Below are 117,947 nucleotides of genomic sequence, written 5' to 3' on the forward strand. Positions count from 1 at the left end.
CTCCCACTAAGACTTCTTTCTGGCAGCGGATAATAAGAAATCTGGGCCCATATTCCTCAAGCATGTTAGGGTAGGTGTGTGGCACCCTGCCTATACTGATCTTTCTCAAATATGGCCCTTCTTGCCTAGATAAGAGAGAAGAAACGGCAGTTCGTGTATAATTTTCTCTCATTTGAAGGTAAACAAACAGAGAGCATGCTGACACTCCATGCTATTAAACTGCACCCATGCTAGCATGAAGTTGATTAAGGTAATGCATCAGTCTTGCTGATAACAACAGCCTCGTATAGTTCTATTCTAACTGGCTTTGCTGACTGAGCAAAGGCACACATGGGTAATGATGTCATATGTTTACCCCATTTAATGGCAGTTGATCCTAGTTGGTTTGGTGACCAGTTGCTGTGGTAAGAAGCTGTGTTTTTTCTGTATCATATTTTTATTTCTTCTTTTCCACAGGTGACAAGGGATTATGGTAGCCTAGTGGTTAGAGCTTTGGGCTATCAATTGAACATTTGTGGGTTTGAATCCTAACTCTACAATGCAGCCACTGTTGGGCCCTTGAGCAAGGCTCTAACACTCTAAGCTCCAGGGGCGCCACACTACTGCCGATGCTGTGCTCTGACCCCAGCTTCCAAACAAGCTGGGATAAGCAGTAAAATAATTTTATTGCACTATACATGTGTGTATGTATATATGACAAATAAATGCATTCGATTCTATTGATACACTACCTTACATTTTCAGGTAGGCAGTTGTAGCCTAGTGGTTAAGGTACTGAACTAGTAATCAGAAAGTCGCTGGTTCAAGCCCCACCACTGCCAGGTTGCTGCTGTTGGGCCCTTAACTTATGAGTGAGAGCTTAAGTTTTTACACACATTCCCATTTATCAAGACAGCACTGCTGCTATTGATTGCCCCAGTAATCCTTTAAATTTCAGAGACTTGTACGTACAATAATTCCTCTCATAAATGCTTATTAACAAATATAGCATTGGGTTTGGAAAAATGCTGGGCTTGGAAAAATTCTGACTTGGTATGGTTGGGTTCCTTGATGGTATACAGGTAGAACATTTTCAAAAAATCGGGTACAGTCAGGTTGTCCTGCTTCTACTGAAGTATCCACTGAAAATCACAGCTGTTTAAATAAATAGATTAGTTAGGACTGTTTTTTATTCATTAATTCATGCATTGTCCTGGTCTGGGTTGCGGTGGGTGCAATTCACTGGGCAAAAGGTAGGAAACACCTTGGACAGGTCGCCAGTCCATCACGGTGCAAACACACTCACACACACACACTCATACTTAAGGCAATTTTGTATTTCCAATTAATCTGACTGCATGTCTTTGGACTGTGGAGGAAATCAGAGCACCCGGAAGAAACCCACATGGATATGGAGAGAACATGCAAACTCCACAAAGAAAGGACCCAGACTGCTCCACCAGGGAATCAAACTTATTGACCCAGGTGACAGTGCCACCCACCGTGCCACCGTGTCACTTCTGACACCGTGGTCTTCTGTACAGTACAATTGTTTCACACACCCACCAATACATTATTTCCTCTCGTAAATGCTTATTAACAGATACAGTATGGCCTTGGTTTTGAAAAACTGCTGGGCTTGGAAAAATTCTGACCATGTACGGTTGGGTTTCTTGGTGGTATACTGGGAGAACTTTTTCAAAGATTCTGGTACAGATCAGGTTGTCCGACTTCTACTGAAGTATCTACTGAAAATCATTTTTCACATGCGACATGATGTAAACACACAAAACAGCTGCTTAAATAAATAGCTTAGGACTGTTTTATACAAGCTCGTGTTAGATTGATCACTTTCACCTGGAAACTAATAAAATAAATGATAGTGCTCTTGTATGGTGATAAAGTAGTGTATGTCAGGGGACAGTTACATTTTATAGACCCAGGACAAAATAAAGATGATTACGACGGTGTTTTTTAAAATTTAATAATTTGGTCATTGTTGCGATGGATGCAATTTACTGGGCGAAAGGTAGGAAACACCTTGGACAGGTCGCCAGTCCATCACGGTGCAAACACACTCACACACACACTCATACTTAAGGCAATTTTGTATTTCCAATTAATCTGACTGCATGTCTTTGGACTGTGGGAGGAAACCAAAGCACCCGGAGGAAACCCACATGGACATGGGGAGAACATGCAAACTCCACACAGAAAAGACCCAGACTGCTCCACCAGGGAATCAAACCAATGGACCAGGTAACAGTGCTACCAGCCGAGCCACGTGTCACCTTGTTTTTGTATTATTTTTAGTTAATATTTATATGGTCTTCTGTACAGTTGTTTCACAGACTAACCAATTGTTTGTTATCTTGGGACCTGAAGTTGCACCTAACAACATTCCTGACTCATTAGCCTCAAATCTATGAAGCATTTTCTGGAGGCAGTCAAACTAGTACTAGTAGATTTATATGGGCAGGGAATTTAGCAGCAATGGTCAGTCATAGTTAGTTATAAGGATGGAGACCATGCTACATATCTAAAAAAAAAATTAATACTTAATACTAGGGGTGTAACGATGCATCGCGATGCAAAAATGTAGCGATGTGCATCGTGGACATCTGGCGATTGTATAATTGCACGCAGGGCTGGACTGGGAACAAAATTCAGCCCTGGACTTTTTTCTTGACCAGCCCACTACAAGCACATTGCGCCACACATATCACCCCCTAATCAAATGTTAGATGATTGATATTAATAGTTTTCATCTATCTTACCACTAAAGTTAATAACTCACTATATTAAAAATTAAAATAATAAAAAAATAACTACAAACAAATATATATATTTCCAACACTTTCTTTTGGGATTAATAGTTCTATCCATCTATCACACACATAAAATTTACAATTTCTTAAATGGTTCTATTGGATTTCCCCATCCTGTCTCATTAAACCGCAAGAAATAAAATTAAACCTTTCTTTCATTAAACCTTTAACACTGGTAAATATGCTTTTTTTTACACTTTTATTTACACGTGATTCACGTTTGTTCCAAATTAGTGCATTGCTCCGATGAGCAAAGAAATAAATACTTTATATGTTGACAAGGGAAATTAACCATGTGAGCTATGCACATAATCACTCAAAAAAATGTCCTGAACAGCTGCATTTTCCTTTCTGTATTATAGAGGACAAGATAGTGTTTACTTTTTCTGAGGAGCAGAGACTAATGGTACCATCTCAAATTATATCCACCGCCCTATGTAGTGCACTATGTTGGACATGATATCATAGAACTTTCACAAGAATCGTCCTTAAAACGGCTGGTTTAAAGCCCCTGATATCCAACAGTAGCTTAGATAACTACTTATTAATCATTCAGCGACTGTTAAAAGAAATGTTTTGTACTGTTAGGAAGTACCCTAAGTAGGGCATAGGCGACATTTGAGATGGGCCCACAGTCTCTTCTTAAACGGCTTTACTAACGAAGCAGAGGCTCTGAACACTAACTTTTCCTTTTCTGCTCTTTGGCTATGCTGTAGTTCCTCACTGCCAAACAGGTTGTCCAGTTTCCTGCACTTTTCTGCATCTGCTTGCAGCTTTTTCTGTTTTTTAATCACGGGATTTTTCTGCACCTCCTTTACGCTTTTTCGACCCTTTCTCCATCTCGCACTCATTCATAGTTTTTGTACCGGTGCTTGTGATTGCGGTTTATCCTGGGGGAGGGACATTTCTGTGATTGGCCAATGGACATGCAGTGAGGATACTGTGGTGGGCTAATGCACACTTCAGGATTATTATTCAGGAATATTAAAACAGAATTTATTTTTCACTCCCTCTCAGCGGCCCACATACAGAGCGGCCCACCGGGAAAACTCCCGACCCTCCCGATGGCCAGTCCATCCCTGATTGCACGTGCATTCTGTAATTTATTAGTGATGGATCGGTCGCGAACAAAATTCGGCTCTAAGAGTCGGCTCTTTAAAGTGAACGGGAGCCGACTCGTGTTTTTTTCCGGGTTTTTTTCTGTTAAAGCCGCACGTGATTGGTCAGAATGCGTTTTTGTACACTGAGCAGGAGGGGCGGGGTTACAGACACACACACACACACACACACACGGACAGCGTGCACACGAACAGGAGGGAGAGAGAGAACTTTTTACAGAGTGCTTTACGTAGCCAGACATTACACGCTGAAAAGGTGAGGAAAATGAGTGACAGGAAACAGTAAAGTTCAGACCCACTTAGCTGATGGGAGACCAAGTGTTCAGTCTACCCACATCTTATACATGTCACTGTGTATTGTAGCAACATCTGTCCCCTCAGAGAGAATCTTTTCTAAAAACAGAGCAGGGCAGATCATAACAGAAAGGAGAAACAGGATCAACCCCTCAGAGATGAGCTCCTTGGTTTTTCTGAATGCCAATCTTCACTAAATACTTACAAATACTATCACCTGGATGCTGCTTTTTCTTTTGCACATTTTCATTTATATTTTGTTGAGTGATGCTTTGTTGATGTTGTGTTGTTCCACTGTAGATGCAAATTCACAAATAATATACACAATCAGACCTTTTTGTCTAATTGAGATGGGTCTTTATTGTGGCACTCTGTTCCACGTTGAGTATATAAATAAAGCCATTTAAATAATAAACATGTAATAAAATGTTTTTACATTAGTAATTTATTTTACATGTAATTTGTTAATAAATTAGTTTAAGCAACAAAAAAAATGTTTAAAGACTCAGCTCAGCTCAATGAGCTTGTTTGATTACTTTGATTTTCACAATTTAAGATGGCGATAAGTAACTTAAATTTGGTAAACCTGTTAGTAGGTTACAGTAAAGTACTCTGTTCTTGGTAATTACCTTTAAATTGCAGGGGACTGAAGTTTTTTTGCTTAAAAATGTACAAGAAAATGTGCACTGTTTACACTTCAGAAAAAATCGTGAAAAAATCGAATCGTGAACTCAGCATCGTGAATCGAATCGAATCGTGAGCAGAGTGTATCGTTACACCCCTAGTTAATACAAATTAATTTATTCATTCATTAACTGTTTTACCATTACTTTATTCTATTCAGGGATGTGGTGGGTACAATTCCCTGGACGAAAGGTAGGACACAGCCCAGACAGGTCACCAGCCCATCACAGGACAAACACATACACATTTACACCTAGGGCGATTTTACTAACTTCAGTTAACCTAGCTTACATGTCTTTGAACTGTGGGAGGAAACTGAAGCACCGGGACACAGGGAGAACATGCAAACTCCACACAGAAAGGACCTGGACCACTTCACCTTAGACCTTCTTGCTGTGAGGCAACAGTGTTACCCACCGAGGCACTGTGCTGCTCTGTTTATACAAATTGCTGGGGGTATGTTTTTGGAGATATGGTGGATAAAGAGGTATAAAGTAAAACAACAAAAAATTACCCAAGTGTATGGAATTATTAGAACTTAAATGTAGTTGCCAGGACAGACAATAGCCTCAGTGCTTGTTTTCCTTTATTCCTAAGGGGTTTGGTACAGTCAAGTCAAGCCAGACTCATAGCTTTAGAAGCACAGGTACAAATCTGGCATAGTATAGTGCATTCAGATGCTGGTCTGCTTTATTTTTATAAGCTTGCATGAGTGTTTTATATCTGATATGTGTCTTAAATCTCTCTTCTTAAGTGCAGTCCAATGTTTTTGTAGCAGTGGTGCAGTTCTGCTGTCATCTTGCATAAAAGCAATAAAGCGAGTGATTAACAACACGCAGCCTGCAGTGATTTTTTTTTTTTTTGTAAAGCTCCTTCTGTTCCTCATAGCAAGGGCAAGATTTAAGCCTACACCATCAAAAACAACTTGTTATTTCTAACCCTTATCTGCCGGTAACAACAAAATCAAAGACAAACTTGTGCCCAGGAAAGAGATGACTATAGATAAATGCAGCAGAATTCTCCGAGGCACCAGTGTTGAATAGGTTCTCAATTGCTTGGAGTGTAAGACATAAATTGGGAGATAATCGAAGATATAGTGGAGGGCCTTTAATCTGCAGCGTTGTGTTCTGAAATTCCCCAGTGTCACCTAAATTCAGTTTGTGATATTCCTGCAGCCTGGTAAGAAATAGATTGACTCTACACAGCAAAACAAAAAGCACTGCAGCTGGAGTGAGGAAAAAATAAATACTTATTACTTGCCACAAAATGCTTGTATAAAACTAAACATGATTTTTCTCAAGGACTTTCTAAAACTATTGCTGTTTGTGTTTATGACTAGTGTTTGGAAGGTGGATTGAATTTAACAAGTAAATTACCTATTGTTCAAAATCTCTGTGTGCATGAATAAAATGTGTTTGATTTAAAAAAGGATCTCTTTTGTCATGCCACTTGCCGTTATAGAAAGCCATGGTTCCCCCTGCTTACATCATCAGCCGTGGGACCGTGGTATCCCACAATGCAGTGTGCCCATGGCCGAAACATTAATAAAATGGGTTAAAATGGGTTTTGTGGTTGGAATAGTGTGAGGAGCATTTGTGTAAGTAGTTGTTAAGTGTTTTTGTTAAGTGTGTTGCATTTACTGACTTGTTCGTTGTGTTCACTTGTTCAGGTTGCCACTGTTGGGCCCTTGAGCAAGGCTCTTAACCCTCAATTGCTTAGACAGTATACTGTTACAGTACTGTACGTCACTTTGAATAAAAGCTAAATGCTGATAATGTAAATGTTCGACCCCGTCTGTCAGTCCCGTATTACACATCCTGGAACAGAAAGGGGCCTTTCCCAAAATGTTGCTACATTGCATTGGAACAGCATAAAAACAGAAAATCTTTATTCTTTCATCAGATATGTTAATTTAGCGCCTTGTTAAAACAGTGATTCAATAAATATGACTAATAGTTTTATTTTAATCCTTTTATATCTAACTAGATGAAAACTGGTGAAACATGATGGTACATGATGAAATATGACTGAAATCTGAACATGATTTTATATCTTCATAAATAAAAAATATCAGCACCCTGGTGAGCACAAAGAGACAGAAAAAAACATTGGTCTAAATTTAGACGTCCCATTAATGTCTGCTAAGAGAAAGCTTCTAATATCTATTTGAGGCTGAATGAGATAGCTGTGTCTGTATATAGGACATTAAAGTTTGTCAAAAAACAGACCTCCTTTTATTAAAAATGGCACAGCTGTTACCCAGCTCCAGCCACCCAGGTTCAATCCTAGCTTTATGTTTCCTTCACAGACTCCTAGTTTCTCTCTCGAATTTGCAAAAACATACCATAAGGTGAACTGGATCATTTAAATTGCCCAAACGTGTGAGTGAGTGATGTGCTGTGAGGAATTCACGCCATGTTTAGTTTTAGTGCCTTGTGGAATGAAGGTGGACCATGTTTGATGTAAATCAGGCCAATTTATTTCAGGCCATGCTGACATCAATGGTCAGCGCTCACTGAAACAATCAGTAAACATATCAGTTCTGTGTGCCAGCAGGTTATTAAGTCCCAGTTTCCCAAAACTGTAGTCCTTATCATCACCTACATTTACTACATCCTATCTTTCCCTGCTAGAGGAACATAAAAAGACCTTCTGTGTTAAATAACTAATGTCCTTGTTCAGTTACAGCTCCTAAGGATGTATTTTTTATTACACTCTTTCACAACAGTCTGGAGCAGTTTTAGATCATCTCTCCCTAAAGTTGACTTTTATTTCATTGCAGAGCAGACAGTTTGAACCCAAGATCATTTCATGGTTTATCTGCTTAACTTCCTTTCATTTGTTAATATATCTCCATTTCTGCATTTCAGGCCTGCAACACATTCCAAAAAAGTTGGGACGGGGCAATTACATTTACATTTTTACATTTATGGGCTAGTAATGAGGCTAGTAATGAGGTGAATAATTATGTGATTCCAAACAAGTGATGTCAACAGGTAATTGTAATTGTGATTTGGAACAGAAGTATTCACTAACAGCTATGTCTTAAAGGTGCAAAGATCGGGAGAGGATCTCCAGTTTGTCAACAAAGTGTGAGAAAATATTAAAATATTTCAAAACAATGCTCATCAATTAAATATTGGAAGGGATTTGCACATTTGTCCTTATACAGTGCATAATATTATTAAATGATTCAAGGTATCTGGAGGAATTTCACTGAATAAAGGGCAAGAGAGCAGTTCTAAGATGAATGACCGAACCTATCATGAAGAACTGCCATTTACCAGTAGCTGATATAGCCACATGGGTAAGGGATTACTTTAGCAAACCACTAAAAACCTTACTGTGCAAAAAATATGAGTGTAAAACATGTCCAGAAGTGGCGCCAAGTTCTCTGGGACTGGGGGCATCTGGGATGGACCATGACACAGTGGAAACGTGTATTGTGGTCAGATGAATCAGTAATCCAGATTTCTTTTGGAAGAAATAGACATTGTGTACTCCGGACCAAATAAGAAAAGGACCATTCAGACTGTTATCAGCCAAAAGTCAGGGTCTTCAACATTAGTACTTTAATATTAGTATGATATTATAAATCTGCATATTCTTTACATGCTTTTAAAAAAGTGGGAGAACCAAATTGACACAAATTTCTCCACCGCTCTTTAATGAACAGAATGCATAGCTATGACTAAACAACAGATTAGGTAGATGTGTTTTGAGTAAGCCACTGGAATTAACAACCCATCTTCCAATGAGGTCTTGTTCTGGTGAATAACAAGCCAAACACAGCCTTGCCAGAATGGAATGAACACTTTAAGTAGGTGTAATGGGGCTTGAAGAGCAAGACGAGGTCCACACACCTGCAGGAATGAAAATAGAACCCAAGATGCAAATGTTTGAGCCAATGTAGAACAATACTGTTGCTTAAAAGCCACTAACAAAGAGGGGACTGTTTCAAATAAAAAAGCTGGCCAAATTAATAGAAACAAAGCAACAAATAAAAGACCCAAAAACATTCCGAACAGTGAACAGTGTAGACGTCAGAACTGGATGTCACAATATGTGACTGGTCTGCAGAAAGAGAGAAGATTTGTTTCTCAAAGCAGATGGAATATAATCTCATCCACTCAATGTTTACAAATCACTTTATGTCATAGATTTAGTCTTAATATTTCACAAAGCATGTCTTTACTTTTTTTTCCTGGTCAGGGTTGTGGTGGGTGCAATTTACTGGGTGAAAGGCAGGAAACACCCTGAACAGGTCACTACTCCATCACAGGGCAAACACACACACAGTCACAGCTAGAGCAATTTTGTACAGTGGGGCCAAAAAGTATTTAGTCAGCCACTGATTGTGCAGGTTCTCCTACTTAGAAAGATGAGAGAGGTCTGTAATTTTCATCATAGGTACACTTCAACTATGAGAGACAAAATGAGAAAAAAAAAATCACATTGTAGGATTTTTTAAGAATTTTTTTGTAAATTATGGTGGAAAATAAGTATTTGGTCAATAACAAAAGTTCAACTCAATACTTTGTAACATAACCTTTGTTGGCAATGACTGAGGTCAAACGTTTCCTGTAAGTCTTCACCAGGTTTGCACACACTGTAGCTGGTATTTTGGCCCATTCCTCCATGCAGATCTCCTCTAGAGCAGTGATGTTTTGGGGCTGTCGCTGGGCAACACGGACTCCACAAATTTTCTATGGGGTTGAGGTCTGGAGACTTGCTAGGCCACTCCAGGACCTTGAAATGCTTTTTACGGAGCCACTCCTTCGTTGCACGAGCGGTGTGTTTGGGATCATTGTCATGCTGGAAGACCCAGCCACGTTCCATCTTCAATGCTCTCACTGATGGAAGGAGGTTTTGGCTTAAAATCTCACGATACATGGCCCCGTTCATTCTTCCCTTAACACGGATCAGTTGTCCTGTCCCCTTTGCAGAAAAACAGCCCCAAAGCATGATGTTTCCACCCCCATGCTTCACAGTAGGTATGGTGTTCTTGGGTTTTTCTTCTTCCTCCAAACACGACAAGTTGAGTTTTTACCAAAAAGTTCCATTTTGGTTTCATCTGACCACATGATATTCTCCCAATCCTCTTCTGGATCATCCATAAGCTCTCTGGCAAACTTCAGACGGGCCTGGACATGTACTGGCTTAAGCAGGGGGACACGCCTGGCACTGCAGGATTTGAGTCCCTCTCGGCGTAGTGTGTTACTGATGGTAGCCTTTGTTACTTTGGTCCCAGCTCTCAGCAGGTCATTCATCAGGTCCCTCCGTGTAGTTCTGGGATTTTTGCTCACCGTTCTCATGATCATTTTGACCCCACGGGATGAGATCTTGACCCCAAGGGAGATCATCAATGGTCTTGTATGTCTTCCATTTTCTTACAATTGCTCCCACAGTTGATTTATTCACACCAACCTGCTTGCCTATTGTAGATTCACTCTTCCCAGCCTGGTGCAGGTCTACAATTTTCTTCCTGGTGTCCTTCGACAGCTCTTTGGTCTTGGCCATGGTTGAGTTTGGAGTCTGACTGTTTGAGGCTGTGGACAGGTGTCTTTTATACAGATAACGAGGTCAAACAGGTGCCATTAATACAGGTAACGAGTGGAGGACAGAAGAGCTTCTTAAAGAAGAAGTTACAGGTCTGTGAGAGCCAGAAATCTTGCTTGTTTGTTATTGACCAAATACTTATTTTCCACCATAATTTACGAATAAATTCTTTAAAAATCCTACAATGTGATTTCCTGGATTTTTTTTTCTCATTTTATGTCTCATAGTTGAAGTGTACCTATGATGAAAATTACAGACCTCTCTCATCTTTCCAAGTAGGAGAACCTGCACAATCAATGGCTGACTAAATACTTTTTGACCCCACTGTATCTCCAATTTACCTGACTGCATGTCTTTGGACTGTGGGAGGAAACCCGAGTGCCCGGAGGAAAACCATGTGGACACTGGGAGAACATGCAGACTCCACACAGAAAGGACCCAACTCGCACCACCTGGGAAACACATGGGAGATTACTAAATATTAAAATGACATACTGATAGTAATAGATCTAATAGTACTACTAATAACAACAATAGTTCTTTATTAGCACTAAACATATAATTCGGGTCACAGTAGCCCTGGGTTCGGCACAACCCATAAACACTGGGAATTATTTCCTCTGATCACTTTGTATTGAGGTCTCCACAGTGGATTTGGTCCACATAGCAATGTTGGCACAATTTTTACACCGGATGCTCTTCCTGACACAAACCATCTATTTTTATCCAGGCCTGGGACAGGCACTGAGAGCGCACTAGGCTTTGTAGTTTGGGCTCAGTGGTTAAGGTACTGGATTAGTAAACAGAAGGTTGCCGGTTCAAGCCCCGCCACCACCAAGTTGCCACTGTTGGGTCCCTGAGCAAGGCCCTTAACCCTCAATTGCTCATCGTGTTCAGCTCATTGTGTAAGTCGCTTTGGATAAAAGCGTCTGCTAAATGCTGAAAATGTAAATGTAAATGTATGAAAATGAAAACTGCCGGCACGGTGGCTCAGTAGGTAGCACTGTCGCCTCACAGCAAGAAGGTCCTGGGTTTGATCCCCAGGTGGAGCAGTCCGGGTCCTTTCTGTGTGGAGTTTGCATGCTCTCCCCGTCGGCGTGGGTTTCCTACGGGAGCTCCAGTCTCCTCCCACAGTCCAAAGACATGCAAGTGAGGTGAATTGGAGATACATAATTGTCCAAGACTGGACCGTTTCTGTCATGAATGTAAACAAAGTGTGTAAAACATGACGTTAAAATCCTAATAAATAAATAAAATGATAACTAAGTGTAACGCGTTCACGTGAACACCAGGTGGAGGTTTGTGCTGTTCGGAATCTGTAGATGTAACCAGAGGAGGAAGAGTTTGGTGTTCCGGTGTAGAGTGTGTGTCGTGTCTTATACTTTTCTATACAACATGTCTCTCGAAATAGAATCAGCAGAGTAAGTAAATTATTGTGCACTTTTAACAGATATACTGTATTATGTTATCTGCTCTATTTGAAGCTGCAGTCGCAGAGGTTAAACACCTATTTAGAGCGACCAGGCATGGCTGTGTACAGTTAGCATGCCATCGTTAGCATTAGCATAGCTAGTGAATTTTGTGTTTTTATGCAGATTTACACCCTGTATGAGAGTTCCGCCACACAGTTTGACGCTTTTATATTCAGTCATTATATTCAGACTTGCATATATTTGAAAATTATTTGTTGCTGTGCAGAATAATATATTTTATCGCTTGTGCTGGTCACCAGGCTAATAGTTAGCACTAGCTTTAGCCGTTAGCTGTAGCATCAATGATTGCTACCCTGCTGCTGTTTTAACTGCTTTATTATGTATGTATTTAGAATACACCACCAGATAAGCGCAGATTTTAACTTTAGTGGTACAAAACAAAAAAGCATAACATACAGGGGTAATTATTCATAGTATCGAACCCCCATAATAATATTTCATGATGATGGGTCATTGTATGGAATACAGAAGCTGTACGGACTACAGTAACAACACGATAGTCGATGTGTATAAACGTTATGTATAAAATATTCTATAATATTTAAAATGTAAGTCTTATTGTATAGTAAACATTTGAATATTCATCATTTTATAATACCAAAGGCTCTACATTCCTATTTTTTTGTGTATTAAAACAACACATAGTTTGACTAAAAAGGTTATGAAACTTTTCAAAAGATTTTCTAAGCACTTCATGCCTTTAAAATATTATGCATTGAATAAATGTAATATTGATTGATTGACATGACACAGAGCTTTTGGGAAATGCAGGACACCCATGACCCTAGAGCATGCCACTGTCAATTTTTAATGACCGTATCAATAATACAACAGTATTATAATACAATATGTATTACAATAATATGACGGTGAATCGTATAAATAGTTGCCACACAAGTTCTTGTTCATTATAGCCATAATACTATCTAAATATCCATCTAAATGTCTAAATTATGTAAACAAATACAGCTTTACTTGTGCATATTCATCATAGCCATTGGTCTGCATCATTTCTGAACGGTCACATAATCAGACTCAGACTCAGCTTTATTGTCATTCAACCACGTACATGATAGAACGAAATACAGTTTCCCAGGTGTGTGACATGAATAAAATAAAATAGAATAAAATATAGAATAATATAGAATAAACTAAGATAAGTAATAAACTGAGAAACTAAAAAAAGAGTACAAGTACAAAGTTTACAAGTATTGCATAATCACAGTGTTTTCACTGTTAAGTTTGTATAGTTTGATCTACCAAGGTGTGGTGGTTTCCTATATTCACATGCATTACCATTTATTGTTAAGGCCATTGATAATGTTGCGGTTATGGTACTGCACTAGTAATTTAGTAAAAGTCACTGATTGTAGCCCCACCACCACCAGGTTGCCAATGTTTTGCCCCTGAGCAAGGCCCTTAATCCTCAGTTGCTTGCATTGTATTCAGTCACAATAGTAAGTTGCTTTGGCTAAAAATGACTGCTAAATGCCATGAATGTGTACTGTTTGAGATGTTTAATGTTTGAATACTTCATTAAAAGTCACTATGCAGTATTTCATTTTAATGTATTCTCATGATCTCTTTAATTTGTGCAGACTGAAAATGTAATGAATAAGGACAGTAGATACCACACCACCATCACAGATTGACCTAAAAAACTAAATATGTTTCCTAACATATAATTTTATGTTACACTTTTATAATTTTTCTATTATATCACATATTACATATATATGTATTACCTACCGGCATTGTACTGTAATACTTACAGTATTACTAATTAATATTTCTTATGCACACTAAGCCTTACTTAATTAATAATTTTTAACTGAGTCTTTTACTTACCTTTTTTTCTTTTCTGATGTACCTTGAGCTGTTGTAATACTTGACTTTCCCTTTGGGATTAATAAAGTTCTATCTATCTAACCTGGCTTCTGATTTTTTCATTTTCAGCGTGATTCGTCTGATCATGCAGTATTTGAAGGAAAATAACTTGCATCGCACCCTGGCCACACTGCAGGAGGAGACCACTGTGTCCCTCAACACAGTAGACAGTATCGAAAGTTTCGTGGCAGATATAAACAGTGGCCACTGGGACACTGTCCTGCAGGCTATCCAGTCCCTCAAACTCCCAGACAAGACGCTGATCGATCTTTATGAGCAGGTGAGTGTTTCTCACTGTGGTACTGTTTTTTTTTTTTTTTTTTGCAGCTTGTCTTGCTGGCTAGTTTACTAAAAAGAGTTGTTTTGTAGGTTGTGCTGGAGCTGATCGAGCTGAGAGAGCTGGGTGCTGCCAGGTCATTACTGAGACAAACTGACCCAATGATCATGCTGAAGCAGACTCAGCCTGAGCGCTACATTCACCTGGAGAACCTGCTGGCTCGCTCTTACTTTGACCCTAGAGAGGTGTGTTTTGGGGAAAAAGAAATCATATGTTTTACCTTATGCAAATAATAACAATCACCCTTTTGATTGTCTAGAATATTACACTCATGTACATGTTTATCTTTTGTCTGTGTATCTGTAGGCGTACCCTGATGGCAGCAGTAAGGAAAAAAGGCGTGCAGCCATTGCTCAGGCTCTTGCAGGAGAGGTCAGCGTGGTGCCACCATCTCGTCTTATGGCCCTGCTTGGACAGGTAAGAAGAAATTTATGGAATCTGTCAAAATTATTGTGTTGCTGACTTTGATTATGAAAACACATACTACATTTATATTGTAGAAGTGATAGTTCTCTGGTTTTGCCCCCCACTCCCTTTACCATATTGATTAAAAACAAGTAGTCAGTTGGATTTTCAGCTCAAAGAGTTGGGGCAGTTTATGTGCATTCACAAGAGAGCTGCCGCTGCTTCTGCTTCTTTCAGCTGCTCTTGTTTGTTGTTGCCACAGCGGATCATTCATCTCTATCATGTCCCGTCCTAAACATTCCACTTTCATCCATCACCACATCCATAGACCTCTTTGGTCTTCCTCTCTTGAATATATGTGTGTGTTTGTGTTTGTGTGTGTGTGTGTGTGTGTGTGTGTGTTGGCATTTCGTCAGTGGCTAGCTTTTCTAATTTTAAAAGATATTGTTTTAATCAGTGTATCTCAGTAGGAATAAATATAGTGCATGTATTAAGTACAGTGTGTACTTTTGAGAGCAGCCATAAATTGTTGTAAGTAATTAATTTTCCTTATGATTACATAAAAGCTGAACATGAAACTTATGTTAGGAAAAGATGCATAATTGTTTTTAGTCTTTAGGGCCCACTTGTATGCATTTAAAGAAGGATAGAATATGAGCAGGCCTGCAACGAATATTTAATTCCATTTGACTACTCTTGTTAGGGGTCACCACAGCAGATGATTCTTCTGCGTATTTGATTTGGTACAGTTTTTTTATGCCAAATGCCCTTTCTGATGCAACCCTCTTATTACTCCGGGCTTGCGATTGGCACTGAGAGTGCACTGAGTCCAGCCATGTGCCTTCTGTATTTGAAGAAACTGGAACCTCCAGAGCTCAGGCATTGCTGTTACCAGCAGTGTGGCTCTTACCGTTACATCACTCAAGAAAGAAAGTGGACAATACTGTACAGTACATATTAACACTGCCATTATATTAATTTGGGATAGGATATTTTGATTACAGTCCAGACCAGTGCATTAATTAAATTAGATGGTTAATTTAGGGACTTCACACTATGAATAGTTATTTTGTATTTGTGTTCCTTTGTATTATGTCCTGACCAACTGGACTGTTTGTATTCATAAATTTGTTAAAGCAGATCTTAAATAACATGCCTTGTCTGTTGTCCAGTCTCTGAAGTGGCAGCAGCATCAGGGTCTCTTACCTCCTGGAATGACCATTGACTTGTTCAGAGGCAAAGCTGCAGTGAAAGACGTAGAAGAAGAGCGCTTCCCTACACAGCTGTGCAGACACATCAAGGTACTGTTTAAATCTAAAATGCTAAGGTGACTTTATCAGTATGTGATTGGATGATTTCATTATATAACTGTGTACCTGTCCTTATGTATAGTTCGGTCAGAAGTCCCATGTGGAGTGCTCTCGCTTCTCTCCTGATGGTCAGTACCTGGTTACAGGCTCTGTTGATGGTTTCATCGAGGTCTGGAACTTTACCACAGGCAAAATCAGAAAGGTGAACACTGACTTTGAGCTCACACACCAAATATTTTACCTTGGTTTTTCAGACATGATCTTCTTGATATTTGTTTGCATTTATTAACTGTCTGACGTCTCCACTGTGCAGGATCTTAAATACCAGGCGCAGGACAACTTCATGATGATGGATGATGCAGTTCTGTGCATGTGTTTCAGCAGAGACACAGAGATGCTGGCAACAGGAGCTCAGGATGGCAAAATTAAGGTCTGTGAAAGTCACTTATAGTAACTCTGCACATGGTGAATCCAAAAGTCATTACATTAGCTGAGCATATATGTGTTTGTACTGCTCGTATGTGTGCAGGTGTGGAAGATCCAAAGCGGACAATGTTTGCGGCGGTTTGAACGTGCTCACAGTAAAGGTGTCACATGTTTGAGCTTCTGTAAGGACAGCAGTCAGCTTCTTTCAGCTTCCTTTGACCAAACCATCAGGTGAGACACTGACTTCCATTCCAGAGTTAAAATGCTAACCTTGAGTTATATTTTGGTATTCATATCATGAATAATCAAAATTATTATTTTGTGGATTGTGTATTTAAAAGTCATAGGTTTAGCCAGCAGTACTGCAAGATTGTATATTATAACTAATGATTTAGTCATCTGATTGTATGCTTTATATAACATGTGCTTATGTCACATACAGTGGATTCAGAAGGTGTTTAGACTTTATTTAGGTTTTGCACACTTTGTGTTGTGGATTTGACTTAAAATGAATATAATTTTAAATGGGCAGTTGTAGCCTAGTGGTTAAGGTACTGGAGTAGAAATCAGAAGGTTGCTGGTTCCAGTCGGTCACTGCCAGGTTGTCACTGTTGGGCCCTTGAGCAAGGCCTTTAAACCTCAATTGCTTAGACAATATACTGTCACAGTACTGTAAGTCATTTTGGATAAAAGTGTCTGCTAAATGCTAAGAATGTTAATGTAAACCTTGTTTATGCTTAACACCACAAGTTTTTTAATTAAGTAAAATAAAAAATGTTAATCTTTAATTCACAAATAAAATCAGACCCTTTGCAGTGGCACTCCAACTTGTGGTCAGGGGCCTCATGTTTGCTGTTACTATCTTTGAGCCGTGTCTAGAACTTAAACCTAACTAGAATGGGTAAAAAACACATGCACACATGAAACTGATGTTAATTCTCATGAACCTTTCTTTGAACTTTTTTAGTTAAATAAACCTTTACTTTTTACTTACACAAATGCATTTGGTTAATACAAACAAATTTAGAATCTGCTACATGTGTCTGCAACACATTAAGAAAATTAGGACAGAGGCATGTTTACCACTGTATTAGATTACCTTCCCTGTTAATGACACTTTTTGAATATTTGGGAACTGAGGGTTGTAAATTTTGCAAGTGCAAATTTTGCAAAAACATGTTCTTCATTATGAGATCAAGTGTAGATTCATGCGTTAAAATGGCAAATATATCCAATTTAAAATCAAATCCACAACACAAAATGTAAAAGTCATTACGTCTGAATACTTTTTACTGTATGAGTCAGGCAGATAAAAAAATCGTTATTGTGGATGTTTTGTGCATTTCAGAGTTCATGGGCTGAAGTCAGGTAAGTGTCTGAAGGAGTTTAGAGGCCATTCCTCATTTGTCAATGAAGCCACATTCACTCCTGATGGACACTACGTCATAAGTGCCTCCTCTGATGGAACAGTAAAGGTATTCATACACTCACTCTCCCTAAATGTTAAACAGAGTGCTATACAGACTGATCAGTTTTATATTGTATTCATAGTATTATATGTTTTCAATTACTAAATAGCAAACTCAGGGTAGGTCACCTTCAGTCACTGTACCACTGCTAGCAAATCTAATATTTTACATTATTTGCATTTCTTCAGATCTGGAATGTAAAGACCACAGAGTGTTCCCAAACTTTTAAATCTCTTGGTACCTCAGCCGGCACAGACATCACAGTAAACAACGTGATCCTGCTTCCTAAGAATCCAGAGCATTTTGTGGTGTGCAACCGCTCCAACACTGTGGTCATCATGAACATGCAGGGCCAGGTAAGAGTTCTTTCTAGTCAAATATCAAAAGACAGATTACTCATAGGTTTCTAAAACTTTTATCACTAGCATTTGTAATAGAATTGCAATGATCATGAATTTGCCATTTTGTAAAACTGATTTTGAGTAGGCATTTCAAACACTTATTTTATTACATACATTACAGCCTGTACTGCTTATTTTCATTTCACAAAGCTTGAAACAGCTCCAAACCGCTGTTATGGGATGGGATTAAGTAGTAAGAGAGACTGAGGGAGAGCTTATAGTCTGGGTTTAGCGCCATCTGATTTTCACCTTTTTGGCATGCTCAAAGAAGCTTTAAGGGGAAGAAGATTTTCATCTGATGATAATGATGTGAAAGCAGTGGTGCATCAGTGGCTACACGCTCAACCAAAAAATTTTTTTTGCTGATGGCATTAAAAAGTTAGTACAATGCTGAAAAAAAATGAATCAGAAGGTGACCGTAGAAAAGTGATGTCATTTGTTTTTGAAATAAGTGCATCACCCCATTGCTGCCATATTTAGGGGTCGCCATAGCTGATCTGGTCTGCATGCACTTCTTTACACAACCCTTCTATCTTTATCTGGGTTTGGGACTGGCACTAGGAGCGCACTGACAAGTGTACCTCCCAAAGGTTAGACTGTTCTCTATAACTTCCCACAAGGCTTTAATTAAGTTTAAATCTGGTGATTGTGCACTGTCAGGGCCATAGTAGCTCAGTGGTAAAGGTACTGGACCAGCAGTCAGAAGGTTGCTGGTTCAAGCCCCACCACTGCCAAGTTACCACTGTTGGGTTCTGAGTGAGGCCCTTAAACCTCAATTGCTCAAATTGTGTTCTGTACACAATTGTGTACAACTTTAAGTGGTTTTGGGTGAGTTCAAAATGTTCATTCGACACAATTTGCCTGTGTAGACCAAATACATAGCAAGTGAGCAGATTAGCCTATGTGTACAGAAGCAACATGGTGTCTGGAAATGCTTTAGAAGTGCATATTATTGCCCCAAATATTTGACTGTCCCCCAGTTACCTTGTAATTAGTTATTATTTGTGTCACTGAATTAAATCATTTAACAGTCAAAGCATGTCAGGGGTAAGTAATCAGTCTTAATATCTGATGCAGCTGAAATATTGTCTTACCCAAAAAATTGATTGACCACACCCAAACCGGGTTTAAAAGCATAAGGTTTTAAAACAAAAAAAGTCTATCTAGTGTCAGGCCTTTACTCTTGAAGGTTTGGTGGAAGTAAAGCAGAATTTTGGTTTCATATTGGCTGAGCCTTGTAATTAAATTAATTTCTGTATATGCACGTTCATTTCTTCACAGCTACATTTATTTGCTGAGTGATTTTTTGTCTCCTTGAAATGTCATATTGCAGATCGTGAGAAGCTTCAGCTCTGGTAAGAGAGAGGGGGGAGACTTTGTGTGCTGTACGATCTCTCCCAGAGGAGAGTGGATCTACTGTGTGGGAGAGGACTTTGTGCTTTACTGCTTCAGCACAGTCACTGGCAAACTGGAGAGAACTCTGACTGTAAGTCTTTCCATTCATTCCTCATACTATGTTCTTAAAGAAAAATTCAAGAAATGCTTTGTAATTACATTTTGTTTCATTAATAAATGCTGCGTGAGGGCAGAATTCATCTTGCTGTTGACTACACAAACATGAGCAATGGCTACGTCATACTCCCTGCATTTGTGTGAAGTGGTGTTTAAATCCTTCAAAATTACCATGATAAGACACCGAGGTGGCGCAGTGGGATATTTCGCTAGCACACCTGCGCCGAGATTTTGAACACCTCGGTTCTAAATCTCGGCTCTGCCACCGGTCAGCTAGGCACCATTTAGCGGGCACGATTGTCTGTGCCTGCAAGCAGACAATAAATGGCTATTGTGTCTGCTGGCTGGGATGAATGGACTATGTGGGTGGGGTCTTCAAACGCTGTGTAAGGGCCCTGGTTAGCAGATAGAGGCGCCTGTGCAGAATGCATGGGTGAAAAAAGGGGTCCGCTAGGACTGCGCACGGGTCGGAGGAGGCGTGAGCAGCAACATACCCTTACCCTCGAATGCAATCAAGGATCCACAGCAGCAGAAGACAGATTGACTATGCTAAATCGGGAGAAAAAGGGAGTAAATGCATAAATAAATAGAAAAAAAAAGAAGCCATGTTTATAATAATGAGATCATAGTAAAATGAGACAAGGATAGACAGTAAACAAACTAAATAAGTGTTAATAGACCCATTAAATGTTGTTTATAAATATGGCAGTTTTACATATTCAAATAGCTTTTTATTTTTTCCACATTTATTCTAATACTTTCTGGATTTTCTATATTACAGCATAGTAAATAGTTTTAAAAGTAAAAATGTTATAAACACATTTGTGACGGTGAAATACATATTTTTCAATGTACGTCCATGCCAAATATGTACATATGTAAAAGATGCTATGTCCCAAACCTCTTAATTCCCATGCATAAGTTCACTTAAATACTAATGACACTATTGTGGTGGTGCTTATTAAACATTCGGGACACGACTCGGCTCTGTTCTTGTCAGTTTTGCTCTTTTGATGCTGCTCTGCCCCCTGCTGGCTATCTATTCGTATCTTTTAGTCGCCGCTGCTTATTTCAAAGACGCATGCGCAAATATTCGTCTGGTCTCACAGCAGGCACAAGGTATGAGCAAGAACGGATTAAGGATAGTCTGGGCCCCTGGGCAAAGAGTTGGCTAGGGCCCCCAAAAGCATGGCTAGGGTCCAAAAGCATGGCTAGGGCCCCCAAGAGGCCCTGGGGTCAAAGTCCCTAATAGTCAGAGGATCCTTAAAACTTTGACCCCAGAGGCCCTGGGGTCAAAGTCCCTAATAGTCAGACCTCCTTAAAATGAGGTCAGGGGGCCCCCCGGGGCCCCCTGACCTCAAGGGCCCCTGGGCGCTGGCCCCACTGGCCCGGTCAGTAATCCAGCCATGGGTATGAGATTTGTTTTATGACCTAGTTTCTGTGTTCTGTACCAGGTCCATGAGAAGGATGTGATTGGAATTGCTCATCACCCTCATCAAAACATGATTGCAACATACAGTGAAGACGGCCTGCTTAAGCTCTGGAAGCCTTAAAGCCTCAGACCTGACCAGCAATTTTCAAGGCATGGATTGAGTGGATTTTTTTGTACATATTTTTTTTATTATTATACTTCAATATGAATAGTATGTTTCATTTTTTGTCTGGTTTGAGAATGAGAAGCAGTCTAAGGTTTCAGTCTTTGTCATTGTGTAATAGCTGATAATTGTTCCAATGCATTTAGCATTTTACATTAAAAATATGTTCACCTTTACAATTAAACTGTTTGAACATGATGTGTTTGTGTCAGAGTTGTGGGTCTTGCTGGTCTCAGGTGTCCTTTACCTCATTTTTGATAGTCTGGTTATATATGCAAAACACAAGAAGTTTTTTTGAAATACAGTGAAATAAATAGCGTTATTCATAGGGTACACACTGCAGTCTGCACTGCAGCATTAAGTATCTGTACAGGATGTTAAAGTGCAGAGGAGCTAAACACAATGAATAAAATAGTAAGTCTAATGGTAGTTCTCTTAATGGTAGTTCTAAAACTTATTAAGAGAATGATTGCTGGCCTCGGGAGACTATACTAATTCTAAAGTTCTATACTAATTTAACAGGGTTTTTTCCACATCTTATTTTTAAATGTTCCATGCAAATCCAATTCCAAAGTTGGGACAGTCATTTATTTGAAAATACAACCATTTCTAATTTATAATACAACTTTTACAGGTACAGTGCCTTGCAAAAGTATTCACCCCCTTGGCTTTTTACCTCTTTTGTTAAATTACAGCCTGTAATTTAAATGTTTTTTTAATCTGAATTTTATGTAATAGATCTGCACAAAGTAATTTAAGTTGGTGAGGTGAAATGAGGAAAAAAAAAAAATATATATATATATATATAAAATAAAATAATAAACACCCCCTTTGCTATGAAGCCCCTAAAAAGTTCTGGTGCAACCAATTACCTTCAGAAGTCACATAATTAGTGAAATAAAGTTAACCTGTGTGCAATCTAAGTGTCACATGATCTGTCAGTATATATACACCTTTTCTGAAAGGCCCCAGAGGCTGCAATACCACTAAGCAAGAGGCACCACTAACCAAACAAAACCATGAAGACCAAGGAGCTCTCCAAACAAGTCAGGGATAAAGTTGTTGAGAAGTACAAGTCAGGATTGGGTTATAGAAATATTTCCAAATCTTTGATGATCCCCCGAAGCACAATCAAATCCATCATCATCAAATAAAAATAACATGGTACCACAACAAATCTGCCAAGAGGGGGCCGTCCACCACAACTCACAGACCGGGCAAGGAGGGCAATAATCAGAGAGGCAGCACAGAGACCACAGGTAACCCTGAAGGAGCTGCAGAGTTCCACAGCAGAGACTGGAGTATCTGTCCATAGGACCACATTAAGCCTTACACTCCACAGAGCTGGGCTTTATAGAAGGGTGGCCAGAAAAAAGCCATTACTTAAAGATAAAAATAGGAAAGAACGTTTTGAGTTTGCCAAAAAGCATGTGAAAGACTCCCCAAATGTATGGAGAAAGGTGCTCTGGTCAGATGAGACTAAAATTGAACTTTTTGGCCACCAAGAATAATGCTATGTCTGGCGCAAACCCAACACATCTTATCACCCCAAGAACACCATTCCCACAATGAAACATGGAGGTGGCAGCATCATGCTGTGGGGATGTTTCTCAGCAGCAGGGACTGGGAAACTTGTCAGAATCGAGGGAAAGATGGATGGTGCTAAATACAGGGATATTCTTGAGCAAAACCTGTTTCAGTCTGCCAGTGATTTGAGACTGGGATGGAGGTTTACCTTTCAGCAGGACAATGACCCTAAGCATACTGCAAAAGCAACACTCGAGTGGTTTGAGAATCCAATTGAGAATCTGTGGTCAGACTTGAAGATTGCTGTTCACCAGTGGAAACCATCCAGCTTGAAAGAGCTGGAGCAGTTTTGCCTTGAGGAACGGGCAAAAATCCCAGTGGCTAGATGTGGCTAACTCGTACAGACTTATCCAAAGCGACTGGCAGCTATAATTCCTGCAAAAGGTGGCTCTACAAAGTACTGACATTAGGGGGGTGAAAAAAAATTCACAGTTTCAAAGTTGTAGGCCTGTTCTGTAAATAAAATGCCCAGGGGGGTGAGAATACTTTTGCAAGGCTCTGTATATAATTAAAACAGCACAAAGAAAAAAAATTTCACATTATTTTATGCTGAGGGCAGGGCAGTTGTAGCTTAGTGGTTTAGGTATTGGACTAGTAATTTAGAAGGTTGCCAGTTTAAATCCCACCACTGCCAGGTTGCCACTGTTGGGCCCTTGAGCAAAACCTTTAACCCTCAATTGCTTGGACAATATACTGTCACAGTAGTGTAAGTCGCTTTCGATTAAAGTGTCTGCTAAATGCCAAAAATGTAAATGATTCATAATGTAATGTCTGCATCAAATGAAAAAAAAAGGTTGGGACAGGGGCTGTGGTGACAAATTTACCTTTCACATTGTTTTTGAAAACAGCAGACATTGTAATCTTTGGGCCAAAGTGCAGAGGACAATTCCCAGCCTCTGTCTTGGTATGAGGGTGTGTATGTGCCAATGAAGTTTGAACATCTGAGAGGGCACTATTTATGTTGATGGGGACATACATTATGGAGCAGCATATGGTTCCATCTAGATTACATCTTTTTCCCAGGGATGGTCCTACTTATTTCAGCAAGAATGCCATGCAACATTCCGCTCACTGAGTGCAGGTTCAAGACTGGATTGCCTGCAGTCCAGATCTGACAATAAAAGTGTGTGCTACAAAAAAAAAAGGCAGTTTTGATTGTTATATATTGCATTATTTAATGGCACACTGTAAAATCCATGGTTTAGGAACAGTCAACTACTGGAGTATTGAGAGTTTCCATTTGACAGACTGGCGAAGCTTGGGTGGTGTGAGGCTCTCTGCATCTGAGAAAAAAAGGAGAGCTTTTTATTAATGCACTACTCAGATAACTGACTGTTTCAGTGATGCTGCAGCAGGTTTACTTACCTTGTTGAGGTATGGTAGCTGCTCTGGGTTGCTGAAAAGAAGCCATGATGCTGTTGGCTGTTGAGTTTGGGCCAGTAATCTAAAAAAATAAACATCAGAAAAATTTAAATTCTAATCAGCTGAAATAATCAACACAATGCAATACCAAAACCATTGAAAACAACTAACCTCTTTATATGTATAAGACATTAAGTCGATCGGTATTAGTGCTTTCATGCAAGCTAATAAACGTTACATTTTTGTTTTTTAATTGGATCGCTAGTATTGGGTAAATCAGCATCAAAATCTCAATTTACCTGAAAGAACTTGGAAACCCCTACCAGCATGTTATCCTATAATATTTAAGACACCAGCACACTCTTAAAAGATGAACCTTAAGTCTACGATGCTTAATTTAAAGTCTACAAGGCACAGGAAGGTAAGTCACTGACCATAAAACTACAGTTGACAATCAAATAACTGTAATTAAACTATAAACAGAATATGCTATGTTTGGCTAACCCAGATCTTCCTCCTCTCTACTCCAAAGTAGTTCATAACCAATTGCGTTCTAATGATGGAAGCAATACAAACGTTTTTATATTCATAACCTGTGTAAGTCTGTGTAAACGTATTTTTAGGGAATGGAAGAAATCTGGAGCTGTGCTACTTACAGTCCTTTGTTACTCATTAAATGTTATACTTTTTTTACATTAGTAAATTAAAATCATTTTTGGGTGCTCGAACGGCACAGTGATAAATATCTCTAGCCCACTATTGCTGGGATCTAGATTTCAAATTCCCAGCAGTGCTATTAAACAGGACAAGTGGCCCCTTGATGGGTTGGTGCACCGTCTGTGATTTGCGGCCAGTGATTCTGGAGCAAACAGACCCTCAACAACCATGACCAGGATTGGGCATTAGATAAGTGAAAAAAAGTCAGCCACCAGTAGCCTTAGCTGCCCTGAAGGGGCAATGCTTTATGCTGATACAGAACATCTAACAGATTATAGCATTAAAACAGACAGAAGTTAACTACAGTGTTACCCACAGTTGAGGGTAAGGTATCTCTAAACAGGACTCGCCTGAAATTCCCACCCACCTCTAAAGTGACTGGTTAGTAAAAATGTGTGAATTGGTGTGGGTATGAGTCCGGTGGAGACAGACACCACAATATAAATTGTATATTAAATTAGTAGCTAGGGCTCAGTGGGTAGCACTGTCGCCCCACAGCAAGGTGGTCCTGGGTTTGATTCCCAGGTGAAGTGGATCGGATCCTTTCTGTATAGAGTTTGCATGTTCTTCCTGCGTCTGTGTGGGTTTTCTCCGGGTGCTTCGGTTTCCTCCCACAGTCAGGTAATAATTTGCCGTGTGTGTGTGTTTGCCCTGTGATGGACAGGCAACCTGTCCAGGGTAGTTTCTGAATTTTGCACAGAGAATTGTACCTGCCACTACCATGAATCAAATGAATGAATGAATTAGTAGCTAGTAGTGTAACTAGATTAGAGTACCAGTAAGTATAGCAGTATGCAATTTGGGACAGAGCCTTTGGTTCCGGAAGAGAGTATGAAAGACTGTGTACAGTAATGAAGCTCAATATTTTCTTATATTCTCAATAATGACTTATAATTGCTTTGACATTTGTTCTATAATTTAATTGCCTTTATGCACAGAGGCTGTATTGAATCAAACCGTTTTCCACTCTATCACTACTGCATAATTTAACAGATGGCAAAAATTCTTCCACTCCCAATAATAAAATGTGTGTATTTCTCCTACTGGTGTGTTGCTTTGCTGAAGTCCTTCCTGCCAGATTTCTGGAATGCTCGTCTTGATGAGTGCGAGTAGCTCACTGTAGTCAGACTGCAGGCTTCTGGCTGGCTTATCAAACTGAAACAGCACCAGAGCTTTCAGCAGACTGTGCATCTCCTCTGTGAAGATGAAAAAAAAGTACAGATCTTCGTCTGGTATTTTACAACAAGCAATTACAGTGATACAGTAAGAGAATCAGTATTTAGCTTCTTTTGTCTGTGTTATTTGATATAGTGCATATATCCACCTGATATGTAATTGCTATTATGTGTATATTTTAACATATTTACACACAATTTAACAAATGAGTGATCTTACCCATCATTTGGTCAGCGACTTGGATGATCTGAATGAGGGCATGAAGCAGGGCAATATCCTCAAAGGGACTTCCCTCTTTTAAACTGTGCTTCTTTCCCTCTGCCTTCCTACGGTTCTTAGATGATCTCCTGAACAGAAAAAAACATCAGACAGTTTTAGACTCTTAACACTGGATTCTTTATTAAAGATAGTGGATACGGTTTAAGGTGAAGTTTCATGAAAACCTTGGCAAAATGTTGCATGTTGTTTAGATGTTATGTGGATTCCTGATGGTTACCAATAGCACAACTGCTTTGTTTAGAATTAGATCAGAATCAGCTTTAGAATCAGAATCAGATCAGAATCAGCTTTAGAATCAGAATCAGATCAGAAACAGTTTTAGAATCAGATTAGAATCAGCTTTAGAATCAGAAACAGCTTTAGAATCAGAATCAGATCAGAAAGAGCTTTAAAATCAGATCAGAATCAGCTTTAGAATCAGAATCAGCTTTAGAATCAGAATCAGATTAGAATCAGCTTTAAAATAAGAATCCAATCAGAATCAGCTTTAGAATCAGATTAGAATCAGACCAGAATCAGTTTTAGAATAAGAATTAGATCAGATTCAGCTTTAGAATCAGAATCAGATCAGAATCAGCTTTAGAATCTGAATCAGCTTTGGAATCAAAATCAGATCAGAAACAACTTTAGAATCAGATCAGAATCAGCTTTAGAATCAGAATCAGCTTTAGAAAAATAATTAGATCAGAATTAGCTTTAGAATAAGAATTAGATCAGAATTAGCTTTAGAATCAGATCAGAATCAGCTTTAGAATCAGAATCAGCTTTAGAATCAGAATCAGTTTTAGAATAAGACTTAGATCAGAATCTGCTTTAGAATCAGAATCAGCTTTAGAATCAGAATCAGATCAGAAACAACTTTAGAATCAGAATCAGCTTTAGAATCAGATCAGAATCAGCTTTATTCGCCAGGTATGTTTGCACACACAACAAATTAGGTTTTTGGCTGTTGGTAGCTCTTTACAATACACAGACAATTTAAAGACAAACCAACATACAATGTACAGATTATTTACCACTGTTCCAAGTTTTCTCCATTTGTGGACAATGGCTCTCACTGTGGTTCACTTGTGTCTCAGCTTTAGCAATGGCTTTATAATCCTCTCCAGGTAGATTTCCACGACTTGGTTTGGCATTTCTTTAAAATGTGGCATCATGTGCTGCTTTTTAAGATCTTCTAGTCTGCTTTACATTACCAGACAGGTCCTATTTAAGTGATATTTAGATTCAGCAGGTCTTTCAGTAATCCTGCCTGTGTGTGGCTAGTAAAATTGAACCCAACTGTCAACTGAATGTAATTTATTTAGTTAACTTTAGTAGTAAAGAGGGGCAATTACATTTTCATTTTTAGGTCTAAGTAGGGCTGAAAAGTACTTTCCTTTAATAAATGAATTATGAATGTTTTAGGAAGTTCTACAATCTGAAACTTAATAAATGTAACACATATGCAAAAGTAGTAAGAATTGTAAAGGGCAAATACTTTTTCACAGCACTGTAGTTAATAAAAGTACATCTGCAGTACTGGTACTCACGATGAGATGCGAGAGTTGCTTTGCGAGTACTTTGATCCGATACGGCTTCCAGTCATCACGCTGCTAGCCTCTGAGAAGAGCTCAGCGTCTGCGCAGTCAGGACCATCCTCATCTGAACATATGAACAGCGCAGCAAGCAGCGTCACAGGAAAGAAAGACAAAACAATGTAAATCCAAGCCGTTTTTGTTACTGTAAACATTACTAAAACTATTTTAATGCAATTTAATTAAAATAAAATACCAAAATGACTTAAATGATTTACCAATGAGCTCTAGCCTGGCCTTCTCCTTCAACTCTCGCACAACAGCCAGGCGGTTCTTGTGACGTGTAAACAGTACTTTCTGAGATTCGACAAAGGCCGCCTGAGTACTGTGAGCTAAACAGAACCAGCAACAAAGTCAAAGTGAGAAAAAAATGCAAAAGAAGCAGATTATTACAGAGTTTAAGTACAAAGATCTACTTATAATACCTTCAAGAAGAGCAGGCTTCAAATTGGTTTCAATAATATCCTGCCTGTTATAAAGGTAGATCTGTAATACAAAAGTAAGTCATAGACCATTAATACTAGATTGAAAGCCATATATCTCCATAGACCATTAATACTATATTGAAAGCTATATATATATATATATATATATATATATATACTGTATATACTGTATATATATATATATATATATATATATATATACGCATTCGCTGTGGCATCGTTTCCACAAGCTTCTGCAATGTCACAACATTTATTTCTGTCCAGAGTTGCATTAATTTTTCCTCAAGATCTTGTATTGATGATGGGAGATTTTGACCAGTGCGCAAAGTCTTCTTTAGAATCCCAAAGATTCTCAATTACCCCTTTTCCACCAACGTGGCACGGAGCCCGTTCCGGTTCCCGAACTTGACTTTGAACCGGTTCCGCGTGTTTCCACCGGAAAAAAGAGGTTCCAGACAGTGAACTAGCGGGCCAATCTGGCACCACAGAATACTTGGTTTTTCAGCCCGAACCGCGACGTCCATCGGTGGGCGTGTCATGTTGTGCAGCACAACGACAGCAACAATGGCGTCAGCTGGGGTCTCGTATGGAGCTTAATGCTGCATTTTTATCTTTTAAAGTTCACCTGATTACATTTTGAGCCAGTTTGCCGCTGATATTTTCAAAGCGCCTTTAAAAAGATGAACTGTGTGATGTGACGTGGTAAAAGTGACCCGGACAGAACGGAAAATGCTTAACGTGAAAAATAAAGCGTGAAGCTTTTTCAACTCCCCGAGCTGCATAACCACCACACATGTAAATCCAGCTAAACACAGATACATGTGGTATTTTAGAGTAGATTTGATGGTTATTTCACACAGATGGATGTTCGTGTTGTGGAACTTTAGTGATCTTTCACCGCTCAAGCTGAGCGCTGAGCAAATCGGCTATTTGTGCCAAGGGTCGCGGTGAAAGCGAAGCACAAAACGCTTCTCACGTTAATGAACTAAAGAAAACAACAACTGAGACAAACACGTCACGTCTTCTTATCACCGATTGTTAGATCGATGCTTTTTACATAAAAACAAACATCTGTAACAGCAGCACAAATACTCGCACATATTCTACACGCTCCGCCATGATATTACTACTCTTAACTTTCGTTAAGTAACGCCCACTGTTGATGACGCTGCTTGGTTTTCAAAAACTGGTAAAAACACAGGTTGGTTCTCTACAGAACACCAAGGTTCAGAGAAACCTGAACAGAACCGGTTCAAGAACCATGTTTTTTTTGGTGGAAAAGGGGTAAATGGGGTTCAGGTCTGGACTCTGTGGTGGCCAATCCATGTGTGAAAATGATGTCTCATGCTCCCTGAACCACTCTTTCACAATTTGAGCCCGATGAATCCTGGCATTGTCATCTTGGAATATGCCCGTGACATCAGGGAAGAAAAAATCCATTGATGGAATAACCTGGTAGTTCAGTATATTCAGGTAGTCAGCTGACCTCATTCTTTGGGCACATAACGTTGCTGAACCTAGACCTGACCAACTGCAGCAACCCCAGATCATAGCACTGCCCCCACAGGCTTGTACGGTAGGCACGAGGCATGATGGGTGCATCACTTCAGTCGCCTCTCTTCTTACCCTGATGTGCCCATCATTCTGGAACAGGGTACATCTGGACTCATCAGACCACATGACATTCTTCCATTGAGTCCAATCTTTATGCTCCCTAGCAAATTGAAGCCGTTTTTGCCGGTTAGCCTCACTGACAAGTGGTTTTCTTAAGGTTACACAGCTGTTTAGTCCCAATCCCTTGAGTTCCCTTCGCATTGTGCGTGTGGAAATGCTCTAACTTTCACTATTAAACATATCCCTGAGTTCTACTGTAGTTCTTCTACCATTTGATTTCACCAAACGTTTAAGTGATCGCTGATCACGATTATTCAAGATTTTTTTCCGACCACATTCCTTCCTCAAAGATGATGTTTCCCCACTGTCCTTCCACTTTTTAATAATGCGTTGGATAGTTCTTAACCCGATTTTAGTAGTTTCAGCTTCTCCTTAGATGTTTTCTCTGCTTAATGCATGCCAATAATTTGACCCTTCTGAAACAGATTAACATCTTTTCCACGACCACAGGATGTGTCTTTCAACATGGTTGTTTAACAAATGAGAAGCTACTTACTGCATCAGTTAGGGTTAAATAACTTGTTGCCAGCTGAAACAATCACCCATGCAGTAATTATCCAATGGGAGGCTCTTACCTATTTGCTTAGTTAAATCCAGGTGGTGACCTTTTTTTTTGGCCAGGCAGTGTATATCCATAGACCATTAATACTATCTTGAAAGCCATATATAGCCATAGACCAGTAATACTATCATAAAAAAACATATATAGCCATAGACCATTAATACTATATTGGAAGACACACTAGTGGCCAAAAGCTTATTGACTAATTACTGAATTCAGGTGTTTTGGTCACACCCATTGCTAACAGGTGAATAAACCAATCATATGCTTAAAACTTCATGGCAGTGGTTTAAAGAAGGTCTTTTCTTGTTCTATCTTGGATTTTTATAGACATGGTTTGGTGTTTAATAGTTTAGGCAGTTTTCATTCAACATAATCTGATCTCATATTGGGCACAAATGACCACAGACACTTTAAATGTGGTAAAAAGCCTTCACAGAGAAATGGCACAAGAAAGAAAGAGGGAAGGGGCGGTGAACACTATATTAAATGTTTGAGATTTGGAATTGAATGTCCAACAAGCTCATGATCAGGTGTCCACATACTTTTAGCAAAACAGTGCACATTCATCAGCAAGTTGTGAGATAATTAAATAAATGAGGTAAATGTAAAGGCAGAAGACAAAGTTTAACTCACTAGTCTGAGGGCTTCCTCCCATGCAGCCCCCTGTATGAGAGCTGAGATCGCCTCCTCACTGTCCTAAAACACAGCAGCATTTCTCTCTTAATAATAATGTTATTATTATTATTATTATTATCTTTTTTTATACATCACCTTTCATACAACAGTAGCTCAAAGTGCTTAACCGGACAGAAAATGGCTTAACAACAAGTCAAATAAAAGACTAAAAGTGTGGTGCCTTGAGATGGACTGGCAACCAGGTCTGTCAACTGACTGGCAACTGTCCAGGGTGTGACACTGATACTGTCAATCACGTTATCTTTGAATTGTAGAAAGCCAGTGCAGAATGAATTTAAAAGACACCCCTCCAGTACCTTAGCATACTGCTCCAACAGCACAGCAGCATCTGTATGTCTTCTCATCTCCAGCAGCTTTTCTGTAACAGCAAATGTACTTTATTAACTCACACAGATCAAGAAGTAAGTACAAGTGTGCAGTGATTGTAGGGATTTAAGAACAAAAGATGATGTGATGCAACTAAGTAAATGTCAGTAAATGCCTACTAGAAGAGCTGGCTTTAATTGATGACAGGTACCGACTACTGTAACATATGTTTGAATGTGATTGGTTCAATTTGAACACAGCCACACCCACAATTATAAGAGGGTGTGCAGCATGGGTAATAAAGGTTTTTGAATACTTTTGTTAAACAGTTAAGAGTGACAAACATGCAATAATGGAGGTCAAAAATAAATTTGTGAAGATAAAAACTGTACCTCCTAGTTCTCTGGCAATCTGTGCCAGCTGTGTGGGTGGCACAGGGATGTGTGTTGCCACGGCAAGGGCATGTCTCCAGCTTGTACAGCTGATAAAGGCCTGCAAAGCCCGAGTCAGCTCTCCACATCGCCACAGTATGAGCCCTGCCTGCTCGGCCTGCTGCTCCTCTATCAGGTGTTCAGCATAGGCCACGCTTAGTGTCTGAGAGGATCACACAGAGGTCAAGGGTTAAAGAAACATCTCATCACTCTCCAGACAACACAAAATTAAATCAGTGAAATTACCCTGCATTCACTCTGACTAATCATTACAGGCCACACTTGCAGCATACTTTAATACACTATATGGGCAAAAGTATTGGGACACCCCTCTATACATAAATATATATATATTAGGGCTGTCGAAGTTAACGCGATAATAACGCATTAACGCAATCTCAATTTAACGCGATTAAAAAAAATAGTGCCATTAACGCAAGTTCGATTTGACCCTGCGAGTCATCCGTAGTTCATGTTGAGCAGACCTGGGCATTGTACGGCCCGCGGGCCACATCCGGCTTCGCGAGACATCCCCAACCGGCCCGCATGAGATTCGTGGCAATTAAAAATTTGATGTGAATAAATGTACATCACACATGCAATATAACAGGACTGTTTTGACGGGAGCGCTGTGTCTTTAAATATCCGCAAGTTTGGATTGACGTGTGTGCGAGTGTATCGGGCTTCACTGTAATGCGAACAGAACTAAGTGTGAATGACGGTCGAGTTTTTAACAAGACGTGAACTTCTGAAGTATTTATTTACTGAAGTCAGGTGTAATGCTGTTTAACGATCACACTTTAGGCTCTAAATCGCTGTTATGGTACTAAACAGAGAAATACAAGAACATGAACGATGCAGAGCGTCACACCTGAAGCTTCACTAACTAAACTGCAAAAGCAACACGGACTTTTTATAAAGTTTAACACATCCAGAACTGAAGCAGTCAGGACCAGCTCTGTGATTTTAATAAGAAAATCCAACAGTAACAAAGGACTGAAAAACAAATGAGGTAATTAGACTCAAAACAAAATAGTGTAAAGTTTAAAAACCTGCACATTTTGTTCACATTTGTTTTTGTTTTTTTGCATTTGTTTGTTTAAATAGTAAAATAATGTTGATGTTTTTACTCTGCCTACTTCTAATTTTCTGATTGTAACATCTAAACATTAACAGCTTATTAGAACTGTACAATTTACTGCTTTTCATAAAGAGTGGGCAGTTGTAGCCTAGTGATTAAGGTACTGGACTAGTAATTAGAAGGTCGCTGGTTCAAGCCCCGCCTAGTATGTGAGTGAATAAAACTCCCTTACAGTTTTCTCTTGTCCCAGCAGTTTTTAACATAAGTACATTTAGCATAAAATGTGTTCACCATGTTTTCTTCTTTAAAAAAAAAATGCGATTAATCGCGATTAACTATAGGAAATTCTGAGATTAATCGCGATTAAAAATTTTAATCGTTTGACAGCCCTAATATATATATATCTATATATATATATATACAGGGGTTGGACAATGAAACTGAAACACCTGGTTTTAGACCACAATAATTTATTAGTATGGTGTAGGGCCTCCTTTTGCGGCCAATACAGCGTCAATTCGTCTTGGAAATGACATATACAAGTCCTGCACAGTGGTCAGAGGGATTTTAAGCCATTCTTCTTGCAGGATAGTGGCCAGGTCACTACGTGATGCTGGTGGAGGAAAACGTTTCCTGACTCGCTTCTCCAAAACACCCCAAAGTGGCTCAATAATATTTAGATCTGGTGACTGTGCAGGCCATGGGAGATGTTCAACTTCACTTTCATGTTCATCAAACCAATCTTTCACCAGTCTTGCTGTGTGTATTGGTGCATTGTCATCCTGATACACGGCACCGCCTTCAGGATACAATGTTTGAACCATTGGATGCACATGGTCCTCCAGAATGCCATGGCAGCCCAAACCATCACTGATCCACCCCCATGCTTCACTCCACACCGTAACTCTCCCGGATGTGGGGAAAACAGTAAAGGTGGACTCATCAGAGAACAATACATGTTTCACATTGTCCACAGCCCAAGATTTGCGCTCCTTGCACCATTGAAACCGACGTTTGGCATTGGCACGAGTGACCAAAGGTTTGGCTATAGCAGCCCGGCCGTGTATATTGACCCTGTGGAGCTCCCGACGGACAGTTCTGGTGGAAACAGGAGAGTTGAGGTGCACATTTAATTCTGCCGTGATTTGGGCAGCCGTGGTTTTATGTTTTTTGGATACAATCCGGGTTAGCACCCGAACATCCCTTTCAGACAGCTTCCTCTTGCGTCCACAGTTAATCCTGTTGGATGTGGTTTGTCCTTCTTGGTGGTATGCTGACATTACCCTGGATACCGTGGCTCTTGATACATCACAAAGACTTGCTGTCTTGGTCACAGATGCGCCAGCAAGACGTGCACCAACAATTTGTCCTCTTTTGAACTCTGGTATGTCACCCATAATGTTGTGTGCATTGCAATATTTTGAGCAAAACTGTGCTCTTACCCTGCTAATTGAACCTTCACACTCTGCTCTTACTGGTGCAATGTGCAATTAATGAAGATTGGCCACCAGACTGGTCCAATTTAGCCATGAAACCTCCCACACTAAAATGACAGGTGTTTCAGTTTCATTGTCCAACCCCTGTATATATATATATATATATATATATATATATACAGTGTATCACAAAAGTGAGTACACCCCTCACATTTCTGCAAATATTTCATTATATCTTTTCATGGGACAACACTATAGACATGAAACTTGGATATAACTTAGAGTAGTCAGTGTACAGCTTGTATAGCAGTGTAGATTTACTGTCTTCTGAAAATAACTCAACACACAGCCATTAATGTCTAAATAGCTGGCAACATAAGTGAGTACACCCCACAGTGAACATGTCCAAATTGTGCCCAAATGTGTCGTTGTCCCTCCCTGGTGTCATGTGTCAAGGTCCCAGGTGTAAATGGGGAGCAGGGCTGTTAAATTTGGTGTTTTGGGTACAATTCTCTCATACTGGCCACTGGATATTCAACATGGCACCTCATGGCAAAGAACTCTCTGAGGATGTGAGAAATGGAATTGTTGCTCTCCACAAAGATGGCCTGGGCTATAAGAAGATTGCTAACACCCTGAAACTGAGCTACAGCATGGTGGCCAAGGTCATACAGCGGTTTTCCAGGACAGGTTCCACTCGGAACAGGCTTCGCCAGAGTCGACCAAAGAAGTTGAGTCCACGTGTTCGGCGTCATATCCAGAGGTTGGCTTTAAAAAATAGACACATGAGTGCTGCAAGCATTGCTGCAGAGGTTGAAGACGTGGGAGGTCAGCCTGTCAGTGCTCAGACCATACGCCGCACACTGCATCAACTCGGTCTGCATGGTCGTCATCCCAGAAGGAAGCTGACGCACAAGAAAGCCAGCAAACAGTTTACTGAAGACAAGCAGTCCAAGAACATGGATTACTGGAATGCCCTGTGGTCTGACGAGACCAAGATAAACTTGTTTGGCTCAGATGGTGTCCAGCATGTGTGGCGGCGCCCTGGTGAGAAGTACCAAGACAACTGTATCTTGCCTACAGTCAAGCATGGTGGTGGTAGCATCATGGTCTTGGGCTGCATGAGTGTTGCTGGCACTGGGGAGCTGCAGTTCATTGAGGGAAACATGAATTCCAACATGTACTGTGACATTCTGAAACAGAGCATGATCCCCTCCCTTCAAAAACTGGGCCTCATGGCAGTTTTCCAACAGGATAACGACCCCAAACACAACCTCCAAGATGACAACTGCCTTGCTGAGGAAGCTGAAGGTAAAGATGATGGACTAAACCCAATTGAGCACCTGTGGCGCATCCTCAAGTGGAAGGTGGAGGAGTTCAAGGTGTCTAAAATCCACCAGCTCCGTGATGTCATCATGGAGGAGTGGAAGAGGATTCCAGTAGCAACCTGTGCAGCTCTGGTGAATTCCATGCCCAGGAGGGTTAAGGCAGTGCTGGATAATAATGGTGGTCACACAAAATATTGACACTTTGGGCACAATTTGGACATGTTCACTGTGGGGTGTACTCACTTATGTTGCCAGCTATTTAGACATTAATGGCTGTGTGTTGAGTTATTTTCAGAAGACAGTAAATCTACACTGCTATACAAGCTGTACACTGACTACTCTAAGTTATATCCAAGTTTCATGTCTATAGTGTTGTCCCATGAAAAGATATAATAAAATATTTGCAGAAATGTGAGGGGTGTACTCACTTTTGTGATACACTGTATATATATATATATATATTTACTCACACACACACACACACACACACAGACACATATGGGGCAATTTTGTATCTTTAATTAACCTGACTGCATGAAGTCCCAGAGCACCCAGAAGAACATAGAATATAGATATACTTTATTTAGATATACTTTAAATCCAGGCTTAGCTATATATACTTTATTTAAATCCAGGCTTATAGCTAAGCCTGGATTTGAACCGCCAATCTTTCAGTTCATAGCTCTACCCACTAGGCTACCACTGTCCCAGTAGTAGAAAGCCATGCAGACTCGGGGAGAACATTCAAACTCCACACAGAAAGGACCTAGATCACCTCACCTGCTGAGAAGCAACAGTGCCCTATATATAATCATGTTTTGTATTTTTAATATATGTATTTTTCTGGTGGTGCTTCGGTGAATTCAGCAGTGTTTTTTTGTGGTGGTCTCCGCCTTGCACCACCCACAATCTGGTTCATCTTACTCCTCCTCCAAAACGGCCACTTATTATCACTTGCCAGTGTCGAGTTTCTAAACAGAACTGTATCAAGTATGCAGAGTCTGAGCAGGTAGAAACTCTGTATCACCTTCCCTCCCTTCAACATGACCACTGGGATTCTGCTAAGATGCTCTGCTTTCCTCCCACAGTCCAAAGATGTCTAAGTGAGGTGAATTAGAGATACAAAATTTGCCATGATGGTGTTTGCCATTAAAATAGAACTTGATCTGATGTATCATGTGTAACCTGTAACTACCTGTCTTGTCATTAATGTAACCACAGTGTAAAACATTATGTTAAAATCTAAATAAATAAATAAGTAAATGAATATGCTTCATGTTTAAATGAACCTTGTACTGCTGGCTATCCACAGGATAGAGCTGCAGAACTTCAGTGTACAGCTTTTGATCTTTCACCAGATTTAATAACTCAGTGAAGTGTTCCTCTCCTAGCAAAGAGAATAAACAAGAGGGTAAAACACTTGTATTCTTGTTTTTTGTTAGCATAAAGTGGGATTGCAGAAGCACGTACCACACTTGCTGAGATGTAGCAGCGCTTTCTTGTATCTCTTCAAGTGCTTGTCGATTGTGTAGCGCTGGTAATTTGGCTCCAGGGTTTTTAGCATGTTCAGGAAGGAGAGGTACTCCTTAGGGTCCTGCACCAGAGAGCAGTAATGTGAGAAAATGAGAAATCTTGATAAAGTGTACAAATCAAGTACGACAGTGCACAAATACAAGAACAAACTCCTACAAACCTTTTGTGACTTTTCTGCTACCATGAGAACCAGGTCAAAATCGTAGGTGCCCAGTGAGTGTTCGTACAGCTCGTTTACATTTACCAGGAACAAAAGATACTTCAGAGCCTCCTCTGCGCTCACAGCATTCTCCACACTCGGTGGGTTCACTAAAGACAGATCATATGAGGTTTATTTACATCCACTTACAGACTGTATGTCATCAGAATATAAAAACATAATTCATACTGATTATTGATATTAACAGATTTCTACATAAATAAAACTGAATAATAGTTTTACTTAAATACAGCTTTTCTTAAATTATTAAGAATGTAACTCTTGAGATCTCAAAGTTCTATTTTACTGAAAGAATTTAAATGTACAAACTTAATTCCAAAACATTAGAACATGGTGTAGCAGTGTAGCAGTCCCAACGGCACTGGTGAATAATTTATTATTTATTTATTTGGATTTTCATGTCATGTTTACACACTTTGGTTACATTAATGACAAAACAGGTAGTTACTCATTACACAAGATTCATCAGTTCAAGTTTTTTACATCAAACACAGTCATGGACAATTTTGTATCTCCAATTTACCTCACTTGCACGTCTTTGGTCTGTGGGAGGAAACCGGAGCTCCCAGAGGAAACCCACGCAAACACAGGAGGAACATGCAAACTCCACACAGAAAGGACCCAGACCGCTCCATCTGGGAATTAAACCCAGGACCTTCTTGCTGTGAGGCGACAGTGCTACCCATCAAGCCACCGTGCCACCCCATTGGAAACTAATAATATGTGAAGGCATAATCAATGCTGAGCGGTATGTATGCATTTTGGAGCAATATATGCTGCCATCTAGACCATGTCTTTTTTCGAATACGTCCCTGCTTGTTTTAGCAAGACACCACCAAGCCACATGTGCATTACAACTGTGTGGTTTCATGGTACATGTGTGCAGATGATAGATTGGCCTGCCTGCAGTCTAGACCTGTTTCCCATCTAAAATGTTGGCTTATTTTAAAGCACAAGAGACACCTTGAGCAGACTGATTTAACAGACTGTTGAGCAGCTGAAGTGTTATATCAAGCAGAAATGGGGAATAATTGCACCTTCATAGCTACAACAACTGGTCTCCCCATTCCCAACTAATTACAGAACGGTTTTATACATCACTCAAACAAACAAAAATTATTAGACATTTTACAATATGGAAACAAAATCCGAGAGAACTGGTGTGCACAATATTTGGGTACATACTGTAAGAGCATATGCTTGATTTTTTTGAGTATTTTGATTTTATAGTTTATAGGGTTTTGAGTACAGTATGAAGGCTGCCATGCATCATCTAATTTAAAAATTATCGTCAAATCACTGATTGCATTAATACTGTATCTAGTACTTCTAATACTAATCCTAATACAAGATATAATCTATTACGGTGTAAATGCAGGGTAATACTTCTTATGCATCAGAGATACTCCTCAGTATAATTCTTACCACGTAATTCATGAACCTTCTGTAAAGCAGTCTCCAGCTCTGGTGTCGTCTTCCTCACATGTGATGTTAAAATGCACAAGCAATATCTGTGTAAACAGATAAAGACAACATACAAATAATACTTACATTTATGCCAGTGAGCTAAATTTAGAAAACTTGCCTTACTTTAAACTTAAACAATCTGTTTTAAAGGTGCTCTGTTTTGAAAGACTGTTGTCTTTTGTAATAATTTAAATCAATTTTGACATTGACATTGCACTTTAATTCTGGTGCTGTGGTGGTAAGGTGGAAAATCACGCTACACTATCTCATAATGGCATAATGGCTTAGCCAAACAGCCTAGCCATTGGGAGATGCACTTGTCAGTGTGCTCTCAGTACCAGTCTCAAACCTGGATGAAAAAAATAAGAAGGGTTGTATCAGCATAAAAACTGTGCTGGTTAAAAACAGGTATGCGGACCAGAATGATCCGTAGTAGTGACCCCTAAATACAGAAGAAGCCGAACGAAAAATAATTGTATGCACGTTCAGCATATTATTGGTTTAATCCACTTTCATCTGCTAATTCAGTATAGATTCAGATTGTAAACTAAGGTTTTTAAATTTGAAGACATACAACATACTTTTGTGGATCAAGAGTCTCCATAGCTGAGCGCAGAGCATCGCAGACAGTGTCCACTTTCAACTTCCCCTGTCCTGCTGCTCCTGTTCCTGAAGCCGACTGGCATGCAGCATTCGCTGGACATGGGTACATTGTCTTGGTTGTGTCCTCCTCCCTAGGGGATAAATCTCATCATGATCAGATGTATTTGTCAAAGCAGTATTTAAAAGAGGAACTTACTTGAGCTCTGTGAAAAAAAGGTTAATGTAGTTGATTGAGTTCATCTGTTTCAGAAAGACTTCAGTATTCTCCAGGAAGACCTGAATAGATCAAGAAGTATATAGTTACCTCACTATGTATGATGGCAAGGATAGAAAGAGGAATAATATGATATAATATGATTACGAGGTTACTGACCTTGGGATTGTGGTCATAGATGAGGTTGAGGTTGATCCGCAGCTTCCTCATGCACTCAAAAGCATCTCTGAATTTTAGCCTACAACAGCAAGAAATATTGACCCAATAGACTGACCCCCATTTTTGACAAATTGGTCAGAAATTCCATTTCCAAATGTGGTAATGCTAACATTGTTCCATCCCCCTAGTCTATTGTGGTATGGTGTGTCTAATAAAGTGGCTGGTAATCGTATACTTGGTGTTTTTGGTTGTAAAGACAAATGTGTACATTTATTTTGTAACCTAACAATCTGCTTGTGACAATGTAGACATCTAATGACAAGACTGTTAAACTGTCTGGTCTTTTCATTTCACAAAATGTAAACACATACTCATCAAGCCACTTCCTAACTTGCGCCAACACGAGAGCTCGATGATGGATGGTTTCAAGGTTACCACGAGGCATCTGGAAAAAAATGCATAGCAACAGTAAATAAAAGCTTCACACAGATATACTGTAGTATAAATAAAGATTTTTTTAATAAATAATAATTAATAATTAATCAGACAAAGAATTCCTCTTAATAAATGACAAATATAAACAATAAAATTTTTGTTCTAGGAAAAATAGTATAGAAATATTTTACCTTATATAATAAACCAATAATTGGCATATAAGTCCATTAAGTACACATTAAACCCATGTCTTCTTTCCTTTTGGATTTTATTTCCTTTTTCATTTCATCGTCTTACATTTACATTTTCAGCATTTAGCAGACGCTTTTATCCAAAGCGACTTACAGTACTCTGACTGAATATTGTCTAAGTCCAACAGTGGCAACCTGGCAGTGATATGGCTTGAACCAGCGACCTTTTTTTTTTTTTTAGTACTGGTCCGGTACCTTATCCACTAGGATATAACTGCCCTTAATGTGTTGCTGGAGGATGAGTCTGGTATCCTGTGGCACTAGTCTACGTTGTCTGATATACTTACTTTCTTCTCTGCACTCTGGCGACCTCTGTCAGTTGCAAGACACAGGCTCAGCTCCTCTGCACTGAATCTTAACAATTGTCAACGGTGGATTTATAGTAACGTTCTTTGATTACTAGAACATTAACTAGGACACATGTCTGGGAATACAGCCACTTAAGATTCTAGCTTGAGATCTCGGTGGCGGTGTGCTAGGGCATTAGACCGCTGTAGCACTTGAGCGCCACCTACTGTTTTTTAATATGCGTCCTGAAAGGCAAACTAGCTTGGTTCGTGGAATTTATATTTGCTTGTTTTAACGGACCAGTAATGTTAATGGAACCAGGCTACATTACTGCCACATCTACATCAGGTTACATCAGCCATAGAACCTTTTTACCCAAAGCAGTCATTTTATAAATATTTTTATTGGTCCTATATGCTTTTATAGTAAACAAATAACCACTAGGTAAAGATCATTAGTTATGGATTGAAAGATGGCCGGCACAGTTTGCATCATGTCTTTCAACTGTATGAGTTCTGCCTTAATAAATAAATGAGCAAGGATGGTATGGTCTGGTTGCGTGCTAACCTGTAGCATAAGTCTGGTGTCCTGAGGCACCACAGTAACAATGCGAGAGCCTCTCTCCACTCTACGTGTACTTTCATCATTCTGAACTGCTTCTGAACTCAGAGCCACCTGCACATCTGCAAACACACCAAACCAACAACATGCATTCACCAACAACACAATATATTTACAGTTTGTATTTGACTTATCTGACAGCTATAAGCATTAATTACTGGTTAGAAATATGAATACTGTAGTCCCTAATTCATTAATTCACCCATTTGTTTTCCCCTTACGGGGATAAAAAGACACACAACACACTGTCAGTCCATCATAGGACTGTTTACACATTCACTTACTCAATTAAATCTAGGAGCATTGAGAGCAGCCAATTCACCATCTACATGAAGGTGTTACTAGATTGGGATTAAACCCAGGTCCCCATGTTGTGCTGCCCTGTAGTTCCAGCAGAAAACTAAACAAAAATTGAACACTAGACGTGTCTCTGTATGTAATCTGACTTCACTCTTGTCACTCACCTTTGACAGACATGCTGGTCAGAAGGAGGCAGCGACACATGTGAGAATGTGTGGTGAGAAGGAGAAACTCATCATACACAACAAAGGAGGAAATATTAGATGCTACCTGTAAAAAAGGAGGGAGAAAACAGGACTAATGAAAAAGAGCATGACTTTTTTTATGTAAAATGTAAATGTTTTATAATACTGAGGCAAAAAAATCAGATATTTCACCAAGTCATTTTCAGGAAAACCCTGTGAGAAACGTGAGCTCACTGTCATGCCTTCTTAATCACAGCTAATCCAGTTTTACTTTTTTTCAAATAGAAAGCAGTAGTGTTAAAAGACTACAAGCCAATGCTACAAGCCATTTCCCCAGCCAAAACTTTACTGCCCTAAGGTCCAACATTATTTTATTTAATGTATTTCTAACATTAACAACCTGCAATGAGGCATTAAGCTTTTAATATATTAAAAAAACTATCCTGTGCTTCACCTGGTTGTTTCAATTTTGTTTAGTTGGATCTGCTACACTGGTCTTATTCCATCTTGGAAAAAAAGTCTAGTGGTTTTCGCTTATCATGTACCTCAATTAACACCTAATTACTGATTCATTACTGATTCATTATTGATTCATGCCACACCCTTTCAGTTAAAGGAAAACAAAACTGTAGGAAATATATGTCCACTTAGCCAGCTTTTGTTGGGGATAAAAAAGCAGAGGAACGTCTAGGAAATGTCATCAGTTATACACTACAGCTCCTGTAACTTTCAGTGTTTTTTGTTGACCATTTATTTTTTGAGTGAGCTTGCACATAGATAGCAGATAATATGGATCTGTGGTTGACTCTCTGTGCAAGATAGGGATCTCCATCTCGTGCAAGTAAAAAAGAAGTGGTCTGCTACTGCACATGTGTTGAAGGGGGGGTGTGATAGTCATAGCCCTCCTCAGTCAGGAGTGGAGGTTAGCAGTAGTATAGAGGAAGCAAAATGTAATCGGGTAATTTGATACAACTAGACTGGGAAGAAAATTGGAGAAAATGCATAAATAATATTTAAATATAACTACATCTCTGAGCCATAGCTAAGCTAGAATGTTGAACAACTAATAACCCAAGCACCGTGGTATATAAAATATATTAATATAATGTAACTAAATGAATTTTTTGAAGCCTCAGCATTTGCTCTAACCAGCTGTGACTAATGTAGAGGAACTCTATGGGCCATAGTTTCTGAAGGGCAGATTTTAACCTATATCATACATACCTCAGAGTTACCGATGTAAAGGTGGGATCTTTCTGTAAGACCAATCACATGCTCCTAATGAAAGACAAAACACCTGAATAAAACACGCCTACACAAACATACTAGTGAGAAAAGTATATTGTGTAAAGTATGTTGGTACCTGTCCACTGACAGTACATAACGCAGTGTGCACACAGGGCCGGGGGAAGCTAACACTGCACCCCAGAGAGTCCTTCCAGTCTGTTACTGTTACCTCTGTAGAGTCTAAATAAAAAAAATAAAAAAAGATATTTTGTCCTCTATTTTTGGTATACCCTATTTTTCCATATTTACATAATACCAAATCACACAAAATCATGAATAAGAAGGATCATAACACACGTATAATCTCATGTATATAAGTTAATCTATAAGCTGGTGAAAAATTTGATCTTTCCATTGGTTATTAAATCGGTTATCATAAGCTAGTAAAGAAATCAGATTTTGTATTCTGTGACCTAACATTTTAATGTTTTAATGTTAAAGTTTACATTTAATGTAAATGTATGATTTGGGCCAAATTTGCAGCAGGCGGGGATACTACACAAACAATAACTGGCTCGTCCGTTGGATGCCAAAATGGATTTCTCATAACTGATGCAGATATGACATCTGCTGGCTGGTTGCACAGAGACAGAGGATAAAGGAGATCAGAGCATGACTCTCCATACATGAGACCGAGCCCATTATAACCCCAACTCATGTAGGTGAAAAGAAGCATTCGGCTACTGCACATGTAAGAGGCGGCGTGTGTTATTCACTGCTCTCCTCAATTAGAAGTGGAGGTTAAAAGCAGTAGAAAGAAAGCAAAATGCAATAGGGTCATTGGATACGACTAGACTGGGAAAAAATTCAAACAAAAGAGGCAAATTTGGAAGCATTCATTCAAGCATTTTTTCCTCCACAATCAAGTCAAATGAAGCTAAACTGGGCAAAACAGCAGCAGTAAAAAATACATCACTTTCTGTTTAAACACAAAGCAAGTACAGAAATAGAACTAAAGGTTTCTGCTGGTGTGCATCTGCACTGGAAACACTTACCCCATTGCACTCTCCTGATCTGACCATCCTCCAGCTGCAAAGCCAATGAATCGCTTTTCGGACTGTGACACATACTTATCACATGACCTTCCACTTTGATTTCTGACCTGAAGCATACACAAAACAAAATGACAAGGACGAAACCAGAAAGCGCATACAAGTTCATTTAATTATTGTTTTTCTCCACGAAAAACCATTTTCATCTAAAGAGAAGACCTTTTGAAAAACCCTGTTCTATAATATTAAAATCATATGGACCACAAAACAAGCATGAACAATGAAAATGCATGTCTTGAAAGTAAGCTATGCCATAAACCCTGGTTCACAACTCTTGGGTTGGTCATGAGCCAAAAAAAATGGGTAGCAAAAAAATATATACTAATATAAACAAACTCATTTTAACAGGCAGATTAACTTTGACACGACCGCCCCCTTGTGAAGACTTTATGCTACATCGTGTAAACCACAGTGGGACTAGATTGCCACAATTTTTATTAATTAAGTATATTTCGTTTTGTGTTCTGTTTTGATGCATTGTTTGTGTTGCCTGATTCATGGTAGAATTCATGAACACAATGTGGGTTGCTTCAAAAAAAGTTTGAAAAAACCTGCCATAAATAGTACCTGATCTTTAGTCCGTTTCCCTGGTCCTCTATAGTTTCCGGAGCAAGTATAAGTATTCGTGACCAGGCTGGGTTTTTATCACATGCCACAGCTGCAAAAATATCCTCCCTCAGCCAAAGCAACAAGCGCAGCGACAGCACCCCCTCCTGGGCCACTGCAACACTGCATACAAATCAATGTTAAACACTTGGTGTAGCTTAATAATAATATACACTCATATAAATGTGTCAGGGCTTTAATCTTACCTGTAGGTCTTTTGTATCACCAGTGGTTTAGAGATGACTCTAAAGCCAGACGCATCCTTCATAAGCTCACTCTCATCTTTGGCTGAGTCAAAGGTGCACAAAGGTTTATTAAGAGCTATTCAGATTTTTGCAAAAACAGCAAAACTGAACTATACAACCACAATAACATCATTTTACACAGAAAAAAGAGACGCCTGATGTTTTATGTTTTCTGACTGCCGTACCTTGACCAAAAATATGAAGATACCCATCTGCTGTTAATGCAGCAAGCTCATTGGTTCTCTGAAGATGTGAGTGAAAAGTTACAAGGTTGATGGGAGCAGAAAGGCGTAGCTCATAGGAACACATAGGTGGAGGAACCACACACTGCCGAAATGTTGTCACTAAAATCTTATCTGTAAAACAAGAAGGACATGTTGGAAGAAGGATCAGACTTAATTTGTTATCTGTCTGTATGTCTATCTGTCAGTCTATATAAATTAGCAAACACACACAGTGTATGTACTGTATATGTGTAGTATTCTGACCTTCACTGTTTTGCACCATTGTGTTGTGGATCAGATTTTGAATGGATACCCACCAATTTACACATAATCACCCATAAAGAAGTGAAAGCATGCTTTTACAGTTTTTAAAAAAATATATATATATTATTTACACAAAGTTCAGACCCTTTATTCAATAATTTCCCAAAGCTTCTTTAACACAAAACAAGCTGCAATTCTTAGATGTGTCTCTACAAGCTTTGCACAAAAAAAAAAGGTGGGGCTTGAACAGTCAGTTTTCTGATTTCTAATCTAGTACCTAAAACTACCACATCTTACGAGGCCTTAGATCACCATGTGCATTTACAAGCATCGGCTAGAATAGTGGGAGGCACATTTTAACACACATTTTGTCATTTTATCGTGGGCAACACCACCAAGCTGCCACTGTTGGGCTCTTCAACAAGACACCCAACACCTTAGTTGCTTGGGATGTATCCTGCATCAACTGTGATTCACTTTAGATAAATCTGTCTGTCAAATGCCTAAATATAGTACAAGAAAATAAGGACATGATGATCTGGTGTCTACATACTTTTGACCATAAAGTATCTGAGGATTCTGATAAACAATCAAATTTGTTAATTAAGAAACCTCTAAAAAATGTTTGCATGTTCTTGTGTACGCTAGCCTACCACTGCTGAGAACCGGGTCTGACTCTCAGCTGTGCTATCGGTCCACCGGTCATCTATTCAGACGTGCTTGGCTTTGTCTACAAGGACAACAGAAGCCCTGAAATCTGCCGTGACCCTGACCAGAATAAAGGTAAATAACATAAAAGGGAACAAGCTTGTTCTCACCTCCATCAATCACTGCCACATTGGCGTTATCATTCAAATCATGTCCAAGACTGCGATCTGTACACCAGCCCCAGTCGTATGTGTAGCTGGTCCAAGCTCGAGTTAGCAAGTAAAGGCGTAGAGGCTTCTCGGGGTCCCAGCAGATACAGACTGGAGCTTTCAGTGGGTCACTTGCAAAATGCAGACTCTGTTTCAGGTACCAGTGGTAATTTCCTACTGTCCACAGCTGAACTAAAATAGACAGAGTTGGTTATTGATTAATTAAAGCTATGAAAGGTGAAGAGATTAGAAAGATTCAAGCTGATCATTTGGGCATGAAAAGGTATTATTTTCATCATACTGTAAGTGTTGGGGTTGCCATGTTCTCCTTGTTTCAGGTCTTCAAGCCAAACAGCCAGCACTGTGGAGTCACTGTTCCAAAGCAACTCCTTCACCTAAAACACAATATACAAACACAATAGTACTAAATGTACCTAGTATGTGGAACAAAAACTTATAGACATCTGACCATAAACTTGTTGAAAAAGTATGTGGACATCTGACCATGAACTTGTTGAAAAAGTATGTGGACATCTGACCATGAACTTGTTGAAAAAGTATATGGACATCTGACCATGAACTTGTTGAAAAAGTATGTGGACATCTGACCATGAACTTGTTGAAAAAGTATGTGGACATCTGACCATGAACTTGTTAAAAAAGTATGTGGACATCTGACCATGAACTTGTTAAAAAAGTATGTGGACATCTGACCATGAACTTGTTAAAAAAGTATGTGGACATCTGACCATGAACTTGTTGAAAAAGTATGTGGACATCTGACCATGAACTTGTTAAAAAAGTATGTGGACATCTGACCATAAACTTGTTAAAAAAGTATGTGGACATCTGACCATGAACTTGTTAAAAAAGTATGTGGACATCTGACCATGAACTTGTTAAAAAAGTATGTGGACATCTGACCATGAACTTGTTGAAAAAGTATGTGGACATCTGACCATGAACTTGTTAAAAAAGTATGTGGACATCTGACCATAAACTTGTTAAAAAAGTATGTGGACATCTGACCATAAACTTGTTAAAAAAGTATGTGGACATCTGACCATGAACTTGTTGAAAAAGTATGTGGACATCTGACCATGAACTTGTTAAAAAAGTATGTGGACATCTGACCATGAACTTGTTGAAAACGTATGTGGACATCTGACCATGAACTTGTTGAAAACGTATGTTGACATCTGACCATGAACTTGTTGAAAAAGTATGTGGACATCTGACCATGAACTTGTTAAAAAAGTATGTGGACATCTGACCATGAACTTGTTGAAAAAGTATGTGGACATCTGACCATGAACTTGTTAAAAAAGTATGTGGACATCTGACCATAAACTTGTTAAAAAAGTATGTGGACATCTGACCATAAACTTGTTAAAAAAGTATGTGGACATCTGACCATGAACTTGTTGAAAAAGTATGTGGACATCTGACCATGAACTTGTTAAAAAAGTATGTGGACATCTGACCATGAACTTGTTAAAAAAGTATGTGGACATCTGACCATGAACTTGTTAAAAAAGTATGTGGACATCTGACCATGAACTTGTTAAAAAAGTATGTGGACATCTGACCATGAACTTGTTGAAAAAGTATGTGGACATCTGACCATGAACTTGTTAAAAAAGTATGTGGACATCTGACCATAAACTTGTTAAAAAAGTATGTGGACATCTGACCATAAACTTGTTAAAAAAGTATGTGGACATCTGACCATGAACTTGTTGAAAAAGTATGTGGACATCTGACCATGAACTTGTTAAAAAAGTATGTGGACATCTGACCATGAACTTGTTAAAAAAGTATGTGGACATCTGACCATGAACTTGTTAAAAAAGTATGTGGACATCTGACCATGAACTTGTTGAAAAAGTATGTGGACATCTGACCATGAACTTGTTAAAAAAGTATGTGGACATCTGACCATGAACTTGTTAAAAAAGTATGTGGACATCTGACCATAAACTTGTTGAAAAAGTATGTGGACATCTGACCATGAACTTGTTGAAAAAGTATGTGGACATCTGACCATGAACTTGTTAAAAAAGTATGTGGACATCTGACCATGAACTTGTTAAAAAAGTATGTGGACATCTGACCATGAACTTGTTAAAAAAGTATGTGGACATCTGACCATGAACTTGTTAAAAAAGTATGTGGACATCTGACCATGAACTTGTTAAAAAAGTATGTGGACATCTGACCATGAACTTGTTGAAAAAGTATGTGGACATCTGACCATGAACTTGTTAAAAAAGTATGTGGACATCTGACCATAAACTTGTTGAAAAAGTATGTGGACATCTGACCATGAACTTGTTAAAAAAGTATGTGGACATCTGACCATGAACTTGTTGAAAAAGTATGTGGACATCTGACCATGAACTTGTTAAAAAAGTATGTGGACATCTGACCATGAACTTGTTGAAAACGTATGTGGACATCTGACCATGAACTTGTTGAAAAAGTATGTGGACATCTGACCATGAACTTGTTGAAAAAGTATGTGAACATCTGACCATGAACTTGTTGAAAAAGTATGTGGACATCTGACCATGAACTTGTTGAAAAAGTATGTGGACATCTGACCATGAACTTGTTGAAAAAGTATGTGGACATCTGACCATGAACTTGTTGAAAAAGTATATGGACATCTGACCATGAACTTGTTGAAAACGTATGTGGACATCTGACCATGAACTTGTTAAAAAAGTATGTGGACATCTGACCATGAACTTGTTGAAAAAGTATGTGGACATCTGACCATGCCTGCAAGACATTCCAAAAAAGTTGGAACGGGGCAATGTAAGTGGGAGGTATGTGGAATTATTTGAAACTACACACATAAAAAGGTAAATAGGTAAATCTTATCCCATATCATTGCTGCAGTCTCTGGTCTTTCTCATAATGATTAATCAGAATGCAAATTATGCCTCATATTAATACCCCACTCATATCGGAAATCATTGTTCCTCATTGTTCAGGTGTCAACAATTGTGCTATACAAATTTGACTTGACTTGAAATGTGACTTGGACATTGCTGACAAGCACAGGTAAGATGTCTTAAACCTAAATACTAATTGTTATTTGACAAAAACAGTAGTGTGCTAATTTGACATTCTGCTTAGTATTGAAATGTTTTAACTGTCAGCATTAGATTTTGTTTTCACAAACCTTTTTACACATGTGTATTGTATTTGAAGATCACATCTGGCTTTGTAAGACTATCTGTGGCTTACCTTAACTTGATCTTTAGAGAAGGGCAAAGTAAAATCTCCATGCAGCAGACCGTTCTTTTCCATGAAAACAACACTGTGCTTGTTAGGGTGTCGCTGAGTCGAGGCTATCAAGCTACCTGAAGGTCTGAAGCACACAAGCATTTTAAGCTTTTACTAACCCTGTACTGCCAGAATCACATTTAACTCCTGAATCACTTACTTCCAGCTCAGAGCCTGTTCAAGACCATTGATCACTTCACTGGTAGCCTGCAGGACACATTCCCTGTTCCACACTCTGACTTTCCGAGCACCTGAAATTGCACAATAAAAAAAAGCTGTTTACCTGACCATTTTTCTTAAAAGCTAAAATTTTAAGAGTATACGACACCTGCCTGTCTGAGGGCAGATCGCACTGACAGCAAAGAGCTGCCCATCGCCCCTCCACGTGATTCTTGGACTGCGATCGTCCCATGATACAGCTGGCTGCACCTCCTTAATATACAAAGCAGAAACATCAGAATAAAATACATGACACAAACATGCATTTGTAATATATAATAAATTACAAAAGATGGACCACTATGTTTGTGTAATACAAACATTTGTAAAGGTGAAAATTTTTTAAATTTTCAAATGAAGCCTTTTGTTACTGATACATTCAGCCATGATTCAAGATTTCTTTATTGTTATTTAACTATATGTTTGTTTGTTTGTTTATTAAAATTTTAACGTCATGTTTTACACTTTTGGTTACATTCATGACAGGAACGGTAGTTACTCATTACACAAGGTTCATCAGTTCACAAGGTTATATCGAACACACTTGGACAATTTAGTATCTCCAAGTCACCTCACTTGTATGTCTTTGGACTGTGGGAGGAAACCGGAGCACCCGGATGAAACCCATGCAGACGGGGAGAACATGCAAATTCCACACAGAAAGGACCTGGACCACCCCATCTGTGATCGAACCAAGGACCTTCTAGCTGTGAGGTGACAGTGCTACCCACTTAGCCACTGTGTCGCCCTTTTCAACTATACACACATAAAAAAAGTACACTGAAGAACGAAATTACATTGCGTTTGGTTTACCAGTATAAAACACAGGAGCAAAAAAGAAAGACAAATAACTAAATAATAAAATAAGAATTTTAATAATAAAATATAGAGTGAAATAGTAGAAAAAAATCTAAAAACCTAAAACTCTTAAATATTGCACACAGTTTTTAACTGTATATGATTCAAGTTATTTTGGATATTGTGTATGGATTTAAATTGGACTATAAAGAATTGTAGGTATTTCAGATATTGCACATGATCCTCTATACTTAAGAGTCTAATGGCAGTTGGGTAGAAGCTCTTAAATAGCCTGATTAGGGCACCAATTCATCACAGGGATTGAACCATCCCACCTATCTCAGACATAGCAGACCACGATTGTGTAACCACCTGTCAGGTCAATAGCACCATTATTCAAACCCAGGTCTCAGTGGTGTTGGGCTATGCCCTGCTTGGTACAATACATAATTGATCATTTTGTTTGCCTTTTTTTCTTATATAAACATACGTACATTTCCTTCTACATAAGATTTTATGCCATTTAAAGCCATCAAATCAAATTATTAGAGAAATAATCATGTGTTCACAAACAAGAAAAGTTCAAAATGAATCTCCTGGTAATGAATTTGTCTAATAGCGCTTAGGAAATGACTCTCTCTATAAGCAGTATGAACAAAGACTTACAGCAGCTTTCCTCTGAGCAGCTTTCTTTCCTTCTGAGCCATGAAACTGTGTCTCCTTCTTTCCCCATCCTACAGTAATGAATTTACCTGATACACAAGCACAGACAAATTTATTAATAGACAGACTGACCACAACATCTTTTAACACTAAAAAACATTAATGAGCTCTCAGATCTCTGCAGATGGAATAGGTTTGTGTGCAGCTCACCTTCTCCAAACTCATCCTGGTGAATGGCCACCTCAGTTACTGGCTCAAAGTCTTTAGTCATCATGATGATTGTCTCCTGACCTAAATGGCATAAATAACAAATAGCAAATAAAAGTGTAAACTATAAACATAATTCACATTTCGCTAGCCAGAATTTTAAAAAATTTGCATTTTAAACCATGTATAAGGACAAAATGCAAAGAAAAGCTGATCAGTTATGTCAATGTTCCTGTATTAAGCAGGCCAAAGACATTTCATTTGTAACCATGCACCACCACTAAGACCTGGGTTTAAATAGCTGTGCTATCAACCTGACAGTTGTCTAAACAGACATGATCTGCTATGTCTGGGAAAGGTCGCGGGTTGAAGCCCTGAGATGAATTAGTGGCCTGATACTGCACTGTGCAGTGCAGTACTGTCAGGCTCTTTAAGAGATTCTACCCAACCGTCATTAGACTCTTGACTACTGGGAAATATGCAATATCCAAAATAACTAAAAATTTATAGTCCTAACTAAATCCATACACAATAAATTTTATAAATTTTATACAGTTCAAAACTGAATAATTGTGAAATATTTAGGTGTTTTAGATTTGTGTAGGATTTAGTTGGTTTATTTTAGGTTTTATTTCTTTCATTTCCCCCTTTTAAATTTTTGAGATTCTCATTGTATTATTTAGTTCTTTGTGTTCTTTCTTGCTTCTGTGTTTTAATCCAGTAAGCCAAATGCAACATAATTTCATTCTGCTGTGTACTCTTGAGGGTGGGGTTTAATTGCAAGGTCCACTGTGCAATGTTGTAAAGGTAGTGAATAAGTGGGCAAACGTAGAATAAAATGTTATTTAAATTTAAATGCTTAAAATGGTTAGTAATTATTTTAACGACTGCTCACAATGAACACATAAACCTTCAATTCCTCCATATTAATTTCTGTAAACATTATATGTTTTCTCATTTAACAATTAGTATGCTGTTCATTTAACAAAGCAGATATCTGAATATCAAACAATCCCCATCTCTAATATTTATTAATATTTTTGATGACAAATGTGTTGACATGCTTTTGTGATTTTTCTATTAATTACTTCACTGTGAAGCAATTTACTATTTAATACAGTTACGCTCTTGTGGGTTTTAGTAATGAATAGTGTGCTGTTGTGCTCACAGACCTGTACAGAGTGTCACCAGCTCCTGGTCTGGACTCCAACTCATGGCAGTCAGTCCACTATCCACACTCCCAACACACTCCAACTATCCAAACACACAAACATTTAGAAGTTAAGGAAGAGGACACGTGCATATTATAATAAACAGTGTGCAGCAAACAGGAGGCTAAGATGACTGCCCTAATACCTGATTTGTATTGAGGTTGTACAAAATAACATCGCCTTGAGCAGTGGCCACACAGACCGATTCCTGATCTGGAAGATCCTGAACACCCACAACAACTCCTGTGCCATCCTCTGGAAGATAGTTCTCTGCTGTCAGAGATACCTCGTTCAATATCTAGACACAGGAACAATGGAATAAGCATCCCAAAGCACCACAAAAACACAGTTAAAGAAACAGTTAAAGCATGTATTATAATAATAATAATAATAATGAGTTGAATAAGTTGTGTTACAGCATTAGAATGATCAAACTGTGTTGGGCCTATAAGCATATATTTGTAAGCAGTTTTTAACATATTTTTCATTTTCAGCTAAAGTATAAACAGGATTTTAACATGACCAGCATACTGCGAACTCAATGGCAAACTCATCAACCCTATTTGTAAACTGTGTCAAGTCAAGTGTTAAGTAATGTTAAAATAATCTCAAAAGGCCAATTGTGTGGTTTCTTTCACTGTTAGCTCTAAAATTGGCTAAATTATGTCTCATTATAAGAAAACAATACTAAAAGCAAATAGGCTGATATCACTGTTGAAGCATTACAACTTTCAAATTTCCAAGATTTAAAGGTGGAAGTAGCTGGCTTAATCCTAATTGATTTTTATATATTGGATATTGCCCAATGGTATTTTATTGTATTCAATACAATAGTAGGTGAAAGCCATTTTGGACGTTTGGACGTTTGCCAAATTTCTGTATCATCACCTTTCTAATCTTAAAAAAATAAACAATTATAAGGGGATAGAAAATTCAGTTGTTTAGTTTCTGTTTGGCTTGTGTGTGTACAAAGACCTTCAAGCTGTGTACAACACCTTGCAATAAAAAAGTAAAGCATTCACATTTGAATGGTTAATCAAACTGTACAAAACTATTGCACAATTTTACTAACTCTGTAACAGGTAAAGGTACAGCATATGTGAGAGGGCAGTTTTTTATAAGTTATTTCATTGAGAAGCTAACTTTAACGCTCATCGAGTACTTTTCGTTACCCTTGTTACCTTTAAGTTAAGCTTTACAGACTTAAGATTCAAATACATGAGAAAACAGATTTTATTTAAATCTTTGTAGCATGTGTCAAGTGTCCACAACCAGTCCCTTAATATTGTAAAACTGGGGTATATTCTGGAAAGATGTCACACTGTAACACCCCTAGTTTATTTGTTTATATATTCATCCATTTATTAAAGCAATAAGCAACGAGAGGCCGTGCGTTACTGTGATTTTAGCACGGGGATGACGTTTTTGGCACAACGCAAAGCGGAGTGCCTAAAACTTCTTTCCCGTGCTAAAATCATAGCAGTAACGCACGGTCTCGAGTGGCTTACAGTGGGGGAAATAAGTATTTGATCCCCTGCTGATTTTGTAAGTTTACCCCCTTACAAAGACTTGAACAGTCTATAATTTTTATGGAAGGTTTATTTTAACAGAGAGAGACAGAATATCAACAAAAAATCCAGAAAAAAAACATTAAATAAAAGTTCTAAATTAATTTGTATTTAATTAAGGGAAATAAGTATTTGATCCCCTACCAACCAGCAAGAATTCTGACCCCCACAGACCGGTTATGTGCCCATGAGGCACACAAATTAGTCCTGTCCCTGTATAAAAGACTCCTGTCACAGAATCAGTTTCTTCTGTTCAAATCTCTCGACCACCATGGGCAAGACCAAAGAGCTATCAAAGGACGTCAGGGACAAGATTGTAGACCTGCACAAGGCTGGAATGGGCTACAAGACCATCAGCAAGAAGCTTGAAGAGAAAGAGACCACTGTTGGTGCGATCATTCGAAAATGGAAGAAATACAAGATCACAGTCAATCACCCTCACTCTGGAGCTCCATGCAAGATCTCACCTGGTGGGGTAAGAATGATTCTGAGAAAGGTGAGGTCAGTCCAGAATTATACGGTAGGAGCTTGTCAATGATCTCAAGGGAGCTGCGAGCAGAGAAATGCTGGATATGACCCCAAGAACACCATCCCCACCGGGCATTTCTCTGCCTCCAAACACGGCAAGTGGAGTTGATGCCAAAGAGCTCAATTTTGGTCTCATCTGACCATATCACATTCTCCCAAGCTTTCTCTGAATCATTCAGGTGTTCATTGGCAAACTTCAGACGGGCCTGTACATGAGCCTTCTTGAGCAGAGGGACTTTGCGGGCACTGCAGGATCTCAATCCATTACGGCGAAGTGTGTTACTAATGGTTTTCTTGGTGACTGTGCTCCCAGCTCCCTTGAGATCATTGACAAGCTCCTCCCGTGTAATTCTGGGCTGATCTCACCTTTCTCAGAATCATTCTTACCCCACCAGGTGAGATCTTGCATGGAGCTCCAGAGTGAGGGTGATTGACTGTGATCTTGTATTTCTTCCATTTTCAAATTATCGCACCAACAGTGGTCTCTTTCTCCTCAAGCTTCTTGCTGATGGTCTTGTAGCCCATTCCAGCCTTGTGCAGGTCTACAATCTTGTCCCTGACGTCCTTTGATAGCTCTTTGGTCTTGCCCATGGTGGTCGAGAGATTTGAACAGAAGAAACTGATTCTGTGACAGGAGTCTTTTATACAGGGACAGGACTAATTTGTGTGCCTTTTGTGCACATAACCGGTCTGTGGGGGTCAGAATTCTTGCTGGTTGGTAGGGGATCAAATACTTATTTCCCTTAATTAAATACAAATTAATTCATAACCTTTATTTAATGTTTTTTTCTGGATTTTTTGTTGATATTCTGTCTCTCTCTGTTAAAATAGTCTTTGTAAGGGGGTAAACTTACAAAATCAGCAGGGGATCAAATACTTATTTCCCCCACTGTATTGCTTTTATAAAACGGCGGTCAACATAAAATATAATAAATACAACAATGTTTAATTCATAAATGTATTTATTGTGTATAAACGTACATTATAAAACGGATATTTCCGGTCCTAAAATCTGATTGGCTGAGCCGCGTTCGAAGCCGTTGTAAAATCCCCGATAAACGCACACCTAGGACCACCTCACATCATTCCATATTAATACGCCACTGAATAGAAAAAGTTAATGTTATTTTCGCCCTCATGTTGCCTAGCAACACTGTTAATCGAACTATTTTGCGTCACGGAAGAATGCTTTATTGTAAGTTTATACACGATAAATACATTTATGAATTAAACATTGTTGTATTTTAAAGCAATAAGCCACGAGAGGCCGTACGTTACTGTGATTTTAGCACGGGGATGACGTTTTTGGCACGACGCGAAGCGGAGTGCCTAAAACTTCTTTCCCCGTGCTAAAATCGTAACAGTAACGTACGGTCTCGAGTGGCTTATTGCTTTTATAAAACGGCGGTCAACATAAAATATAATAAATACAACAATGTTTAATTCATAAATGTATTTATTGTGTATAAACTTACAATAAAGCATTCTTCCGCGACGCAAAATAGTTCGATTAACAGTGTTGCTAGGCAACATGAGGGCGAAAATAACATTAAATTTTTCTTTTCAGTGGCGTATTAATATGGAATGATGTGAGGTGGTCCTAGGTGTGCGTTTATCGGGGATTTTACAACGGCTTCGAACGCGGCTCAGCCAATCAGATTTTAGGACCGGAACTATCCGTTTTATAAATTATATTTTATGTTGACCGCCGTTTTATAAAAGCAATAAGCCACTCGAGACCGTGCATTACTGTTATGATTTTAGCACGGGGAAAGAAGTTTTAGGCACTCCGCTTCGCATCGTGCCAAAAACGTCATCCCCGTGCTAAAATCACAGTAATGCACGGCCTCTCGTGGCTTATTGCTTTAATAAAGCATTCTTCCACGACCGCAGGTAGTTCGTTAACAGTGTTGCTAGGCAACATGAGGGCGAACATAACATTCACTTTTTCTTTTCAGTGGCGTATTAATATGGAATGATGTGAGGTGGTCCTAGGTGTGCGTTTATCGGGGATTTTACAACGGCTTCGAACGCGGCTCAGCCAATCAGATTTTAGGACCGGAACTATCCGTTTTAAAAAGTCCAATTTACCACCGCTTCATCCTATTCAGGGTCAAGGTGGGTCCAATTCACTGGGTAAGAGGTAGGAAATACCCTGGACAGGTCACCAGTCCATCACAGGGCTGGCTCACACAAACACATTCATACCTAGGGTAATTTTGTATCTCCAGTTAACCTCACTTGCATGTCTTTGGAGTGTGGGAGAAAACCCACTCAGACACGGGAAGAACATGCAAACTCCACACAGAAAGTACCTGGACCGCTCTGCCTAAGAATCAAACCCAGGACCTTCTTGCTGTGAGGCTACAGTGCCACCCACCAAGCCACGGTGGGTCAAAGCCACCCCACTCTCGGTTTATACAATCCTAAACTGGTGGCACTATGGTTTCCTCACATTCCTTTTTACTTTTTAAGGCTTAACATGAGCAAATCCAGTACAAATTATACACTGACTGACAGATTACATATGATACAACCAAAAAGAACTAGGAATGTTTGTATTTAGTCAGACTACTTCTTTAAAAGTATATGTTATATGATGAGAGAGTGCAGTTACCTGTCCTGTACTGCTGTTGTATTCAGTGATGGAGAACTGAGAGCAGATCACTAATGTTCCTGTATCCGTCCTGACTGATACACACTGAGGAGAGCCCGGACTGTCCAGCTCTGACCAGCACACACACTTCACCAGCTTCAGGTTCCTCATTTCAGTTCGGTTTCACTGTACAGAACAGCACCGAGGCACACAGAACATATAGGAACTACTATTTTTTTCTTATTTAGCTCTGTTCACCTGAACACGTTGATCACACACATACACATACACACACACACAGTCTGTTTACTTATCAAGCAGTCTAATTCTACTAACACATGCATAAAGACTGAGAAACATAGCGGCTACTGGTCTGATCAATTAATATACACACAGAACTCTTACTTACAGAACATAAACCGCTACCTGCTAAATCATTTGGACATAAACACAACCACGCTGTCAAGTTCCTGTAGTTTCAACTCTGACCTCTTAGACAGGCAGACATATTGTTTAGTTTCTAACAGCGCCATCTATCAGCGGAGAAGCGCAATGACTTTTACTCAGCAACTCGACTGTTTTGTTGAAACATCTTTGACAGGAACTTTAATATTCTAGTTCACAGTTTATTGTTTGTTTTTTTATTTCTGTTTTCTGAATTTAACATTTCAAAAAAATAATGTTAAAGTGTTTTTACATTTAGATCTATTATATGTTTATTATTTTCCCCATTTATCAAATTCAACACATATGTAGGAATTGTGCAGAGGTCGGCTGTGTGCAATAGATGTAATAAGTAAAATAGTTTTTCTACTCAAATAATCAACAGATTAGTGTCAAGAAGTCCAGGTCAAATTCTGGCCAAAAACTGTATAAACAACAAGAATAAACTATTGTTTATACTATTACTAAACTGTTACTTTTTAATAAGCCAATAAACCACAAAATTTTTTTCATAATTATTAGGGTGTAAAGCTGACTGTATAAAACAACTTAAGTACATAATCAAATGTATTTATTTATTTATTAGGATTTTAACATAATGTTTTACACACGTTGGTTACATTCATGACAAAACAGTTAGTTAAAGGGGTTGGACAAAATAACTGAAACACCTGTCATTTTAGTGTGGGAGGTTTCATGGCTAAATTGGACCAGTCTGGTGGCCAATCTTCATTAATTGCACATTGCACCAGTAAGAGCAGAGTGTGAAGGTTCAATTAGCAGGGTAAGAGCACAGTTTTGCTCAAAATATTGCAATGCACACAACATTATGGGTGACATACCAGAGTTCAAAAGAGGACAAATTGTTGGTGCACGTCTTGCTGGCGCATCTGTGACCAAGACAGCAAGTCTTTGTGATGTATCAAGAGCCACAGTATCCAGGGAAATGTCAGCATACCACCAAGAAGGACAAACCACATCCAACAGGATTAACTGTGGACGCAAGAGGAAGCTGTCTGAAAGGGATGTTCGGGTGCTAACCCGGATTGTATCCAAAAAACATAAAACCACGGCTGCCCAAATCACGGCAGAATTAAATGTGCACCTCAACTCTCCTGTTTCCACCAGAACTGTCCGTCGGGAGCTCCACAGGGTCAATATACACGGCCGGGCTGCTATAGCCAAACCTTTGGTCACTCGTGCCAATGCCAAACGTGGGTTTCAATGGTGCAAGGAGCGCAAATCTTGGGCTGTGGACAATGTGAAACATGTATTGTTCTCTGATGAGTCCACCTTTACTGTTTTCCCCACATCCGGGAGAGTTACGGTGTGGAGAAGCCCCAAAGAAGCGTACCACCCAGACTGTTGCATGCCCAGAGTGAAGCATGGGGGTGGATCAGTGATGGTTTGGGCTGCCATATCATGGCATTCCCTTGGCCCAATACTTGTGCTAGATGGGTGCGTCACTGCCAAGGACTACCGAACCATTCTGGAGGACCATGTGCATCCAATGGCGGTGCCGTGTATCAGGATGACAATGCACCAATACACACAGCAAGACTGGTGAAAGATTGGTTTGATGAACATGAAAGTGAAGTTGAACATCTCCCATGGCCTGCACAGTCACCAGATCTAAATATTATTGAGCCACTTTGGGGTGTTTTGGAGAAGCGAGTCAGGAAACGTTTTCCTCCACCAGCATCACGTAGTGACCTGGCCACTATCCTGCAAGAAGAATGGCTTAAAATCCCTCTGACCACTGTGCAGGACTTGTATATGTCATTTCCAAGACGAATTGACGCTGTATTGGCCACAAAAGGAGGCCCTACACCATACTAATAAATTATTGTGGTCTAAAACCAGGTGTTTCAGTTATTTTGTCCAACCCCTGTACTTATTACACAAGATTCATTAGTTCACAAGTTCAATGTCAAACACAGTCATGGACAATTTTGTATCTCCAATTCACCTCACTGGGTGGCTCGGTGGGTAGCACTGTCGCCTCACAGCAAGAAGGTCCTGGGTTCGATGCCCAGGTGGGGCGGTCCGGGTCCGTTCTGTGTGGAGTTTGCATGTTCTCCCCGTGTATGGGTGGGTTTCCTCCGGGAGCTCCGGTTTCCTCCCACAGTCCAAAAACATGCAGTCAGGTTAATTGGAGACATTGAATTGCCCTATAGATGAATGTGTGTGTGTGTGTGTGTGTGTGTGTGTGTGTCTGCCCTGCAATGGACTGGCGTCCCGTCCAAGGACTGTGTGCCTTGCGCCCATTGAAAAGCTGGGATTGGCTCCAGCGACATTGATTGGATAAATGGTTAGCAAAGTGAGTGAGTGAATTCACCTCACTTGCATGTTTTTGGACTTTGGGAGGAAACCGGAGCTCCCGAAGGAAACCCACGCAGGCACAGGGAGAACATGCAAACTCCACACAGAAAGGACCCAAACCGAGGCAACAATGCTACCCACTGAGCCACTGTGCCTCCACACATAATCAAATAATGATAATAATAATAATAGAGTGGCACAGTGGCTCAGTGGGTAGCACTGTTGTCTCACAGCAGGGTGATAGGTTAAGTTCCCAGCTAGAGTGTTCTAGGTCTTTTCCGGTTTCCTCCCACAAGTCCAAAAACATGTAGTCAGGTTAATTTATATTAATACCAATACTACTAATATTTCCAAACACACACACACAAAAACATTTTTCATAATTATTAGGGTGTAGGGCTGACTGTATAAAACAACTCAAGTACATAATCAAACGTATTTATTAGGATTAATCATGTTTTACACACTTGGGTTACATTCATGACAGGACAGGTAGTTACTCATTACACAAGATTCATCAGTTCACAAGTTCAATGTCAAACACAGTCTTGGACAATTTAGTATCTCCAATTCACCTCACTTGCATGTTTTTGGACTTTGAGAGGAAACCGGAGCTCCTGGAGGAAACCCACACAGACACGGGGAGAACATGCAAACTCCACACAGAAAGGACCCATACCGCTCAACCTGGGAATCGAACCCAGGACATTCTTGCTGTGAGGTTTACAGTGCTACCCACATGGGTTCAATTCCCAGCTAGAGTGTTCTAGGTCTTTTCCGGTTTCCTCCCACAAGTCCAAAGACATGTAGTCAGGTTAATTTATACTAATACCAATACTACTAATATTTCCACACACACACAAACACATTTGCCTAAAATTATAATGTTATGTTATGAAAAAAACATCAAATGAAAGTACATAATTAAACAAGTTAAACATTTCCACATTTCCCCCCACACTTAGAAAGAATAATGTAATTGACATGAGAATAGTTCCTTTTTTATTGTACTTATACAATACACGCTGCTACCAGGAATTGCAGAAGTTTGTTTTGAATTGATAAACCACAACTACATGCTGTGAATGCTGAAATGTACATTTTACATCATAAACATTACCTGCAAAATATACTTGTGAACTGACTGCTTTACTTTGCCCCTAGGTGTGAGTAAATATATGAGTGAGTGTGTGGTGCCATGATAGCCTGGTGCTATGTTAACTCACAACACTCAACTAGGGTGAAGTCCTAGTAATTTGGGACATTTTTGGTAGACTACCAAGAAATCATCTACAAAGCTAAAGACAACCATCTACAAAGCTAAGGACAACCTAAAGTGTTAGTTTTAAAATTTGTTATAAATCAGTGTTATATTTCCATAAAAAAGTGATTTGCCAAGTAAAGTACATTAGAAACTTTAGACCTTGAAACACATCCCTACTTCACTCCCATGTCATGTTCAGGTAAAATGAGAGAGGTGGTAAGCTAAAATTGTATTTTACAATTCATAAAGTTAAAATAGACATCATGCTTTTTTGTATTTTAAATGGTTAAATGCATTCATCAGTTTTCATTAATTCATTAAATCATTAATGTAGCATAGTAGGAGGGTGTAACTCTACCCACTACACCATGATACATACAATCAAAGTTAATTTAATATTAGGAGCATATTAACTACATAATTCAAGCTACTAGATTTGATTTTTGTTGCCATTGGATGTAGCCAAATTTAATGTCTGTAATATGACAGTGGCACACAACAGCATAACTCATAATTTAATGCCACCTGGTAGCCTAGAAACCTGCCAATTTCACAATGTATCTAATACGTGTGATAACCACTGAAATCTTTTCGCATAAAAAGAACAGTGTATTGTTAAAACATTTTGATTGTGAGTCAATATTTAATAAAATACAACATCCTACAGTTTAAGTTGCAGTACTCTTATTACCATAAAGAGAAAATCAACATGCTGCATGGTTTATATTGCATGTCCATGTCTTGAAAAAGACATTTGTAGCAATCATGTACTGTGTTAACATGTTTGTTGACTGGCTGCTAATATTTAAAGAGCCTATAATGCAAAACCTTATTTGTCCTATTATGCCTGATTTCCCAAATTACCTGACTCTAGCATGGTTTGGGAAGGTAGGCTATTTTTATGATGTTATTTTGATGACAAATAAGGTATGATTACTGTAAAAGGTCAAGCTCACTATCTTTTCCCTGAGCATTGTTTAAATGTGGGATATGGGACCACTAGAGGGCTCAGTGGTACATTTGTGTTCCCAGGCTCAGTGAACGTTAAACCCTGGCACATGTACACATGCTGTCTGTGTACACAATCGCTTACTACATGGAACAGTGGAAGATACAGCAGGCTTGAGTCAGCTTTCTTCCTGCTTACTAAACAAACAAGTGTTAAGTACTGTTGCGGATTTAAAGCCTCCATGTCTCTGTTACTGTGGATATGCAGAAGTACCATATGCCAGCATTCCTCACGGACTTGGATTAAGGAAGTGAACACCGGTCTCAGGAGGATTCGGTTTACTCTCTGACTTAAGGAGTGTTAATACAACTGGTAACTGTCATACATTATACAGTTTTAAACCTTTAAGGTAATTAGTTATTTCACTGTTTATTATAAATGAGAATAATTTTGTCATTGACGAACATGTTGTTAGAGCAGTTAAGTACTGTCTGATTATTTGCTAGTTATTACCTGTGTGGTGTAAGGAGTTGATTTGAAAGCTGGTTTGTTGATTTGAAAGCTGGTGCGTTGATTTGAAAGTGTTTATGTTACGAAATCGACATAGGTTCTGCTAGATTTATTTTAATCAGGTACATGAAAAAGTTCAAAACACCATAATTATCTGTTAATACATGACAGGACCTTACTACCTAGACGGTACTATTTGCTTTACTGAATTCGATTCTTTGAACAAATCAGTTCAAGTGAATCGAGCTACCCGAGTTTTGATTTGTTTGTCCAATACAGCAACACTGTGGAGATTACTGGATACACTTAACCACTTGTTATTTTCTTTATTTTTTGTTTTTTCTTTATTAGTTTGTTGGTTTAGCTTAAATTTCTTATTTTGTGATAATATGGTAACAGTGTGTTAAAAACAATGGGTTGAAAAAAATATATAGTTAATTCCAGCAGCAGTTTGGTTGTGAATGTATTGAGTTAATAGATTTTGACAGCGAGTAGTTTTGTTTTGTAATTAGATGATGTAATAACATGATTTAACTTTAGAGGGAGAAAGTGTATTAGGAGAGAAGTAAATGTGAAGTGTGAGTGGTACATACAAGTTATTACAGCTGCTGGAAATGAATCAGTCAGTGTCCATCCTGCTTTTCTTTATAAGAAAAAATAGTGATTCATACAGCTTATGTCGAACCTACACACTTACAGCACTAAGGGAGCGTCTAAAAAGTGCATGAACAAGACAACATACTGTAGTGACATGTACCACATACTACACCTGTAGTCCAAAATAAAACACCTACAATATGGGTACAGTAATACATCATGATAAAAAAATTAAACACATATAATTAATACATATAATTTTAATATATTTAAGATTGTAGTAGCTGCCTAATGGGTTGTAGTACTTACTACAGCCGCAGTACAAAGTAAATCATTTATTTATTCACTGTCTGTTTTACCACCACTTATTCTAGTGAGATTTGTGGTGGGTCCGATTCATTGGGTGAACGATAGGAAACACTCCGGACAGGTCACCAGTCCATCACAAGGCAGACAAACACACATTCACACACACTTACACTTAGGGCAGTTTCTAGTAACTCCAGTTGGCCTGACTACATAGAGTAAACTGGAGCACTCGGAGGAAACCCACACAGAAATCTTCACACAGAAAGGAACCTTACCACCCAGCCGGGGAATTAAACTGAAGCCATTCTTGTTGTGAGATGACAGTGCTACCCACTGTGCCATCATGCCGCCCTATTCAAAATCAATTTTTTTCAAATTTAAATAAAATAAAGATTATAGTAGGCAGACGAGACAAAAGATAATGTGGTTCACTGTAGGGGTGTGAATGGTCCACCACCCAAACTTCATCTGGTAAGTAGAGGATCCTATAAGGAGTCCCTTTTTGATTAATAAATGGGCTACAATGGGGTGCCAAACTGCACAGAGCTATAGTCAGTAATTGTGTACAAAGTTAATCTGTATGATAGATGTAGTTTATGCAATATGAATGCATGCACAAGATAGCTGTATACAATCTGCGTGTGTATATAATAATGTACGGCCGTAGAATAATATCATGTATGTCTACTTAAACTAGAGTAAGGTAATGTTTACTATGGAAGTACTTCTGTAAGTCACTTTGGAAAAGAGCGTCTGCTAAATGCCGAAAAGGTAAACATATGAGTGTAAACTCAGGTTGTGTGCATTCAGTTGAATGTGTGCAGTTGCGTTATGCGTTCAAAACAATCCCTCATTCTTGAGTCTAATAAAGAACAATGACCCCGTCTTTGCCAGCACTGTTTCCTGAGCTTTTTTTCTTTTCTTCACTATTTTTAGCCAAATGGAAGAAAAGGGCGGATGCAAAAGAAATCTCATCAGCACTGCTGTGTCTCAGTCACTTCCCCCTCAAGCAGAAACAAACACATGTGCAGAAGACGAAGAGTGCTCCAGTGTAGACGAGCCACTGGAGGAGTTTGATTTAGATGAGATGGGGCTGTCCAGAGGGGAAGAGAACACTCAGGTTGATGCCTCCATGCTGGAGAGCACCATGAGCGCTATGAGGGGTACAGACTTTTCATTAGATACCAAGCTATGCGGCTACCTTCTCAAGCAAGCTGGCCCACTGAAAGCCTGGAAATCACGCTGGTTTACCTATGACGAGAAAAAGTGCCAGCTGTTCTACTATCGCACAGCACAGGACATGAATCCATTGGGCAAAGTAGAGCTTCGTAATGCCACTTTTAGTTACCCACTGCAAGGAGAGGAGGGCACCTTCCATATACAGACACCGGAACGTACATTCATACTCAAGGTATGTTTATTGTCCTAGAATACCAATGTATATTTAAAGGAAAGTCTTTTTGTCCTTTTTTTTGTCAAGAAAAATGGCATTTTTGATATGATACCAATAACAAAGCTCCAGGTACCATACGATATTACAATGACCTGTCACAATTATAGGATTTGTGCTGCCAGTTAAAAGTTACATAAATAATTGCAGCTACTACTTAGTCTTATGTACATGTATCTTCAGATATTCTCTTTCTTACAGCTTTAAAACACTTTGCCCCTTATCCATTTTTTCCCAATTTACTTTTGCTAATTTGTTGCATTTAAATGCCTTAGAACTTAGACAAATCTTAATATAAAGAAACCCAATTAAACACAAAATGCAGCTTTTAAATGATCATTCCATTTATTGAAGATAAACCTAATAAGTGGTTGCGCCACCATAAGCAGTAACAACTGCAATCAAACGTTTGCGATAACGTGCACTGAGTCTTATACATTGCTGTGGAGGAATTCTGTCCCACTCATCTTTGCAGAGTTGTTTAAATTTGGATACACTGTCAAGTCACGTCAAATTTATTTGTACTGTATTTATTACCGCTTTTTACAATAGACATTGTCTCAAAGCAACTTTACAGCATCCAGGACTAAAAACCCCTGATTAGCAAGCCGAGAGCAACAGTGGTCAGAAAAAACTCCCTTAAAAGTACAAGCAAGAAACATTGAGAGGAACCACACTTAACAGGACCAATCCTTCTTGGATGGCCTGGTGGATGATTGAGTTCATTAGAGTTTGCATAAATACACTAGATATGTGTAAATAAAATTATTTTTAAGAGCAAGTAAAGGAGCATAAAGAATGTAAACAGCTGTCACCATCTTTCAGTTCAGTCTGTGGTAGAATAAAGTCTGCTGGAGAGTTCTGGAAATTGGAGTGTTGTCACCACACTCTCTGTAAACTAACTGTCGTTTTGCTTTAATTACGATTGACCCAAGGGCTAATATACCTCCTTTCTCCTCGCCAACCAGCTGCGCAAATCTGTATGAGAAAATCGCTGAGCTTGAATGCAGGATATCTTTATTGCATACGTACGTACTGATAGTGGATATAAAAACCCCTGTTACGATGCCAAAATTTTGTAATGTAAAACTCAAAGAAAGATGAATTATTTTAGAACTGAAATAAAACTGAAATCTTTTAGGGGGAATAAAAGAACAAAATACAATAAAGCAGTTGCAACTTTTGATTTTATGACAGCATTCAGTCTTTTTGGGTAGGAGTCGGTTAATCAGCATGCCACATCTTGGCAATCTTTGCCCACTCAGTGTCCCAAATCTGTCAGATTGTGAGGGGATATCCTGTACACAGATCTCTCGGGATCACCCCATTTTCCCCAGATTTTTGATTGGATTTAGGTCTGTGCTCTAGCTTGGCCATTCAAAACTTCAGTCTCCTTTTGGTGAAGCTGTTCTTCTGTTGAATGCATGCTGCCATCACCATGCTTCACTGTGGGTATGGTGTTCTTTTGGTGATGTGCAGTGTTATTTGTTATTTTTGTTTGCACCAAACGTACCTTTTGGAATTTTGCCAAATTTTTTGGAAGTTCAACCTTGCTCTCATCTGACCACAAAACAGGTTTTTGTAAAATGCCGCTAGACTTGGTTGCTTTGTCCACTTGTTGAAGACTGTCTTTACTGTGTTACATGGTATATATAATGCCCTGGAAATTTTTTGTCCTTTTTTTTAACTGACTGACAATGAGATCCATTTGATACTTTGTAAGCTTGTTGTGGATCATGGTGTTTGCTGTAAGATGCAACTATATAAATGTCGGGAAAATCCTACTAGAAGAGCTGAACTTCATGTGGGGTTTATCAGTGTCACTTTAATTAATAGCTGGTGTCACTCACTACTGTTTAGCTACTATTTACTACTGTTGAGTATGAATGTGATTGGTTCATTTTGAACATCGCCACGTCCCCAATTATAAGAGGGTGTGCGCATTGTTGTGCACAGAATTTAAATAAATATAAATATTTATTTCAGTTTATTTCACTTAAATTGCACAGATTTCACAGACAAATCACATTAAAGGTGGAAATAAATCTAAAATTAATTGTCTTGGACTTTTTAAATCCACTGTGTATAGACAGAGGTATTTTGAGACTTTAGAGAGACATATGGTGCCATCAAGGCCTGTCTTTTACCAGGAAGTTCATGTTTTTTTTGTCTGCAATATAATGCAAGGCCTCATGCTGTATGCACTACAATAGCATGGCTTTGTGGACACAGAGTGCTTGTGCTTGACTGGCCTGTCAGCAGTACAGATGTGTCTGCAATTAAAAATGAAAAGGATGTTCTGGAGAAACACTATCCACATGGCCTCCAGGAGTCAGAATTAACTTGACAGCCCTTACAAATAGTCAGTTAGCCAAAGTGATGGATTGGCACTGGTGGTCTTTCCTGCTTTTTGACCAGTGTTTCTCTGTGGAACTGGACCTGCCATGACCCTAACCAGGATAAGGAGATGATGAAAAAATGGAAATTAGTTTTTTTCAACTTTCTGGTTACTAAGTGGATTTTGTCATCAGATAATTATCAGTATTGGCTTTAATACTGGCGCTATGGAACACAAAGTCCTTAAAATACACTAGATGTATGGACATACAGGTCCTTCTAAAAAAATTAGCATATTGTGATAAAGTTCATTATTTTCCATAATGTAATGATAAAAATTTAACTTTCATATATTTTAGATTCATTGCACACCAACTGAAATATTTCAGGTCTTTTATTGTTTTAATACTGATGATTTTGGCATACAGCTCATGAAAACCCAAAATTCAAAAAATTAGCATATCATGAAAAGGTTCTCTAAACGAGCTATTAACCTAATCATCTGAATCAACGAATTAACTCTAAACACCTGCAAAAGATTCCTGAGGCTTTTAAAAACTCCCAGCCTGGTTCATTACTCAAAACTGCAATCATGGGTAAGACTGCCGACCTGACTGCTGTCCAGAAGGCCATCATTGACACCCTCAAGCAAGAGGGTAAGACACAGAAAGAAATTTCTGAACGAATAGGCTGTTCCCAGAGTGCTGTATCAAGGCACCTCAGTGGGAAGTCTGTGGGAAGGAAAAAGTGTGGCAGAAAACGCTGCACAACGAGAAGAGGTGACCGGACCCTGAGGAAGATTGTGGAGAAGGGCCGATTCCAGACCTTGGGGGACCTGCGGAAGCAGTGGACTGAGTCTGGAGTAGAAACATCCAGAGCCACCGTGCACAGGCGTGTGCAGGAAATGGGCTACAGGTGCCGCATTCCCCAGGTCAAGCCACTTTTGAACCAGAGAAGCAGCACTGGACTGTTGCTCAGTGGTCCAAAGTACTGTTTTCGGATGAAAGCAAATTTTGCATGTCATTCGGAAATCAAGGTGCCAGAGTCTGGAGGAAGACTGGGGAGAAGGAAATGCCAATATGCCTGAAGTCCAGTGTCAAGTACCCACAGTCAGTGATGGTCTGGGGTGCCATGTCAGCTGCTGGTGTTGGTCCACTGTGTTTTATCAAGGGCAGGGTCAATGCAGCTAGCTATCAGGAGATTTTGGAGCACTTCATGCTTCCATCTGCTGAAAAGCTTTATGGAGATGAAGATTTCATTTTTCAGCACGACCTGGCACCTGCTCACAGTGCCAAAACCACTGGTGAATGGTTTACTGACCATGGTATTACTGTGCTCAATTGACCTGCCAACTCTCCTGACCTGAACCCCATAGAGAATCTGTGGGATATTGTGAAGAGAAAGTTGAGAGACACAAGACCCAACACTCTGGATGAGCTTAAGGCCGCTATCGAAGCATCCTGGGCCTCCATAACACCTCAGCAGTGCCACAGGCTGATTGCCTCCATGCCACGCCGCATTGAAGCAGTCATTTCTGCAAAAGGATTCCCGACCAAGTATTGAGTGCATAACTGAACATAATTATTTGAAGGTTGACTTTTTTTGTATTAAAAACACTTTTCTTTTATTGGTCGGACGAAATATGCTAATTTTTTGAGATAGGAATTTTGGGTTTTCATGAGCTGTATGCCAAAATCATCAGTATTAAAACAATAAAAGACCTGAAATATTTCAGTTGGTGTGCAATGAATGTAAAATATATGAAAGTTTAATTTTTATCATTACATTATGGAAAATAATGAACTTTATCACAATATGCTAATTTTTTGAGAAGGACCTGTATAAGCTTTTACAGTGTCCACTTGTCTGGGAAGCTTTTTCACAATATTTTGAATCGTGCGTCTGGGAATTCATCAAAGGATCATTTGTGGAGTCAGGCACTGGTATTGGACAAAATAGCCAGGCTCACAGTTGACATTCCAATCGTCCAAAAGGTGTTCAGTTGAGTTGAGGTCAGGGCTCTGGCTGGCCACTGAGGTTTCTCCACTCCAAGCTTATTAAACTCATGTCTTTGTGCAAAAAGGCACAAGAACAGGAAAGGGCCTTAGCCAAACCTTTTGCCACATAGTTAGAACAATATTATTCTTTATTATGTGTCACTAAAACACCTGAACTGAATGTTGGTATTTGTGTGAATCTGATGGGCACAGCTGAGGTAAACAGTTACAACCTTAACATTGGAATGTAGAACTATGACTAGGCTGGTACAACTTTGTACTGTGAAACTGAGAAGAACAAGTGATGACAAGTATCTCAAATATAATTCATTGCAAAACTATATGAGTTAAAAAAATTTCTTAATAACTTATTATTAACGCTACACTAGAATGACATGCTGCTCTGAGATGGTATGTGGTAACCCCACCTAGACAAAATAGACATGAAACCAGGGGCAACTGGCTTACTCAGACAAAACATAACTAAACATGGTGTGAGGTAATGTCAAAGCTGTATAGTTAGTCGATATAACCACACTACATGTAATGAACCCCACCTAATGTCGCACCTTTTTTTTAAGTAATACTTATTTTAAAAAATAGAGAGTTGATTCATTCAATTAATGGGTTTGTTTTATTACAGCATTACTGTGCCACCCTATTATTTTTCATTCATTAATTTTCATAAAACATAATTTGTTGAATGTTTGATCAACACTTTATCCTGGTCAGGGTTGTGACGGGGCAGGTTTTCCCGTAATTGCTGGGTGCAAGGCAGCAACACACCCCGGACAGGACGCCAATCGATTGCTGATCCTCAAATAATCTAATAATTTACACTGTGGTATAAATCCTAGAGACAAATCTCAAATTTTGAGCATGTTAAATCAACAGGCGGCATATAAGGTAATTATTGCCCAGTCTTAACATGAATGTGTTATATCAACACAGCTTTGCTTAGTGTAGCAACAGAATTATGCTGAGACAATACTCAAAGTTTAATATCAGTCTCTTATTGAAAGTTAAAAAAAAGTGTATTGTTATAAAGCTACTGATAAATTACTAACCAATAATAATGAATAAACCATAAATATTTGAATGTGTTTATCATATCAGCCATTACTTTGCAGCCCTAGTATATACATAGATTTGATTACAAGGGAGGCTGCAAAGTTTATGCCATCTAACAACAAGTCTTTAATCAGCTGGTCTTGAAACAAAGGATTAGTTGTATCTTTAATGTCAAACACAGTCATGGACAATTTTGTATTTCCAATTGACTTCACTTGCATGTCTTTGGGGTAGCACTGTCGCCTCACAGCAAGAAGGTCCTGGGTTCAATCCACAGGCAGCGTGGTCCGGGTCCTTTCTGTGCGGAGTCTGCATGTTCTCCCTCTGTCTGTGTGGGTTTCCTCCCACAGTCCAAAAACATGCAGTCAGGTTAATTGGAGACACTGAATTGCCTTATAGGTGAATGAGTGTGTGTATGTGTGTGTGTTTGTGTGTGTCTGCTCTGCTATGGACTGGCACCCCGTCCAGGGTGTTACTGTGTACCTTGCGCCCATTGAAAAGCTGGGATAGGCTCCAGCACTGTGCAACCCTAATTGGATAAGCGGTCAAGAAAGTGAGTGAATGAGTGAGTGCATGCTTTTGGACTGAGGGAGAAAACCCACGTAGACATGGGTGACTCCACAAAAAAAGGACCCAGAACACTTCACCTGGGATTCGAACCCAGGACTTTCTTGCTGTGAGGCGACAGTGCTACCCACAGAGCCACCATATTTGGTTAGGGGTTAGTATGAAATCCAGCAGCCACACAAGCCCCTTGTGGACAAGACTGGGCACCCCTGCATTATTACTTTATTGCATTATTTTAGTGCTTGTCTCACAACAGCACTGAAGTACTTAAGCGCAAATGGTTTCAAGGACCAGCTGTACTGTTTCATAACACAGACTCTTCTTTCAGGCCGCCAATGGACACACCAAGATGTACTGGCTCCAGCAACTGCAGCTCAGACGATGGCAGCACAGAGAGCAGCTATGTTCCGAAACCTCATTGCCAGCCCCAGAGAACCACACCCAGGACGACCAGAAAAATGTAGATACCTGCCCTGGTAAGACAACATAAAATGATTATGTAAAACAATCAGAGCGTTAGTAAAGAAGTTGAGACGAGCTTGGTTTACATGTAGCATGCCACCCAATAAAAACCTTGCATTTGCAATACAGTGTTTTTTTGCCAGGGATGTGAGAGTTAGCCATGTGATAATGCAATAAGTTAACAGAAAGTAAAAGCAACTGGTACTTTGGTTAGAAAGTGGATGAGCAGGGTAGACACGTTATGTGCCAACTACTTTCATAATTGTAAAAGTACCATAAATTTGAAATGAATTTTTCTTCAGTTTACTTGAAGAAAACTACTTATTAGTGTCACAGGGGGTCTGAAGCTTATCCTGAAAACACTTGACTTGCACTAGTCCTTTAAAAGCTATCTGGCACACACCAATGTGTACTCAGTTCATCACCCACTCACTCACCCGTTCAGCTCAGAATATGTGGAATATATTTCAAGCAATTCATTTATGATTTTGTTGGTTTGCTTGGTTGTCAACTTCTTAACTCCAGCACTGGGGCAGGTCAAGCATTATGGATTTAGGGATATGACGTTCAAACCTGTAGTGACTTGCAAAGTGTCTCATGGTCTGTACATGCGTGGTATTAGTAAGACAGTGTACAAGTCTGGTCATGTAAGGTCTTATAACATGCATACTTTTATTTTAAATGAACCGACTCATAGCACAGTTTTTTCATTGAACCAGTCCTGGCAAAACTAGAAATAGGATTTTTTGGCTTCATTTTTGACAGCTGAAACACATGTTTGTAAAAGGCAGCAATAACATAAAAAATTAGTACTGGGCCGTATGACCAAAAATTTGTATCACAGTATTTATTTTTTTCTTAATGCATTTTCTCCCCAATTTCCTCCCAATTTAGCACACTTAATTTTGTCTTCCACTGCTACCAGAGATACCAGATTGTATTCGAGGAGAGCACGTCGCTGTACACGCCTCTTCCGACACGTGTACAGCCCTCCTCTTCTCACCCCTGCTTTCTGCACAGGTGTCTCTTCCACCAATCAGGGTCCTTACACAGCGTATGAAGACCCACCCACCCACATATAGTCCAGCCCCCACCCTGCAGATATGGTGGCCAATTAGTATCTGCTGCAGGCACTGCCAATTATGCCTGCTAGATGGTGCCCAGCCAACCGGAGGCAACACCAAGTTTCGAACCGAGGAGTTTAGAAACTCAGTGCTGGTGTGCAAGCGGAATATCCCCTGGGCACACAGTATTTTTTTAAGATTCTGATGGTTTCACTTTATATCAAGATTTTTTGTATAACACAATATGTGATGGATATTGTGGAATCAGTACGTGTGAAACAATCTATAACGTTTTTATTGTTTTTTATTTGATATTATACAATTATTATTATACAATTAAAAGTATTATACAATTACCCTTAGGTTTCCCTTTAACAAATAAAGTGACGTTTGCAGTCTCCCAGTCACCACTAATGAAGTGCACAGTTATGTCGCTATACTGAAATATGACTCCACTGTATAGCTTGAACACAGGTCTGTAGTAAAAAGTGGATGACTTTAAACATCTCCGCTTTCAGCATGCTTCGGTGTCGGTGGTATAACGTTGGTATAGCAACTGACCTGAAGTATTTTCCTCCCATTAAGACATCCCTCGAATCCAGTGTTTTAATCTGCACAATGCTCCATAGTGCTTTTAGTGGCGAACAGTATTATATGATTTGCATCCTATTGAAGCCTACAGCTGTTGTATTAACTATGGCGGTATATATAAAATCCATACGGTATGAAGAATTAAAGCCGGTATACCAAATGTACCGTCATACCGCCCAGCACTATATAAAATCATATCTTATTAAATTGAGGGAGGGCTTACACAAAACATAAGACAAAAAGCAGTCTTTAGGAGTCATTTCAGACTCCTGGTGACCATATGGATAGAGTTTCTCCAAAACATCCTGTCTTCTGTTTTCTTCAGGCTCTTTTATTGTTCCTCTAATTGTTTCTTTTCATCTTCCATCCTCTTCCTTTTACCCCCAAATGATCCAATCATATTGTCTTTTTAATGAATTGGTTCTTTTTATAATGTGTTTATAATAAGAGAGCTTCAAAACTAGAGAGGCTAGTTTTGATTTAGTCAAGGATCCATTTGTTTGTGTCCTTTGCCATTCAAGGTACCCTTAAAAGTCTTCTTCAGCACCAAATTTCACAGCCATCAATATTCTTGCTGTCTTGCTTTTTAATTGTCTAGCTTTTACATCTATAAAGAACCACATACAAGACCATAGTCATTTTGACCATTCTGATCTTTGTTTAGAGTCAAATCATTTCTGCTCTGAGTGTTGTGTCATACACATATTGAAGGTTATTGATGTTTCTTCCACCAGTCTTCTCAATAATCTCTCTCCAGTCCTGCTTCTCTCGTTATACAGTATGTTCAGTGTACAGGTTAGACAGGAATGGTGATAAAATGCAGAATCAATGTCTAACACCTATGCCAATGTAGAAATTGTAGATTGTTCATTTTTCTATCATGACTGTGGTTTGTGGATCAGTGTAGAGATTCCACATTGGAACGTGCGGATGCTCTGGTATTCCCATCTTCCAGAGGATATTCCATATTTTGCTTTAAGCTTTGCTTTAATCAGTGAAGCACACGTTGACTTCCTTGGCTTTTTTCTGTCTTCTGGTGTAGTGCAATGATAACTCTTGTTCTGTTGCACATCTTGCATAATCTTCAGCAAACTGGTTTGTGATATAAGTCAGGTTGAATGAGATTGCACTCTCCTTCCTGTTTTTGGTAATGGGTTATAAACTGATTCTTCCAATCTGTCTGCCATTAAGTGGTTTTCCAGATTTGATGGCATAATTTGGTCAGCACTTTAACCAAAGTGAAGCCCAAATCTAAATTTTTTGTTGCAGTATTTTTAATGTATTTTTTTTTTTTTTTTTTTACCAGTAATCTTAGGGCCTGTCTTACTTTATCTCCAAGCCCTGAAGTGTGGTTTAGACCAACACAAGTGTCTTGGCAACTGGTGCATTAAGGTTAATGTGAAGTTGTGTTAAAAGTATATCATGATATCATAGTTTCAGCATTAAATCATGACTAAAAGGGAGAACTAAGAGATGAGGGCTCTCTGTGGACATCAGCACCAATCCCACCACCACTACAAATCCTAAGGTGGGTTCCTACAGGGTCCCACAGTCCCAGTACTAAGGGGCCATCAGAACCAGATTACACAACATATCACATGAAACTTGGGGCTTAAACCCTCAACCGTTTATTCAATATTCCAGTATGTTAACAGAAGTATTTGAATATTTTCTAATCACTGTCCACAGAAGAGTCAGAACTGATCTCTGGGGTACTCCTATAATGAGGCTCTGAAGTGATAAACAAAATCTCTCCATACCAACTTATAGGTTCTGTATCGTGAAAATAAAAAAAGGAATGACCATGACCCCTCAATGTCAGCAAGACTGTAGATAAAAATCTGTCAATTCACTGCATCAAATGCTGTGGAATAGTCTGAAAGAATGAGGACTGATGATATAGAATTACTAGCTTTATGCAGTGCTTCAGTAACAGCTGTTGCAATAGAATACCCATCCTTGTACCTTTTTATTTTGATAGAAACCACACTCTCCCAGATTCAAAAATTTTATTATATTTATTGATTGATGATTGACATTTCTCAAAGAACCATTGTTTCTGTTTGTCCTTTTACAGTAACACATTAGTATCAATCACAATTTTAACCACAATTAAATCCAAAACTGAGTAGAATTGGACCTGCTCAGAATTTCAATGCATGCCTTAAGAGCATTGTAAGATGTATTTCAATTAACTGTATTATGCCATGTTTCACCAAGATTAAGCAAGTTATTCAATTGAGTAACTTAAAGAAATAAAATGTTTTAAGGTTTTTGTGCTTAGAATTATTTTTTGTGGTAGGGCAATTCTATAATTCCATGTATGGAATTACCCTAGGTCTGATTATAGATGAACATAAAACCATTTAAATCAGAGAGAGGAAATGAATGTGTGGGAGTGTTGTAATCATGAAGATTTGTAGAGAACTTGGGAAGTGCCCCTTTCATATATTTTTCATATCTTTATAACCAAGAGGTTATGCCAAATAAGTAGACTGCAAATGCTTAGACTAAATTAAAAACACCATCTTTATTTACAGTGGTGTGGAACTGTTCTGGTTTATAATTGCCTTTTTATTGTATATTTGTTAAACAAAACCTAATGTAACAATAGGAACATGCATAAAATAACAAAACAGACATGCAAAACATACATACATGGAGCATACACCTTAACATTATGGCAGAAACATGTATCCAAGATCTAAAAATTGTTCTTGAGAAATGTTTTGTTAACAGTTGCAAAGCCAGTTCTAAGCCTCTAGGACTATGGTGGTAAATCTGCCTTGGTTTTGCTGAGCTGCTAAAAATCTCTACAAAGGCTCAGTGAAAACTAATCTAGGAAGTCGCAGTAGTTTACAGCAACCAGTCTGCATCTAAAAAACAGTGTTTCTGACAATACAATTCAAAGGAGATAGGCAAACCACTGCTAACCAAGAGTAGCATTAGACCTTGTCTGATATTTTTAAAAGCACACTGATAACTTTTAAAATTTTCAGAGAATGTTTTTGGACAATAGGATGATTCACATGCTATTATAAAATGTCCTAAGGAATGTCCTAAATAGGAGTGGAGGAATGTAAAAGTGATCAGTGATGTAAAAGACTAATATGAAATAAAAGCATTTAGTTGCAGTCATTGCAGCTAGATGTGGTACAACAAATTATTAAGTTAGCAATTACTTTTTTTCCAAGAGTGTTATAGGTGTTCTTGTTGTATAGTGATTTGTTGTGTTGTGGCAAATATGCAATAACAGAGGCAGTGAGAAAGGGGTCAATTACTTTTTATAGCATTGTATATTTGAACTGTCTTGTGACGGTTGCTTTTCACCATGAAGTTGCAGTCATGTTTGTTTGGTATGATGTCGAAACAGCTGACTATCTAATCTGGATGATCTGTCTTTGTAAACAGTATGGGGTGGAGCATGGGTGTGGATACTTTGGGGAATTTTATCCCCTAAAAGGTTTTTGGTCTGTAATTGTTCCAGTAAATGTCAGTTTATTCCTGAGGGAGATTAAACTTGGATTATATTTAACCTTTTATAGTGCCTTTATGTATGTATATAAAAGGGATCTTCAAAAAGTTTCCACACTTTTATATTTTGGCTGGAAACGGTGAGGGTGGGAGAAGTAGTAGAGGTTGCCCAATGTGATTCCCACCTTTTTGGACTGCTCAAAGAAGCTTTAAGGGGAAGAAGATATTCATGTGATGATAATGTTAAAGCAGTGGTTTATTAGAAGAAGAACTTTTTGAAGAACCCTATTACAAATATACAGTGTATCACAAAAGTGAGTACACCCCTCACATTTCTGCAGATATTTAAGTATATCTTTTCATGGGACAACACTGACAAAATGACACTTTGACACAATGAAAAGTAGTCTGTGTGCAGCTTATATAACAGTGTAAATTTATTCTTCCCTCAAAATAACTCAATATACAGCCATTAATGTCTAAACCACCGGCAACAAAAGTGAGTACACCCCTAAGAGACTACACCCCTAAATGTCCAAATTGAGCACTGCTTGTCATTTTCCCTCTAAAATGTCATGTGATTTGTTAGTGTTACTAGGTCTCAGGTGTGCATAGGGAGCAGGTGTGTTCAATTTAGTAGTACAGCTCTCACACTCTCTCATACTGGTCACTGAAAGCTCCAACATGGCACCTCATGGCAAAGAACTCTCTGAGGATCTTAAAAGACGAATTGTTGCGCTACATGAAGATGGCCAAGGCTGCAAGAAGATTGCCAACACCCTGAAACTGAGCTGCAGCACAGTGGCCAAGATCATCCAGCGTTTTAAAAGAGCAGGGTCCACTCAGAACAGACCTCGCGTTGGTCGTCCAAAGAAGCTGAGTGCACGTGCTCAGCGTCACATCCAACTGCTGTCTTTGAAAGATAGGCGCAGGAGTGCTGTCAGCATTGCTGCAGAGATTGAAACGGTGGGGGGTCAGCCTGTCAGTGCTCAGACCATACGCCGCACACTACATCAAATTGGTCTGCATGGCTGTCACCCCAGAAGGAAGCCTCTTCTGAAGTCTCTACACAAGAAAGCCCGCAAACAGTTTGCTGGAGACATGTCAACAAAGGACATGGATTACTGGAACCATGTCCTATGGTCTGATGAGACCAAGATTAATTTGTTTGGTTCAGATGGTCTCAAGCATGTGTGGCGGCAATCAGGTGAGGAGTACAAAGATAAGTGTGTCATGCCTACAGTCAAGCATGGTGGTGGGAATGCCATGGTCTGGTGCTGCATGAGTGCAGCAGGTGTTGGGGAGTTACATTTCATTGAGGGACACATGAACTCCAATATGTACTGTGAAATACTGAAGCAGAGCATGATCCCCTCCCTCCGGAAACTGGGTCGCAGGGCAGTGTTCCAGCATGATAATTACCCCAAACACACCTCTAAGACGACCACTGCTTTATTGAAGAGGCTGAGGGTAAAGGTGATGGACTGGCCAAGCATGTCTCCAGACCTAAACCCAATAGAACATCTTTGGGGCATCCTCAAGCGGAAGGTGGAGGAGCGCAAAGTCTCGAATATCCGCCAGCTCCGTGATGTCGTCATGGAGGAGTGGAAAAGCATTCCAGTGGCAACCTGTGAAGCTCTGGTAAACTCCATGCCCAGGAGAGTTAAGGCAGTTCTGGGAAATAATGGTGGCCACACAAAATATTGTCACTTCAGGAACTTTCACTAAGGGGTGTACTCACTTTTGTTGCCGGTGGTTTAGACATTAATGGCTGTATATTGAGTTATTTTGAGGGAAGAATAAATTTACACTGTTATATAAGCTGCACACAGACTACTTTTCATTGTGTCAAAGTGTCATTTTGTCAGTGTTGTCCCATGAAAAGATATACTTAAATATCTGCAGAAATGTGAGGGGTGTACTCACTTTTGTGATACACTGTATATACAGTATATATACAGTATATGGGTCAAAGATGAGACGTAACTTTTTAGTGTCCCCACTTGATAAATAATATACAATTATATTAATATAAGTGGATATACCTTCAATCTACTCCATTTGTACATCTTTACTGAAACCTAAAGTAATTTTTACAGAAAATGTATGATTTTTGAAAATGATTTTCTTGAAACCCCCAAAATGTCATTCAGTGCAACGGTCCCCCTACCTCTTTAAGTAATAAAACATTAAGAAAAAACTAATTAATCTTAAGTAAAACTTAAAATTTACTGCTTTGGCATAATTGTACAAATGTCATGTGTGACATTAAATAATATTCAATCAGATGTGTTTTTTAATATTAATAATATTCAGGATACTTTCAGTCCCCATTTTCCCAATCTTCAGTTGTCATTCAGTACAACGTTAATAAAAAGCCTTATTTTAATATGCAATCAAGCTACTGCAGTCATGTGACCAATTATAACAACAAAAGAAGACTCCTGGGGACCCTTCAGCACACACACGAGGTCAATGCATTTTAACATTATTTGATAAAAATGTCTTTTTACTGACATAGTACATTAAAGAACAAAACTGAGTGTCATTCAGTACAACACAGAAAACAACAAAAGAACAACAAAAGAAGACTCCTGGGGACCCTTCAGCACACACACGAGGTCAATGCATTTTAACATTATTTGATAAAAATGTCTTTTTACTGACACAGTACATTAAAGAACAAAACTGAATGTCATTCAGTACAACACAGAAAACGTAATATTACGGTTAATCTTGTAAACAAACAAGGTTATTAACATTTAAATGTGAATATGTGTAGAAATGTCTTTGAGCTAAGGTCAATGTTAGCTTTTGCTAACCACTGGGATAACTGTAAAATGTGCTAAAGTAAAATTTCTGTCATTCAGTACAACAACAGTCATTCAGTGCAACAGAATTTCGCTATTGCACTAAATTGACAATGACATTGTTATACTGACTTTTTAATGTTTTAAAATTATTTTTAAATATTAAAACCACTTTTTTCCATTCTAGTCTTTCTTAATAAGAGCAGTAATTACAATGAATATGAATAATTATGTTTTTGATGAAGTGGTCCCTGAGATTTTGTTATTGTCAAGTACGATGACCTGCCATTCGTTGGGCAGGTACTGCTGTCTGTAGGAGATGAGGTGCAAGTTAGCTGCATGCTACAAAATTGAAACAGAAATTCCTTTGTGTGGCCAAATCCACCTGATGAAATTTACTACCTTAAGTCTGATGTCAAAATCATAATCGCAGAACCAAAGCCATGTACAGCAAGAACCTCAAGGTTAACAACAAAAGACTGGAAAACATTTGATCAGTTCATGAAATAAAACGCGACTTCAAATGGTTTTCACGGCTGAATGAATTTAGATTTACTGCAGCATCTTTTTCACGTGTTATGACACAAATTCCACACTTCCACACTGTTCTGGTGCCTTACAAGTTGTTATGATGGCTTCATTAGCTTTACTTTTTTCATGATGTAGTAATATTATAACACATACTTGCCACTGGTGTGGCATATTTTCATTCTACTACTGCTACATTAATCAATAAAGAACTTAAAAACTAATTACGTCCTGAATATTCTGATGTAACAGGATAATTTGGAATCATACAGTGCAACAAAAACATTTGCTTAAAATAACTGTAATAAGTAATTTTTATTTATTTTTTTTCATGTGAATGCAAGAGAATCCAGGCCTGCTTCATAGAAAACAGAGTTTGATTAGGTTTCAAATAGAATAGAATGTGTAGCAAAAACATCTTGTATACAAATAAACAAAATCCCAAGACGCATTTGAGTACAAACAATGCACAGAAAATTCAAAACAGAGTAAGTACAGTTTCTTCTGAGGTTTTAAATCTTTTGTAAGAGATATACTAAACTTATAAATTTGAAATGGCTAAGATTGTTCCTTGTGTGTGTATTTTGTCATAAATTAGTCGTTGCACTGAATGACATTTTTGTGCCCTTGTTGTGTGTCAACAACACTAAAATTATCAAATAAGCAAAATGCTGAGAAAAAAAATACATATTTACATAGGTGACACATTTATGCACAATATTAAATAAAAAAAATTATAAAATTTAACCATTTTATTTTTTTGGTACTTGGAACACCCTATATATATATAACCATATATATATATATACAGTATATACTGTATATGTAGGTAGGTAGAAATATTGACGTCAATTTCATTCCACTCATTACTATACAAGTTTATTTATTTTTTAAAATACTTAAAAACTGTATCAGAAATTTGGATCAGCTGTTTTTAATTTCTTTTTATAATAAATCATAAATAATGATTATAAATAATAAATAGCCAAGTATACACAATAAATAGCCCATCTCTTTGTAAGGTTTGTCAGTATGGTAGAAACTGTCCACAAAACAAATCACAATGAAATTCAAGAAGCATTAAAACAGACTGGAATCTTATCATGGCAAAGCTTATATTTGTGGAAGGAAATATCATTCTGCATATTCTGCATATCACAGCTGTACACCCACACTGCACCTAGGAAAAGCTTGCAGGTGCATTTTCTGATGCATTTAGTACCTACCTGGGTTAACATCTCATCACACTGTGGTATTATGCACCATAATTGTAGTCATTATGACATAATTTGTTGACTTGCTGAGGAAATCTGTCCTCAATTTGAGCAGCAGGCTGTTTTTACCTTCTCACTCAAATGTCACAAACATAGACATGAAATCTGAATCTGCACGATTTTTGGCTGCTGTGTATCATGACAGGCAGATAGGGACATTTCAGAGTTGTTTAACGGGCACTGTTTAAAAGACATAGTACGGTTTAGTTAAACTGGGATTTGGACTGCAGGCGTTTTTCTAGACTAGGGTGCCTTATAACCATTTTCTTGATGAGCAGTATTAACATTGGTACTAATCTTCATTGTTACCACATTATTTTCATATAAAAGTCACGTTTAAGACAAGATAATCTAGATCAGAAGCCTATAAATTGTCATTGAAAGGCAGACTTCAATATATTTAATACACGAATCCACCAAAAATATATAATACTTTGCATGGCCTCTTTCAGCTTGTACTATACCTCCGCTTCTTTCAGTTGTCTCGATCTTTCTAAATTGCTTTAAATTGAGTTTCTCAGAATATGGTCTTCAATATCTGAACACTAAGACACTGAGATGTAAAAAAGTACATCTTCAAACATTTTAAAGTAGCTTTAGCCAATGTGGGTGGTAAAAAGCAAAGCAGGATTACTGTGGCCCCCAAGGGTCTCTCACAGTTAACTTTGATTCTATTGTGCTTTGTATAAAAGACATGACATAATTTTTCATCTACTTACTCAAACATTTGGTCATAAGTGATCAGCCATACATAAGGGTAATTTCTTCAGTGTTTGTATTAAATTTAATAAAGTTGCTAACTTTTTGTATGGTTCTTTTAACAGTATTTTCTACAGTATTTTCTAAAGTTCATGCTTTGAAGCTTTCTCAGTAGTCTTTTGAAAAAGCCTTATTTTATCTTGTTGCGTAATATCTGTGAAACTCAGCTCTAAACTGCTTCTTTGTTTAGTTTTGTGTTTTTGGGCCAGCATGTTGTGTCCAGGGAAACTGATCCTGGATCCACATTCCTCTTTCAAATTGTTTTTTTTTCCATAATTGCCCAAGAGATGTGGGAGAGATTAGTCTTGTTTGTGCCAAAATGTTGTAAACTTTAAAGGAGTTGTCTGATTTAGAACCTGTTTTCGGACAGGGTTCATCATTTGCTTCTTGCAGTATGTACAGACCCCTTTAATTCAGTCCAACAATTATGAAATATTGGGGTCAACTCCTGTTTTTGAACACTTGGCAACATCAGCTTCTGGTTTAGGGTTGCCAGATATTAGTCACAGCTGTGCAAAAAGCAGACTAATAGATAGGCAATGTCAAAACCACATCGTTTCTCTGAATGGTTCTAGATCTTTAAGAATAAGTAGACATGAAATACACTTTATTAATTTAGTAACTTACAGAGATATTGTATAAAAGAAGACACATTGCATGTCTGCTTTATGTTTTAATATATTATTAACTGACTGTAGACGCTCAGGTGAAACAGCAGTTCTTTTTGCTAGCCCCCTACTGCTGTGATCTAGGGTTTGACATCTATATACAGACATGATGGTTGGACATCTAAGGGGTTGGACAATGAAACTGAAACACCTGTCATTTTAGTGTGGGAGGTTTCATGGCTAAATTGGACCAGTCTGGTGGCCAATCTTCATTAATTGCACATTGCACCAGTAAGAGCAGAGTGTGAAGGTTCAATTAGCAGGGTAAGAGCACAGTTTTGCTCAAAATATTGCAATGCACACAACATTATGGGTGACATACCAGAGTTCAAAAGAGGACAAATTGTTGGTGCACGTCTTGCTGGCGCATCTGTGACCAAGACAGCAAGTCTTTGTGATGTATCAAGAGCCACGGTATCCAGGGTAATGTCAGCATACCACCAAGAAGGACAAACCACATCCAACAGGATTAACTGTGGACGCAAGAGGAAGCTGTCTGAAAGGGATGTTCGGGTGCTAACCCGGATTGTATCCAAAAAACATAAAACCACGGCTGCCCAAATCACGGCAGAATTAAATGTGCACCTCAACTCTCCTGTTTCCACCAGAACTGTCCGTCGGGAGCTCCACAGGGTCAATATACACGGCCGGGCTGCTATAGCCAAACCTTTGGTCACTCGTGCCAATGCCAAACGTCGGTTTCAATGGTGCAAGGAGCGCAAATCTTGGGCTGTGGACAATGTGAAACATGTATTGTTCTCTGATGAGTCCACCTTTACTGTTTTCCCCACATCCGGGAGAGTTACGGTGTGGAGAAGCCCCAAAGAAGCGTACCACCCAGACTGTTGCATGCCCAGAGTGAAGCATGGGGGTGGATCAGTGATGGTTTGGGCTGCCATATCATGGCATTCCCTTGGCCCAATACTTGTGCTAGATGGGCGCGTCACTGCCAAGGACTACCGAACCATTCTGGAGGACCATGTGCATCCAGTGGTTCAAACATTGTATCCTGAAGGCGGTGCCGTGTATCAGGATGACAATGCACCAATACACACAGCAAGACTGGTGAAAGATTGGTTTGATGAACATGAAAGTGAAGTTGAACATCTCCCATGGCCTGCACAGTCACCAGATCTAAATATTATTGAGCCACTTTGGGGTGTTTTGGAGAAGCGAGTCAGGAAACGTTTTCCTCCACCAGCATCACGTAGTGACCTGGCCACTATCCTGCAAGAAGAATGGCTTAAAATCCCTCTGACCACTGTGCAGGACTTGTATATGTCATTTCCAAGACGAATTGACGCTGTATTGGCCGCAAAAGGAGGCCCTACACCATACTAATAAATTATTGTGGTCTAAAACCAGGTGTTTCAGTTTCATTGTCCAACCCCTGTATATACAGACATGATGAATTAATAGGAAGGGGGTATTTGAATTGTCGTCCTGTCCAGGGTGTTACAGCATTATGGCCAGTAATTTCAGGGTAGTCGGACACTTCACGACCCTGGCCAGGATAAAGCAGTGGTACAACATAAAATAAAATGAAATTTTAAAAGAATTATTTGAATGTTAAATGTCTCAATCAGGCAGCATGGTGGCTCAGTGGGTAGCGCTGTCACCTCACAGCAAGAAGGTCCTGTGTTCGGTTTCCAGGTGGGGCGGTCCAGGTCCTTTCTGTGTGGAGTTTGCATGTTCTCCCTGTGTCTGGGTGGGTTTCCTCTGGGAGCTTTGGTTTCCTCCCACAGTCCAAAGACATGCAGTCAGGTGAATTGGAGATACAAAATTGTCCATGACTGTGTTTGACATTAAACTTGTGAACTGATGAATCATGTGTAACAAGTAACTACCGTTTCTGTCATGAATGTACCCAAAGTGTGTAAAACATGATGTTAAAATTCTAATAAATAAATAAATGGCTCAATCATAATCTGAAAGCAAAATTCTACCATGCTTGAAAGTACCCTAATTCAGAGGTAAGCACTGAGACCTGGCAACCACTCTCAGCAAAATGACTGACATACACCTGGTTTTGTCATAGGCACAAAATTAAGTGTCAAGTCAGGTCAAATTTATTTGTATAGCTCTTTTTACAATAGACATTGTCTTAAAGTAACTTTACAGCATCCAGGACCAACTGACCAAAAAGCCCTGTTGAGCAAGCCAGGGGTGACAATAGCAAGGAAAAACTCCCTTAAAATTACAGGAAGAAACCTTAAGAGGGACCAGACTCAGCGGGAACCCATCCTCAATGGGTGGCCTGGAGAATAATAAGACTGTATAACATTGTGAGTGAACTGCATTTTTAGACTCATGCAGTTGTTTTGCACAGAACGTGATCGAATTGCACATTAGTACATTTAGCCCTGAGTTATTTGATTACTATGACCACAAGTATGTTTGAAGGAATAAATGTGATGTGAAGGGTGCCTGTAAAAGGGAAACAGAATAATGAAAAATAAAGGGTACTCTCAAATGATTGAGCCTTGAATACATCTAGGTGTTTTAACAGGCCAGACTCAAAAAATCAAGTTCATAGCTGAAAACCAGGGTTGTGGCCAAGACAGAAGCTTGTTAATGGCTGGACAAAGCTAATTGAGGTGAAAAGGCTAAATATTAAAGTTTGGATGTTTTTTTTTGTCCAGCTTATATGTTTGAGAAAACCTACAACCAAAAAGTATTTCAATTATTTTTCTTTTTATCATTTTACCATTTAGTTATTTAGACAATCCCTGAAAGTCAACTGTGGGTGGCATGTAGAGAGGGAGTCAGGGTTCTACTGCATTGCTTTGAAGTTTTTCTGCATGACTTGCAAATTGCATCAGTTTCCTGTCTGTGCTCCCGAGACACTCCCAGATAAATGATACCTAATGATTCACGTCCCTTATGGATATATTTTCCAGTAAGTGGATGTGGGTTGTACCATCAAATGACCACATCCAGTTTATTCATGCCTGATCGCTTGTTCTACTGAAGCTGATATGTGTTGTACTGTCCTGCTTCTTGTGTTTGAGTGCAAATCTGCAGAAAGTACAGCCACAGGCTGAGACATGTACAGGAAGTGAAGAAACAAATATGAGGGGCAGACAAACTACGCCAGTTCTAACAACCCTGTAGTACTATATTGCACAAGTGCTATTGCATCTGCAGCGTCTCACTCTAGGTCATTTTGGGCTCATACTGTTATTTGACCAGATCATGCAGGTAAAGGCAGATGGCGAATTTAATTAAGCTGGAAAAGCCTAAATAAATAAATAAGATAACCTAATGAGTGCGGCTTCTGTAGTGTGGCTCATCACCTTACTAGGGTATGTTATGCTGGTTTTCACTTTGATTTCCTTTAATCTCATTTAAGGTCACCTTTTTATATGAACAAAGATTTATGTTTCTTATATCCCAAGAAGGGCTAACTCTGGGTCAGACACCAAAGGCAGAAATAGATTTTGGACAGAGCATTAATTGTTCTCTATTTACTCACTAGTTTTTGGAAGGTAGGATGAAACCTGAGAGGTAGAACGAGAATCCAGAAGAAACCAAAAGGGGACAGGGTACAGCAACACTGCCTGCTGCAGCATCAGATTTTTAAATGTATGAAAATATATTTGTAATATTATTTTTTTTTATTTCATCTCGGTCGGGGCTTCAATGGGTCCTGCAGCACCTAAAACACTAGACGGCATCTACACATCTACAAGGATGCAGTCACCCATTTACTTACTATTTCAATACATAGAGGCAATTTAGAGTAGCCTTTTAATGTTCCATACCCAAGTACTTAAAAACATGAGAAACTCCTTACACATATAGACCAGAGGCAAGGTTTGAACCAAGTTTTTTAGGACCCTGATGCTATGTGCTACCAGCATTATTTGTTGAGCTACTGTGCCACCACTATGTTTACATTTGTTTATATTTTTTTCTCTAATGTTCATTAGTTTACATTAATGCCCATACAGTAACACTAATCCAAATACTGGGCGGCAAGCTGGCTCAGTGGGTAGTACTGTCGCCTAACAGCAAGAAGGTCCTGGGTTTGATTCCCAGGTGGAGCGGCCCGGATCCTTTCTGTGTGGAGTTTGCATGTTCTCCCCATGTCTGTGTGGGTTTTCTTCGGGAGCTCCGGTTGTGAGGTGAATTGGGGATACAAAATTGTCCATGACTGTGTTTGACATTAAAGACTTGAACTGATGAATGTTGTGTAACAAACCTGTCCCGTCACATATGAGCCATATGTGGCTCAAACTGTGCTAGACTTCATTTTGCATCTGTATGTTATAGGGAAAGAACTCTCTACTCCCAGGTCTATGGAATGTAGTTGATTAATTTTCTGATGTTTTGGTTGAGTTTTAATTTTAGGGGATACTAAAAATTAGGGGTCTGATAATACAAAGTGCTTTCTGCTATCAAAAATAGCCAAATGTGCCTATTGGACAGTCAGTCATTTCTATCGCTTTCACTGCATATTAATTCTGAGCTTTATTGCTGTTCACTAACTCACCTGTGAGTTATTGCAGATATGTGATGTGTCTGCTTCTCTGCCTAAATTACAGTTTCATTCCGTACTTTTAAGTTTAAGTCATGTGAAACTCTGCATTCTTGTGATTTAACTGATAACACTGAGGTTGTTGGTTTCAGTGTCTGTCATTTACTTTCTTTCCACTATATGGCAGCTTGTCAGGTTGACCCAAAAAAAGTGTCACTGAAGTGGTTTGAAATAATAACAGTAATTTCCTTTAATACAAACTGAGAAAAAATGTGGGTCTCTTGTCGAAGCTCATTTACACTCACCTGCTACTCATATTATGTATATAATATGAGTTATAGTTTTATAGTTTTCCCTACAGTTTTAGTCAAATCCTGTCTTTCCTCTCTGCTCCCCCTCATAACTGCCATTATTCATTCCTCACTTACTAGTGGAATTGTTCCTACACTCTTTAAAACAGCAGCTATTACTCCTATCTTGAAAAAACCTGGCTCAGATACCAATAATTTTAATAACCTCCGCCCCATTTCTAACCTCCCGTTTATTTCCAAAATACTTGAAAAAGTTATTGCCACTCAACTCCATACCTTTTTATACCAAAATTGCCTCTACGAACAATTCCAGTCTGGCTTTCGCCCCCTCCATAGTACAGAAACTGCTCTTATTAAGATCACAAATGACCTTCTTATGGCAGCTGATTCCGGTTTATTTTCCATTCTCATTCTTCTCGATCTGAGCGCAGCCTTTGACACTATTTCTCATACTATTCTTCTAAATAGACTATCTAGGCATAGACATTAACCATATCGCACTTGACTGGTTTCATTCATATCTCTCAGGCCGCACTCAGTTCATTCAACTCAAATCCTTCAGATCTCAGTTTTCTCCTGTTTTATCTGGTGTACCCCAGGGTTCTGTGCTGGGGCCCCTCCTTTTCATCATTTACCTTCTGCCCCTTGGTAATATATTTCGCACATTTAACATCGATTTCCACTGCTATGCGGATGATACCCAGCTCTACCTATCTAGTAAACCAAGTACTTTGTTCCCACCCATATCCCTTTTAAACTGTTTATCCGAAATAAAAACATGGTTCACCTCTAACTTCCTAAATCTCAATAGTGATAAAACTGAAATATTGCTTTGCGGTTCAAAATCCACACTATCTAAAGTTGACAGTTTCTCCATCCCAATTGACAGCACCTTAGTCTCCCCCTCACCTCAGGTTAAGAGTCTGGGTGTCATCCTAGATAGCTCTTTATCCTTTCACTCTCACATCAGTAATATAACCCGGTCTGCATATTTTCATCTCCGTAACATTAATCGTTTTCTATATTACACAAAACAAACACTTCACCTTTTAACTCACAATGTGAATTGCACATGCTAATGTTTACAGGTATGAGTTGTGTGTAATAAGACTGTCTTTATTGTATTTTAAGTCAAATTCCTTGTATGTGTGAGCATATAAGTGAGCATATTGGCCAATAAGATCTGATTCTGATGAAATACGAGGTACAAACTATCATCAGTGTGTGATCAGAAGCGGAAGTGAAACAAGTCTTTGAGTCTAGCATTTTAAATAAGAACGATTACAAAACAGTTTTACAGATATACACTACATGGGGTACCAAAGGTCAACAAAGCAGTGTTGTAAAAAAATCACAATTAAAACAGACCTCAATAATCTCATGGGATGCTTTTATTCATAGAGGTACCATTGCATTTTTGCTCTCAGTCTCTTGTGAAGAATGTCATTACAGCCTCACATTCACCAAACTCCACCTACTTTCACGCACACTATTGTAAATGGACAGTAACACATTAGGTTAGATAGTTTTAAATTTGCATGTGTACCATGTACTGTAGCATATCTTATAATCACAAAGAGGCACAACATGGTAATGACATGGTAGTGTGTGTTGTTCTTATGTAAGTATATCTGGATTTTAACTTAGCCGTTTTATTAGGAACACCTACTCTGTTAGCACTCATTGTGACTAGCGTCTGAGAGCTTAATAAGCATCTGAGAGCTTATTTTTTAATCAGCGAACACTTTGTAATCACAGAATGTTGATGGTTTAATGTTTTTTGAGTGAAACAATTTTCCTACAGCATCCTCCCTAACACTGCTGCACCTAATACTATACAATACACACTACCATGTTAGTCTCATTGCAGTGCCAAGAATGGTCTTCCATCCAAATGTCAAAGTTGTCATAAGTCCTATATCATTGATGGATAGGGTGAAGCCACCATCCCCTCTCCATTGTTCAAATCATGGCTACAGCCTTGAACTGATGTTAAATAGTCAGTAGTTTTGTTTAACCTAATTTTTTCTTTGTGACTTTCTGGACCTTGTTTTGTCCACAGGGGCACAGTACTGCTTGAACAGGAAAGGGTCCAAGAGTGCTGCAAATTGGGAACCTATAATTGATTTCGTACTCCTGTTAGCAATTGCTGTGGCTCAAACACAGGAATTCAAAAATTAGAAGGGGTGTCCCAATACTTTGTCCAAATATTGCATATATATAAGAGGATATATGCACTGAAAGTATATTGAATGACAAAACTAAAATTGGTTGAATACTTGTTTTTTAAACAAGCGCTTTTACTGTAATTGTATTGTGAGGTTTTATTATTGTTTTGTTTTTTTTCCATGTTCTCATAATTAAGATTATGCAACTGTCACAGGCTGTAAGCTGACTGGGTATTTAATGCTTTGTTGTAGCAAACTTTCTGCCCATGGTGAAGATCCCTACAGGTCTGGTTGGGGTGGAGGCTGCAAATGTTCCTGTGCAGACAGGTCCACTCAATGTGTCTATTAAGCACCCACTCATTGAGATACAGTAAGTGCTTCTACTTACATTTTTTAGAACAATGGTTTAAAAATAAAAAAAATAAGTAAATCATGTCGGTGGCACTGCTGAGATTTAAACTTGTGAGTTTGAACACCACACAGTGGTATGTGGTGTGTTCCCTACAGCACTTTAGACCACCGTGCCACCAAATCAACTTAAAAAATGATCGACATGCTATATATTTTATTTATTTATCTTTTTAAAGTTAAACCTTCTGGCCGCTCAGGTGGCGCAGCGGTAAAGTACGCTAGCACACCAGAGTTGGGGTTTCGAATACATTGTATCAAATCTCAGCTCTGCCATCTGGCTGGGCTGGGCGGCAGCATGAACAACGATTGGCTGTTGTTCAGGGTTGGAGAGTAAAAAAGTCGGATCATAGGTCCTCATAACTGGTGCAACTGCGGCCCCTGCTGGCTGACTGATGGCGACTGCACAGGACTGAGGAATAATGCTGATGGGGATGTGGCCCTCCATACACAGTGCCCGTCAGAGTATGAACTCGACTCGTGCAGGTGAAAAATGCAGTCTGTACTGACTGTACGTGCCGGAGGGGGCACATGTCAGTTGAGAGGCGTCCTCAGTCAGCGGTGAAGGGTCGAATCAGTATAGAGGACACAATCAGGGTAATTGGACACGACTAGATTAGGGGAGGAACATTGGGGGGAAAGTGGGGAAAAATAGAAAATTCTAAAGTTAAACCTTCTGTTTTTGTGTTTACAGAAACTCGGTACACAGCTTCCTTATTGGTCGGCCATCTCAAGATAGGAGTCGGAGTGTGTTTTGGACAGAAGTCCCTACCACCTGTGCCAATACTCCTAAAACAGACACATCAAACGATATGTCACACAGCACATCTGGTAAGTACTACTGACCTATAGTTTAATGAAACCACATTACACCAGAACAACTTCACTGGTGTAGAATCTTCAAGCCTCTGGAATTGTATCTTTTGCAAGAATGGTGTTTTATTTAACCAGCAATCCCTCAGTTTGTGTTTTAAAGATGATAGTGGAGTGGAGAACTGGTGACTGTGAAGACCATAGCTGATTATTTTTTTGTATTTAGTCATTTTATAAAGATCATAATAATCAGTTGGCCATTTTGCCCTTTGTCATCCTGGAGAAAATGACTCCTATTAGGATAGAAATGTTCCATTATATTTATCAGATGATCAAAATCAAGCCTAGTTTAAGCTTGCTCAGCATTTTGTACATACTTAGATCATGCAGTACACCTGTCTGGAAGCATTTTCACTCAGTATGTTTTCTAACTTATTTTGTTTTTCACATTTAATTAGTATTTATCTATTCACTCAGCTACATCATAATTGCATTGAGTTGTCTTGAATAGAACTAATTATATTCCACTCTTCTGCAGCTCGTGCAGTGTCACCTGTTCCATCCTTAGCCTCTTCTTCAGAGGTGGAATGTGAGTTGCCCTATGAAAATGGCCCCACCTGTGGTTCCACCCTGACTCTGCCCAACGGGAAAAATAAAAAAGGAAACTCTGCCACCTTTCCTTTGGACCGCAAGGAGACAAACAACATGCAAAGCCTTTCCCGCCTTCAGCAGGAGAAACTCATGCTGGCCATGGAGGTCAAAGCTCAGAAGGTGGGGATCATAGATATTAATTGTATTATCATTGTTGTTAAAAATTCCTTAAATGTGTCATTAATAAAAAAGACCTAGTGTGATATTTAAGTCTAAGGAAACATTAAACTTTAATCAATATACTGTAAATGCATTTGGTCATATGTGGCAATAAACCTAGCATAGGTTTATGCCTTACATAGTAATATATAATGCGAAATAATGTGAAAGCAGTTAAGGTAGTGAAATCGTCTGAGCTATAGCAACCATCGTAAACATCATTCTAGTATATCAGGCTTAATCCTCAAGTGGAAAGTTTATAAAATTGCAAAGCATCTTTGAACAGGTACAACCCAGAAAATTTTAAACATGCTCTCTTGGTGAGAATGAAATCAGCACTCACTTGAAAAAGTTGCAGGATAACCTGAAAACAGCATGAACAACAGTTAAACCATAAATAAAAACAGTAAACTGCATTGCAATTGCCTCTGTTCTCACACCCCTATACTCCATGTAAAACTTCTTTGCTAAAAAAGAAGCACAGACATCTGAAATGCTCACTCGAAACAAAAATGTTTACTTTCTGGTAATAATTTAGATCATAATTCTTGGAGAAAGAATTGTAGTAATGTAGTAGTAGTATTATAGTAATGGCAGCATAATATAACTGCTATTATACGTAGGGTACAGGGGCAGATATTTTTGTCATACATTTGTGTGTTTGGCCCTGTGATGAACTGGAGACTTATCCAGTATGTTTTCTACCTTTCACCCAGTGAATTGTACCCACCGCAACCCTGACTAGTATAAAGTGCTGGTAAAACAGATAATCAATCAATGAATGAATCTGTGTGTTTGTGCATTAGGAATTGGTATGGCTGCTGCACAAAGCTCTGGAAGCCGCTCAGCTGGAGAAGCGAGCGTGCGCTCAGTTCATAGCGGCCGAGGGCGAGCAGGATCGCCTGGAGTTGCTGCGTCATGGCGAGCGCAGTATTGCTGGCCTGCGAGAGCGTCTAGAGCAGCAACAACGTCAGAACGAGGTTCTGAGAAGGAGTCTGGAGGAGCGGGATTCACACATAGAAGAACTGCAGCAGAACGAGAAGCTGCTGATGGAAAAGAACCAGGCCAAGCAGGAGGTCATCGTCAAGCTCTCTGAGAAAGTGACGGCGTGCATGGCTGATCCAAAGTGCACCATCACTTCTGAGCGCATCAGCAAAGAGAGCTTCAGACAGCTTGTACAGGAGATGGACAACCTCAAGGTGAGCTGATGCTGATAGGTAAAATGGTTTCAAATTAAGAGGTTATAAAAAGGATACTTTGTCAGTCAGCATGGGTGTTTCCACTGCATTATCTAAAATAGGACCTGGCCCAAACAGGAACCACTGGAATTTTTAACTGTCAGGCAGCCAGAGGTACAGCTCAGCTTTTACAGAAACAACATAGAGAAACAGGCATAGCACTAGCCAATCTTGGGTGTAGCTTGGGTGTATGGAAGGTTGCCTGTAACACGCTACTACCCTACACCCTCTTTTTACATTTACATATTCGGCATTTAGCACGCTACTACCCTACACCCTCTTTTTACATTTACATATTCGGCATTTAGCAGATGCTCTTATCCAGAGCGACTTACAAAAGTGCTTCCATAGTAGACATTCCTTTACTCTAGTTTAAGTAGACAGCAGTTCAAGAATACAAGAACTAAATAAGAGAATTAGTAAGTGCATGTCAGCTTAAGTGTTTAGTAAAGACGTGGGTTTTTAATCGTCTTTTGAGGACAGCAAGAGACTCAGATGTTTGAACAAACCAGGGAAGCTTGTTCCACCACTTGGGTGCAAGTACAGAGAAGAGCGGGACTAGTGGCTCAGACGTTGTGTGGTAGCTTGGGGCTGGTCCATTTTTGGCTTTGTAGGCGAGCATCAGTGTTTTAAACTGAATGTGGGCAGCTACAGTTAGTCAGTGAAGAGAACACAGCAGAGGGGTGATGTGACAGTGTTTGGGTTGGTTAAAAACCAGATGAGCAGCTACATTTTGGATGAGTTGCAGGGGTTTAATAGTGGACATAGGAACACTTGCCAGGAGGGAGTTGCAGGCCAGGAGGGAGTTACCTCTAGAATTATTGTATTTGCAGTATGATGCTGCATTAGGCTTCAACACTCAGTATCATTATAATGGAAGTTTCCAAACAAGCTAGTAGAAAGAATTTTGTTGTACTGTACACCTGTATATGTATATATGACAAATAAAAGTATTTAGTTCATTCTGTTCAGTACAGACAACCAGTTAGCAATAATTGACTGTTGATTTTGACGGACTTTGTCAAGTTATTGTGAGTTGCCATTGGTACCAATCTCAAGCTGGTACCACAACAGCATAAAACTTTAATGTGGCCAGTGGGCCAAGCACAGTTCCAGCCTCTGGTGCCATTAGCTCCAGTATTTTGTGCAGTACTCATGATTTATTAATATCTTATTGTTAAACAAATTATAGAACATTGTCTATACACTATACTGTATGACTAAAGCTCATGCAGAGAAAAGGAAAAACACTTTTCAGAGATCATACTTTGAGTGTTTTTGAGTACTCACACTATGTGGGTTGTGTTGCAGGTTTTATTTTGACTATAGTGAATAATATGGGGTGTGTGGTAACAGCATAATTAATCCCTTTCAAATGTTCTAACACGCAGGCATGCCTTGTTAAAGGGCTCACCCTTGTCATTGTAATGTTTGCTTTTGTGTGAAACATTCCATTTGTTTCTGGTGTTTCAGGACGACCTGGAAGCTTACATGACCCAGAACAAGTTTCTGAACTCTGAGATTTATCAGCTGACAAAACTATGGCAGAACAGTTCAGAACAAGAGAAAAGTCTCATGGTCAAGGTGAGGATGCTTACATTTCAAATCTCTATTAATCATACTCTTATTCCTACAGACATAAAGTGACTGTTTGCTTAAGGAACTAAAAAAGGAACTGTTTTAAGCACTGCACTACAAGTCTGCCAATTAACATAATCAGATGGGAGAGTTTTCTAACACATGGCCTAAAACTAATAGCAACTGAGCATGCAAAGAATAAAGCACTACTCATGTACTCATGCCAAATCTTCAGTGGACAGTGGCTGCTGGCCTGGTGTAAAAGCTTGTAACCAGTACTGGGCAAGCTAATAATAATAATTATTCTGATTATGATAGTAAGAGCTAAACTGCTGTTAACAGTAACCCTGGGCTGGACTGGAATACAAAAGGTGCATAGCCTAATGTAAACCCAACCATTAGTGCCAGTCCGAAACCTGGATAAATCAGAAGGTTACATGCAGCAACAAGAACAACCAAAGGACATCATTAAGTAATAATAATAAAGGTTTAATTTTTCACTCATTAAACCAGCAGCACCATTGTGCCATAATCTGTATTTAAAAAATTAAATGATAATATTGTGCATTGTTCTCAAATGAGAAATATACATCATTTTAAGACTCACAAGACTTAAATGATGAAACAAGCTCGAACTGCCACTTTTTAGACCAAACTGTCTGTTTGCAAAGCCAATCTGATTCTTTGCAGGAAATCTCAGAAATATTCAGTTTCTTGAGTTGGGGGAATTTTTTTTTTAAGAACTGATTCATGGTCCTCCGATTCTTTATACATTTTCACCTAACTTAAGTTGTCAATGATTCAAAATATAAAAATTTGGGTTGTATATGAACCCCATTTCCAAAAAAACTTGGTACATTGTGTAAAATGCAGTAAAAAGAAGAATCTGTGATTTGTTAATTCTCTTACATTTACATTTTCGGCATTTAGCAGATGCTTTTTAATAAAAGGTTCGATCATCTTTGCTTCTGTGTGTTAGTGTGCATATCTGGAAGCAAGCAATTGTCAGATGGAGAGCCGGTACTTGGGGGTCCTGAGAAAACTTCAGGAGAACAAGGAGCTGAACACAGAACAAAGAGCTGTAATTAAGAAGCTAATAGAAGACGCACTACAGGCAGATCGAAAAGATGTCATCAGACTGGATGTTAGCAGGTAAAAGCATGGATGTTTAGAAAGAAATGTATCTGTGATTATGTAACAAGGTTTCTAATCATGTGACCTTTGCTGTCTGGTTGAGCACCAGCCTGTGTAGTGGAGGAACCACGTGGGTCCTAGTTAAGTGGGACAGCTTCATATTAATGCACTTTTCAATGGGATGTTCAACATGTTTATGGTCAGATGTCTACATACTTTTGACCATGGAGTGTATTTACTTTTAGTGAAATGCAAGATTTATGTACTAATAAGATCTGGTACACATATTATAAACATACCCACTAAAACATGGCACTGTTCCTCAGGGAGTATGATGAGTATGGCTTTAAGGTCATCCCTGACTATGAAGTGGAGGACATGAAGCTTCTGGCTAAGATCCAAGCTCTGGAGATCCGCTCTCACAACCTGCTTCAACAGGAAATGGGTGAGAGGTCTCACCTTTCCCGCTGGACTCAGTTTCTTGGAGGTCGCTCTCCTGATGACCTCTCTACATCAGAAGAGTTAAAGACTCTGGTGAGGGGAGGCATTCCGCGTCAGTACCGTCCACATGTGTGGCACTGGATGGTGCATACAAGGACTCGGTCACTGCGACAGCAGCATCCTGACCTCTTCCAGCAGCTGTGTGAAAAGAGTCGTGCCACACCACATCCAGCATCCCGGCAGATCCAGCTGGACCTGCACCGTACACTCACCACCAACCAAAGCTTCTCCTCACCCTGCAGTCCAATGCTCCAGCAGCTTCAGAGAGTCCTGCTGGCTTATTCCTGGCAGAATCCAGAAGTCGGCTACTGTCAGGGACTAAACAGGTATTAACAGTAAACACAGCACTGTCTTAGCTGATTCAGCTTACTGAAGAGTGCTTCTCAAACAATTCAACTCATTATTCTTCTGGATTTAAAAATGGCTATTAAAAAGCAGCACACAACAGTTAGAATAAGAAGTAAACTGCACCACAAAAATACTTCTTTCCAAAACCCACACAAAACTCAAAACAATGTTTAAATACAGCAAAAATTCTGCAATAATTTAGATAATCATTTATGGAGAGAGTGGTGTTGTCAGTATAATCCCAAAATACATTAAGGTAGAAGCTATATTTGCCAACAACATCTTAGCAACATTTTACTGATGTTATTAATTAGTGTTAAATGAAATAAATAATTGTCTATGTATGCTTTAAGTAATCCAGGTCATTCTCAGGCAACTGGACCTATTTCAGGTTCTTGAAGATGTTTCACCTCTCACCCAAAGGCTTCTTCACTTCTAAAAGCTGTAGTCCAAGAGATAGATAGATAGATAGATAGATAGATAGATAGATAGATAGATAGATAGATAGATAGATAGATAGATAGATAGATAGATAGATAGATAGATAGATAGATAGATAGATAGATAGATAGATAGATAGATAGATAGATACAGTGCCTTGCAAAAGTATTCAGCCCCCTTGAACTTTTCAATCTTTTGCCACATTTCAGGCTTTAAACATAAAGATATGAAATTGTAATTTTTTGTGAAGAATCAATAACAAGTGCGACACAATTGTGAAGTGGAACGAAATTTTTTGGATATTTTAAACTTTTTTTAGAAATAAAAACCTGAAAAGTGGGGCGTGCAATATTATTCAGCCCCTTTACTTTCAGTGCAGCAAACTCACTCCAGAAGTTCAGTGAGGATCTCTGAATGATCCAATGTTGACCTAAATGACTGATGGTGATAAATAGAATCCACCTGTGTGTAATCAAGTCTCCGTATAAATGCACCTGCTCTGTGATAGTCTCAGAGTTCTGTTTAAAGCACAGAGAGCATCATGAAGACCAAGGAACACACCAGGCAGGTCCGAGATACTGTTGTGGAGAAGTTTAAAGCCGAATTTGGATACAAAAAGATTTCCCAAGCTTTAAACAGCTCAAGGAGCACTGTGCAAGCGATCATATTGAAATGAAGGGAGTATCAGACCACTGCAAATCTACCAAGACCCGGCCGTCCCTCTAAACTTTCAGCTCAAACAAGGAGAAGACTGATCAGAGATGCAGCCAAGAGGCCCATGATCACTCTGAATGAACTGCAGAGATCTACAGCTGAGGTGGGAGAATCTGTCCATAGGACAACAATCAGTCGTACACTGCACAAATCTGGCCTTTATGGAAGAGTGGCAAGAAGAAAGCCATTTCTCAAAGATATCTATAAAAAGTCACCTGGGAGACACACCAAGCATGTGGAAGAAGGTGCTCTGGTCAGATGAAACCAAAATCGAACTTTTTGGCCACAACGCAAAACGTTATGTTTGGCATAAAAGCAACACAGCTCATCACCCTGAACACACCATCCCCACTGTCAAACATGGTGGTGGCAGCATCATGGTTTGGGCCTGCTTTTCTTCAGCAGGGACAGGGAAGATGGTTAAAATTGATGGGAAGATGGATGGAGCCAAATACAGGACCATTCTGGAAGAAAACCTGTTGCAGTCTGCAAAAGACCTGAGACTGGAACGGAGATTTATCTTCCAACAAGACAATGATCCAAAACATAAAGCAAAATCTACAATGGAATGGTTCACAAATAAACGTATCCAGGTGTTAAAATGGCCAAGTCAAAGTCCAGACCTGAATCCCATCGAGAATCTGTGGAAAGAGCTGAAAACTGCTGTTCACAAATGCTCTCCATCCAACCTCACTGAGCTCGAGCTGTTTTGCAAGGAAGAATGGGCAAAAATTTCAGTATCTCGATGTGCAAAACTGATAGAGACATACCCCAAGCGACTTGCAGCTGTAATCGCAGCAAAAGGTGGCGCTACAAAGTATTAACGCAAGGGGGCTGAATAATATTGCACGCCCCACTTTTCAGTTTTTTATTTCTAAAAAAAGTTTAAAATATCCAATAAATTTCGTTCCACTTCACGATTGTGTCCCGCTTGTTGTTGATTCTTCACAAAAAATTACAATTTCATATCTTTATGTTTAAAGCCTGAAATGTGGCAAAAGGTTGAAAAGTTCAAGGGGGCTGAATACTTTTGCAAGGCACTGTAGATAGATAGATAGATAGATAGATAGATAGATAGATAGATAGATAGATAGATAGATAGATAGATGTGTATCAAGCTGCTGGAATCCTTTTCTTGCCCTCTTCATATCAGGTTCTGGGTGATTCATAATAATCCTGTATGAACTGCATTACCCAGCACTACGTAATGCTCACCTTTTTAGCTAAAACTAATGTCAATGCTAGTGTAAGTAAAGTTTATTTAATGTGTAATATTTAACGATTTGATGATACCACCTGATACGCAAACGTGATTAAGGGGATACTGGTACTGTTTTACATCTTCAGGCACTCACAGAAATAAATACTTTTTCTTTGTATGTATAATTAGAATAGTTATAAATTAAAATATATAAAGAAGGCATCCCAGACTTTAGCAGGATTTCACTGTGTAAGCTCTGAACAAACACTACTAGGAAGCAGTTAAATGTCATTTAACCTCATTAAATTAATTAACTTAAATCATTCTTCAATTACATTTTACTGAATCATTATGAGTCACTTTGTATAACATAAAAGTAAATCCTGACACCTAGTGGTCACTTTACAATACCACTTCTATTTATCTGACACCAGATTTGTATTTGTATATGGACGGCACTTTTTAAGGTGTTAACTGTATGCGTGTTGTGTGTGATGTACTCAGGCTTGCTGCTATTGCATTGCTGGTGCTACAGAGTGAAGAGGAGGCGTTTTGGTGCTTAGTGGCCATTGTGCAATTTCTCATGCCTCCACACTACTACAGCAAAAACCTACTGGGCTCTCAGGTAACAGTGTCGATTAAATATCTCTTACTAACTTACTAAAGTCAATATTCCACATTTATTAACAAAATGGAAACAACTTGTATTGTTAACAGAATTAAGAAGTCTTAATAGAGGACTGTCTTGAATCTGATTACACTAAATACTAACTTTTCTGCTCTTTCCTGCTCATCTCTCATAAAGGTAGATCAGCGTGTCTTCAAGGACTTTATGGCAGAGAAGTTACCACGGCTCACGGCACATCTGGAGGAACACAATGTGGACGTGTCTCTGGTCACATTTAACTGGTTCCTAGTGGTGTTTGTTGAGAGTTTACCCAGTGACATCCTGCTAAAAGTCTGGGATGCCTTCTTCTACGAAGGCACCAAGGTAAAACACACATGACAGTCAATACGCTACTCAGTAATTACCACTCCCAAGATGATGTACATTGCAAAAAAACTTTCCTGTTTTTTGGGTGCCGATTTTTAAGCAAGTCTCTTTGCCGACACCCTTTGAGCCCATGGAAAAGTAAATTTGTCTTGATTTTGACAGAAACACCTTTTTTTTTATTTCATTTTGATCAACTACTTTATCCTGGTCAGGGGTGCAAGGCAGGAAACTACTCTTGGACAGGGCACCAATCTATTTCAGGGCTTCTTGGCTATCCCTGTCTTGCAGACATAACCAATCATGTCTGTGTAGACGCCCAGTCAGTCGACAGCACTGCTGACATTCAAACCCAAACCTCAGTGGTGGTGGGCTAGAGTTTCAGACTACTGCGCCACCTGAGCGCCTGACAGTAACACTAGTGGCTAGTGGAGTACACAAGCAATTGTCCATTTAGAATAAGATGACAGCTGGCTTTTTTCTAATCCTTGGCAAAGATTTCACTGTTCACAAAGATCAATGACAGAGAAGTTCTCACAACAGCAAATTAATAGTTGCAGTTGCTATATACTGTATATATTTTGACCCAACAGATTATATTGTTCTACATAAGTAAAGACATAAAATATGCAAAACACTGTACAATATATCAAAGTTCTGTTGGTCCTTCACAAACAGTGCTCAAAACTTAAAATCTATTATTTTATTCACAGGTGATATTTCGATATGCACTTGCTATTTTCAAATGCAAAGAGGAGGAAATCTTAAAGATCCATGACAACCTGGAAATCTACCAGTATCTTCGCTTCTTCACCAAAACTATCACAGATGGCAGGTAAGAGAGTCCTGAAGTTCCTCTGGAGAGGATAGCAAAACATAACAAATGACACAGAGGTTAAATACACAGTGTTAACAGTCTTCCAAACCAGAGCAGCTTGGTTCGGTTGCTTCAGTTCTATATTCAGGATTGTCATCACCAAAATTATGGTCTTGGTTGTTTTCTTTTTTTAAACCTGTATTTAACTTAATCTCATTCTTAGCCTGTAGGTACCTAGACTTGCATTAAGCAAGTAGGTCCATTAGAATGCACTTAGAGGCAACAAGATTGTCAGAATGATCAAGATTAGAAAGGTCACTGTCACCATGTTTGTGCTACAGAGCTGTAGACAGTGTTGCTATTTTCCATAAACAGCCATCACATGGGGCTGCAGTTTTGATTGAAACAGCAGATTTAGTGGCTGGCTTAATGTGTCTGAGTGTCAGACGTTCTAGCACTTACCCATTCCATTTTCCTTAACAATGACTTGATATATTCCATGCAGAATCTATGATATGGAAATGGATCACACTAGAACACTTCTGACCAAAACAGGCTAAAACCAACTTCTAATTTGCATGGAGAGCATTGCAGTGGCACGGTAGTGCTTGTGTTACTGGTACAAGTGTATCAGACATAGCAAAATTAAAGCACTTAAATGTCCTTAAAGGTCATCATCACCATGTTTGTGCTACAGAGCTGTAGACAGTGTTGCTATTTTTGCTCTAAAGACAGACTTTAGCATGATTAATTCATAAGGCTGAAACACAGCCTTGAGTCCTGCTTGCTCAGATTAAATGGGTTTATGGTCAGTCATGCAGCAGGCAGAAAAGTAAATTAACTGTATATGGGTCACATCACTGCTCTGCTGCTGTTTTCTTAAAATACAGTGTCTTTCAATCAAACCTCTCACACGACAGCTGTCTTGCATCCACAATTACCACAAATTACCATAAATATTAATTCTTAATTCATTGGTTATAAAAACTAACACATTTGGTTCCTAAGTTTCACAAAAATGTGCAAAATATTTTATGTAAAAACTACAGTTTGTGCATTACACACACATAATTGGCTTAGGATGAGATGGAAGAATGAATAATGTCTTATTAAAGCTGTTCTTATCCAGCTCTTAACCCTGAAGCCATACCATAAAATGTTTTAAATATTTTTAATATATCAATACAGAATTATCACTATACTACTACACTGGTATCCCATAAGTTTTTACCTGGTTTAAATGCTGCCTGTTTAAAAAAAGACTGAAAAGTGAAATAGGGTGTCCCACAAGTTTCACTCACTTACTCTCTCACTTTCTTAACCGCTTATCCAATTTGGGGGGGGGGGGCTATCCCAGCTTATCAATGGACGCAAGGCACACAGTAACACTCTGGACAGGGCGCCAGTCCATTGCAGGGCAGACACACATACATACACCCATTCACCTATAGGGCAATTCAGTGTCTCCTATTAACCTGACTGCATGCTTTTGGACTGTGGGAGGAAACCCACGCAGACACGGGGAGAACATGCAAACTCCGCATAGAAAGGACCCGGACCGCCTGCCTGGGTATCGAACCCAGGACCTTCTTGCTGTGAGGCGACAATGAGCTCTGCCATCTGATTGGCTTGTTGTTCATTCAGGGCAGGTGCAGACAGGACCTCATAACTGATGCGATTACGACCTCTGCTGGCTGATTGATGGCACCTGCACAGAGACGAGGGATAATGTGTTGATCAGGGTGTGGCTCTTCGTACACAAATCTGATCCACATATGAACTCGTCTCGTGCATGTGGGGGGGGGGGTTGTCTCGACTCTCCTTAACCATGGGTGTACCTCTAACCTCTTTGCTTTTCTTATCTATTCCTTCACAGAAAGCTGACAAGCGTTGCTTTCTTGGATTTGAACCCTTTCCCAATGAAACTCGTGAATAATCGACGCGCTATCCACAAGCAGCGTCTTGAATCTGAACTGCACGCGCTGGAGAAACTGCAGAAAGAATACACCCCAGACAACAGCAAGCGCAAAGACAAAGACCTGGACCTCATTACCAGTGAAGACAGTGATTGATGCGTAGACATTTACCTACACCCTCTCCAGAGGACTTACAGAAACGAGGATATGAACTCTGTGGCAGGCTCAGGTCACTGGTAACTCCAGTAAGTAAAGATACTGGAATTAGTGTTTGGAGGGTTGCTGGTTCAACCCATCCCTGCCAGGGCATACTGTTAGGCCATTGAGCACTTCACAGTTAATTGCTTGGATTGTTTGCCACAATGGTATGTTGCTTTGGATAAAAAAAATCACTAAAATGTAAAGCCAAGACAAAGACTTGACATACAATATTCACATGTATAAACTTTCACGAAGTAGAGAGTAGAGCAGATCAGAAGTATTGTATGTTATGCAGTAGATTATACACATAAGTCTGTTTGTAAGGTTCATCTACTTTTACCTACACAGATTATTTCATAAACAACCATTAAGGTAACATGGGGCTGCAGTTTTGATTGAACAAACAGATTCTGTGGCTTTCTTAATGTGTCTGAGTGTCAGACGTTCTAGCACTAACCCTTTCTGTTTTCCTTATTAATGTCTTCATATGTTCCATTCAGTAATAACAAGAATCTATGATATGGAAATGGATCATAATAGAACACTTCTGACCAAAGAGGGTTAAAAGCAAAGGTGTAAATAAACACACTGACCTCTAATTTGCATGGTGAGCATTGCAGTGGCATGGTAGCGTGTGTGTTACTGGTACAAGTGTATCAGACATAGCTAAATTTAAGCACTTAAATGCCCCAGCTGTGCAAAGAATAGTCTGCCCACACATAATATTTGGTCAGACGTGGTTGTATGGTGGCTGTTTACTATGGATGGACAGGGAGGAGGTTAAATAAGGGCGGTGGTAGCTTAATGGTTAAGGCACCAGACTAGTGATCATGAGGTCAACGGTTCAGGTCCCATCATAACCAGGTTACCACTGTTGGGCCCCTTAGCAATTTACTGACATTGTGTATGTCAAAAATGTACGTCTGCTAAATGCTATAAATGTAGCCCATCTGTTGACATGTACAATCAGTAGCTGTACACCTACAAGGTGCACTTATATGGTGGGTGTTTGTGCTAAAATAGCCAAATTCAAGATTAATGCTCTTCAAAATTTTTGCAACAGTAGTAGACAAAAACTGTAGCACAAATGCATTAATGTATACACATGATAAACCCAATAGAAAGAAGTGCTGTACAGGGTCACACCTACATATTTAATGGGCTACAGTTTGAGAACTCCTGGTCTAGATCTCCTGGTCTAAGTGTCCCCTCCTGAGACTTCTGTACTGAACCTTCAAATATATGCTAAACATCTAGTCTTCTTAATAATTGTTTTTTTGGAAAAACAAGGACACACAGTGTCACTGATGCAAAGCACGACTGGTGTCAGCAGACGAGCTGCTACAGTGGAAATAGCTCAGCCTTGTGTAGTCATCTTTGCTTGCTAATCATGAGTGAGTATGTACAGACCCCATTTTCAGAGAAGTAAAATGCAGTAAAAACAAGAATCTATGATTTCCAATGTTTTCAGTGACCAGCTTTATTCTCTTTTGTGTATATATAAGCAGATTTTACATTTCATGGTATTGTCTGGCTCAAATAACCAGGGATTTTACAGGAAAAAACACTGACACTGCCTAATGGCAGCAATTGTCTCACTAAAATCCCAATATATGTCTCTTTGTCAATGGTGTTTTTACATACAGGGGTTGGACAATGAAACTGAAACACCTGTCATTTTAGTGTGGGAGCAAATTGGACCAGTCTGGTGGCCAATCTTCATTAATTGCACATTGCACCAGTAAGAGCAGAGTGTGAAGGTTCAATTAGCAGGGTAAGAGCACAGTTTTGCTCAAAATATTGCAATGCACACAACATTATGGGTGACATACCAGAGTTCAAAAGAGGACAAATTGTTGGTGCACGTCTTGCTGGCGCATCTGTGACCAAGACAGCAAGTCTTTGTGATGTATCAAGAGCCACGGTATCCAGGGTAATGTCAGCATTGGGGTGTTTTGGAGAAGCGAGTCAGGAAACGTTTTCCTCCACCAGCATCACGTAGTGACCTGGCCACTATCATGCAAGAAGAATGGCTTAAAATCCCTCTGACCACTGTGCAGGACTTGTATATGTCATTTCCAAGACGAATTGACGCTGTATTGGCCGCAAAAGGAGGCCCTACACCATACTAATAAATTATTGTGGTCTAAAACCAGGTTTCAGTTTCATTGTCCAACCCCTGTATATGCAGGTCACCCATGCTGTAGGCACTGATGCACCCCCATCCCATAACACCTTTTACACCGTTCACTGATAACAGTCCGGATGGTCTGCTTTGTCTTTAGCATGAAGAACTCGACCCAGAGATTTTCTGCATAGAATTGATGTATGTCTTTTCTTTGTGTAACAGAGTTTTAAATGACAGATTTCACATTTTACAAAAATTAATCATTCCCAAAGTGGAGTTTCACATACATAAGCCTTACTTATTTCAACAATCCTGGTTAATTTCTATTTATTTTAGTTCTACGAAATAAGTGTAACTTTAGTCTCTGTCTGTGAGGTGCTTTACAGTGCAATACCGTAAATGAGTTTTAACTTACTATACTGCACTTTCTGTGTAATATTTTTAAGTAAATTGTATTTGATATTGGCCTTTGAAAACATAAATTAGGACACTGATGATATGATATGATGTATTCGAAATCCCAGCTCTGGTGTGCTAGTGTATTTTACCGCTGTGCCACCTGAGCAGCCAAACTATATATAGCAAGCTTTGCTTTTTACATAGCTGTCAGTAAGTGACTCGAAACTGAAGTGGGATCACTGGCTAAAATAATATTAAGATCAATCATAAGAGTAAAATTAGCATGTTATAAACCTGTCATGTTATATGCTGTTATCAGAGTACTGGTGACTGTCACGACAGCTTTCATAATATGTGATGTCATAATATCTTATGTTTTATTCTAAGAGGTGTGGTTTGTCATAGCACAGACATTTGAAAGCTGCTATGACCATTATTAAAACTGGGATCAAACACTGTTATAATGCGTGTAATCAACTGTAAAGACCTCTCATGACATTCTTAAATCAGTATTATGACCATACATACATAAGTGCTACTGAAACATATTAGGGGTTACCAGAAGAGAATGCTACATGTTGTTGTACCAAGCACAGTGACCCAGTGACCCTGTCAACTAGTGCCCTTTGTTAACTTCCTTCACAAGAGCTGAATGTCACAACACTGACCAACAACAGGATGCATTTTTATTTGTCATAGGTTGGGAGGGGAGGATGACTTATTTTGTGGAACTAGAATCAATGACTAAAAGCACTTTGTCTACACTAACATTTAGTGTAGAGCTTTGGTGAACATGTATCTTTCATTTAAAAATGTTTTATACTTTTGTAATAAGCAATTGTTTTATACTGACAAGTGTTTTTAGTATGCTATGTACATTTCATAATAAAAACAAACCTGTTTTGTAGTGAGCATTTTGTCTACCACTTGGAATGGATGTTTGATGTGTAACAGTTTCATTTCATTTTTAGTAGCCAAAGTCCTTGCTGTAGTATAAAATGACAAATGGTTAAACCCAACCAAAAAAAATCCTTTTGATAAGAACAGTGGAGGATCTGCAATGTTAAGCCATTTATCTTTCCCTGGAAAGTTTGTTAGGATATATAACATCATAGACATAGTTAACTGATCTAGCAGGACATTTGTCCTAATGATAAAGTGGTATGCCATAACAGGCGTAAACCCTGGTTGGTTTGAGACGGACAAGTTTTTACCTGGTTCATATGCTACCTGTTTGGAAAATGACTAAAAAGTGAAATAGGGTGTCCCACAAGTTTCACTATTAGATTATGTATAATTAGAGTTAATTTGTGGGCACTTGGGTGGTAAAGTTGATAAAGTTGATTGGTTGAAACGTTACAGAGACTGACCTACTGTCAAGACCCAGTTTTTTACAATTTCTGACCTTCAATCATAGTACACAATCCCACTCTTAGACCAGTTAAGAACTATACTTGAATGTAAAATGTCAAAATAATACTAGAGAAAACAATTTATTTCAGCATTTATTTTTTTCATTACATTCCCAGTACTTCAGAAGTTTGCATACATGTCATTAGTATTTGACAGCATTGTCTTTAAATTGTTTAACATGGGTCAGCTTTCCACAAGCTTCTCACAACAAGATGCAGAAATTTTGGCCCGTTTGTCCTGATGAAACTGGTGTAACTGAGGCATGTTTGTAGCCTCATTGCTTGCACAGGCTTTTTTAGTTCTGCCCATAAATTTCCTATGGGACTTAGATCAGGGCTTTATGCTGGTCCCTTTATTACCTTCACTTTGCCCCAAATTCGTAAGTATGCTTGGGGTCATTGTTCATTTAGAAGACATATTTTCGACCAAGCATTAGCTTTCTGGATGATGTCTGGAGATTTTGCTTCAATCTCCACATAATTTCCTTCTTCATAACGCCATTATGGTTTTGTAAAGTGCACCAGTCCCTCCTGAATTAAAGCTATTTATCTTCTTCCTTGCCAAGCGACCTTTAAGTTTATGCGATAAAGGACACATTTTGCTGTTGATATAGATTCTTTTGTACCCATTTTCTCAAGCACCTTTACAAGGTTGTTTGATTTTTTTGGATTGATTGGTATTTCTCTCACCAAAGTATGTTAATCTCCTTCCTGAGCATGATGGCTACATTTTCCATTGGTGTTTAATCTTGCTTATTATAGCTTAAACAGATGAACATGGTACCTTCAGGCATTTGAAAATTGCTCTCATGGATGTAACAATGATGTGTCCTGATTTCTTTTGATTTTCCTATGATGTCAAGCAAAGAGGCAGGTAGGTCTTGAAGGTAGGCCTTAAAATACAGCCACAGATACACCTCCATTGGACTCAAATTATGTCAATTAGCCTATCAGAGGCTTCTAAAGCCATGATATCGGTTTTTTTCAATTTCCAAGCTAAGGTACAGTTAACTTGGTGTATGTAAAATTCTGACCCACTGGGATTTTTGTGAATTATAAGGTAAATCATTTATTTGGAAAACATTTTTGGAAAAACTGCTAGTGTCAATATGAAGTTGATATCCTAAAACTATAGTTTGTTGATATGAAAACTGTTAAGGGGATAAAATGAGTTTTAATTATGGCTGTCGTTAATTGCGTTAACGCGATTAACGCGTTAAAATTTGAATCGTGATTTAAACACTTAATCAAGAATACAATTTTTAATCAAACGATTTGTATTGGGCTATGATGTGCCACTTTTAACATGCATCACTGTGGTAATTTGCACTGCTTTAACACAGCAACACTGTGTTTATACTGTATAGTGATAACACCGGTCTTTTTCCAGTTTGCGGTGGTGATCTACAAATTACTTGAGTTGCTGCTGCCGCATATTGCAAAATATCGGGTATTTTAAATAATAATTTTTGTTTTCAAAAAGTGTGAGAAATCATCACTAGACAAAATTAGTTATTAATTGACGCTTCAATATCATCTTTGGTCAGAGCACGCCTTTGTCTCGTCAGGCATCTGTGCGCATGGATACGTGTTACAGGCTAAATGAGCTCAGACTCAGTCTAACTTTATTTCAGAGGAATTTGGATGGAAAGTCCATGAACTGTACACATTGTGTGAACATTACAAACACTGCTGTTAAATGGATCGCAATGGACTGTATAAACGTTTTAACAAAGTTAATGATGTGGGTCTACATGACGTTATACATGTTGAATCTAGAAATGGTTTATTGTAGTACCCTGAGTGCCTGTTTTCAGTGGCAGGGTTACGAACAGGAAAAGATCCTCACATTTGCCAGATAATGTGAACAGACTTGTCATTTTAAATTACTGGCTGAAAGATGGGTAGCTGTTAACAACTCTATATAGGCATTGTCTGGCTTTCTAAAGATAATTTAGATTTAATAATTTTATCATAATTTTATTGGTAAATTTGGTCATTTTATTTTTATTGGTAAACTTTTTCTTGCAATAAAAATGTGCATAACTGTTTACATTTTGCTTAGTTATTTTTGCAGTCGATCAATCGCGAATTTGGTTCTTTAATTGTGATTAATCTCAATTAAAAATGTTAATCGTGTGACGGCCCTAGTTTTAATGATTTATGACTTCAGATGACAGACAGGCACAGATTTATTGATGCCTGAAATAACACATATAATAGCTGAGAAGAGGGTTTAAAATGTTTCATTTTATTACTTTAAAAAACAAGTTACATATGAAATCATAAATATAAAAAAGCTCAATGTTACAAACAACTCTAATGCAAATAAAAGTTTTTGTTACACCAGACAAACTAATGTATTGCCTATTCATCATAACAGTATCTTCTCACAGAAACAGCTTATTCCCAGACGGAACAAGAGCAGTAGCACAGTTTCCCATAATGAAGAAGAGAACCACACTCACATCTTCACAGCATAAAAACAGTGACTTGATACTGAATAAAGCTATTCTCTTCTAAGTGTCAGTCTTTAAATCACATGTATCCTAATTCTCAACAATTCACATCCTATAAAAAATGGCTTATTATTTTAAAGAGTTAGAAAAAGCCCAAACTGGGAGCATGCAGATCATGTCTGTGTGTGTGTGTGTGTGTATTGTGGTTATGATTATAACTAGTTGGCTCTCCAAGCTTTTCTATGTCTCCTTAATGGACAGTTAAAAAAACTAAAACCAAACAAGCAGTCAATACAAAACAGCTCTGTGCACTATTAAATTTCCCAGTTTGCACCATTTGGTAAAATAGGTTGGGCTGAGGAGCCAAATGCTGCCATTACCGAGAGGGTTGGGTATAATCCTTCACTATGTAGTAAATATAATGTTGATAATTATTCAGTAACATTCTGTCTCAACACATGCAGGTGAAGTGACAACACTTGTGAGAGACATGTAAGTCATGGCAGTATTGTGGTAATATAAAGCTTGCTCATTCCTGTCAGACCTGGTTTTGTGGTTTTTGGATTACATCTCAGCATGGAGACCATTGTTGTACTGGCAAGTTATGGGTGCAGTCAAACTAGCCTTATTTACATGGGTACAGAGGAGACACCAGCTGTGTTCAATTATTATTACTGAAGAGACCACAGAGTAGGTATTATTTGGATGGTGGATTATTCTCAGCACTGCAGTGACACTGACATGGTGGTGGTGTGTTAGTGTGTGTTGTGCTGGTATGTGTGGATAAGACACAGCAGCGCTGATAGAGTTTTTAAACACCTCACTGTCACTGCTGGACTGAGAATAGTCCACCAACCAAAAATATATCCAGCCAACAGCACCCCGTGGGCAGCGTCAAGTGACCACTGATGAAGGTCTCGAAGATGACCAACTCAAACAGCAACAATAGATGAGTGATCGTGTCTGACTTTACATCTACCAGGTGGACCAACTAGGTAGGATTGGACACTGAATGGACACAGTATTTAAAAACTCCAGCAGCGCTGCTGTTTCTGATCCACTCATACCAGCACAACACACACTAACACACCACCACCATGTCACTGCAGTGCTGAGAATGATCCACCACCCAATAATACCTGCTCTGTGGTGGTCCTGACCACTGAAGAACAGGGTGAAAGCATGCTAAAATGTATGTAGAGAAACAGATGGACTACAGTCAGTAATTGTAGAACGACAAAGTGCTTCTATATGGTAAGTGGAGCTGATAAAATTGACAGTGAGTGTAGAAACAAGGAGGTGGTTTTAATGTTATGGCTGATCAGTGTATGTCCCCTACAAGTGTATGTAAACGCTTGACTTATTCAGAATACATCAAGCAACCAGGAGCAATTGGGGGGTTCACAATAGGGGCACTGTCAACTTGGACCATTCATGGCCTGTCAACTGGTGGCATGATGAATATGATACATTTGTCCAACCAAATTTTACTGGATTACCAAGCAAGGATTCTCAATCAAAAGTGCAGATAAATCACAATGTAGGCGTGGCACAGCACCCCGACTATAAGAAGTTTAAAATGTTCTTCCAATGTCCACATAAAGTTCCTTCAGATTTATTTCAACCTCCTAAACATATAGAAACAGTGGATGCAATACTCTCAGTTGTCCCCATGTGTGAGTGTGTAACGAATTAGAGAGTTTGATGGCCTGGTGCGCTGTACTGCCTTATGATCAGTGTTTTAGGTGGGAGCAGAGCCACTGCGATCCTGTTGAAGATGAAGTGGTTGCTGAATGCAAATATACATACACATACAGTATATACGTACATTTCAAAGCTCACAACACAAATCACATAATTCAAAAAATAGATCAGTTTAAAATTATGAACACCTAATTCCAGAGTAGTCTGTATGTAATGTAAAATGCTAATGAAATCAGAAGGCATTAAATACATGTTTTTAAATAAAAACAGCATTAAAACAGGCAATTTTTGTGTAAATATACACTTTCCTGTTATTTATTAAAAAAAGATGTGACATGACCATTTAAGACAAGGAATGTTGTGAGATGTTTACATAAAAACATGCAATTAGGCTTGGGTATAAAAGAATTACCCTGGAGAAGTCTAGTCTTCAAGTCAATTCATGTTGTTAAAAAAAACATCAAATGTTGTAAATGATGTTAGTGGTAAACATGTTCCTGTCCCAACACTTTTTGAAGATGTTCTAGTCATCAAATTTAAAATATTTATTGCATATTTACCAAAAAAGTCAGCCCGGTTCAGCACAGGGCAAACACACTCACACTTAGGGCAATTTTAGTAGCTCCAGTTGGCCTGACTGAATGTGTCAGTGTGGGTTTCCTCCTGGAGCTCAAGTTTTATCCCACAAGTCCAAAACATTTAATAGAAATCAGAAAAAAAGTTTGTATTTAGAAAATAAAACAATACATGGAGCACCTTTTAAAACAGGCTGTTCATGTCCTCTAGATACACATTCCAATGGTAAAGATAATACACATTATGTTACATCAAAGGATTATTAAAAAAAAAACACCGGGTGCTAGTGTTTGTGTATGAAGGAAACCAGAGTGCAAGTTCTGCAAGTTTTTAGGAGGTGCCTAAAGAACCCCCACTCAGACATAAGGAGAACATATGATACTTCTCACATCTCACAGACAGTAACCAAGTGCAAGGATTTACTTAGTGTGTGGCACCACTGTACTGGCAAACAAACGACGTTGCTTTTTTTATTTAGTTTTTTTTTTCTGTATATATATTAATCATTAATTAATTAATTTATGAATTCTGAAAACCTATTTAAAACAATGATATTTAGTACTGGCCAAGCCTAATCAAAGATAAATTCTTTTCACCTCCATTCTTTATATGAGTAAAAAACTCGGTACGGGACAACATCTGCTACCTATATTCATCTTACCACATTGGATTAATTTCCTTTTGGAGTATATATTCACATACAGTACATTGCCAAATGTACTGTATATATACTGTATATAACATGAATACCCGATGTACACAGGAGTAAATTACTTAAAACATATAAACGATCTTTATCATTCATTTATCAGTGTTAAAATAAACACAGTGCAACTTCTAACATGGTTTAACTACAACACGTGTAAAAACTGTCAATTTTGTATTTTTGCTCTACTTCATCCATGTGTATGTTTCTTGAGAACACTGTCAATTCATTTAAGATACAGTATCACAACACATCTCGCACATCTCATTTCTCCCATCAGTGTAAGACATAGAAAAACACATGAACAAATTGTGTCTACATCACATTTCAGGTTCCATTTTAAAGAAAAAAAGAAGAAAAATGAACATCCTGTTAGCAGTCAGCATGTACCATTAGATGTTCACATACACTGTACAGAATGACTGAATGCACACCTTACAAATCCTTCAGTTTATTATGAGAACTGTAACAGAAACATGGCCAACATTTCCCATAGCTTTACCAATTTTGGCCAGTACAGTGGCAAGGCTGGTAGAGTTAGTGCTGCAGAGACTTGTGCTTCCTAAGAGTTAGATCCTTGCAATCCGGTCACTGTCTATGAAAGGTTCTAAGTGCAGAATGCACATTTGTTTCCTTTCACATTTTAGAGGATGCAGGATGACTGATGACCTGATCAGGGTGCGTTCTTGCCCTGTGTTGAGTGGTTTCAGGTGACAGTGGAAACACTGAGACTCCAAACAGGATAAAGACACTGACGAAAATCAAGGATGATAATAAATCATCATGATTAATTACTGATTCTTTTGTGGCCTTTAATTTAAAAGACAAAACACTGGGTACAAGGCATGACTTATATGGGACAGATTTGTTGCTAAGCAACGTACATTTAGTCAAATACTAGTGGCAAATTAGGGTGGCCAATTCATCTGCTGGCATGTTTTTGGAGGGCAGGAAGAAATTGGCCTGTGGAAAGAAAAATCAAGCAGACAAAAGGAAAACATATGTAACTCCCACAGAGAGTTACCAAATGACTGAACCAGTTTTTGTTGTTCTGCTGTTGTTGGTTTGGTTTAGTTAAACAATTGTTTAAGTTAGCTTTTTTTATGCATTTTGTCCCTTTTTCTCCCGAATTTAAGGGTGTCCAATTTGTACCCAATTGTGCTATGCTTCCTCTCCACTGGTGCTGACCCTTGCCCCGATTGAGGAGAGTAAGACCGTCACACACCCCCTCCGACACGTGTGCAGTAGCCGATTGCATCTTTTCACCTGCACGAGGCGAGTTCATATGCGAATCAGCTTTGTGCACAAAAAAAACCACACCCTGATCAGCATTATTCCTCGACTCTGTGCAGACGCCATCAACCAGCCAGCAGAGGTCGTAATTCGCTCAGTTATGAGGAGTCCCTATCCAGCTTTATCCTTCCCTATAAACAACAGCCAATCGTTGTTCATGCAGCCGCCCAGCCCAGCCGGATGGCAGAGCTGAGATTTGATACGATGTATTCAAAATCCCAGCTCTGGTGTGCTAGCGTGTTTTACCCCTGCGCCACCTGAGCAGTTTTTTTTAAGTTCCCTTCACCACTGTCCAGTACCTGGCAATGTTGGCCATATTTCTTTAACCTTTTTACAGAACACTACAAAAAAAGTAAGAAGATAATACAGTTTGTCATGGGCCAAACCACAACAGCTTGCTTTTAACTGCTTTCCACACATTTTGTTCTTAAAAGCTGAACTGGTTTAAGACTTAGAAGCTGCATGAAATATACTGTACTCCATTTTAACCATCCTATTAAAACCAGCATGGCAAAGTGCCTTCTGGAATGGGATAAGGCAGTGGTTCTCAACCTTTTGCAGTTTTGTAAATAAGTGTCTATTTTACATAAAGTTCTAGGTAATGTCTAAACTAAGTAATGTCTAAACATTGAAGCTTAAAAAAACCCAATATGAAGCGTAAAATGTAAAATTACAAAAATGTATTGTTACATTTACAATTACACAAATGTATTGTTAAAAATGTGTTACAAGAGTAGGTGATAAAAATGAAAGGAAATGCTTCTATATTTTGTTGGGGGGGGGGGGGGTAAATGATTTTGAGTACACTGCTGTACATTGTAAATTCTGTATACTAATGCAAATCAAAGATAAATAAAATAATTATGTTGGTATGTCTGAACATTACTATGATCTGTGACATGACCCTCTACTTTTTCCATGTAGCTCTTGGCGATTACTGTATAAACCCAGCTAAATGTGCACTTCACATTAAATATGTGGTTTGAATGTAAGATTGATCACATTGTAACTGTAAACCTTGAATCATTAATATATCTATTTTGATAGAGCTGATTTAATCCATTTTAGAAACATATAAATCAAGAGTTTTTAATACTAGCCAGCAGGAGCTACAGATGATACACCTGATAGCAGTAGTAGTTTGTAGTAGTAGTAGTAGTTTGATGACCTGAAGTTCATCTTCTTTTACTAGTGGAATCTGGTGAAGCTTGTGCGCTTGTGCTTGGCTGGTATGAAAACCTGTAGCCAGAGTAGCTCTTTGTGGATAGGATTGGACATTTTAAAACTAGCTGTTATTAATCAACATTATTTATAGATTTTTTTAAAAGGGTGACACTATTAGTAATCTTTTAAAGCAAATTTCAAGACTATAATAATGAATGATATTTTACAAAGAAATCTGCAAAAAACTACACCAATTACATCAATGTTACTGTATCAATTAGGGTAGGAACTAAATTATTTATCCTAAACTGGATAATCATCTAAAATATGTACCAAAATACAGTTTTAAGTGTTGGGTCAAAGACAATTCTCTTTTTGCTTTTTATAGACACTATAATGTCACTGGTTCAGTTTTCTCTGACTTTTTCTCTGACTTTATACTGTCACAACTGTAAGTCGCTTTGAATAAAAGCGTCTGCTAAATGCCGAATTGTAAAATGTAAATGTAAATGGACTGTGAGGCCGTGTGAGGCGACAGTCCTACCCACTTAGTCACTGTGCCGCCCGACTGCTTTAATTAAAGATAATATCATTTTTTTCAAAGCTGTGGTTTTTAACAGAATTTTCTGATATTAAAAAAAAAAAACTATTAAATGTGACTCTCCCCTTGATGATCTCCCCTTAAGGTAAAACAGGAAAGATGGAGATCACATTAGAGATTGTTCACATTAGTTAATGCCTGTTTTATTTGATTATTATTTAAACATTGTAGGGATTAGTTCATATATAAAAAGTCATGATCTATAATCTAACATTAATTTGGTACCAATAGTAAATAACAGTTAATTTGTTTTTCTTTTGCCAACAATTGCAGCTGTAAATATTGTCTGTTGTTCTAAGGTATCTGAATGCCAGTGTGTCTCAGATATTTCCACTAAAATAAATCCATATACAGTAGTACATCAAATGCTTTTTAATCTGTTTTTTGTAAAACTTGACGGTGAGGTAACAGATCATACACTATGACACTGTGACCGTAACCATGTTTGTATATTAGAAAAAAAACTCATACATACATACATTTCAGAGCAACAACACACATTTAAAGGTTACATTAAAGAAGAGAAAATGTGCTACTGTGCACATTATTCTGACTACTATATTCAGTCAGTCAGGCACAGGATTTCTGAAATTATAAATGTTTGATTCATAACAGACAAACCCACCAGCCGCCAGCAGAGAAAGCCGAGAATTATCATGTGGAATGTTAGTAACCAACTGTTCGTTTTTGTGCATTTCATTTACTGATTTTTGATGAACACTAATGATGCATTATAGATTAAATAAATAGACATTTTTAATGGTGGTATGCAAAAAATGTTTAAATATTATTTTAAAATATACAGCTTAATTAGCTGTTTAATGTATCTGCCTAGAACTCTACAGTAACAGTTTCTTCTGCGCTGATAATAATAATAATATAACTATAATTATATAACACTTGCGACTTCAAGGTTGAGAACCACTGGGTTTAGGCAAGGTGTGAGATTTCATGTGCCTCTCCTCTCACAGCCTGCCTCACAAACACGTGTTGTCTTGATAAATGCAGTAAAAAAAGGAAGACTTGAATTTGCTGCAGGTGGGAAAGTGGATGCCCTCTCATCACACAGCCACTTTAAGAATTTGAACTCTCCCCATTGTGCTGAGAAGTCTACCTTGCAACATACTCAATAGTCAACCCCCAAAAAATCCTGAACCACTCATTTTAGTGAGAAACTGTACACTAATTTTAAGGATTTGAGAAAAGACCTTACCCTGGTGTCCCAAAATTAATTTTCTGCTTGTGAAAGCATTAAACCACAACATGAAAATCAATCATGACCTGTGATGCAATTATGAAACCAATCAGCTTCTGGGCTGGTATACATATAAATTTGGAGATTTGTGATTCAGGTCAGAGCAAAACATGCAAACAATCTGATCTGTCAGTTTTTAAATCAGCACCTAAATAAACAGGTTCTTCATGAGTACAAGCCCAGAATTTAAATGATGTTGTGAATAATATATCTGCACATTTCTACCTTGGCTAAAACGTTAGGCTTTAAAAATATGTGCTCAAGATCCTGGGTGGTACCCACATATGGTGATTTACTTCAGACTTTAAACGTAACACTCTAGGTAACTTCTCACACTCACACTCACACAACACACACACACACAGAAGGCATGCATTCAGCTTTTTTACAATTCAAGTAATTGTGAGCCAGTAACATTACTTAAAAGCCCAAAAATGGCAGCGTATCAGTGGTTGAAACCCTCCATAATACTGGTTTACAATAGACTTAGCCCCCCTAAGTCTATTGTAAACCATGACAAGGACAAGGAGCTTTTTAAATATGAATAAATGCTGTAGCTTTTAAGTTTGAATCCCAGGCTGTTCTCTACCTGGTTGAGGTGCCTGCACTAGTGGTGACGTATTCACAGCCTTTAATAACAGCAGTATTATGGAGGGTTTCAACCACTGATACGCTGCCATTTGGCTGGGGGGCGGCACCGTGGCTAAGTGGGTAGCACTGTCGCCTCACAGCAAGAAGGTCCTGGGTTCGATCCCCAGATGGGGAAGTTCGGGTCCTTTCTGTGTGGAGTTTGCATGTTCTCCCAGTGTCTGCGTGGGTTTCCTCCGGGTGCTCTGGTTTCCTCCCACAGTCCAAAGACATGCAAGTGAGGTGAATTGGA

At 38.8% G+C, this 117,947-nt stretch overlaps 3 protein-coding genes across 4 annotated transcripts; 2 read left to right on the forward strand and 1 right to left on the reverse strand.

The window, feature by feature from the left end:
• Positions 1-11,798: 11,798 nt before the first annotated feature.
• smu1a (SMU1 DNA replication regulator and spliceosomal factor a) lies at positions 11,799-21,495 on the forward strand. Its single transcript, XM_063001260.1, has 12 exons — positions 11,799-11,883; positions 13,912-14,122; positions 14,212-14,364; positions 14,486-14,596; positions 15,757-15,885; positions 15,977-16,096; positions 16,208-16,324; positions 16,424-16,551; positions 17,669-17,795; positions 17,978-18,145; positions 19,524-19,676; positions 21,157-21,495. The coding sequence occupies exons 1-12, from the start codon at positions 11,858-11,860 to the stop codon at positions 21,253-21,255; spliced, it is 1,542 nt and encodes a 513-aa protein (XP_062857330.1). The 5' UTR covers positions 11,799-11,857; the 3' UTR covers positions 21,256-21,495.
• A 2,538-nt stretch (positions 21,496-24,033) lies between these two features.
• elp1 (elongator acetyltransferase complex subunit 1) lies at positions 24,034-58,336 on the reverse strand. 2 transcript variants are annotated; one of them, XM_062990952.1, is made up of 37 exons: positions 58,263-58,336; positions 57,875-58,039; positions 53,307-53,459; positions 53,123-53,204; positions 51,954-52,034; positions 51,747-51,832; positions 50,396-50,495; positions 50,224-50,314; positions 50,025-50,148; positions 47,071-47,164; positions 46,731-46,961; positions 45,610-45,780; positions 45,386-45,467; positions 45,141-45,302; positions 44,517-44,623; positions 43,598-43,701; positions 43,459-43,512; positions 42,214-42,319; positions 41,696-41,811; positions 40,526-40,599; positions 40,155-40,233; positions 39,978-40,057; positions 39,760-39,912; positions 39,137-39,222; positions 37,652-37,800; positions 37,429-37,552; positions 37,248-37,345; positions 32,075-32,276; positions 31,673-31,734; positions 31,314-31,376; positions 28,421-28,481; positions 28,214-28,327; positions 27,951-28,062; positions 26,359-26,486; positions 26,008-26,159; positions 24,250-24,328; positions 24,034-24,167 (listed from the first exon to the last, which is right to left on the reverse strand). In XM_062990952.1, the coding sequence occupies exons 2-37, from the start codon at positions 58,022-58,024 to the stop codon at positions 24,100-24,102; spliced, it is 3,978 nt and encodes a 1,325-aa protein (XP_062847022.1). In that variant the 5' UTR covers positions 58,025-58,039; positions 58,263-58,336; the 3' UTR covers positions 24,034-24,099. The 2 variants fall into 2 exon arrangements, with proteins under 2 accessions (XP_062847022.1, XP_062847026.1); XM_062990956.1 differs by lacking the exons at positions 51,747-51,832; positions 51,954-52,034; positions 53,123-53,204; ... (1 more) ...; positions 57,875-58,039; positions 58,263-58,336 and adding an exon at positions 50,854-50,932.
• Positions 58,337-65,364: 7,028 nt separating this feature from the next.
• On the forward strand, positions 65,365-103,599 carry tbc1d2 (TBC1 domain family, member 2). Its single transcript, XM_062997101.1, has 16 exons — positions 65,365-65,659; positions 71,999-72,074; positions 83,026-83,048; positions 83,217-83,221; positions 86,852-86,862; positions 90,512-90,629; positions 91,362-91,498; positions 92,019-92,251; positions 93,097-93,489; positions 95,002-95,112; positions 96,086-96,258; positions 96,567-97,067; positions 99,950-100,070; positions 100,251-100,436; positions 101,150-101,271; positions 103,130-103,599. The coding sequence occupies exons 1-16, from the start codon at positions 65,381-65,383 to the stop codon at positions 103,323-103,325; spliced, it is 2,685 nt and encodes an 894-aa protein (XP_062853171.1). The 5' UTR covers positions 65,365-65,380; the 3' UTR covers positions 103,326-103,599.
• Positions 103,600-117,947: the final 14,348 nt, after the last annotated feature.

Source organism: Trichomycterus rosablanca, chromosome 1 (assembly GCF_030014385.1).
Source record: "Trichomycterus rosablanca isolate fTriRos1 chromosome 1, fTriRos1.hap1, whole genome shotgun sequence".
Taxonomy (NCBI): Eukaryota; Metazoa; Chordata; class Actinopteri; order Siluriformes; family Trichomycteridae; genus Trichomycterus; species Trichomycterus rosablanca.

Bases quoted from the DNA above. Each gene is read 5' to 3' on its own strand.
- smu1a (XM_063001260.1), top strand. From the start codon at position 11,858: ATGTCTCTCGAAATAGAATCAGCAGA. The intron at 14,597-15,756 runs GTAAGAAGAAAT...TCTGTTGTCCAG, and splicing joins TTATGGCCCTGCTTGGACAG to TCTCTGAAGTGGCAGCAGCA. The intron at 19,677-21,156 runs GTAAGTCTTTCC...GTTCTGTACCAG, and splicing joins AACTGGAGAGAACTCTGACT to GTCCATGAGAAGGATGTGAT.
- elp1 (XM_062990952.1), bottom strand. From the start codon at position 58,024: ATGAGGAACCTGAAGCTGGTGAAGTGTGTGTGCTGGTCAGAGCTGGAC. The intron at 53,460-57,874 runs GTAACTGCACTC...TCCTGTGTCTAG, and splicing joins ACAACAGCAGTACAGGACAG to ATATTGAACGAGGTATCTCT. The intron at 40,600-41,695 runs GTTAGCACGCAA...ATTTTTTTCCAG, and splicing joins ACACCAGACTTATGCTACAG to ATGCCTCGTGGTAACCTTGA.
- tbc1d2 (XM_062997101.1), top strand. From the start codon at position 65,381: ATGCTGGAGAGCACCATGAGCGCTATGAGGGGTACAGACTTTTCATTA. The intron at 65,660-71,998 runs GTATGTTTATTG...CTCTTCTTTCAG, and splicing joins AACGTACATTCATACTCAAG to GCCGCCAATGGACACACCAA. The intron at 90,630-91,361 runs GTAAGTGCTTCT...TTGTGTTTACAG, and splicing joins CACCCACTCATTGAGATACA to AAACTCGGTACACAGCTTCC.